Genomic DNA, 122,266 nt, shown 5'->3' with positions numbered 1-122,266 from the left:
GTGATGGACAGGGAACCCTGGCATGCTGCAGTTCATTGGGTCACAAAGAGTCAGATACGACTGAGTGACTGAACTGAACTGAGGGCTTATCTTCATATTCCCTTTGCCTACACACTGCCCTGAGTTCTGTATCAACTTTAGTTGCACTTACATCCACTTGTCATCATATTTCTTTTCTTTTTTTAGAATTGTTTTATTTTAAATTAGTTTTTATTGGAGTATAGTTGCTTTACAGTTGCTTTTTTCAGCTTCTATTATTACTATACAGCAAAATGAACCCTTCATACATATACATATATCCCCTCTCTTTTGGACTTCCTTCCCATTCAGGTCACCACAGTGCACTAAGTTGGGTTCCCTGTGCTACACAATTAATTTATACATGTCATCAATAGTATATATGCATCAATCCCCATCTCCCAATGTTATCATGTTTGTGTGATTATGTGATTCATGTCTGTCTCATCTCCATGAAGACAAGGATCATGTGTGCTTTGGGATCCATTTGTATCCTCTGTGCTGAGCAAAGTATCTTGCCAAGGTTGTCCTTCAACAAATGTTGTTGTTGCTGTTCAGTTGCTGAGTCATGCCCAACTCTTTGTGACTGAATGGACTGCAGCACACCAGGCTCTCTGTCCTCCACTATCTCCTGGAGTTTGCTCAAATTCATGTCCATTGAGTCAGTGATGCTATCTAACCATGTCATCCTCTACCTCCCCCTTCTCCTTTTATCTTCAGTCTTTCCCAGCATCAGGGTCTTTCCCAATGAGTCAGCTCTTCGCATCAGGTGGCTAAAGTATTTGAGCTTCAGCTTCAGCATCAGTTCTTCCAATGAGTATTCAGGGTTGATTTCCTTTAGGATTGACTGACTTGATCTCCTTGCCATCCAAGGGACTCTCAAGAGTCTTTTCCAGCACCACATTTCAAAAGCATCAATTCTTCAGAACTCAGCCTTCTTTACGGTCCAACTCACATTTGTACATGACGACTGGAAAACCATAGCTTCAATTATACGGACCTTTGTCAGCAAAATGATATCTCTGCTTTTTGGTATGCTATCTAGTTTTGTCATAGCTTTCCTTCTGAGGAGCAAGCCTCTTTTAATTTCATGGCTGCAGTAACCTTCCACAGTGATTTTGGAGCCCAAGAAGAGAAAGCCTGTCAGTGTTTCCACTTTCCCCTCTTCTGCTTGCCAAGGAGTGATGGGATCAGATGCCATGATTTGTTTTTTCAATGTTGAATTTCAAGCCACTTTTTTCACTCTCCTCTTTCACCCTCATCAAGAGGCTCTTTAGTTTAGTTTCTGCCACTCTAATGGCAGAAAGTGAAGAGGAACCCTTCAATAAATAGCCACTTAATGAATAAATACAGCTCATCTGCCTGCATATAATTAGTGAAACTCACCAACTCTCATTTCAAAATGAAGTTTACAAATATCAGTCCTATGGTAAACAAGCCAAAGACTAGATTAAATCCTCTGGCCATTTCAGGCAGCCTAAAATTACAGTCTTGCTTTAATTTTGTCTGTCTTCAATGTTTACTCATGGAAGTAAGAGGAAAAAGCAGTCTTTGTTAAAGAAGTTAGATTGCTTGTTGTTAAAGAGACAGATTTACTTATAAATTCACATGCACGGACAGAGCAGAATCAGTGTTTAAAAACTTGTCAAATTCAGCCTGGTGCTTTGAGATGACCTAGAGGTGTGGGGTGGGGGTGGGGTGTAGAAGGGAAGCTCAAGAGGGAGGGAATATATGTGTAGAAGGAAATGGCAACCCACTCCAGTATTCTTGCATGGAGAATCCCATGGACAGAAGAGCTTGGTGGGCTACAGTCTACGGGTCACAAAGAGTCGGACATGACTGAGCAACTTCACTTTCATTTATGGCTGATTAATTTTGTTGTAGGGAAGAAACCAACACAGCGTTGTAAGGCAATTATCTTCCAATTAAAAAAAAAAAAAAACTTGTCAAAATGTGGGCAGGGCTGGTCTGGACAAATCTGGCCTGTGGTGGGTGGGCTGGATGCACAGGCAGTGGGACTGTGATTTTCGTGCACCTGGTATCTGCCCTTTCATGAGTGAGGCTTGTTTAAAGATTAGCGCAGGCTTCCTGGAGGGAGGGGCTGTTGCCTGCCCACTGGCTGATAGAATTGGGTGGTGAGCCTCTGGTGGGCAGGGCCATGGGTAGAGGTGTGTCTAGAAGCAGCTGTGGGCTCAGAAAGTCTGCGAGCAGTTTCTCTGCTGTTGGGTAGGGACACAGCCAACACAACCAATAAGTTTCTTGGCCTGAAATGTCCTAGCACTGGCCCTGCTGGCTGTTAGGTGGGGCCAGGTCTTGCCACTAATGACCTGAGCAGAGGTTCACATGGTGGCTCCCTGGCACACTAGTGTCTCCCAGATACATCTGCTACCAGTGTCTTGTGTCCCCAGGGAGAGCTGCAGCCGTCTCCCCCCCCCACCCCAACCCCCACCTCTCCAAGGACTCTCCAGACTAGCAAGAAGGCCTGCCCATGGTCCTATCAAGTTGCTGCTTTCACCCTGGGTCCCAGAGCCTGTAAGATTTTGTGTGCACCCTTTAAGAGTGAAGCCTTTATTTCCTTCAGCCCTCAGACACCTGAAATTAAGCCCCACTGGCCTTCAAAGCCAAATGCTCTGAGGGTGCCTCCTCTTGATACCAGACGCCCAGGCTGGGGATCTGGATGTGGGGCTCAGACCTCTCCCTCTGTGGGAGATCGTCTGCAGTATCATTATTCTCCAGTTTGTGGATCTCCCACCTGGGGGTGCAGGGACTTAATTATATTGTGAGTCCACCCCTCCAACCTGTCTTGCTGTGGTTCCTTCTTTATGTCTTTAGTTGTAGAGATTTTCTTGAAGGTTCTGGTCTTTTATTTTAATAGATGGTTGTTCTGCAGATCGCTGTGATTTTGGTGTGCTCATTAGAGGAGGTGAGCTCAGGGTTCTTTCTACTCCCCATCTGGGCCAATGGCCTCAAAAGAGGTGGTGGGAGGGGTGTTTTCAAATTTCCCTCCACAGGTGCTATTTTAGTAGGGTTTATGTGTGGAACGGTGCATGGAAACGTGTTTGTTTATTCTGGTTATGACTCAGCATCCTTTATAGATTGACCTCTCCATAATCTGACTCAACAAAAAGTTTCTATTTTTAAAGAGTAGAGAGTTGACTTAAAGTGGGAGATTACTATTAAATAAAAAACTTTTTTTCCTGCTTTTTAAAAAAATATAAATTTATTTATTTTAATTGGAGGTTAATTACTTTACAATATTGTATTGGTTTTGCCATACATCAACATGAATCTACCACGGGTATAACTCTATATGAACAATATTAGATTTGCAGTGATGGAGAAGAAGGAGTCAAAATGGAAATACTCTCACTATAAATGCCCTTCAAAAAACCGCCAGTAATGAAGGTTGAAACCTGTGGGCCTGTGAGCCAAACTTAGCTACCAGATTGTTTCGTGCTTTAATTTTTTTAAAAAAAATTTATAGCCAAATTTTTTAGTCCTATTTCAAGTACAATAATGTTGGGTGAAATAACAACCCAGAAATGTCAGGGCATACAACAACAAACATCCATATCCATCACTCCTGAGTCCACAGGTCAGCTGGGGTGGTTCTGCCTTAGACTGCATGTGAGGGATCTCTTCCATCTTAGGATCAGTGGCTACAGTGGCACTGAGTTTACAGCTCTGGTTAGACGTGCAGTATGAGGATCACTCATTGGAGCAAGTCACATGGCCAAGCCCTTCCTCAGAGGGGCCAGGAATTTCACACACATCAAGGCAGTGGGTGTGTAATTCAGAACAACAAGGAAATCTCTATCACAGCAACATTTAAAATCATTTAAACTTGCACATAAAGTTGGTCAATCTTACATAAAAATCTGTATTCTCAAATCTTAAAGATTAGTAGCTTTGTCACATCTGAGCCTATATTCTTTTATTGGCAAAAACGTGGTGGATCTGTGTAGAGCTTTTTCCCTTCAGAAAGGATGTGCTCTTTCAGTTAGCTAGGAACTCCACCACCCACGATTGCCATTCGTCAGTTCGCTTTACTCATCATTACCCTTCTGGTGTTTGGAGGCAATTCAAATTATGGCCCGTCGTACTGCAGATGGGGCAAAATGCACACACAGAAAAAATGCCTCAAAATCCAACTGGAAAGTATCATAAAACTACTTTAAAATAAATCGCCAGGGGAGAACTCTGGGACAGAGATTATTTTTGGCTGATGGCAAGTCATTAGGTTAGAAAGAGAGAACAGTCTATGGAACTCTTTATTAAAGAGCAAAAATTGGATCAGAGTCCCAAAGCATGGGTAAATTTCACTATATAACAAAAAAGTCTTGTTCTAATAAGTGGTCTGCAGACACTATAGAATGTGTGAAATAGAAGCATGCTCTGGGTGTTAGTAGAAGGGTAATACTAAGCAAAAAGCAGAGATATAACTGATCTGTTTATCTTCACATAGTTATTTTTCTCTACCATAAAGGAGAATTCAGTAACTTCTTTGGGGCAAGAGAGACCCCATGAAACTGTAGGAATAAACAATAAAAACTAATTAACTTTCCCTATCAGTTATTTTAAAGTGTGAATTTTATAGGTTGCAATTTTTACATACTTCCTGTTTTCAGAATCATAGCTGGCTGGTGTCTCTTAGAAACATGCCTTTCCCCCCTAGAATGTTAATTCCATTCTGGGAAGTCAAAAGCTGCTGATCTTGAGCCTTATTGTTTCATAGTTGCCTAACTGTGTAATGTGGCTAGCATTTTAATATTTAAAGAACTCTTAAGGAACATTTCTAGGATTAATTGTTTGATGGAAAGGTTTTCCTTCACTATGAATACAAGCAATATTCAATCTTTTGTAGGTTTTGCAACCTGAAGGATTAAAAAGAAAAATACAATCCAATTTGTGTGTCATGTGGGGACAGGGTTTGGGGGGTAGATTATTCATCTATTAGCCATAAAACTGCTATGTAACAAATCACGCCAAAATTCAATGCATTAAAGCAATAGAATTTATTTTTACAGGTCTATAGGCTGGCTGTGGGTGGTTGAGTTAGGCAGGGGTGTGACTGGATGGTTCTGCTGATCTTGGCTACATTCACTCACGTGTCTGCGGTTTGCTGGGTTCAGCTGGTCCAGGCTGGGTATATTTGGTTCATGTTTTTCTCATCTTACTTCTGAACCAGTCTTTCTCATGGTGTTGGCAGAGGTAAAAGAGGGCAAACCCAACCATGCAAATACTTTAAAGTGCCTGCTTGCATTATGTCTATTAATATCCCATGGAACAAAGCAAGTCACATGGCTGAGCCCTGACTGAAGTTTACTCTCCACCTATGGTTCAGTAGGTAAAGAATCTGCCTGCAATGCATGAGACACAGAAGACTCAGGTTTGATCCTTGGGTTCGGGTAGGTCCCCTGGAGGAGGAAATGGCAACCCACTCCAGTGTTCTTGCCTGGAGAATCCCCATAGACAGAGGAGCCTGGAGGGCTACAGTCCAAAGGGTTGCAAAGAGTCAGACATGACTGAGCAACTAAGCATGGACTCCACCTATAGTGAGTCTGTTAGTTACTCTGTCATGTCTGACTCTTTGCAACCCCACGGACTATAACCCGCTAGATTCCTCTGTCTGTGAGTTTTCCCAGGCAAGAATACTGGAGTGGGTTTCCATGCCCTTCTCCAGGGGATATTCCTGACCCAGGGATTGAACCCAGGTTTCCTACACTCAAGGCAGATTTTTTACCATTTGAGCTACCAGGCCCTATAAAGTTATCTGTCAGGGACCTCCCTGATGGTCCAGTGGTTAAAAAAAAAAAATCTGCCTGCCAATTCAGGGGATGAGAGTTAGATCCCTGGTCCTGGAATATCCCATGTGCAATGGAACAACTAAGCCCATGCACTGTCACTTCTGAAGCTTGTGTGCCTAGAGCCTGTGCTCCACAACAAGAGAAGCCATTGCAATGAGGAGCCCATGCACCTCGACTAGAGAGTAGCCCCTGCTTGCCACAAGTAGAGAAAGCCCAGGCAAAGCAACGAAGACCCAGAGCAGACAAAATGCAGGAAGTAGTAAAAAGCTGAGAGCCACATGGCAAAGGGTGGTTGTACAGGAAGTGGTGAAAATTTGGGAGCATTAAGGTAGACTACCACTATAAGCAAGATCACACTCTCATTCAACATGTGCACAACAGTACAAAAAGCTGGAGAAAGCAATGCTTTTGGAATTTAGACAGATCTGGATTCACATCTTGGCTCTGCTCTTTATTTGCTCAGTTTTGTTAACTCTAAAATGGAGCTGCTAACAATGCTTATTTGTTATGGTGCAGAAAGTGCTTGGGACCTGGTAAGCACTTATAAATGCTAGTTCCTCTTCAAACATGCTTTCTTTCAAATATCTCTTCATCTTCCTTTATGGAGACATGTTTTTTTTGTTTTTGTTTTTTTAAGGCTCATAATCTCCATCTTTAATGAAACCCTCACCTGACATTCTTTGGTAGTATGAGTCAATTACCTAGAAGGATGCTTTTAACCCTAAAAGAGGGATACCAATGAACATATTCCACCATCATTATATCTCCTCAGGAATAATTCCTTTGATTATTTTTCAAAGCATACTCATTGAAACTCTCCTGGCAAGAACATTCTTTTGTCAGAACATAAGTCTAAACTGGGTTTAAGACAGATTTGTGATTTCTAAAGAAAGTCATATAACTCTAAAAATAAACATGAGTTGCAGGCACAGCACAGCATTCTCTGAGTCTGTAGCAGATTGGAGTTTAAAATAACACAGAGATTTTGCATGCTGGGAATACATGAGGTAGTGTGTTTGAAACCAAATTGACTTTACAGAACTGGATGGAAACAAATTTTTTGTCATGGCAGAATTGTCATGAGCTGTATCAAATTCCCTTCAAAGAAACAAACAAACAAAAATATATGTGGAAAGAAGGTTTTCAGTGCAAAGAATATAGGCTTTGGCTGTGAAAGGATGCCAGTCTGTATAGTTGAGGCAGAAAGGAAGGATGAGCCCTTGTAAAAGTTCTGCTCAAAGTAATAAAAAGAATCTCTGGGGACATATATTCTCTCCACCAGAATCATTAAATATGTTATCATATTTTCCTTTCCTGGAGCACTGCAATTTTTATTCCAGTGCTGAGTAGGAGTAATACAATCACTTTTATTATATTAGAGATGAAAATTACCCATGACATTTTGTCTAAACTCATCAGCACTTGGAACCTATTTATGCATATGGAAGAGAAACCATCTGACTTTAAGGATAGTATGGCCATTACCTGGTTAAAACCAGAACTGGTTCTTTTGTGTTTTTTTGTAATATAAAACTTAAGCACAAGGATGAGAGTAAAACTTCAGCAATACTCATTTAAAAAGGTTAGTATTGATCTAATATATATATACATATATATATGTATATATATATACAGTATTATATCAAGTTGAATACTGTGGAATAAGAGTGCATACGCATTTACAAGCCCTGTTTTGGTCTCAGCTATATAGATTATTATACTCCCCTGGCAGCTCAGCTGGTGTAGAATCCACCTGCAATGCAGGAGACCCTGGTTTGATTCCTGGATCAGGAAGATTTGCTGGAGAAGGGATAGGCTACCCACTCCAGTATTCTAAGGTGTCCCTGGTGGCTCAGTTGGTAAAGTCTGCCTGCAATGTGGGAGACCTGAGATCGATCCCTGGGTTGGGAAGATCCCCTGGAGAAGGGAATGGCTATCCACTCCAGTATTCTGGCCTGGAGAGTTCATGGACTGTACAGTCCACGGGGTCGCAAAGCACTAGACACGACTGAGCGACTTTCACTTTCATATAGATTATTAACTGATGGGTTTGGGACACATTACCAATGGCGATATCAGTCATAGCACTTCTATAGAATTGGTTTCAGTATCAAATAAAACAATATATAATAAAATTCTTTTTAAATGTTAAAGTGCTGTATTTGTGCTGTACCTATGTCATGAAAACCTTCATTAGGGAGTCTTGCATTTTCAAGATTTTTTGTTTTTCAGATTCCTATGTTTTACAGGTTTCTTTTCAAGTCATATTGTATTTAAATAGCATCACCAAGGTTAGGCAGCTTATACCAAGGGCTTTAACAGTGTTCATTCTTATGTGACCTAGTATCTCCTAAGATGCTCATCACAGTAATATTTACAAAATAAAATTTTATTTTACTCCTTTTGACTTCTTTCAAATTATATTTTAAATCATAACATTTTAGTCATATTATACTTATATAATCATAATTATACTTTTAATCATCACTTATTACCTTGTTGCTGCTCCTAAGTCGCTTCAGTCATGTCCGATTCTGTGCGACCCCATAGACAGCAGCCCACCAGGCTCCCGTCCCTGGGATTCTCCCGGCAAGAATACTGGAGTGGGTTGCCATTTCCTTCTCCAATGCATGAAAGTGAAAAGTGAAAGTGAAGTCGCTCAGTCGTGTCCGACTCTTAGCGACCCCATGGACTGCAGCCTACCAGGCTCCTCCGTCCATGGAATTTTCCAGGCAAGAGTACAGGAGTGGGTTGCCATTGCCTTCTCCTATTATCTTGTTTAAATGTTCTAAAGTCCCTGCATTGTCTAGAAAGTGGTAAATGTATTAATTTATATTGTACTTTAATAACTTAAGGGTACAGATTGTAATCTCTAGATTACATCTCTAGATTACAATCTGTATCCTTAAATTATTAAAGTGGGTTTAGAGATTACAATCTGTATCCTTAAGTTATTAAAGTACAATATAAATTAATACATTTACCACTTTCTAGACAATGCAAGGACTTTAGAACATTTAAACCTTATTTATCCTTACTCCAATTACTTGGGCTTCCCTGTAGTTCAGCTGATCAAGAATCCATCTGCAATGCAGGAGACTCTGGTTAGATTCCTGGCTCAGGAAGATCCCCTGAAGAAGGAATATGCTACCCACTCCAGTATTCTTGGGCTTCCCTGGTGGCTCAGCTGGTAAAGAATCCTCCTGCAATGCGGGAGACCTAGGTTCGATCCCTGGGTTGGGAAGATTCCCTGGAGGAGGGCATGGAAACCCACTCCAGTATTCTTGCCTGGAGAATCCCCATGGAGAGAGAAGCCTGGTAGACTACAGACTTTGGGGTCCCAAAGAGTTGAACACAACCCAAAGAGTTGGACACGACTGAGTGACTAAGCACGCACACATCGCTTTCTAGACAATGCAAGGATCTTAGAACATTTAAACCTTATTTATTCTTTTCTCCAATTATGTAATGTTGTCTCCATTTATTTTTCTCTTCATTTTTGTTCAATCCTCACACATCCTGATTATGTACACTCTCTATTCACTTACCCACATATTATCCTTTTCCTCTCATTTTTCTTCTATCTAAAGAACAGCTTTTGTCATTTGTCTTGGTGTAGGTCTGCTAGTGATAAATTCTCTGTGTTTCTTAGAAAATATATTTACATCATTTTCATTTTCAAAAGGTATTTTTATTGTATATTAATAGATGTTTTCTTTCCATCCCCTTACAATTCTATTATCTTTGGCTTCCATTATTTCTTTTTAGAAGTAAGCTGAAAGGTTAGTTTCTATTCTTTTGAAGTTTTTTTTTTTTTCATTTTATAATGACATTAAAGATTTTTTCTGTCTTTAGTTTTCAGCAGTTTAACCTACATGTGGTCTAATACAGCATTATTCTTAGAGTGCAGCTCTTCATAGGCTCAATCAAAAGCCTGGCATATTTAGTAGCTCCTGTCTTTTTGTGTGATCCTTGAACTCAACTGCAGTAACACCACAGATTGCTGTATAGTTCTGCTCAGTTTCTCAGTCCTCAGCTGCCATTTTCAGAGTTGGCAATTATCTCAATGAAAGAGCCAGTTTCTGTGCCTCTCCCCTCTGCCTAGATCTTGCTACCAAAGATCCTCATCTTCGTGGTAGCTCTCAGATGCTTTCACATAAATTTTGCTAACAAGTTATCTAGATTTCCCAGCTGTCCTCATTGCCATTGTTAGAAGCAGAACCCCTGTGTGAGACACTCAGTGAAGCGCTATGGAAATGTCACTCTTAATGTAATCAAACTCATCGGTGTAGGCTTGATATGATTTGTTCTGTTGTGCACCAAGAGTTTTCTTTCTGATAATTTCTGACTTCCTTTAATTTGGGAAAATCATTAATCTTTTAATTTAAAAATCTCTGGTCTTAAATTGTGGAACAATGGTCAGGTATATGTTGGAACTTCTTATCTATTCTCTCTTATCTTCTACATTTTTATTTTTGCTTATGCTCTACATTTTCTTCCAGGTAAATTCTTTTTTAATTTTAAATTTATTTATTTTTAAATTGAAGGATAATTATTTTACAGAATTGTGTTTCTTTCTGCCAAACATCAATATGAATCAGCCATAAGTATGCATATGTCCCCTCCTTCTTGAACCTCACTCCCGTCTCCCTGCCCATCCCACCACTCTAGTCTGTTACAGAGCCCCAGTTTGAGTTCCCTGAGTCATACAGCAAATTCCCATTGACTATCTATTTTATGTATGGTAATGTAAGTTTCCATCTCAGTCTTTCCATACATCCCACCCTCTCCTTTCCTCACCACCCCGCCCTCCCCACCCCAGGTCCATAAGTCTGTTCTCTATTATGTCTGTGTCTCCATTACTGCCCTGGTTCCAGGTAAATTCTTAACCACTATTCTCCAATTTGGACTTTCCAGGTGGTGAACTTTCCAGGTGGTGAAAAATCCACCTGCCAATTCAGGAGGTGCAAGAGATGTGGGTTTGATTCCTGGGTCAGGAAGATCCCTTGGAGTAGGCAGTATTCTTGCCTGGAAAATTCCATAGACAGAGGAGCCTGGAGGGCTGTAGTCCATGGGGTCTCAAGGAGTCAGACATGACTGAGCACAAATGAATAATCCTCCAATTCGCCAGTTATCTCATCAGTGAGATCCTTATTTTGTCTTTTCCTATTACAGTGATTGTATTTTTCATTTTTGTGATTTGTTTTCCTCTTGCTCTAGTTACTCTTGATTCCTATCTTCCTGGTTTTGTTTCATAATGATTGATTTTGCATTATAGAGATGAGAGCAAGATTCAGGGGAGAAAGTAGAAGCTCACTGATAAATGTTCAGCATTCGGCACCATTTGTTTTCTCTTGAGGTGTTTGCTGACTCCAAAGTTAAGAGATTGAGAAGTTAAGCACTGATTTTGTTGAATAGGAGTCAGGTAAAAATTTGCAATTTTCTCCTTTATTTTACTCATTGATTTGTTATAGTAAATGAATCAGTCCACTTGAGAATAGTGGCAGAAGTACTCAATTCATTTTAACTGCTATGATTTTGTTGTTGATTTTAGTATTAATATTATTCTCCTCATCACTCCACTCCTCTTTATGGAGATTTTAAAGTCCATGGAAGACTGTTTTAATATATGCCATTATTTTAGAATATTTTTTTTTCTGTTTTTTGAGCTTAATGATGTTTATTATTCTTAGGTGCTTTCAAAGTTTTTATTTGCAAGTTGATTTTGGGTAGGATGTATGTGTGTGTGCCCTTGTATGTGTTTTCTTTTTCCCTTGCCACATACTTACCTCTGTGTTAGTATTCTTAAGTTAACCGATATGTTGGTTTCTCATTGTGGAACCAGACTTCATTTTGGTATTTTATCAAGGGTCTATTATGCTGGGAGAATATCAAAAACATATTTTTTAAGCCAACAGGATAGCTTGACCCAAGTTTGTGGTCTCAAATGCTACTACTTTCTCCATATAGAATGGGCTTAAAAAAAAAAAAAAAAGACTTTGTTCAGACAAGAAGCCCCATCTCTGAATTTATGTCACAAAACTGACCCTGGTTGTCTAAAACGTATGTGACATTATGTGAGCTTCCTTGTTGGCTCAGTGGAAAAGAATTTGCCTGTCAATGCAGGAGATATGGGTTTGATCTCTGGATTGTGAAGATCCCTTAGAGAAGGAAATGGCAACCCACTGCCATATTCTTGCCTGGAAAATCCCATGGACAGAGGAGCCTGGCCTGCCACAGTGCATGGGGTCACAAAAGAGTCATACATGACTTAGCAACTAAATAAACAAACAAAAACCAATGTGACAATATAGTTTCTAACAAGCTACCTAGAAATTGATATAGATGTTTGGTCTGGTATCACCCTGAAATTCAATAGGTCTGGGGTCTTAATTCAATGTAATTCTCTTTCTGGTTCATGAATATCTGGTTAATACTGTTTTAAGCACAAATACATATGTATGTTTTAAAAAATATGCAGATATTTTATCATTGTTATATGTTTACATTAAAGTTGCTTATTTGATGAATAATCTTACAATTATTCATCAAATTGACTAGAATAAAGTATTGTTATTATCGATAGCAGTAATAGAAATAATGCTAGCAATTATTGCAGTGTAGGCTCACATTAAGATTGTCATCACCCAAAAGCCTACTTTTTTTAAAAATACAAACTGTTCTAAAGACAGCATTTGATTTTCTACATGCACAACTCTACTTTTGATGTGCATTCATACATTTTTGGAAGCCAATGAAGGGAAATAGCTATGTTTATATAGTTATATTAAAGCTATTTAAAATATAAACTATTTTGTTTATAGAAAAATAGCAGAAGAAATAGATCAAATGGCCCAATTTTATTAAGGAGTGGAAGGAAATAAATTAATCAAGTCACAACAGATATCTTGAGAGATCCTCTCTCCTAAAAGATAACATGTTATGAAAAAACAGATGCAAAGTGAAATAAAAATTCTAAAATATTAACTTGATAGTGACAATCCTGCGGGCCTTACGTCTTCAGGATAGTTCATTGGTATTGAATTATTTTGCTTTGTGTATTATATAATGAATTGAATGTTTGTCCTTTCATTGAATACATTTTCAAAAAATAAGCATGTAAAAGACATTCAGGCATTTTGTCAAAAAACACACTCCCCTGATATTCTGCCAAATGTGGTTCTATATTAATGACTTTAGAAATTACAAAACTGGCAAGAAACATTTCAGCTGAATGCCTTCTAAACTGAAACATAAAAATTAAACATTTTCTTAAAACTTTAAGAAATTTCTTGAAATAGACATAAACTAGGGTTTTCTATGTCACAATTTTTCCCCACTGCTTTTTTATTGAATTCCCATATGTTAGTACGTCACTGGCAGCTTCTATTTAATAAACATGCTCTTCTCCCTCTTTCTGTTTTCTGTTCGTAGGTGATGAGGTTGAAGTTTCCTGGCATCATATCTCAAGGGGACAATAAGTGCATCAGGCAAGATAATCCAGTTAATTTATTTGAATTTTTGTTGTAAAAGATTAGAAGCATCATGATTGCTGGATCACAATACATTATCATGATTGGTTTATTCTTTTAGTTATTTGTTTATGGAATAAACTTTAGATTTCTATTTTACATAAAAACATTCAGGCATCTAGGAGCGTGTTGCCATTTCCAATAAGTGGCTATATGAGAGTAGAGTCCTTGCACTGAGCTCTTCTATCTTTTTGCTCATATTCAAAAGCAAAGGTGTTTCCAAACACATTTGCATCTAATTAGCAGGAGTTAGTAAACTGCTTATAAATATGTTTTAATTGGCAGGAGAGTAATGAAAATATTTTAAAAATTGTATTTGAATGACAGTAGATGGTGTATATGCTGCAGGTTCATCAAAAGATCCCACACCCCATTCTCTATTAGCAAAAACCCTGATCTTTACCCATCTTATGCCCTGCCTCTGAAAGCACTGGCATTTGTCACCCATGTTTAAAGCCTCAAAACTGATATTTGACTACCTGGAAACTGGACTTCTTAACACAAAATGTTTTTTCTCCGTCCGTGTAAAACAGACAGACATCATACTACTGAAAATAATTCCTGGAGAAAAGTTAGCTTAGTGTGGTAGAAAGTACTGGAGTAAAATCAGGATACTTGGATTCTGGTCCTTTTGCTACCGAGTTAGTAGTCTCAGGAAAGCTTCCCAACTTCCCTCAGCTTCCTAACCTATTCTATTATCATTCTACCCCATCTTGCTCAAGTCAGAAACCTGAGAGATCTTTACTATCTTTCTTTCTCTGGCCAATTATATTCAAACCACCAGCAAGTCCTGTAGTGTCTACCTCCAAAATATAGCTTGAATCTATTTCCTTCTCTTCATATCTTGTACAACAATACCAGTCCAAGCTCCATCATCTCTCAGCTAGGTTAGAGTTATGGCTTCTTAGATGATTTCCTTGATTCTTCTTTTTTAAATGCAAATTGAGTTATTTCACTCTCTTACTTAAAACTATAACTCAGAATAGAATTAAGACTTTCCACCATAGCCTAAAAGGGCCTGCATGAGCAGCCCCTGCTTATATCTTAAATCTTATATTTCATTCTCTTGTATGGTCCAGCTACATTGGCCTTATTTGTCTATTTTAAAAATATTTTCTTGAATATAATAATCATACTTATTTAAGTGCCCATGTCCTTACTTCAATATCTGGGTCACATGAGAGTCTGTATTTACTGTCTATTTTTCCTCTTGGTTATTCCTTGTATAACCCTTATATGATCCTGTCTAGTAATTTTTAGTTAAGTATCAGACAGTATATATATTTTAAAAAACTTAGAGGTTCCAGTTGATATTACGACTCATCAGGGAACTTTCTCTCTTTTCTTTGTTAAGGAGATAGAGGGCAGAACTGATGGCTTTAATCCACTCATTGCTGAGCTCGATTGAGGTTGCACTGTGGTTTACCCCCAGGTCACCCTTGTCCTTAGGACTTGGTCCTTTGGGACTTTTCCAGTGAGGCTTGTGGACTTGCATCTCCTTAGTGGAGAGATATGGTATGAACTGTGGTGCTGGAGAAGACTCTTGTGAGTCCCTTGGACTTCAAGGAGATCCAACCAGTCCATTCTAAAGGAGATCAGTCCTGGGTGTTCTTTGGAAGGACTGATGCTAAAGCTGAAACTCCAGTACTTTGGCTACCTCATGCGAAGAGTTGACTCATTGGAAAAGACTCTGATGCTGGGAGGGATTGGGGGCAGGAGGAGAAGGCGATGACAGATGATGAGATGGCTGGATGGTATCACCGACTTGATGCACATGAGTTTGGGTGAACTCCGGGAGTTGTTGATGGACAGGGATGCCTGGCGTGCTGTGATTCATGCAGTTGCAAAGAGTCGGACACCACTGAATGACTGAACTGAACTGAACTGATGGTGTGACACTTCAACTCTGATTTTGACAGGTTTTTATTTAACAGCTTTTTTAAGCTATAAAATTCACCCATGTTAAATGTACAATGGAATTTAGTGTTTTCAGTTTTTAGTGTTTTAGTGCACAGAGTTGTGCAGCCATCACCTCAATCTAATTTTAGGCCTTTTTAGTGGCTTGCATGGAGAAGGCGATGGCAACCCACTCCAGTACTCTTGCCTGGAAAATCCCATGGATGGAGGAGCCTGGTGGGCTGCAGTCCGTGGGGTCGCTAAGAGTCGGGCACAACTGAGTGACTTCACTTTCACTTTTCACTTTTCACTTTCATGCATTGGAGAAGGAAATGGCAACCCACTCCAGTGTTCTTGCCTGGAGAACCCCAGGGACGGGGGAGCCTGGTGGGCTGCCGTCTCTGGGGTCGCACAGAGTCGGACACGACTGAAGCGACTTAGCAGCAGCAGCAGTGGCTTGCATGGTCTTCCCAGGTGGCTCAGTGGCAAAGAATCCACCTGCCAAGGCAGGAGATGCAAGTTTGATCCCTGGGTCAGGAAGATCCCCTGGAGGAGGAAATGGTAAACCACTCCAGTATTCTTGCCTGGAAAATCCCATGAGAAGAGAAGCCTGGTGGGCTACAGTCCACGGGGTTGCAAAAGAGTCAGCACTGAGCACACACACATGAGAGGTTTTTGACTTAGCTCTTTAGCCTGCCACCCTATGAAGTTTCAGTTGGCAGATGCCTTGAGGGAGAGACTTACTCAGTGCTGAAGTCCATAAATCTCCATTTTTGTCACTCCTAGTCTACAGGACTGCCAAAAGTCCTGCTGGCTTTTCTTTACCTCATCTGTGACTCTTTTCCAGGAACCAGCCTGGATTTTCAGCCTTTAGAAGTGCTGATGTTCCTATATAGGTACATGTGCTGTGCTATGCTTAATCTCTCAGTTTTGTCTCACTATTTGTGACTCCATGGACTGCAGCCCTCCAGGCTTCTCTGTCCATGGGGATTCTCCAAGCACGAATATTAGAGTGGGTTGCCATGCCCTCCTCCAGGGAATCTTCCCAACCCAGGGATTGAACCCAGGTCTCCCACACTGCAGGTGGATTCTTTACTGTTTGTGCCACCAAGGAAGCCCAAGAACACTGGAGTGGGTGGCCTATCCCTTCTCCTGGGGATCTTCCCAACCCAGGGATCAAACTCAGATCTCCTCCATTGTAGGCAGATTCTTTACCAGCTGAGCTACCAGGGAAACTCCATATAGGTACATGCTCCCATATAAAATGTGTTAAGAAGTTGCCAGGGTCATCTCATCACTTCCTCAAGGGTTCCTGACTCCTACTTGGTCTTTTCTTCCCAGATCTTGTGCTCCTAAGCACTGGGAGACTGCAAGAAATCCCTCTGCTTTTCTAAGACTCATCTTAATGTTTTAACCTCCTGTTTCACATCTCTGGAATGTCAGTATTTTGAGAGAGAAAGTGGCCAAATGCCTCAAGCCATTTACTTCTCCATTTATCACTCCATTCTGCACAACCAAATGATCCCACACTCCTCTGTGCCCCAGCATTGGCGCACTGCCTGTCTTTGCCCTGATTCTTGGTCTGTAGTAGATGCTGAGGATCAGCATGTGTCCCCAGCATGTGAATGTGAAGTCGCTCAGTTGTGTCCGACTCTTTGCGGCCCCATGGACTGTAGCCCACCAGGCTCCTCCATCCATGGATTTCTCCAGGCAAGAGTACTGGAATGGGTTGCCATTTCCTTCTCCAGGGGATCTTCCCAACCCAGGGGTCGAACCCGGGTCTCTTGCATTGTAGGCAGATGCTTTACCATCTGAGCCACCAGGGAACTCCATGTGTCCCCAGGGGCAGAGGCAAATCACCAGCTCACCTCTTGAAAGTCCCTTTTCTGAAATGTTATCCCCTTTAGTCCTTGTTGCTTCTATAGCCTTTTACGCCTTAATAGATACACTTAAAAATATGTCTGGCTTTTCTTTTTGTTTTAACAGCATATTGGCCTCCAACCTGCTTAAAAGCAGAAGTCAAATTAGCCTCACTTCTTGGAAAGGTCCCCGACCCTTTCTCAGCTCAGGGTCTTTGCTTGGGCTGTTCTCCACGTCTTCTCTACTCTCCCTCAGACTTCATATGCTCTATGGCTTCTTCCACCTCTTTGGTTCTCATTGCAGTTTGTAATACTGTAACTTACTTACTAGTAATTAATAATTTATTGTTTGTTTCTTCCATAATAATTTATGTTCCATGAGAATAAGAAACATGCTTGTCCCTAATAATGCTTTTAGTAAACTCTCAATTGAATGAATAAATACTAAAATGAATTAGTGGATGAATAATTCAAAAAAGAAAATTGGGCTTAATTCTCTTAGGGAAATTATTTACTTACATGGTTTTTTGTGTTGCTGGTAGATGACTTATACTTTTATATTTCTAATCCCCTTCTAATCCATTTTCTTTATTTCTCTTATGTTTTTACTTCTATTCAAGTAAGTGTATCACTTGCTGTATCAATAGCTCTCTACTATGTATTTTGAAGTTTACTAAGAAGACTTTTAGCTTAGCTCCTTTCCTCATGTATATCACTATCAATTTTAGTAGACTACTAATAAAATTTATAATATCTCTTTATACATGACACTGAAGCATATAGTAAATATTCAGTATATTATTATTGTTGTTGTTGTTATTTAAACAAGTACCCTAGGTTAAGTATGCTTGAAGTGTCACCTGAGAACTAAGTCTTGCTGGTTTTCATGGGACAAGGAGCTTGTGACAGAATGCATGTAAACTTTAGTGCTAATTACACTGCTTACTTTACCCTTTTTTTTTTTTTTTTGGTAGCAAGACTTTATGGATAAAGGAAGCAGTTTGTTGCTTTGCATTTTGGTGCTAGCCCATTATCTTTCTGGAGACCATAACAGATAATTCACAGATAAGCATTTTGAGTAGCATTACTTGAGTCAGTTTTGGTACAGGTGATCTTGGCACCAGCTTTTGAGTTGGAGGATAAATTGCCTACCCTTTGACATGGCACATTCTTCTTTCATCCCAGCCTGTCATTTTACTCTCTACCATTTTTCTCTCCTTATTTTTCCTCCATTCCTTGCTATTTTAGAGCCATACACATTCTAGAGGTAATAGGTAGAAATGAAATATTTCCCTTGACCACTGGGTATCGATTTTCCATATTCCTAAGATTAAAGCTAGAGTCAGCCAGCAAGGCCAGCCAAAGCAGAGGACTTGAGTACAGTGCTTGAAGGAACCAGCTTTCAGAAAATGCTGGCCATGTGATCTTATTGCCACATGATCTTACTGGCACAAGCCTAGGACAGCTGTGGAAGCCTTGAAGAGGGTGTGAGAGAGTGGGTGAGGGATAGGGTTTGGATTAGCACCAGTGTCCAGGGACTCAGAGCAGGTAGGGAGTATGATTCCTGTTATATAATAAATTGTCCGCCTCAGCCTAGATATGAAACAGTTTTGCTGACTGGGTTTCTAATTGAGTGTGTGCTTTTATCTGTTCTGGACATTCTAGTGTAGTAACTCTGGGTGGGACTTGGGAATCAATCTTTTTAAAAAGCTCTCTAAATGGTTTCCATGATTGCTAGGTTTGGGAACCCCTGTTAGTAGATTTCTTATTGCTGTAACAGTGTCTCCACTTTCTGAGGGAGTTATCATTACTCTGATTCATGCCCTCACATTCTTGTAACTCAATGGAAATTTTGAAGCTTTGCTGAGACATTGTACTATTGTATTAGGTATGGTAACCAATCTCAAGGGAATTGCACCCCTCCCTCCCTCCATCTCTCTTTCTTCCAGAGGGCTAGTGTCCAAGCTGCTTTACTCTGCATGACCTTGCCTTCTGATCACAGTTGATTGGTCTACACGTAACCATCTTACTGAAGCAAGATTAATGAGAGTCTTCCTGGGGGTTTTAACTTGAGATGCAGAGAGCCAAGATTTATCCACTCATTTCCTTAAAATCTGGCTGTCATGTTTTCTACTATGTGATACAGCTCATCTGTGGAGATAGAGAATAAGGCAGAATGCATAAAGAAACTCTAGGGGCTAGAAATGACAAGGAAAAGGATTCGCTCCTAGGGTCACAAGAAAGAATCAGGACTGTGATCATTAACAGTCTGTGTGGAATGATCAGTGGCCATCAGCCCTTAAGTGCAGTCAAAGAGTCCTAAATGATGCTTGTTAATAATTTAATAGAATCCAGCTTTATTCTTGTTGTTGTTTGTTTTTCTGATATGCTCTCATCCTGGTCTCAATAAATTTGACCGTTTGAGGTAATTCATATAAGCAGAATCATACAATATTTACTTCACTTAGCATAATGTCTTCAAAGTTAACCCAGCATATGTCAGAATTTCCTTCTTTTTAAAAGATGAATAATATTCTCTTGTATGTATGTATATGCCTTGTTCATTCATTCATCCATTGATGGACAGTTGCAGAAGCCACATCTTAATGGGAGAGAGTAAAAAATTTGCAGCCATCTCTATTATTATCTCCACAATAACCACAGTGTAATTATAAAGATCAACAAATTTAACACTGTTACAGTACCACTGGTCCTTGAGTCCTTGAGTTAGACTGGCAGGTTTGAAGTCTGTCTCTTGTCTCTGCTTTCTACAAGGTATAGACCTTTGGCAAGTAATTCTGGCCTCTGATCTTTAGTCTCCTCATCTCTAAATGAGGCCAATAATACCTATGTCTTAGATGGCTGTGAAGCCTAATAAACTATCATGATTTTGGCACCCAGTAGTGGCTTAGAAAGCTTTAGGTTTCCCTTTGACCTTCATAGAATTAAACATACCCTGAGTGCTCAGGAGGCCTACAATTAGTTATTGGCTGGTTGGAAAGCTTTAGAGGCAACTTCAGTTTTCCCCAAAATGATGAAATTCGTTATATGCTTAAATTGTTGCCTTTTGAGTTTCCATTTCTGAAGGTTCATCTTTCTTTATCACATGCAAGTTTAGTATCATCAACCAAGAGATAGAATTCTCTATTTTTAAAAAACAATTTATGTCATTTAAAAGAAAAATGCATTACCAATCTAACATGGTAATACAATGTATTAACATCATGAAGGTACAAACCTCAAGACCTTGACTAATTTTGAATCAGGATACCTTTGGCTAATGTAGCAGAGCAACAACTCAAAAATAGGTTATGCTACAGAGAAATTGTTACAACAGGAAGACCAGAAACATGGATACTCCAGAACTGGGTAAATCAATAGATCAGTGATTTCACAAGGGTCCACAAAGGGTTCTCTCTATGTCTCTAGTGCAGTCTCTTCCATATGCTGGCCTGGACCACAAATGTAAACCTCCTCATGGTGGCAAGATGGCTGCAGCAGTTTCAAGCATCACATTCAGACGTGGCAACATTCAGAAGAGACCATCCCTCCTGTGAACCCTTTCGGAATGAGAAACTCCTTCTAAGAAGCCCTCCAGAAGATGCTCCTCATCTCCCATTCATCAGATTTGCATCCCCTGTACACGTCCAAACCACTTTGGGAGGGAAATGCAACCCTGAAGATTGACTTAAACCAGTTGTAGTTTACTTCTTGGGTCTAGTGTTGGGGCTGGTACCAACCTCTTCTGAAATACTGGCCATTGGCCGGGAGCTGAATAAATTGGTGGGGGAGGAGCAGTAAATACTACCTGCTACAGTATACTAGTTAGATTGTGTTATAACCAAGCATTAGAAACTAGAATAAAAAAATCCATTTGGTACATTTGCATCATTAGCAAATGCCTGACGTTCTTTAGAAAGCATTTTGATAAGCAATTGGCATGAAACATAATAAGAATGATTTGGTAATCAAGAAAAATGAAGTAGATTTAATTAACTTTGAAATGCTTTTTAAAGTAATAAATGTTTCTAAGATTCTAAAAAATTTCCCAAATATAATAAAGAGATTGTTAAAAGTGTGTTCACCATTTTTGCATTTGCATTTATGTTTCTTTATAGTCCTAGCCAGTAAACTCTCTATGGGAGGATTTATTTTCTTTTAACTTTAATTTTCCACTAATCCATTTCTCTATAAAATGAGGGATGCAATTATGAATGTATTTAAGAACTAAGCATAATCACTCCTCTTCACTAATTTTAATTTGTCCTGTATTTTTTTTCCCAATCATTTTAGTGATTATAGGCTCTGTTCAGACCAAAAGCAATTCCTATTTACTCAGTAATGCCCATAGGAACTGAGTGTTCTAGATGCAATCTGGGCAAGTGAAAGAGATCAGCTTCCCATGTCATCATGTCATCTGTTACAGTTAGGATCAAACAGGTAGTAACAATGTAACAAGTATACCACCCCCGCATCTCAGAAAGGTTTATATTTCGCTCATGCCATATACCTACAGAAGTTTGACGACGTATAGAGGACTCTGCTTGTGCTAGTGAATCAGATTGATAGAGCAGCTACCATTTCAAATGTGCCACAAAGGAGTGTTGGGAGGTCTTCATGCCAGCAATTCCTTGTTTTGTCCAGAAGCTACACACATACTTCTGGTCACATTTTATTTGTCAGAATCAATTACATGGCACCCCAACCCGTGGGGGCTAAGAAGTATGTTCCTACCAGGTCCCTGGGAGATGGACAGCCAGCAACAATGGTGAGCAGTATTTTTGACAATGGCAAAGATGTACCAGTGTGAATCATTGCCTTTCAGTAGAAGGGGAGACATGCCCTAAAAGAACATTAGTCTTCATTAGTTATAACCAAAATGGAAATGCTTCAGTTAGGGTGTGCTCTATACCCTGGTATTACTACAAATACAGATTCATAAAGGACAACAGAATCTCACCTCATGAACTGGAATTGTGGTATGGCTTTTCCCTCACATTAAGGGTCATATTTTAGGTAAATGTAGCCTTTTTCAAAATCTACTCTGTCACTGCATACTGGTAGGATTCAGTTCAGTTCAGTCGTTCAGTCGTGTCTGACTCTTTGCGACCCCATGAATTGCAGCACGCCAGGCCTCCCTGTCCATCACCAACTCCTGGAGTTCACTCAAACTCACGTCCATCGAGTCGGTGATGCCATCCAGCCATCTCATCCTCTGTTGTCCCATCTCCTCCTGCCCCCAATACTGGTAGGATGGTATCAAGCAAATAATCTTGGAGGGTATTTCCAGCTGCCCAGTCTAACTTCCTCTTCACTTTCTAATCATGGGTCTTCCATCCACATTGCTTTTGATATCATAGATTGTTAGGTTTTTGACTTCAAACATTGAGCCATCTCCATTTATATGGTATGAAGTATGATTCATTCTAAAGAGAACTTAAAAAACCTTTACTGCTGGTGTTGCTCATTGTGGTCATGCCTGCATGAGCACAGTGAACAAGCACATTTCATCAGCTTAGTCTGAATGCCTAGTTGGAATATTCTACCCATTTCTCTCCCCTGAACAATCTAAGTAAGCCCACGGGCTCTTTAATAAATCACAATTCAATGGAAAGAATGGCAATAGATGAAGGGTCTCATACGGCAGGAAATAAAGGGAGAAGTCCAGCTACTCTCATCCACTGGTGTTAAATGATAATAATAATAGTATTTGAGTAGGTGAATGCACATAGAATTCCAGGCTTTTTAGTAGTTGTGTGTATTATATGTTCTAGCCTATTCTCAGAACAAATAGAGAGTTGGCTGGTATTTTCCTGTTTTTATATGAGGAAAGAGTCTTGGATGTTTGTTCAAGTTCAAACAGCTGTTCAGTGTCTCCAACTGTAATAAAACTTTGGAATTTAGATTTTATTTTATTTTATTGATGTTATCCTTACTTCTAATTTTAAAATAGTTTTCTATATTATATAATGCTGATTTAAATACACCTTTAAAATCTCCACAGGGTACTGTAGGTACCTCCAAAATCTTTGCACAATTATAGGTCTAACCCTTGTGACTTGGCAGGTATTCAGACAATGCTTATGAATGAATGAATGCATCCGTGTGAGGCTCACATGTCTACCCTAGCTGAAGACTACCATGTGTGCAAATCTAGACCAGATGAGCTGTCTGACCTCCAAGGCCAATTTGCTATCAGTTTTCTATAAAAGCAGAATCAGTTATCTGTTTTTTCTACGTAGGTTGAAAAGAACATTTTAAGAACAATTTTCATGATTGATTATATAAAAATTCATGCTGAATAATATATTTAATGAATAATAGCAGCAAACGTGTGAGCATAACAGATCAATATGAAAATAATTTGTTAAATGTAAATTATTTGTACTATATTTTCTAAACATTTGCAATAAGCTTGTGCTACTTTTATGATTGGAATAAAAAGAAAAAAGATTTAAAAATACATGCTGATTCTAGAAAATCTAGGAAATGCAGAAAGATATAAATAAGAAAATAAAAATAATTCCAAATTCCAGAGATTTGTTCTCTAAATTATTCTTTCTAAGGGCATGTGGACACACAAAACTTACACAACTGTAAGCATACATAGTATTGCAGCCTGATTTTTCACTTTATTGTGTCCTTTAAAATCTTTTTAAAAGATGCTTGTCAGTGGTCTCATACTGTTCTATCGTATGGAAGGTGCATGATTTATTATTGCACATTTAGGCTCTGTCAATTTTTTGCGATTATAAATAATGTTGTGATGAACATCTTTCTATATAAATCTCTGTGAGCATGATTTTCAGCGCACCGTCCTTCACTTGGAGTCCCTTGATTGGTGACGCACACCTTTACTAACTGATATTAGACATGTGGGGCTGAAGCTGTGTAGCTAGAACTTGTCAAGAAGACAAATACTGTATCAGTGGCCTGTTTCACGCTCATAAAATAAAATGGTTACAACCATAATTCTGCAGACCATTTATTTGGCTAACAGCTAGATGCTTCATTGATTCCATACACAAAGTATCCCTAAAGAATGAAGGTGACCTTGGAGACAGCCAGCCATCCAGAATCCAATTAATCCAGCCTCAGGATATTTGGTGCCCAGCACCGACCAGACCCAGCATGATCTATTAGATCCTTGTTACTCAGAATTAGAATGTAGGAAGGGATATGGGTTCTGTTTAGTTGTGGGTGCTCTTCAGGAGAACAGAATAGCTTAAATTTTAACTCTAAGGAATGTTGGTTGTGGAAGTTGTAGGCCTTTGTAGAAAGAGTAACAATGTAGTCTAAAATTTACTGAGATTTACTGAAGATTACCAAAAAGAGGAAATATTTGGTTAAGCTTGAATGTCACCACACCAGAGAACTAGAAAAAATCATAGTCTTAGAACTCTGCTTCTAGGACATTTGAGATTTATAGCATGTCTATTTATAAAGTTCTTTAAACTGAGGTCCCATTTATTTTGTAGAATCAACAAAAAATTAAAATCCATATAAAAAATGGACTTGAGTTGGTTTCCGATTGCTTAAGTTACCAGTATGAGTGCTTAGCATTCATCTCTAGCCTAAGAGGATAAAGCTTTTACCTTTGATCTAGAATTTATTTAATCTTCTAGGACAGCACTGGAGATTCTAGGTCCAAACTCCAGGTATTTAATATGTCTCAGTTTTGCTCTTTGCTTCAGGTGACAATTTTATCACTAGCTTTTAACACTTATTGTACTAAATTGTTATATTAATATTAATGTCAGGGTGTGAAAAATTCAACTGGTAAGTGGTATGCAAATTAGCCTAATGCAAACTTTAATGGATTCATGCACTCAAAAAATCCTTTGAAACAAAGGTAACTAAAGTGATAAAAAGACCAACTAATCACCATTAAAAGGGAATATTACTACAAGTATAAGAACAAAATAATTTCAAGCAAGCAAGCTTGACTGATTTTAATCAAACAATATGAATGTAATAGCTGGTATAAACCTTTGATTATATTATGGGGTATAAATAGGAAATATTTTTTTTTTTCCCCTGGTCAGGGTGCTCTGGATTGAATTGTGTCTGCAGTAAAAGACAAGTTGAAGTCCAAACACCTAGCACTTGCAAACAGAACCTTATTTAGAAATAGGGTCTTCACAGATGTAATACAGTTAAGGTGAGGCCCTTGCTAAGTCACTTCAGTCGTGTCCGACTCTGTGCGACCCCATAGATGGCAGCCCACCAGGCTCCCCGTCCCTGGGATTCTCCAGGCAAGAACGCTGGAGTGGGTTGCCATTTCCTTCTCCAATGCAGGAAAGTGAAAAGTGAAAGTGAAGTCGCTCAGTCGTGTCCGACTCTTAGCGACCCCATGGACTGCAGCCCACCAGGCTCCTCCGTCCATGACATTTTCCAAGCAAGAGTACTGGAGTGGGGTGCCATTGCCTTCTCCAGGTGAGGTCATTAGAGGGGGCCTAATCCAACAAGATTGCTGTCCTCCTAAGGTAATGCACATTTAGGCAGACAGATATGCACAGAAGGAAGGCAGTGAAGAAGGCCATGAGATGATGGAAGCAAAGACTAGAGTGATGCATCTACAAACCAAGGAATGGGCAGTATTTCTGGCAAACGCCAAAAGCCAGGGGAAGCAGGGAAAAGTTCTCTACCATAAGCTTCAGAAGGAACATGGTCCGGTGGACAGACTGATTTTGGATTTCTAGCCCCCTCGGTCTGTGAGACAATGTATTTTCATTGTTCTAAGATGCCCAGTTTGCAGTGCTTTGCTATGGTAGCTCCAACAAGCTAGCAATAGTCATAGTTTTCCTCTATGCTCTGCCAAACCCCATTCTTCTCTTGCCTCAATTAAGTCTGAGACAGGTCACATAGATTTCTGGTCAGTTACTATTTTTAAAAGTCAGTCCAGTTTACGTTTCTAATCTCAGATCCAATTTATATCTCATCTCCTTCCCTGCCTCCAGTATCAGCCAGGCCTGTTGGTCAGAGGACTCGGAGTAGGGAAGGGATGAGAACGGTTCTTGCAAATTTCCCACCCCTCTTAGAAGTGATGGGCAGAGGCATGTCTCATTCTAGGACACCCTTGTCCCCTGCATCTGTTGGATCTGGTTCTCTGCTGTTGGAAGGAAGTGGACTCGGAAAGATGGCAGAAGCTTCTTGATACAACAGTCAGTGATGGGGCATGCCCTCTGGACTTGTTCTTACTAAATCTGACTCTATGATATTGGTGGCCCCTGTGTTTCCTTGGGGTGGTATTTTGCTTTACTCTTACCCATGCTGTCTCCCAGAACTTTCTGTGAGAGAGGCAGCTATGCTTCCTTTTGGTGTTCCCAATAGGTTCATGTCCAAGACACAGGGTGGCCTCAGAGTTCCTGCCTTTCTTCTTCTCTGTGCTCCTTCCTATGGAGCCATGCAACTCACCAAAGTCCTCCATTCCTTGTCTATGCCTTGGGATTGAGGTGGAGAAAGGGCTGCACCCATCTTTTTTCCCAGTCATGCCACACCACTCCCTGGTCACTATGGAAACAATTCAGACCATTTTGTCAACACTCTGCCTCCCACATGCCCTGGGCAGCAAGAGGTCGTGGGCTCATGTAAGAGAGAATTGCTCTGGTGTGGATCCATACCTTCCAGAAACTCCTCCAGCAACCTGCTCACCAGCAGTAGTTCTAAGATTCCACAGCCTCCAGCCAGTGAGGGTGGCATCACATATCCTGGATATGGGTGCCCTGACAAGTGATTCTCTCAAGGCTTTGGTTGCCTGGCCTCAGGGGATACTTAGAGCATCTCCCTCCCCCTCACCAAGGGGAAGAAAAGGACTTTGGAGAGGTAATAGGATCTTCACTATGAGCACTGCCTCCCTGCGCCTGCAGAGCCCCATAGTCCCCCCGCCCCCCGTCACCCCCAGTCCTGCTGTACAGCCTGGAAAGGTATGGTGCTGGTGTGAGAGCTGGTAGAGCAGAGCCAAGTCAGTCCTGAGCAAAGTTTCCGGACTCAGTTGTTGGTGTCTCTCCTTTGAATGTGGGACTATTTAATGCCTAAACTTTGCCTTCATTCTGGCACCTTGGTTTTGCTGAGGGCACAAAACTTACAAGAGTAGCCTGTGCCACTTTGGTAGTGAGAAGGGCGTGAGGCTGCATGATGGGAAAAGATGGGTCACTGACTCCTGGACAAAGATCAATTCCCACTCAATTGGCATTATACCAGGAAAATGGGTTTTCTATTTCTAGGCTTTTCCCTTCCTCATGCTTATCCTTTGATATTGCAAGATGTTTTAGAGGTATTTTTTTTTTTTTTTTGCTGTGCTGCTCAGCATGTGAGATCTTAGTTACCTGACCAGGGATTGAACCTGTGCCCCCTGCAGTGGGGATGCAGAGTCCTAGTCACTGGACCACCAGGGAACTCTGTAAGATGTTTTAGATTTTGGCTGAGATCTTAATGAGATGGAGGAGGAGTGACGTTTAATGTGTAAGCCTAATAAGAGTGCTGCTGGATGGCTGTGACTCATAGCCCCTTCCATTAGGTGAGCATCCCAGTGAGATTTAGAGGAAGGGAATCTGCTTCCACTCACCTGCTTGGAGACTGACTGGCTCAAGTTGGGATCAATTACTTTAGTAATTGGATTAGCTGCTTGATGGCTCCACTTCTAGACTGAAAGTTCTCAAAATGTGATCATCATCAGCAGTCCCACCTGCTGTTGGTAGGAATACAGATTCTCAGGCCCCACCCCAGACCTATTGAACCAGGAACTGGGGGTGGGTTGTAGGCATCTGTATTAAAAAGTGCTCCAAGTGACTCCAACGCACCCTCATGCCGGAGAACCACTGCTCCAAAGACGTTTCTCTTCTCCAATTCAAAATGACACCCTAGCCTCTCTAAGAAACAGGTGTTTACTTGGTAGGGCCTAGTATGATAGATATGACTTACCTTAAGAATTATTCTTTTGAAATTTTCTGATGATTTTTCCATCAATCACACACTTTTAGCTTAAAAGCTTTCTGTTGCACTTTAGCTGAAGCAAAAAGAGTCTCCTAAGAAGGAGGAAACTTTAGGAATTTAAGTACTTTAAGCAAGGCAATTTCCACTTGGATTCAGTTGTCCTTACTATGATGCTTATTAACTATGGAATATTTCCTCACATAAGATGAGGTTTAAGAATGGGACTCACTTTTCCCTGTATTGTCTTCTCCATAAGAATCATCACCATCAAACATACTATATATTTTGTATGCTTCTACTATGTTCTGTATGTCTTCCTCCACAAGAACGTGAGCGTCATGAAGACCAGGGCTTTTGTCTGTTTTATTCAGTGCTGGTTCCCCAGAGCCCTAAATAGTGCTAGGTTTGTTACAGACATTCCCAATTATTTATTGAATGAGTGCATGAAAGTTGGGTTTCAAGAATGTGTTGGACAAGTTGTTTAGATTTCTATGTTTATTGATTCATTGAAGAAAATTATGATTTTTATTCTGATTTCTACTTGTCAGTATGCTTAATACAGCAGGCATCATAAGGTCGTCAGAAGTCCAATCATTTTAGTGTGACATGAACTGAAGAATTTACTAGATTGATGTGGAAGTTATTACCTAGAGATATGCTATAGAGCTGCATGGATGGGAACTGGACGAGGGAGAAGACACGAGAGAGGCAGGAAGAGTTATTGTGTGAAACTAACACCTGAGGATTTTTGTCGGTAACTCCTGAATGTGCCAGTCTGATGTTTATTCAACTGTGTCCTTTTGTAGGGGTTATTTGTGGGGGGGGGCAGTAACTCTGTTTTATGGGTAATCATGTTAGTGTTAACACCTCCCAGAATGCAGTATTTCCATTTCCCTTTTGGCACATTTTACAGCTCCTACTTCACATATGTTCATTGTTTTCCTGTTCGCTGATGATCCTATTTGGACGCAGAAGAGTTGGTCTCCGCCCTTGGTGCACTGGGAGGGTAACAGGCAGACACACTTGGAGGTGGTGGCTGCAAGGAGAGAGACAGTGTGACTCTCTATAGAGCTTTAGGATTTGATTTTACCTGACTCCTCCCCCGTGCAGCAAGCACTTTGGTGGCAGTGAGTGAGAATGCGGGCACAAAGGCACTGACTCAAAAGACCCAACTGTGGTTGAATGGAGTCATCTGGATGTAAGCGAGGTGAGGCTGCTGGTAAGTCAGTAAGATGTAGGAGCTGGGCTACCTCTGACACCTCCCTCTCCCTCACTAGCCACATCCAATCAGCTGCTCAGTTCAGTTCAGTCGTTCAGTCGTGTCCGACTCTTTGCGACCCCATGAATCACAGCACGCCAGGCCTCCCTGTCCATCACCAACTCCCGGAGTTCACTCAGACTCACGTCCACCGAGTCAGTGATGCCATCCAGCCATCTCATCCTCTGTCGTCCCCTTCTCCTCCTGCCAACAATCCCTCCCAGCATCAGGGTCTTTTCCAGTGAGTCAACTCTTCACATGAGGTGGCCAAAGTATTGGAGTTTCAGCTTCAACATCAGTCTTTCCAATGAACACCCAGGACTGATCTCCTTTAGGATGGACTGGTTGGATTTCCTTGCAGTCCAAGGGACTCTCAAGAGTCTTCTCCAACACCACAGTTCAAAAGCCTCAATTCTTCGGCGCTCAGATTTCTTCACCGTCCAACTCTCACATCCATACATGGCCACTGGAAAAACCATAGCCTTGACTAGACGGACCTTTGTTGGCTAAGTAATGTCTCTGCTTTTTAAAATATGCTGTCTAGGTTGGTCATAATTTTTCTTCTAAGGAGTAAGCATCTTTTAATTTCATGGCTGCAATCACCATCTGCAGTGAGTTTGGAGCCCCCAAAATAAAGTCTGACACTATTTTCACTGTTTCCCCATCTATTTGTCATGAAGTGATGGGACCAGATGCCATGATCTTAGTTTTCTGAATGTTGAGCTTTACGCCAACTTTTTCACTCTCCTCTTTCACTTTCGTCAAGAAGCTCTTTAGTTCTTCACTTTCTGCCCTTAGGGTGGTGTCATCTGCATATCTGAGGTTATTTATATTTCTCCTGGCAATCTTGATTCCAGCTTGTGGTTCATCCAGCCCAGCGTTTCTCATGATGTACTCTGCATATAAGTTAAATAAGCAGGGTGACAATATACAGCCTTGACGGACTCCTTTCCCGATTTGGAACCAGTCTGTTGTTCCATGTCCAGTTCTAACTGTTGCTTCCTGACCTGCATACAGGTTTCTCAAGAGGCAGGTCAGGTGGTCTGGTATTCCCCTCTCTTTCAGAATTTTCCACAGTTTATTGTGATCCACACAGTCAAAGGCTTTGGCATAGTCAATAAAGCAGAAATAGATGTTTTTCTGGAAGTCTCTTGCTTTTTCCATGATCCAGTGGATGTTGGTAATTTGATCTCTGGTTCCTCTGTCTTTTCTAACCAGCTTGAACATCAGGAAGTTCATGGTTCACGTATTGCTGAAGCCTGGCTTGGAGAATTTTGAGCATTACTTTACTAGCGTGTGAGATGAGTGCAATTGTGCGGTAGTTTGAGCATTCTTTGGCATTGCCTTTCTTTGGGATTGGAATGAAAACTGACCTTTTCCAGTCTTGTGGCCACTGCTGAGTTTTCCAAATTTGCTGGCATATTTTCTACCTCCTGTCAATCCATTTCCACAATGTCTTCAAACTGTCCTTCGTGTTCTTTTCTCATTGGCGCCACCTCGGAATACTTATATCACTTATTGAGCATGCATGATGAAACCACAGAATATACCAAGTGCTTTGCATGCTTTATTTCATTTAAGCCTCACAATGAACATATGAACTACAAGGTATCGTACTAACCCTACAAACGAAGTCAGCTCAGAGAGGCTGAGTGATTTGCCCAATGTCCCATGATTTAGTAAGTGGTAGAGGCAGGTTTTAAATCATAAATGACTTATAGGGCTGCCTTCTTATAATTCTGCACTGCATTTTTTTATTTCTTCCTAGAATATTCCTAGGTTATGACTGGGAATCTGGATTTTAATAAGCAGTGAAATTGGGTGATACTTTTCTCAGGCTTGGTTTCAAAACCACCCCATCACTTCATAATTCATATAAATCTTGTATTCATGAAAGAGTTTTAAAATGACCATTTGGGGTAAAGTTACCAAAGCCAAGTATATTAAATCATTTTAGAGTAAAGGGATATAGGCTCATTTAATCAAAGTTCAAGGTCTTCCACCATTTGGCCTCAATATCCCTTTGCAGCAGATATTCTCTGCTTTCTTCATCCCAGATAGGGTGACTCTCGCTCTGTTTCCCAATAAGGACCCCAAGGGTGGTCCAGTTTTTGTCCATTGCCCATCCTATTCCCTTCTTTTGCCAGACTGGTATGCTCTTTCCAATATTCCTGCACATGTCCAATGCCTATAAGCCTTGCCTCCTCCATGAAGCATTGTATAGCCACATATCCCCCACCAAGGTTTTCTATAACTAAATTTTAATGGTGTAAATTTCTCAGTACTACATTTGACATTTTTATAATTTTTTGTTAATTAGCTTCCCTGGTGGCTTGGATGGTAAAGAATCTGCCTGCCATGTGGGAGATTGGGGTTCAATCCCTGGATTGGATAGATTCCCCTGGAGAAAACTAGCTTTTCATATGTCTTTCTCCCAAGACTGTGTGAGAAAGCAGTAACCACGACTCATCCTTATGTTTGTCCCAACCAGCTCTTAACAAGGTGCTCAATTAATTCTGCTTCATCAATTGGTTTCAATTCTGAATTTGGGGTGCAGATATAAGTATTCAAAAAGAAAAGTATTCGATGGATTTGGGATAATTTATGTTGCCAAAATATCTGAGTCAGACTGAGAAACAGTCTGCAGCTTCTTTTGGGCAAATATCAACTCTTTCTCATGTATCTCAACTGATGGGAGAAAACAGCAAAAGGAAATGGGGAGATTTTGTAAGCACATAAACTTCCTGTCCATGGTAGGAAGCATTTCTTGAAAAGACATGAATTTCCCTTTTACCTTCTTTGTCAACCAGCTAGAGAAGATTTTAGTTGGGGACAGTCTTGTTTGTTATTGGAAACTCTAGGATTTGATAAAGAACAGGAGACAGCTCTACCTCTAGAGAGGATGTCAGGTCCCCAGGCTTGTGGAAAGGCCATGGTCACCACTCCTGCAGTACGGTTATAACCTAAGTGCTCTTAGCAAGATGATTTTCAGGTTACCAGCATGAAGAGGCCCTTCCTGCCACCTCCAACAGTCGGTTTTCATGCTTCCATCCTAACGAAACCCTTCCAGGCGATAAGATATTTATCTCTCTTATAGCTCTTATCACATACTGTCTTGCATTAAATGTATTCATGTAATTATTGTGAAATTTTGGGGCTTCCCTGGTGGCTTAGTGGTAAAGAATCTACATGCTAAGTGAGTTTGATCCCTGGGTTGGGAAGATCCCCTGGAGAAGGAAATGGCAACCCACTCCAGTACTCTTGCCTGGGAAATCCCACGGACAGAGGAGCCTGGTGGGCTACAGTCCATGGGGTCACAACAAGTTGGACACGACTTGATGACTAAACAACAACACTGTGGAATGTTATTCCAACTGTGAACAATTTGAGGATATAAAGATCCTTTATCACTATACCCCTCACCTTACTTTGAACAATGACTTTAGCATAGGGGATACTAAAAGGATGTTTATTGAATACATTTTCCCCTCTTGGTAGATATTGTTGAAATTTAGACAAAACATTTAATGCCACAAAATTAGACTCCTTGGGAAGGCTCTTGTGTTCCAACTTTTGAAAAGTGAATTTCATGTTACTTTGAAGTTCCACTTTAAACTTTTTCTCATTTCATTTTAGATAGAGAAGGAAAAGGGTAGCAGACTATACAGTGTAATCAAGAACACAATTTAATCAAAATGACATTGAATTCAACTCAAAATTAATAATACCCCAGCCTGTCATGGGTAGATTGAGTATGAAATACGTTTTTTGTTTCCTCTTTTCATAAATGCTGTGGTCATACTTTTGTTCTGGAGTGCCACATGAACAGATATCTCGGTGACACTGACTTTTGCTCACCAGCTAAAGAAGGCTGGCACAGGCAGATCATATCTTTAGGGGGGAAAATGCTTCAGTTTTTGGACTGTGTGTAGGATCAAAGGATATTTTAAATGACTTAACTCTCTTATTAAGTAAGGTTTATGCTTTATTTTTACTACCCCAAGACATTCTGCTAACTTGACCAATATTTGTTAAGTATTCAAACTTTATATTTCTGTGAAATGAAAATAATTCCTGCCATATCAATAAACAAGAAATGTCACAGCCATTGGGCTTTCCTGGTGGCTCAGCAGGTAAAGAATCTGCTTGCAATGCAGGAGACCTGAGTTTGATCCCTGGGTTGGGAAGTTCCCCTGAAGGGGAACATGGCAACCCACTTCAGTATTCTTGTCTGGAGAATCCCCATGAACAGAGGAGCCTGGTAGGTTACAGTCCATGGGGTCGCAAAGAGTCAGACATGACTGAATGACTTAATCACAGTCATAGCCATCAGCGATTTCTGGCTTCCAAATGTGAAAGAGGCCTCCCAAAACTGAGATCTAGCAGATGCTGCCACCACCTGCAGTGATTGCTGAGGAGCTGGGGAAATGCAAGAAGCAGCCATCTGCCACTCCTTAAGGTGAACAAGGAAGGAAACAGGATCGGCTCTAGATAGCTGAGGTGCATATGAAAGGAATGAGTTCAGAGAGCAGAGAGGCTTGCATCTTCCCATACAAAGAATGCTAAATTCCTTAACTTGGTATCTGATCTTTGATGTTCAGAGGGCCTGCTCCCTTTGTTGCAAACTTGTATAGAGCCTGACTCCCCCTCCCACATCCTTGGAGCAGTTTTCTCAGAGCTACTGAGATCCCGTCTCCTGGGCTCAGGCTCAAGGTCCTAGATGTTCCCACCAAACAAAATAACTCTCTACTTTCAGATTGTGACTACAGTTTGAGTTGACTGCTCTTTTTTAAAGACAAGCTTAGGATCCTGGTGGCTGTGGGATTTAGATATACGTAAGGGTCACAAAGAGTTGGACCTAACCTAGGGGCTAAGCATGCATACACTAAGCAAAGAGCTAATAATAAAGATATATTTTGACTAAATCATAAGTCATGATTGTTACTCAGCCAAATTTGGAAAGAGTAATTTGTAGGAAAAGAAAAAGGGGGGGGGGGGGAAAGAAACTCTTTGAAACAGAGGAGTTGCATGAAGACCTTTCTCCATGATAAACAAGGAAAATAGATGTTAACACTAAACACATCCCCGAATACCTGTGCTGCCTACTGTGGTACAGACAGGCACCATTTGTCCTTCCTGCTGTCCAAGTCCCTTTTATTTTTTGTATGTATTTTTGCAATAATGTTCTTACATTATAACTTTTAGAGAAAAAGTTTATGTTTTAAATCCAAATTTTAAATAAATACATAGTTGTATAGTACTTTCAGCTCTTGTCTACCACAAATTATTGTCTCTGAGAGAGATGTCAGTTAGGTAATGGTGTTGGTCAGGCAACAAAAAAATGAATAGTAGTGCTTACCTACATGATGATTGAACAATGATTAGAGTCAAACAATGTAAGTATTTAGGCCTGGTTTTCCATCTCCTACGTGAAATTGGAATGCTCAAACTAATTGCACTCATTTCACACGCTAGTAAAGTAATGCTCAAAATTCTCCAAGCCAGGCTTCAGCAATATGTGAACTTCCAGATGTTCAAGCTGGTTTTAGAAAAGGCAGAGGAACCAGAGATCAAATTGCCAACATCCGCTGGATCATCAAAAAAGCAAGAGACTTCCAGAAAAACATCTATTTCTGCTTTATTGACTATGCCAAAGCCTTTGACTGTGTGGATCACAATAAACTGTGGAAAATTCTGAAAGAGAGGGGAATACCAGACCACCTGACCTGCCTCTTGAGAAACCTGTATGCAGGTCAGGAAGCAACAGTTAGAACTGGACATGGAACAACAGACTGGTTCCAAATAGGAAAAGGAGTACATCAAGGCTATATACTGTCACCCTCTTATTTAACTTATATGCAGAGTACATCATGAGAGACGCTGGGCTGGATGAACCACAAGTTGGAATCAAGATTGCCGGGAGAAATATCAATAACCTCAGATATGCAGATAACACCACCCTAAGGGCAGAAAGTGAAGAACTAAAGAGCCTCTTAATGAAGGTGAAAGAGGAGAGTGAAAAAGTTGGCTTAAAGCTCAACATTCATAAAACGAAGATCATGGCATCTGGTCCCATCATTTCATGACAAATAGATGGGGAAACAGTGGAAACAGTGGCTGACTTTATTGTGGGGGGCTCCAAACTCACTGCAGATGGTGATTGCAGCCATGAAATTAAAAGACTCTTACTCCTTGGAAGGAAAGTTATGACCAACCTAGATAGCATATTAAAAAGCAGAGACATTACTTAGCCAACAAAGGTCCGTCTAGTCAAGGCTATGGTTTTTCCAGTAGTCATGTACGGATGTGAGAGTTGGACTGTGAAGAAAGCTGAGCGCCAAAGAATTGATGCTTTTGAACTGTGGTGTTGGAGAAGACTCTTGAGAGTCCCTTGGACTGCAGGGAGATCCTACCAGTCCATCCTAAAGGAAATCGGTCCTGGGTGTTCATTGGAGGGACTGATGTTGGGGCTGAAGCTCCAATATTTTGGCCACCTAATACGAAGAGCTGACTTATTTGAACAGACCCTGATTTAGGGAAAGATTGAAGGCAGGAGGAAAAGGGGATGGAGGATGAGGTGGTTGGATGGCATCACCGACTCAATGGACACGAGTTTGGGTAAACTCCGGGAGTTAATGATGGACAGGGAGGCCTGGCATGCTGTGGTCCATAGGGTTGTAAAGATTCGGACATGACTAATCGACAGAACTGAACTGATGTGAAATTGCTTTATTCGGGGCACAAGGTGAGAAGCCCCAGAGAGTGACCTGCTGAGTAGCCACCATCAGATGGCCTGTTGGCTGTGCCAATCATGGTGACCTTCTGTCATGGATTCCATCCTGCCACCTGTCAAGGGAGCTGGACCTTGATAATCAGCTTTAAGTGGATTGAGAAAAGCCTGGATTTGGTTTATAACGCCTCTCCCTTTTTCCAGGACTGACTCAAAGAACTGGGTTGAAAAGTGAAAGAGAAGTCAAGGGTAATAATAAGGTTTTTATCTTTGTTTTTGCAAAACTAAAGTGGCTTCAGCAAAAGGTAGATGTTAACAATTCAGTAAGTTCCCGTTGCTTACTTTATGCCTCGATTTCAGATGATTTTTTGAAGATGAGCCAGAGGGAAATCTAGCTGCCTATTTGAGTTCTGTTAGGTCCTAATCTTCAACCCATATTTATGTATTATATGAAATTCAGTCGAACTATTTCAGGTTCCAAGTTCACCTTAGTGCAAATGCACTGCTGTGAAGTTTCTGCTTTTAAGCAGTTCACAAATGAAATGCCAATAGGCAATACACTTACAGAAAATAGAAATGTAATACTACTTTTTAAGTATCAAATAGGCAGAGATATAAATGGGTAATAGCTCCAAGGTTTGGTGAGGGTGTGGAAGGCAGTCTTTATCACACACTGTAAATATGAATATAATATGATAAAGACATTTCTAGAAAGCAAGTTGATACATAGCATCAACAATGACTTTCTATTTTAAAATAGTATTTATCTAGAAACATTCCATTTAAGTATAATCTAAGGATAGAATCTTGGAGTATAAATTTACCTGTGATAGATTTGTCTATCACAGCACTGTTTCTAACAGCAAAATCTGGGGAAAAATCTAAATATCAAATTAAAGATTGATTAAGTAAAATCACAAAATGCCCATATGAGCTTTTGCAGACATTGAAAATTATGTGGCAGAATAATATATAATGATATGGAAATAGTTTCATGATACATCAAAGTGAAAAAAACAGCAATATATAAAATAAGATGCAGTATATGATCCTATTTTTTTCAAACATGTAATGTAATCAATGCCATCCCTGAGGTGTGTGAGGCTCCAGGGAATTTTTAAATGGGGTGTTTCTTTTATATAAATGACTGAAGTCATTCTAAATTAGTGTCAACTCCTTACTAGCATTCCGATCTCAAGCAGTTTTGAGAAAGACTACCCTGCTGGCCAGTGGCTCACCAGGCTGCTCTCTGGGAATGAGGGTCTAGCTCTGAGCCGGGAAGGACTCTGTAGATAGAGTCCTAGAGCTTCTTGGGACATCACACCTAATGAGGAGAGAAGCAGTAGAGGGTAGAAGAATGTCCCACAAGGGGGGAACAGGGCTTGGGCTCACAAGGGATCTCATGTGGGTTCAAGGCATCCTGCCTGTGAACCCTACCAGCATGGGCTGATCCCAGCCACTACAAAGGGACTTCAAAACACTTGAGGCAGATGCTTCTGGTAATTGGTATTGGTGAGGAACCCAGTCCAGGCTCAAGGCACTCTACCTATGCTGGCCCAAGCTGGTTCCATCTGCCAGAGAAAACTTAGACAATTTGATAAAGGCCCTCCAAAGGTGGGGAAGAGGGGTACTGAAGCATGAGATCAGGATGGGTGTTCTTACTTGGGGACGACGGGTGGGTCTGATTATGTATGTACAGAAAAAGACTGGAAAGATTTACACCAAAGTTGTTAAAGTAGTTATTTCTAATTGTGGGTAGGTTGGGTTCTAATTTTCCCTTCTATTTAACTCATTTCCTAACACTTTTTTATAGTGAAAAAAGAATTAGTTTTGATTAAGGAAAGGTTATTTATAAGAAACAATGTATAAATACAAATAAGATGTACTAGCTGAGGTGATGGAGAAGGCAATGGCAACCCACTCCAGTACTCTTGCCTGGAAAATCTCACGGGCAGAGGAGCCTGGTGGGCTGCAGTCCATGGGGTCGCTAAGAGTCGGACACGACTGAGTGACTTCACTTTCACTTTTCACTTTCATGCATTGGAGAAGGAAATGGCAACCCACTCCAGTATTCTTGCCTGGAAAATCCCAGGGACGGCGAAGCCTGTTGGTCTGCCGTCTATGGGGTCGCACAGAGTCAGACACAACTGAAGCGACTTAGTAGCAGCAGCTGAGATGAAGGTTAAGTGATAGCTTTTCTAGTATGAATTACCACTGGAGCTTACCTGAACATTTTTCCCAGTTGTAGCAGGTGTCATAGCCACAGGATTCATTCTTTGTGCTACTGGATGAAAGTTTTATCCTTTCCAGACCCCATTTTAACTGTGGACCCTCTTCGCATGAACCAATATGTAGAAAATGGAGTTGCTGATTATTTAAACATTTCTCAGCCAAAAGCTTACAAGCAGATGAAGTAAAGTAATCGCTGGATGTTGTATCAAGAACACAGATTTCTTCTGAATAATGGCTGTACGGGAGAGAAAAGCAAGCATTTATACATGAAGACTAGAAAAGATGGTGTGTAGCCAACTCATATGTTAGCTTACCACCTAGTTCTGTACCCCCTACTCTCTTCCCCCCAATTTCTCTTCTTTCAGTCTCTCATTTAATCTTGCATGCTCTGGGATTCATTTTCCTTAAAAAAAATTTCATTTTAAGCTTGTTACTACTCACAATTGCCTTCAAATTAAAGTCTGAATTCGTTAATTCTGATAATCAAAATCTTCCGTATTTTGAATTCATCCATCAACTTTCCTTTCTAGAATCAGTTTCCCATCCTCCTTAATCCCTTTTTATTACCTGACAATGTATTGAGCATTTTCTAGACTGACAAGATTATTCTTCCTTTGCTACCATCCCATGCCTTGCTCGATCCATGTTGCACTGTCTCCCCTCTCTGGCTGTCTATGTTCAGATCAATTCTTGGCTACATTAATCCTGATCAACCTAGACTATTTTAGTCTGCACTTCCCCTGAACTCAATTGCAACACCAAAGTCTTATACATAATTATATAGCATTGCAAGTGTGTTTGTATTGTGACTAAGAGCATGAGTTTTTAGGTCGATCTCTGAATAAGTCACTAAATCTAAGTAAAGAGATGGGTCCTGCTAACAAGAAGATAGCCATAGTCTTTCTCTTGCTGAGAGGACAAGAACTTGATTACTCCAAACCTGAGTTTCTTCTCCGATGTCAACTTCAGAGTTAAAAATCAGTGCACCAGTGTGTAAATTTGTTTCCAGGAACTGAAGCCCAGAGAGAGAACAAAAAGCCACTTTCTAAGTTCAGGGAACTTAAGCTGTGGGGCCAGTCACTCTCACAAACACCTTTGATGCCATATCAAAGAGAACTGAGGAGTATAGGAAGAGGCTGGAGAGGGAGGGCTGAGCTGAAATTCAGACAGTTCTAGAGGACAGTCTGTACTCTCATAGTCTGGTATTGCAAAGACAAAGAAAGAAGTTCCCTCTGGTTACATGGACAATGTGAATGTTGTGAGTTCTCCCTAGAAGGTCATCTTCTGGGTGAGGAGACCCCAGCAGCAGTAGCTCATACAAGGCGGACCACTTGTGGTCGATTCTTAGGAAGGTAGACAGAGCCAACTTTGGGCTGAATTACAACAGTGGAATGTTACAGAAAAAGTCCCTGTAGTGTTCTCATAAATAAATAAACAAAGTGTCTCTACAAGCGTTTGTTGAGGGAGAGGCGATCAGTGTTAAAGCTGAAAAAAAACCTGGGTGCAAAGAAATAGAAGAAAAATTCAAAGGTAGCAATTATGAACTGCTGCTGCTGCTGTTTAGTCGCCAAGTTGTGTCTGACCCTTTGTGACTCCATGAACTGTAGCCCAGCAGGCTCCTTGTCCATGGGATTTTCCAGGCAAGAATACTGCAGTGGGTTGCCGTTCCCCTCTTCAGGGGATCTTCTTGACCCAGGGATCGAACCTGTGCCTCCTGCATTGGCAGGTGAATTCTTTATCACTGAGCCACCTGGGAAGCCCCAACAATTATGTACATGGACAGCAAAAGAGACACAGATGTATAGAACAGTCTTTTGGACTCTGTGGGAGAGGGCGAGGGTGGGATGATTTGGGAGAATGGCATTGAAACACATATAATATCATATGTGAAATGAATTGCCAGTCCAGGTTCGATTTATGATACAGGATGCTTGGGGCTGGTGCACTGGGATGACCCAGAGTGATGGTATGGGGAGGGAGGTGGGAAAGGGGTTCGGGATGGGGTTCAGGTCCAGGTGTACACAGGAACATGTGTACACCCGTGGCAGATTCATGTTGATGTATGGCAAAACCAATACAATATTGTAAAGTAATTAGCCTCCAATTAAAATAAATAAATTTATATTAAAAAAAATAAAAAATAAAGATGAAAATTGCCCTAGAACAGCCTGCATTGTTTAAAATATATAAAAAGTGAAATATCACAACTGGACACAGTCTGTTGACTTATTATTTCTCCATTTATTCATCCTCTTCCTCAGTAACTTAACTCTAATTTTATTCACCATGTAGGACCACCCAAGACAGACAGGTCATGGTGGAGAGTTCTGACAGAATGTGGTCCACTGGAGAAAGGAATGGCAAGCACTTCAGTACTCTAGCCTTGAGAACCCCATGAACAGTATGAAAAGGCAAAAAGATAGGACACTGAAAGATGGATGTGCAATATGCTGCTGGAGATCAGTGGAGAAATAACTCCAGAAAGAATGAAGGGAAGGAGCCAAAACAAAAACAACACACAGGTGTGGATGTGACTGGTGACAGAAGCAAGATCTGATGCTGTAAAGAGCAATACTGCATAGGAACCTGGAATGTTAGGTCCATGAATCAAGGCAAATTGGAAGTGGTCAAACAGGAGATGGCAAGAGTGAACGTTGACATTCTAAAGGAATCAGCAAACTAAAATGGAGTGGAATGGGTGAATTTAACTCAGATGACCATTATATCTACTAGTGTCAGCAGGAATCCCTTAGAAGAAATGGAGTAGCCATCATGATCAACAAAAGAGTCCAAAATGCAGTACTTGGATGCAATCTCAAAAATGACAGAATGATCTCTGTTCATTTCTATGGCAAACCATTCAATTTATGGTAATCCAAGTCTATGCCTGGACCAGTAATGCTGAAGAAGCTGAAGTTGAACGGTTCTATGAAGACCTACAAGACCTTTTAGAACTAACACCCAAAAAGATGTCCTTTTCATTATAGGGGACTGGAATGCAAAAGCAGGAAGTCAGGAAACACCTGGAGTAACAGGCAAATTTGGCCTTGGAGTACAGAATGAAGCAGGGCAAAGGCTAATAAAGTTTTTCCAAGAGAACGCACTGGTCATAGCAAACACCCTCTTCCAACAACACAAGAGAAGCCTCTACACATGGATATCACCAGATGGCCAACACTGAAATCAGATTGATTATATTCTTTGCAGCCAAAGATGCAAAGAGATGTATACAGAAGCTAAAACAAGACCAGGAGCTGACTGTGGCTCAGATCATGAGCTCCTTATTACCAAATTCAGACTTAAATTGAAGAAGTAGGGAAAATCATAGACCATTCAGGTATGACTAAAATCAAATACCTCATGATTATACAGTGGAAGTGAGAAATAGATTTAAGGGACTAGATTTGATAGACAGAATGCCTGATGAACTATGGATGGAGGTTTGTGACATTGTACAGGAGACAGGGATCAAGACCATCCCCAAGAAAAAGAAATGCAAAAAAGCAAAATGGCTGTCTGAGGAGGTCTTACAAATAGCTGTGAAAAGAGAAGCAAAAAGCAAAGGAGAGAAGGAAAGATAAACCCATTTGAAGGCAGAGTTCCAAAGAATAATAAGGAGAGATAAGAAAGTCTTCTTCAGTGATCAGTGCAAAGAAATAGAAGAAAATAATAGAATGGCAAAGACTAGAGATCTCTTCAAGATGATTAGAGATTCCAAGGGAAACTTTCATGCAAAGATGGGCTCAATAAAGGACAGAAATAGTATGGACCTAACAGAAGCAGAAGATATTAAGAAGAGGTGGCAAGAATACACAGAAGAAATGTACAAAAAAGATCTTCATGACCCAGATAATCACGATGGTGTGATTACTCACCTAGAGTCAGACATCCTGGAATGTGAAGTCAAGTGGGCCTTAGGAAGCATCACTATGAACAAAGCTAGTGGAGGTGATGGAATTCCAGTTGAGCTATTTCAAATCTTAAAAGATGATGCTGTGAAAGTGCTGCACTCAATATGCCAGCAAATTTGGAAAACTCAGCAGTGGCCACAGAACTGGAAAAGGTCAGTTTTCATTCCAATCCCAAAGAAAGGAAATGCCAAAGAATGCTTAAACACCACACAATTATACTCATCTTGTACTCTAGTAAAGTCATGCTGAAAATTCTCCAAGCCAGGCTTCAGTAATACATGAACTGTGAAATTCCAGATGTTCAAGCTGGTTTTAGAAAAGGCAGAGGAACCAAAGATCAAATTGCCAACATTCCCTGGATCATGGAAAAAGCAAGAGAGTTCCAGAAAAACATCTATTTCTGCTTTATTGACTATGCCAAAGCCTTTGACTGTGTGGATCACAATATCTGTGGAAAATTCTGAGAGAGTTGGGAATATCAGACCACCTGACCTGCCTCTTGAAATATCTGTATGCAGGTCAGGAAGCAACAGTTAGAACTGGACATGGAACAACAGACTGGTTCCAAATAGGAAAAGGAGTACGTCAAGGCTGTATATTGTCACCCTGCTTATTTAACTTATATGCAGAGTACATCATGAGAAATGCTGGGCTGGATGAACCACAGGCTGGAATCAAGTTTGCTGGGAGAAATATAAATAACCTCAGATATGCAGATGACACCACCCTTATGGCAGAAAGTGAAGAAGAACTAAAGAGCCTCTTGAAGGTGAAAGAAGAGAGTGAAAAGTTGGCTTAAAGCTCAACATTCAGAAAACGAAGATCATGGCATCTGGTCCCATCATTTCATGGCAAATAGATGGGGAAACAGTGGAAACAGTGGCTGACTTTATTTTTGGGGCTCCAAACTCACTGCAGATGGTGACTGCAGCCATGAAATTAAAGGACTCTTACTCCTTGGAAAGAAAGTTATATTAAATTTCAGCATATTAAAAAGCAGAGACATTACTTGGCCAACAAAAGTCCATCTAGTCAAGGCTATGGTTGTTCCAGTAATCATGTATGGATATGAGAGTTGGGGTATAAAGAAAGCTGAGTGCCAAAGAATTGATGCTTTTGAAGTGTGGTGTTGGAGAAGACTCTTGAGAGTCCCTTGGACTTCAAGGAGATCCAACCAGTCCATCCTAAAGGAGATCAGTCCTGGGTGTTCATTGGAAGGACTGATGATGAAGCTGAAACTCCAATACTTTGGCCACCTGATGCGAACAGCTGGCTCACTGGAAAAGACCCTGAAGCTGGGAAAGATTGAGGGCAGGAGGAGAAGGGGACGTCAGAGGATGAGATGGTTGGATGGCATCACCGACTCGATGGACATGAGTTTGAGTAAACTCTGGGATTTGGGGATGGACAGGGAGGCCTGTTGTGCCATGGTCCATGGGGTCACAAAGTGTCGGACATGACTAAGCGACTGAACTGAATTGAACAGAATTTTATTGAAAAAATGCTTTTGCTTCTAGCCAATGATTTTGATTCTAGGCATTTCATCGCCTCCCTTGCAGGGCCACATGGCCATGTGAACAAGAGAAGAGTAGTGAAATGGAAGCCGTGATGAATCCCCCAGGAACTCTCCTTAAAAAGAGAGCATGTGTCCATTTCTGGTCTTCCTTCTATTGTACTCCAGCAGAGAAATCTTGGACCATGATATAACTTCAAGAATGTCAGAATAGACAACTTTAATAAAAAGAAATAAAGTTTCAGCTATACCTCAATAAAAAATAAAGTATGAATATTAGATTAAAAAAAAGCATAGCAGAACAGACAGCAGGAAGGAGCTCCAGTTCTATATGAAAGAATCACCAGACCATCCCTAGACTGCCTTCCCCATGAATTTATTTTGTAAGATAGAGAAACAAAATTTTTCCTTAAGCGAGTCTCACTTTGGATTTTACTCCCATGAATGTAGTCCTGACATTAATAAGCACTCGACACTCCTGGGTTTGTTTATGTAGAAAAAGGCAATTATAACAACAGAGAGTCATGGCAGCCATATAAGGATATATCATTTTTCTTTATGCTCTCTGCCAACATGTGAAAGGATAAACTAACAAAGAGGTGTGTGTTTGTGTGTGTTCATGTGTGTGTGAAGTCCATGCTCACACCTCTTTCTCTACTCCAACCTCTTGGAGTCACAACTTTGCCCCTGTACTTAGTGGGGAGAAGAAGGCTTTGAGATAATTGTGTCTGATGCTTTAAACAGGATAGAAATGTCTTTATCACCAGAATGAAACTGTTTTAGTACAAAAGCTATGCAAACTTAGGGAACAAGGCTGAGAGATAATTAAGAATGCCTGCTACTCAGTGGGGAAGGAAGAATTCAACAGAGCACAGGGGGTATCAGTTATATTAAAAATTAATATGCTTTGTATTCATGCTTTAAGAAGCCCGGCTCCTTCATGAAGTTGGTTACACTAGACTGGTTTTCTCAGTTCCTAAGCTCAGTCCAGAGAGTATCTCTTACCCACAGTCTTCTTCTGGAGACATGCAAACGCATTCAGATCCCAACTGTTTTTGTCCTGGTTGACAGTGACCCCTTAAGCCTGTCAGGACATCTGAAACAAAAGAAAATGAAGAAAAGAACAGTTCACAGCATGGATTTCAAGTGGTAAGTTTGAATTTAGGAGAAAAGGCTATGGTGAAATGTTCTCACTTATCTCCTAGAGTTAGAGCACTCATTTTAGCTTTTTCAAATCTGTTGTTATGAAATAGTCCATCCGAAAAGTCCTTTCTAGCCCTTGTGAGCTGTCACGTTTCCAACCTAAAACTGCTATTAAGTTCAAGAAAATGAAATTGGTGAAATTTTTGTTCGTTTTTCAAATATTTATTGAACGACTGTGATTTACCAGCACTGTGATAGATTCTGAGGATAGTGAGTTGAGCAAAATTTAACCCAGATCCCATGCTCTCAGAAATTCTAGTCTTGTGGGCAGACAGACATTAATCAAACAAACACACTCTACACATAGAATTTCTGCTGTTATTAGTGCTATTAAAGAGAAAGCATATAATCAAGAAAATTGATGTAGCTAGGAAGGTTATGAACGGTAAAATGGGAAGAGAACAGGGAGTATGATGGAGAGAAAGGAAATAGCAGACATGAAAGTGCTCAACAGAGAGAGAACATTTGACTTTCTTGGAATTGAAAGAAAGCCAGGGAAACAAGGGCAAGCAACAAGAAATGGCCAGAGAGATGGCTGTGCGGTGAACTGTGTAGGGTCATAAAGGGCTTTTGAAGGATTTTTGTCTTATTTCATAAGCAGTGGTAAATCTCTGATAGGTTTTAGCAGGGGGTGGTGTGACAAAATCAGGTCTGGATTTGGAAAAGAATTTAATTCTGGCTTCTGTGTAGAGAATGCATTTGGAGAGGCATGGTGGTCAAGACAGTAGACGATTTATGAGGTTATTATTGGGAAGATCCTCTAGAGAAGGGAAAAGGCTACCCACTCCAGTATTCTGGCCTGGAGAATTCCATGGACTGTACAGTCCATGGGGTCGAAAAGAATCTGACATGACTGAGCAACTTTCACTTTCACTGTAGTAGTTTGGGTGAAAGAGAATGGTCATTCGGATCAAAGTGCCAGAGGTGGAAATGGAGAGAAGTGGGTGAACCTGAGACATTTCAAGCATGTAAAATGCATGAGATTGCATATTGTGGGTAGGTTATGAGAACCGTCAAGTATCATTCTTAGATTTCTGGTTTGCATAAGAGAATAGATATTGGAACCTAAACTGAAATAGTAAATATTAGAAAAAGTTAGTAGTAGGGAGGCAAGGGTGGTGACTCAGGAATTCCTCTCTGCAAATGCTGAATCTGTGATCTCTCTAAGACAGCCAAACAAAACAGATGTATAGAAATTTGGATACTCAGGCCTAAAGCTCAGTGGAGAAGTCTGTGGGAAAGATTTAAATTTGTTATTAGCCTACGGAGGGATCATAGAGGTAGAAGCTAAACCAGATGGCATTGTGTATTGGAAGCAGGGAAAGAATGCATCTGCAGAAGAAGGTCAGCTCTGTCGAACGTTGCTGAGAGACCAAAGCAGATGAGGACCGAAATATTGTCCATTAAGTTTAGCAATATGGATATCAGTGTCAACAATTTTGCAAATGGATTTTAGGGGATAATGAAAAGCCAGACTTTTCTTATATGAATAATCAGTGGAGAAACGGACAGCTCCCAAATGTAGCTATTTATCCCTGCCCGATATTCTAGGTACTAGGATGTTATGGTGGGAAAAAAGAAGTAGAAAAATGAAGACAGCAGTTATCCTCTTTTTCCATGAATCTAAGCAATAGTGGAAAAAGAGACTTTAATCAAATAATCATAGTGATGAGTTTATAATTAAAAGCTGAGATAGGTATTTGGAAGAAATATGATTTCAGGAGACCATATCAGCAAAAAACAAAAACTGAGAATGGTAAGGAAGATTTATAAGGAAATGATGCTTGTGCTAAGGTGAGCAATTGAATACTGAATATGAGGAAGGGAGATTAAAGTAGAATGAAGAACACGGGTATATTATGTTCTGAATGCTGTGTTTAGTTGCTCAGTCATGTCCAGCTCTTTGTGACTCCATGGACTATAGTCTACCAGTCTCCTCTGTCCATGGGGATTCTTCAGGATACTGGAGTGGGTTGCCATGCCCTCCTCCAGGGGAACTTCCCAACCCAGGGATCGAAACCAGGTCTTCCATATTTCATGTGTATTATATATCTGCGTTGCAGTAGGTATATTATATGGAAGGGGAAATCTTGGCTATCTTTGCTTATGTTGAGGCTCACCCAAAGAAGCTTTAGTTTTGAATTAAACATGGAGCTGACATCCTGAGCCTCCTGGATGAAACACACGTCCCTAGACTGGATCTGATTAATCAGGCATCCATATGGTCGCAGTGGCCTCTGAAGCAAGTAACTGACAAAGGAGGGAAGTAGAAAGGTATATCAGGCAGGAGGTTTGGTAGGGAAGCAGGTTTATGTTAGAGGCAAAAATAAAGATTTTAAAAATTGGTACATTTTCTTCTTTGCTGCTACGCATTTCCTACTATTCTCCTCTTTTAGGACCCTCATTCTATCTGGTGAAATTTGGCTCAGAGCTTTCATGAACATGGAGACCTATAACTGCTGCTAAGTTCTCAGATACTAAGATTTCCATTGACATGGGCTTGTTTTTCTTTGGTGTCTTGTGTGGCTATGCCTCTTTGGCTTTTGTAAATAAATCCACACTTACTCGGGTCAAGGAGGGACTCTAAGTTATACATTTCCAAAGAGCATCAGTTTTCAAGCACACAGAGCTTTGCTTCCTGCCTACCAGTTTGACGTCATCAGTGAACACATAAAAGGACTCTTTGCTCCCTCACTAAGTGTCAGGTGGAAGCCAGAACTGGTCCTCAGCTGCTCACACTTTCTGCCCTGCACAATTTGTAAGCAACCTGGAAATGAAAACATTGCAATCTTTAAAGAGTGATGAGGGCAAGGGGATCTTTGGAGGTGCTAACTTCTTAGAGGAAGGGATAAAAATGACAGGGGAGGTGTATGGCATCTCATTTCTTCAGGAAGCAAAATTCTTTTTCACATTAAAAGAATTAAAAGTCTTTCTGGTCAACCAATGACCTGGACATCTCTATATCACATATCTCCTGCCACATTGAGAGGAAAGAGGTTCAGTTTTATTGATGACTTTCTTTTTCTGTGACTCCTTTCATTGATCTTTCTGCCAACGTTGTCAGAGAGAAAGTAGATGAGATAGAGTATTTCTTTCTTTTATCTCGATGTAGAGCATTTCGTTATCTCTCAGTTTGAATTATAATTGCAATTTCTTTTAAAAACATGGAGGGGTGTGTGTATGTGTATACATATGCTGTTATTTGTATAAAGAGAAGTATCTACCTAAGATGCCCAGAGAATCTTAATTTTGTAAACTGTGTGGTCCCCAAACACATTTATCTCTCTGATGTGTATGATCAAGAATCAAGTGAAGCTAAGCCACAATACCAACCTGAAGTTCTCACAGATTTCCATATGATCTCTTCATCAATAGTTTTAAGGTTATATAACAGTTGAAAAGTGAAAGTCACTCAGTTGTGTTCAACTCTTTGTGACTCCATGGACTGTTGCCCACCAGGCTCCTCTGTCCATGGGATTCTCCAGGCAAGAATACTGGAGTGGGTTGCCATTTCCTTCTCCAGGGGATTTTCCCAACCCAGGGACTGAACCCAGGTCTCTTGCATTGCAGGCAAATGCTTTACCATCTGAGCCACCAGGGAAACCCATGTAAGAGATTAAGTTTCCCCTTTTCCTTCAGACATTATAAAAGCACAGAACAGGATAAAGAAAACAAGGTAGCAGAGAGCTTGAGGAATTAGCAGAGCTGCTTGTTCGACCCAAACTGTCTGGTTTTGGGTCTAATTTAACCTCTCTTTGCCTTTAGTTTTTTCATAGGCAAAATAGGCCCAATCATATCTGAGCTCAGATAAACCCTCCAGGATTCTCTGATTAAAAATGAGACATAACTTGAACAAGCATGTTGAGAAATTTGGAAGATATGAAACAGATGAAGCTCCCTTCCTTTTCCTCCAAGTAACCAACACGCCAGACTAATGGGAGTTCTCAGCTCCTCCTGCCAGCTGCCTGTCAGAAACTGAACTTCTGGGTTTATATGTTCCTCTCTTTCACAGCTTCACTCTTCTGCATTCACTAGTCCAGTTATAGACTTAACAAGAGTCAGTTTTATTTGTTTCCAAGTCTATTTATGCCAATTCCTATTGTAACTGTGTAAGTTGATTAAATATATCAACTTACATAATATATCAAACTTACATATAAGTTGATAAATATATCAACTGATAAAATGAAGGAGAAAAATTATTTTTATAAAAACTAAGTCAAAAACATTGAGTAATTTAAAATGGCTTGCAAAAATGTTTCTCTGAATTAATTGTGGGTTTGAAACTACTGTAAAAGATTAAAGTAAACAATACATATAAAAATTTTAAAGCATTTTCTAGTCAAATTTGCTGCAAAAGTTGCCTTTAAGCCTTCAACTCTCTTCAAAACAGTAATTCTCAACTTTGGCTGTATCCAGATTAACTCGGAAAGATTTTATATAAACACAAATACTGGCCGTCTTAGCTCAATGACATCAGAATCAGGGAAAGGGACTTAAGCAGAAGTGTTTTTTAAAGAGGTTCCCTACTTGGAGTTTAAAAACTTATTTTTTTAGAGAAATTGATATGGGATAGCAAAATTTCTATCTATGGGATAGCAAAAGATGAATTAGGTATTTGTTTTATTCAAGAAAGAAATCTTGGAACTCAAATCAGGAGACCCTTTATGAAATAAGAGGTTGGTCCTATGTTAGAAAATTGGGAAATATTTGTGTATTTCTATCTTCTAAATTAAAAATAATAGGCTCCCAGTACCTCAGCAGTAAAGAATCCGCGTGCAATGCAGGGACTGTAGGAGATGTGGGTATGATCCCTGGGTCGAGAAGATCCCTGGAGGAGGAAATGGCAACCCACTCCAGTCTTCTTGCTTCTCCCCATGGATGGAGGAGCCTGGTGGGCTACTGTCCAGGGAGTTGCAAAAAGTCAGACAGGACTGAAGTGACTCACCAAACAAGCAAATAAGTTAAAATAAAATATTTAATTAATCAAAAAGCAGTGTGTATTATTTTTTTGTCACTCTCCACTTGAGCTAAAATTCAGTTAACTCTCAATTCTGATCTTGTTATATGAGAGCACTTGTGCTGTATCAAAATATTGAAGTATTAGATTAGAAAATAAAATTGATCTCACTCTCCAAGATTTGAAAGTATCCACTTGACCAATAGCTACTTACGTGTTGCCTGAGCTCGTCATCAATACAAGGTGAAATACAACTCAGCCCATCATAAGCAACAGCATCTCTGTGGATGCTACACAGATAATCTCAAAGGACACCACCCTAGCAGACCCCAGGATCCTGAGCTGTTACCTTTTTCACAGCTGAGTGAGTCCGAAATGGGTGGTGTCCAGGAATCCCCACTGCATGTGTACCTCGATGGCCCATTGACAACCAAACCTCTGGGACAGGTCAGCTCAATGGAGTCACCAATTTTATATAATGTCTGAAATGGTGACAGCGTCAGTCCTTCTGGCACTATTGGCTTGAGGCACTCTGTCCCTGCAGAGAGAAAAACATTTCAGATGCTTTTGGTGGAGCAGACCACTCAAGGGATACAGGCAGATTTTGTGCATTCCAAGAAATGATTTTAATGTGATTGACCACATTGGTTAAGTGTTAATGCTGCCTTTTGAGCAGAAAAACAGGGGGTTGAGGATCCCAGGCTTCCACTGAGAAACTGCCTTTAGTTCCATTAACGGAAGAACTTGCTATGGAAACGATTTCAGATATTCGTAACTTTCACTACATCACTGGGACATTTTCAAGAAATAATCTTTTTCACTCTTCTCCCCAGTGAGCTTTCCCAAAAGCAGGTGGCTGCACCATGGGTGACACAGAGGCAAAAGTTCTAATTGATACTGATTTCAACTTTGTGTTATGGTATTCAATAATAACTCTTTGGAGTCCCCATCTGAACCTAGTTTGATTCACATTTTGACTCCGATGAAGCATGGGTATATGTGGAGCCTACAAACCCTTGCTCTCTTTTCCAGCAAAGCATGCCAATGTGCTCCAAGGAGAAAACCTCATTTCACATGATATGCCATCTCTGACACGTAAGAGTTAAGCATCATTTCCCTGGGACCCATTAGCTTGCATCTCTTGGTACACTGGGCCAGGCTGATGTTGGTGGTTGGATGCAGTTAGCAAAAGTCCCCAATTTCTTTTTAAGCACAAGCCTCACGGACCGGCTAACACGCAGGGGTGAGAACTAAAATATGAAGACAGTTTGAAATCTAACTTTAGCAGACAAATTCTATTTTCTGTTTCACTAAATCTTTTCACCAGAGTTACTGAAAAATGGTAAAATGTACTAATCTAAGGGTGTGACTTTGCTTTATTTATTTTGGGCACGTTCATTCTTTAGCAGAGTCACATAGAGGGTCTGCCCAGTTCTCACGTTGGCATTCCACGTCTCCTTGCCTCCAGCTTCTGTCTGGTAAGCATCTGAAGTACTGGTATCCAACAGCTTTGAATCCAGTAAAGCATAAAATTTCAACTTCTTCTCCAACTGAGTACTGTTTCTTTTCATTCTAGAATTAAAACCAAAATCAGCGCATTACTAATGTGATGAATGGTATCTTCAAACACCTCAGGGCCCTCCTAGGTCTTTTCTGTTCCTTCATTCCTGTATCTACTCAAAGTCTGCTAAATTTATACTTCCAAATATCTCTCAAAGTTCACTCCTTTCCTTTGCCATCATCATTGCCTTTGCTCACAGTACATATTATCTCTTCAACTCGATTCCTGGATCAGGGAGATCCCCTGGAGAAGGAAATGGCAACCCACTCCAGTATTCTTACCTGGAGAATCCCATGGACAGAGGAGCCTGGTGGGCTACAGTCCACAGCGTTGCAGAGTCGGACATGACTGAGCGACTTCACTCACCACAACTATCTACCTATCTAACAACTAACTAGTCCCTCTTCTAATCCTTCTTCCATATTGCTACTTTAAATTGATTAGAATATATATATATATATATATATATTTACTTAATAACTTACTCCCCTCTGTATATGTGTTGGCTTACTATTGCAAGAATAAGAAAACTATATACTATAGGCTGCAGTCCATGGGGTCACTAGAGTCGGACACGACTGAGCGACTTCACTTTCAATTTTCACTTTCATGCATTGGAGAAGGAAATGGCAACCTACTCCAGTGTTTTTGCCTGGAGAATCCCAGGGACGGGAGGCCTGGTGGGCTGCCGTCTATGGGGTGGCACAGAGTCGGACATGATTGAAGCAACACAGCAGTGGCTATAAACTGAATAAGTAATGTATTCTACATATGAAGCAAATATATGCAATTGCTATGGTAACAAATTGACTACAAATCATTTGAAAGTGTTCTTAATAACCTATTGGGCATTACATATTTTCCCAGTTAATGTGTAAATAAAGTGCAACTATTGGCATGTGGGAGTTCACGAAAAGATTTTAAGATAAAGTGGGTTTTATATTCTTAACTTGGAATATGAAACTTAACCCACTTCCCCATCCTCACCTCTTGCCATTTCTTCCCATAGAACCCATGCTCTAGGAAAACAAAGGCATTTAGGCATCTACCATTCTTTGCACATAATATTCTCTTTCATGCCTCCATATCTTTATTAGCTGTTTCCTCTATCCTCAACATCTTCTCTATTCCATTGTCCCAAGACGCAACTCAAGTAGAATTTCCTGTGTGGGAAATCTCTTTCATTTACCAGTTTCATCACATGTATCATCCTTTCGGTTTTGGAGAGAAACTTGCACAAAATTCTATTTTATGTTGATCACATTTATCAGCCCCACCCCTATGCTTAAACTTGTATAAGCTCTACTTTATGTTTATCACATTTATCAGCCCCACACCTATGCCTGAGTGGTATTTCTTCTACCAGATCTCTGCCTCACAAATCTTTGTGTGTTAGTCACTCAGTTGAGACCGACTCTTTGCAACGCCATGGACTCTAGCCCTCCAAGCCCCTCTGTCTATGGGATTCTCCAGGCAAGAATATTGGCATAAGTTGCCATTCCCTTCTCCAGGATATCTTCCTGACCCAGGGATCGAACCCCGGTCTCCTGCATTGGAAGCAGATTCTTTACCATCTGAGCCTTACACAGGGCTTGATAACTATGCTGAATAAAATGAAAAACACTCTCCTTTTTAGGAAGACAGTAATGTAACGGTCTCTCCTTACTGAATGGGAGGCAAGTACAAAGGACTGACTAGGAAGTTATTCTCTGAGAATTGAAGATGGGAATTTTGAGGGACGTGAAAGTTCAATTATCAACCTTTGTTACTACGTGGCCATGTGATTCAACTTGTCTCCCAGAAGATGATTAATTTTCTGAATACAAAAAAAGTATCCCATCATTGGTTATTATGGATATGGCTGTGTTTCCAAGGGGAATGGCATGATGACTAGTATTAATGATCTGGATATTTTATTCAAAGGCTGAACATTTTCCCTCACAATCATTCTGAAATAAGTTATTGTCACAAGCTTCTGCTTCATTTCTCTTATGAAGCTATAACCTATAAGTATATGCTGCAGCCATCAAGCTTTGGTCAACACATCTGCTAGACCAACTTAGCAAGGGCCTTTACCCAGAGTCACTGTCACTTGCCTCTGGGGTAAGTGCCTTTGGTCACTAAACAGATACCTTCACGTGCAGTGGCACGATTGCTCTAGCCTGGAATGAGGCATATCTGCCTTTGACTCCGTAAAAGGGGCATTTTGCTACTTGGAATTCTAGAAGGTGCTCATTAGGAAAGTCAAAATTGTCTTACTTTTGAGCAAAAACTATTGTTAGGTAGGAATTAGGCCTTTAATAAAGAGTAAATTGAAGCAAGGAGTGAACTTATTCGTAGAAATGGAAACATATATTCTAATTTTGTGAAGAGTCATTGGAATAATGAATCACTGTTAAACCTTTTGTGTGTTTTTAAAATTAGAATGTCAATCATTTTAACACTTTATGTAAGCAACTGACGCCAACAGATTAAAAATTATTTAGAAATCTGGATGTGACAAAGTGTAATTTTGAGGATAATGTTGAAAAGGGCAAGGATTGGCAAACTATTTCTGTAAAGGGCCTTGAGAGTCAGCTACAGGCCAGGTAGCGCCTGTCACCTTGTGCCACTGTTGCACAAAAAAGTCATAGTCATTATGTAAACAAACGAATGTAGTTGTGTTCCAAAAAACTTCACTTGAAAAAGGAAGAAAAGGGCCTCTCTGGTGGCTCAGTGGTAAAGAATCCACCTGCCAATGCAAGGGACACGTGTCGACCCCTGGTCACGGAAGATCCCACATGCCCTGGAGCAACTAAGCCTGTGCACCACAACTATTGAGCCTGAGCTCTAAAGCCTGGAGGCTGCAACTACTGAAACCTGCTCACTCTAGAGCTTGTGTCTCAACAAGAGACACCACGGCAGTGAGAAGGAAGGGTAAGCCCTGCTTGCTGCAACTAGAGAAAAAAATGGAGCAGCAACAAAGACTCAGCCAAACATGACTAAATAAACACTAAAAAAGAAAAGAAAAAGAAAAACAGAGGGCAGACCAGATTTGGCCCATGGGTATAGTTTGCTGATCCCTGTCCTAAAGGATTTGTTCCCCAAGTGTGGCTCCCCAACTAGCAGCACCAGTATTACACAAGATCTTGCTTGTTACGGAAGTTTCTGGGCCTTGCTCAAGACTTTGGAGTTTGAGAATCTCTGGTTCTCCAGTAAGGACTAATGAACGTTCGGTTCAGTTCAGTCACTCAGTCATGTCCGACTCTTTGTGACCCCGTGGACTGCAGAACGCCAGGCTTCCCTGCCCATCACCAGCTCCTGGAGCTTGCTCAAACTCATGTCCATCGAGTTGGTGATGCCATCCCCTTCTCCTCCTGCCTTCAATCTTTTCGAGCATCAGGGTCTTTTCTAATAATTCAGCTCTTCACATCAGGTGGCCAAGGACATTACTCCCCTCCAAAATATTTCTCCCCCTTCACACCTCTAGGCCTAGCACCTTATACATGAGCAGATGTATGAACAGGGAAGATACATGAGTGCAGACACTGTTTTGTGGCTATTTATTTGCTGGCTTTGGAGAATCAAAGCTTATTGCTCTTTAATCATAAATATGACACAGTTGGAAACAGATTAAAGGCTTTATTGGGTTTAAGAACGGTAAAATCTCTTTTAAAAATGTAAAATTGATTAAGGCACATGTCTCCTGTGATCAATTTAAGTATTATGTATCTCTTGAAAATTTATATCTAAAGTCACAGAACTGTCTAACAAAAAAGTTGTTTTTAATCATAGAAACATACAGTGGTTTAAAGAAAAAAGATAAAAGGTAATAAAACTTTGATTGCTTAAGAGTTCTATAGGTATTTAGCCTAATAAATCATTATAGGCTCAACACTGCCTATGTTATAGTCAAACTAGTTTGTTTCCCTGATAATGTGCCTTAGTTAGGGGGTTAGTTTGTTCAGATTCAGAAATAAACAGTCAGATCTTATTTGTAGACTCTTAGAGAAGTCATCCGGAGAAGGCAATGGCAACCCACTCCAGTATTCTTGCCTTGAGAATCCCAGGGATGGGGGAGCCTGGTGGGGTGCCGTCTCTAGGGTCGCACAGAGTCAGACACGACTGAAGCAACTTAGCAGCAGCAGCAGCAGAGAAGTCATCCAATCCATTCCCTACTCACATAAATATGTCATCAGCACATGAGTTAGTGCCAAGGAGCACAAAAGACCCTGCCATCCTTTGGTCTAACAACTAGGTATGAGGACATCTTCAGGGAATTCAAGAGGGGAAGTGGTGGAGCCTTTCTAAATATTACCTTTTTTACCTTTTAAGTCAATAGGTTATTAAACTAAGAAAAAAATAACTCCACATAAAAGAAAATGCACGCTTCCTAAGTTCTCCTTTTAGGAGTCCAAACCTAAAGTGAAGGTCAGGATGCTTACCCGAATAAATCCATTTTCTGGAGGGACTGGTTGAGGACACCCTGAATCTGATTCTAATTCAGGGAGATCAGTTTCTTTCATGTCCTCATCATCACTGATGCATGGTTGTCCACTAGAAGGGAAAAAAAAGACATGTATAATAAAATAAATATGTACACATACTTTAATGTCTATGTATGTACATATATGGATGCATATATATATATATACACACACATTATGTATGTATGTGTGTGTATATATATTTTTTAGAGCATGCTAAGTTGCTTTAATTGTGTCTGACTCTTTGCAACCCCATGGACTATAGCCCACCACGTTCCTCTGTTCATGGGATTTCCCAGGCAAGAATACTGGGGTGGGTTGCCATGACCGCCTCCAGGGAATCTTCCTGACCCAGAGATAGAACCTGTGTCTCTTATGTCTCCTGCATCGGCAGGTGGGTTCTTTGCCACTAGCACCACCTGGGAAGCCCATATATATATATAAAACAGATAAAAAAGAGAGAAAATATTAGAGAGGAAAGGGGATAGTAGCATATCTAACACCTCACTGATATGTTGGAATAGGTAAAATTCTAAGTATTTCTCACTTAGCAATAAGAAAATAAATATTGCAAGTCTCTAGCAGCGGGGATGGGGGCTGCCCGCTCTCTCCGGTGCGCGTCTTCCCACCCTTACTCGTTCTGCATTATGGAGAACGTGCAGTGCTCCTCTTGCCGCCTCTCCCCCTCACAGCGTTTTCCTCCTTGCTGAGGGGCAGGGTTGTTGCATTCGCGGGTTCTCGATCTCCTATAAGTAGCATCACACGAGCTCCAGGAGGACCAGCAGCCCCAGTTCCCGTCCACAGCATCTGGAAGACAGGGACATCCACCCACCGATCTCAGTGCAGCCCAGAGAACTGGGCTTTGAAGCCAGGCCAACTCGGTTGCCTCGCGTTTTAGCTGTGGGATCCTTTGCAGCATATCATAGAGTTGTTGTCAGGATTAGAAGAAATTCTCTGTGCAAAGTGGCTGATACATCATCTGTTTTTACTTTCCTGTTCCCACAGGAAGAATAAAATGGCAACAGCTCTGAATAATTTTCAACTATCAGCAATGTGTCACACAGTACATATATGCATACACCTATGTGTACACGGAGAAGGCAGTGGTACCCACTCCAGTACTCTTGCCTGGAAAATCCCATGGACGGAGGAGCCTGGTGGGCTGCAGTCCATGGGGTCGCTGAGGGTCGGACACTACTGAGCGACTTCACTTTCACTTTTCACTTTCATGCATTGGAGGAGGAAATGGCAACCCCCTCCAGTGTTCTTGCCTGGAGAATCCCAGGGACAGGGGAGCCTGGTGGGCTGCCGTCTATGGGATCGCACAGAGTCGGACACGACTGAAGCGACTTAGCAGCAATGTATACATATTAACATCTTCTGAAAAGTATATATATCTATCTAATATATATATTAAAATACATTTCTAAAGCTAATAGACTATATTCTTACTCCCATGACACATCCTCTTTCTAAAGAGGATTAGAGGTAGCTATGAATATATCTTAGTCCAGTATGAAAATTTTGATTGTGGCTTAATTTGTCCCTTATTACAAGCCATCCTTATTCTACATTATAATGCATAAGAGACTCATAACATCAGTATCCTATAGTTTACTTTATAGTATGTTTTTTAATTTTATTTACCTTATGTTATAGGCATTGTGCTGTTTATTTCATATTCATATGTTGTTGTTGTTTAGTCACTTCCGTTGTGTCTGATTCTGTGTGACCTGATGGACTGTAGCCCGTCAGGCTCCTTTGTCCATGGGATTCTCCAGGCAAGAATACTGGAGTGGGTTGCCATTTCCTTCTCCAGGGGATTTTTCTGACTCAAGGATCAAACCTACTTCTCTTACGTCTCCTGCATTGCCAGGTGGGTTCTTTACCACTAGCACCACTTGGGAAGCCCAACTACATAAACACACGTATATAGCTTTCGAGTGCATAGTGGCCTTATCCCCATTTTATGGAAAACAGATTGAGGCACAGAGAGGTTAGGTGACTTTTCCAAGGTCACACAGCTGATAGGTTACAGCTGAGATTGACATCAAACTGTTTGACTTTTGAGTCTAATTTTCTCCAGGCCTAATTTCCTTGTGAATTTGCATAAGGTGGAAATTGCAAGGACAAGTTTTGTTTGTTTTGCTGTTTTCATCAACCAACCCAGAATACCTTGGGGAGGGGAAAGCTTCCTGCCCCCTAGTAAGTTACTGACACTTACTAGATTTGTAATCCGGGGACCGTCTCTCACAGTTCTCGCCATAGGTGCCGCTCTGGCAAACACACAGACATTCGGTCCCTGAGAGCACGGGGCGGCCATTGTTAGGGCATCGAGCACACTGGCAAGGGTCAAACTTGGCTGCATACTCTCGAAAAGCTCTCCTGAGGTTGTTCCGTCTTGTCACCGCACAGGGGATGTTTCTGACCAGGTCCGTGATGGGAGCAAGCTAAGAGCAGATGGGAGGGGGAAGCTCTAGTCAGAGTCACCTCTTTGGCACATGTTGACATCACCACCCAGTTCTCATGGAATCAGAGGCAAGACCTGGGCAATAGTATGCTTCAAAGCGATTATTGTAGAATACGGCATATCTGTCTATTGAACCAGTAGAGAAAAGCCCTCTCCATGAGGGAAGGGGAGGGCAGGGAGCTTCTTCCCTTCTATCCTGGGTAGAGCAGCAGTCTTCAAGATTAGCTGGCTTCCACTGTCCTTAAAGTACAGCAAGTGTAATGTACTTAGAGTTTACTTTCCCTGCGCTTCTACTATGGAGGAAGCCTCAGATGAGGTGTCACTTATGAGAATCTTACTTATTGAGCATCAGCGTCTGGAGATAAGTGACTAAGAGTCAGGCAGCTCAGGAATGTTTTGGTGAAACATCAACAAGTTTGACTCAAGCAGAAAGATCTGGGAAGAATGAAGTCTGTGTTCTTTGTTTTTCCAGGGACAATACTATTGGCTTTTGGTGAATCAGGTGAAAAAATGTGGAAAGAGAACACAAAGAAATGAACTTGCTGGTAGAATCTATAGAAGAATTACAATAACAAATATGGGGGCTAACACAAAAATCAAGGCTCATCAACATTTTAAAACCCCAGAGGAATGACTCTCTATGCAGTGTATGACTCACAAGTGCCCAGATGGATGGCTGGACCACATTTTCCTACCATAACCTGTAGAATTCCAAATATCTTCACACTGCATGTAAATCATCCTACTTTCATGATGGTTGAATTCCTTTATTTTCATTTGAATGAAATGAGCAGAATAGCTCCTTCAGTGGCTTTTAAAAATGTGCTTCTGTTTCAGGCAAAACTGGTTTAAGTGGCATATGACTGATTTGTGGACAAAGTATTTCAGACATAATAAAAAAAACCCCCTTTAATGTAATTACAACAAATATAAGACTGGTAAATTTAATCAATGGTGATAGAAACAGAATTTCAAATGGATCTAAAATCTCATATATCCCACAGAGCTATAAATGAAGATTTAGGAGTGCTCATCTACTAAAGAATTGCAAGAAAAATACAGAAATCAAATGTATTATATACATGGGAAGATAAAGAGCCCTACTTTAGGCAAGTTTAGGCAGTTTTATGCACCAAATTTCCTCTTTTGGTATTTTATGTATGCTATGAATTCTAAATGCCTAACTACAGAATGCTTGTTCGAACAGCTAAAACAAGGGATGTGTAATTCAATGTTTTTTAAAAAGGTATATTGTGCATGCACACCAAAGAAACACATTTCTTTTATCATCTGAGAAGAAAATGGAAAAGGAATTGTGTGATGCATAGTTTGGGCCGCCAGACAACAGCTTTAGCTCTTACCCATAATGCTTTTTGACCTTACCGCAAAGTCGATCACAGAAGGATTTTCCTTCACTGATTCTAACCAGTCAGAAAATACCCTCTCTTCCGGAACCCGGCTCCCTTTCTCCCAAGCCAAAGCCGCCGCATATGCGCTCCTCCCACCTTGAACCAGCGATATGGATTTCTCTGATCCCTGCATAAAGGAACCTGCAAGGTAGTTCAAGAAAATGACTTGTTTAATTTTATTGCAAATTCAAACTTGAAAGTAAAGCCTATTTGCACAGGAAAAAGGAGCAGATGGCAGAACCTTGTAGCTCCATTAAGTCAGCTAAGTGAAAGCTCTGGAACACACCTCCTGTCCCTAGAGGGAGTTTAATAATAGAAATGATAACCATAGTGCTAACAGCTACCATTTATTAAGCAACTCGTGTATGTTGGGTACTCTACTCTCATTATTCATGTAATTCTCATAACAGTCCTGAGAAGTAGGTGTTATAATAAACATGGACTTTGAAGCCAGAAGTAATTTGGCCTGGAACACGTGGTTACTAAGGAGAGAGAAGAGGTGGGATACAGACGTAATCCAAGGCCTAAGGACTCTGCCTCCTGCTCTTTGATGCCAAACCTCCCACTTTTGACTTATGTAAGCATATGTCTTGGGCCCCAGAATAACATAAATCACATGGTTTCTGACACCCATTCAGTGGACCACCATGCCATAATTGACTACAATTACAGAAAAAGGTGATAGAATGCTTTTAAGCTTAAAGATAGGAGTAAAAGTACAACTAACCAAAGGGAAAAATTAAACATAGGAGTTGGCACAATGTTGCTTTAGAGGTAAAGCATTTACTGTATATAGGAAAGATCTTTTACATACATTTTCAGGACAATTCCTATTAACTAATAGTGTCTTTAATATGAGTCTGTGTGCGTGCTCAGTCGTGTCTGACTCTGCGACCCCATGGACTCTAGCCTGCCAGGCTCCTCTGTTGATGGAAGTTTCCAGTCAAGAATACTGGAGTGGGTTGCCATTTCCTTCTCGAGGGGATCTTCCTGACCCAGGGATCAAACCTGAGGCTCATCTCCTGAGGCTCTTGCATTGGCATGTGGATTTTTACCACTACAACACCTGAGAAGCCCAGCTGGGTGATAAGAAATTGTAATGAGAAAATGAAATGGTAAAGAGGTTAGTGATATGGGTAACAGTTAATGGCATTGATTTGATGTCTGTTCTGGAGTTTCAGTAAAGTTCAGCCATGCCCCTGTTTAGAAATTCTGCAGTGAGGGAGACTAGGATGATTAAAACAATGGATGAAATACTCTCTCTATAGAAAAACTATGGTCTTTTTCAAAGTGAGCTGCTTAAGAGGGATATAGGAAGAACATTTTAGAAGGTGTTTTTTTTTTTTTTTTTTTTGCATTTATTTTTCTTGTGAAATACGAGAGAAATCATTATTTACCAATATATCAAATACCTACTGACAGTGATTCTGACTTGCTAGATTGATATCATATATGTCATAAGTGGAATGAGACTATGGTAAGTTATACATGATAAGCTTGGAATCTTAAAGAAAGAACTAGAGTTAAGTCTATTTATTATTCTATTAAGTACTATGAACAGAATGCTTACAAGTGAATAAATGGCTTAAAAAAATTCCAGAAAGAAAATTCAGACTGAAGATGATACCTATAGCGCAAACATAAGCAAAACAACTAGAAGGAAGAATAGATATTTCTCTTTCTTATGCAAGCTTCTCATCGTCACAACATGAGTTTGACACCAAAGCTGCCTCAAAACACATCAAAAGTTTCAAGCAGATTTATGAATTATTATCACTATGGTATGATATCAAAACCAGGGGTTTCCTAGTGGTTCAGAGGTGAAGAGTATACTGCAAGGCAGGATAGTTGGGTTTGACTCCTGGGCTGGAAAGATCCCCTGGAGAAGGAAATGGCAACCCACTCAAGTATTCTTGCTTGGAAAACCCCATAGACAGAGGAACCTGGCGGGCTATAGTCCATGGGGTCACAGAAGAGTTAGACTTGACTGAGAGACTCAATGACAACGATGATGAGCAAGATAATGAAAAATTCTATTTTATATAGACTATCTTTTGAAACTAGCTCAGGGTTAGAAATAGACATATCTATATTCTTAAGTGTGCTTTTAGTAAACAACATAAATACGTCTTTGTTTTTAGGCAAATTGTCATTGTGATTGATCAATGTTAGTTGACAATGTTCTATAAACCAGGCACTAAAAACTTGGGTTGGGGAGTTGACACAATTCAGGAATATTAGCGATGTGTAAGCTGGGTAGGATGGATGGTTGGGTTGATTATTCGGTTTGGATACCACTGCAATAGTCTCTGGTTTTGCAGTGTCTTCCTGTTATGAGTTCATTTTGGACATTTTCTCATCTCTATGTTGGAGGGATTTTACAGTTGAGTAGTTTTTATTCATTGAGTACTCAAGAATGAACATTTCCAGAATGCTCTCAGGTTTTGAGATATCTTTCTGATGAACACATTTTCTTTTCTGTGTTAGAAGTTTGTGAACATTCCTCTATTGTCTTAGCATTGCATTTTGTGAATAAGTCTGATGCCAGCCAGATTTTGTTGTTATTCTATAGGGAAATTATTTTTTCAGCTAAGGTACTTGAATTCATTTTAAAAATCTTTGAATTTAGTTAATTAGCTAGAATTTGCCTTGAAATTGCATATTTGAACCATATTTCTGATATAATTAATCAAGACACATTTCATCCTTTCTTTCAGGGACACGTTCATATATTTACTTATTTATTAAAATAGTTTTTCTCTTTCATTTCTTGGGCTCGCTATTTCAGGAACACTAATTCCCATATATTAAATTATATTTGTCATTCTATTTCCATTAGATATTCTTTAATAATGGTTAATATCTGAATTTTTCTGCATTTATTATGAATTACTTTGGATCTTTGTTTTATTAATTTTACTTTCAGACAATTATATCTTGAATTTGCAGTGTCTATTTATAACTATAATGGTGATTCTTTTCAATATTTGTGTCCTTGCACCTTAGTTTTGAAATCTTCCTTTTCAGTTAATTCTTATATTTAATCTTTTCAAACTCTGAGCTCTTGATTTATTGAATTCTCATTCTTATTAGGTTATTCTATTGCAAGACAAACTGGTATAGAATTTGTATATTCTCTGGTTTACATTACAAGGTTGATTGCATACTGCTCTTTTTTTGACTGTAATACAAATGTGTAGTTATCAAATCAGCTCTCATTTTGCTTATACTCAACATGGGCATCCACATGTAAACCATCAATAGCCTCTGATACTTAAAACTATCTACTTATTATTATAAGTAGCTTGGCTATTTTTAATACTGGGTGACCTTGGCTGTCCCCCAGTGACAATATAAGCTTCATATTTTGGGAGTTTCTGTGATTCCCTTTGTTCTGAGCAGTCATCAGTCAGAAAAAATAAGGGAATGAGAGAATTTTACGCAGAGAAGGAGGTATTTATAATGACAAGGCACAGTCGAGAGCATGACTTATTTAGGAAAGAGAGGCAGAAACTTAGCTAGGCAGAAAGTGAGGCAGGAACTTATCTTCAAGGCTATGTGAAGCCATGACATGTTTAAGGCCTGAGTGTTTCATGATAAGATTTGCCTTGGAGAATATTCCTCTCACAGAAAATGTGTAGAATAAGGCAAGACCAGAGGCAAAGGGACCAGTTGGGAGGCCTTTGTGGTAATCCAAGTTGGAAATGATGAATGGAAGGCATGTGCATGGAAATGAGGAACTGGGGAGAACTGGGAGAAATATTAAGGAGGAGGAATGACTGCTTACTGCTTGTAGAGGCAAGAAAGAGGGAGGGAGAAATCAAAGGCAGCACTCAGGTTTCTCACTTGGTTGTCTGAGCGTTTTTAATGTATTACTTTTAGAGCTTCCGTGCATGCGTCTGACTCGTTGCGACCTCATGGACTGTAGCCTGCTAGGCTCCTCTGTCCATAGGCTTTCCCAGGCAAGAATTCTGGAGTGGGTTGTCATTTCCTTCTCCATAGGAGGTTCCTGACCGAGGGATCAAACCTGTGTCTCTTGCACTGGCAGGCAGATTCTTTACCACTGAGCCATCTGGGAATCCCCCTTCTTAGAACTTATCAGTCTGTTTTTTTCTTTTTTTTTTTTAATTGAAATATAGTTGATATACAATTTTGTGCTAGTTTCTAGTGTACAACAAAATCATTCTGTTTTATATATATATTAAATATATATATATGTAAATATTGGAGTAGGAAATGTCAACCCACTCCAGTATTTTTGCCTAGAAAATTCCGTGGACAAAGGAGCCTGGTGGGCTACAGTCCATGGGGTTGCAAAGAATCAGACACAACTGAGCACACATATGTAAATATATATTTTTTTTTCATAGTTTTTTCCATTATGGTTTATTATAAGATATGGAACGTAGTTTCTTGTGCTATGCAGTAGGACCTTGTTGTTTAGCTATTTTATATATAGTAGTTTAGGTCTTTCCTGGTGGCTCAGATGGTAAAGAGTCCACCTGAAATGCAGGAGACCCAGGTTCGATCCCTAAGTTGGGAAGATCTCTTGGAGGAGAAAATGGCAAGCCACTCTAGTAATCTTGCCTGGAGAATCCCAAGGGCAGAGGAGCTTGTTGGACAGAGGAGCTACAGTCAATTGAGTCACAAAGAGTCAGACACAACTGAGTGGCTAGGCACACATGCACACATAGACTAGTTTATATCTTCTAATCCAAAACTCCTAATTTATCCCTACCTCCACTTCCCATTTGATAATCATAAGTTTGTTTTCTATGTCCATGAGTCTGTTTCTGTTTTGTAAATAAGTCAATTTGTATCTTATTTTAGATTCCACATATAAATGATATCATATGTTATTTGTCTTTGTCTGACTTAGTATGATAATCTCTAGGTCCATTCATGTTGATGCAAATGGCATTATTTCATTCTTTTTTATGGCTGAGTAGTATTTCATTGTATGTGTGTACTACATCTTCTGTATTTTTAATGGTTGTCTATATATATCCTTACTTTGTAAACTCCTTGAATGGAAGACCTAGTTCATGTCCGTCCTTACTTTACGTCTAGTACTGGGTTTGGCCCACAGGAAGAATCAATAAATGTGCATTCAGACAACCTAAATAGGAGATAAAGAAAATACTAACCATGTCCCGTTTTGAGTAGTAACAATATTTGATTTGCTCCCTCCATACCACACATAGGACTCTGAGGCAGATAAATAAAACTAATGCAATAGAAAAATAGTGCAGTCACAGTCAAGTGCAGTATGGTACTTAAGTTATTGCCAGTCAGAACCCACTAGGTAAGCTGCTACGAGAGTACTGTTACCTTCGTATTTCTCTGACAGTTTGTTAGTGGTGCACCGGTGTTCCACTTTTGTTTTTTTAACAAAAAGGAAGCGTTTCTTTGTTTCAATCCGGATACAGTTTTTGGCTTCTTCCTGTGTTAAACCTGGGAAATAAAGGACAAGAAAAAAACCTTGAGAATGCACCCTGGAGAATTCAGAGACGAGCATGAGACTCTGAGCACTCGGGAAGGTACAGGTACTCTGTACCAGCATCCAGCTCCTCTGCTTCTCGTGAGCTCGAATGATTAAGGCTTTTACTACAAAGGCGGTTCTTCACAGGCCATGGGACATCCTGAAGAGTAGAGGTATTTATGAGTCCCGCCATCCTCCCTGTGGGGATCATGTTGGCCTCTCCATGTTGCCTGCACACAGTAAACCTCTAAGCTTGCCCACGCTGTTGGCCATGCCCCTGTACAGCATATCAGGAGATGAACACCTGCTCTGTTTGGTGCCCCATCGTCAGGGGGCACTGTTCTTTGGGGGCCACAGCTGATTCTGTGAGGACTGAGTCCGTTTCACTTCTTCCTCTGTTCACCACCTCAAGTGTAAATCTCGTTGGTCACCTCTCCTTCTCTGAACACTCATTCCCGTACTCCTCTAAGCTTCCTCTCCCTGAGTTGGCCATTCACTCTACCTCCAAAACCCTTTGGTTTTGTCTCAGAAACTGACTTCCTGACTCATGAACTCTTCAGTGTCCTCCGGGACTGTTCACTTTTTCTGTTTATCTTAATTCAAGCCCATACTTGATACGTTTTCCCTGTTGTCTTCAAGGGAGGTTGATGCTGCCTGGTTCCCAGGCTCTTTAGGAACGGGAGCTGGGCTTGATACCTTCCTAGTTTCCCAGGACTGCTTGCACAGGATGACACACCACAGTTGTATAAGTCTTGTAAAAACCCTCATGCTCCAAGACTCAGAGTATCCAGTTCTAATAACTTTGGTCCTCGTTGTCCTGATCTTTTGCCAAACTTCCTCGTTTGTTGAAGGTTTTGGTATCTGAATCAGTCTTTCCTGCCCTAATGCTGGTCCATTATTCTTTTTTTTTAAAAAAAATTTATTATTTATTTATTTTATTATTATTCTTATTTACTTTACAATATTGTATTGGTTTTGCCATACATCAACACGCACCCGCCATGGGTGTACACGTGTTCCCCATTATTCTTAAGGACTTCAAAAATTGGTGGGGGATGTCAGGGATTGAGTGGGACAGAGGCAGGGAAACAGGTCTGGCTGTTTGGAGGCTGACTTGGTACTGTGTCTCTGGGGTAGTTTGAGAAGTGTTTCCTTTTTTTTTTTTAAACAGCTTCCCAAGTCACCTGACCTGGTACGTGAAACACCAAAATTAGAATCCAATTTTTTTTTGCTGTTTAGTTTAAAATTGCCTTGCAAAATACAAGCACATAAGAGATAGAGCTGTTAGGTGAACTATCAAGCACCTTAAAGCAAAGTAGTTTATCAATACTGATTCTTAGGGTTGCAGGTTACAAGAGGCAGGGAGGAGTGTTATCAGAGCCAGAGGCACCATGTGAGTATGTGATGCTAGAATATAAACCTGGGTGTGCGGCTCACCAAGGAACGAAGCTGAGTAGATGCGGATGAGGCTTCCTACTTTGTAGTTTTTTCAATAGTTTGACACATTCAAAGAGAGAAATCAAAGATTGGGAGTAAAAAAATGTCTTGGTTTGAGGCCCTCGTGTGTACCTGGCATTTTAATTTCTAACAAAAAAGATGGCTGTTTTGATTAGGCTGAATAAATATGACTCATTCTTCTTCCAGTGGCATTGTTCTTATAAATGGGTTAGTCAAGTGTTTGGGCCGTGTGAGGAATTTAATGGTCCCCTAACCCTTTCTTATTCTTTCATTAGATTTCTATGATTTATTTTAAATGATTTTTTGAGGTGGGCCATTTTTAAAGTCTTTATTGAATTTGTCAGAATGTTGCTTCCGGGTTTTTTGTTTTGCTTTGGTTTTCTGGCCTTGAGGCATGTAGGATCTTAGCCCCCTGACCAGAGATCAAACTTATATCCTCTGCATTGGCAGGCAGAATCTTAACCACCGGACCGCCGGGCAAGTCCCTAGCTTCTATGACTTATAAATGAAAATTAAATTGCATGTGACCAATTCATTAACTATAGCATAATTAATGAACTATAAACCTCGTTAATTTCAGTTTCTGATGGTTACAGGGGAATCCTTCAAGATTTGAATGACGAATCTCTCTTGTGAGCCGTGGTATTGGTCATGCGGTGTTGAAAATGTCAAGGCTTTATCAGTGAATTTCTGTACCAGCCTTTTCTTCCCCACAAGATGCCCTACAGCTTACGTCTGACCCTATCCACACTGACAAAGGAGTTGCTACATGCTGAAGCACTTGCAGTCTCAAACCTGAGTTTGATGTGGCACAGGAATGAGTATTGCAGAAATGTCCTCAGCTACTCTGACTGGGCAAAGATCAACAGTGTCAATCAAAAATGTCATACTGATAAACAGTGGGGTGAATAGCTTTTATTTTTCAATCAGAGCAGAACATGACTTCCCAGCAAAAGAAATTTAAAATTACCATGTTGTAATAACATGATATTTTAATTGTTTACTGTTTTCTCTGTGTCCCTGAAGTTCTTTTTACCTTGCACGCTAGAGCAAGGTCAACTTTTTATTCAAGGTTTTAAATTGACCATGGAACACTGCAGAATTGAGGAATACATCAAGAGATGCAAATAAAAAGCAATTTAATTTTGTTTTATTCTTCTTGCACTAGAGAAAGTACTCTGAGGTATTCAAGTCATTTTTTTTTTAATTAATGACAAGGGATATAACTCTTATTGAATAAAGCAAATAAAACTAAGCCTAAACTCTAGCTCTACATTGTGGCAAACGAAGTAAGGGGAAAAGAACTAAAAAGGGGAAAAGGAAGGAGGCCGAAATATGGATTCATCCACATGAGATGAAGCATATGAGAGTGGGCAAAGACAGACAAGCACACCCACTGGAGAATTCCATTTTAATGAGATTTTTTCTAAGTGTGTTTCATCTTAACCCACAGTTAAAATTAAGTGCCAATATTATTATTGTGACTCAGATAAGTATATATATATACACACACATATATATATGCACATATTTCATGACTATAAGATTATATATTACGTATAAAATATGAGAATGTATTATATACATATACATAAATATTATATATATGTGTGTAGTGTTTGTATGTGTACATAGGTGTGTATGGTTGTATGTTTCCAGTTTTATATGACACCTCAGACTCTCTTTCTTTCTCTTATTATGTATATCTGTGTGTCTAAAGTCTCTACCTTTATTTAAAGAGAAAGAGATGGAAAGTGAGAGTGTTTCAGGAAGAAAGTACAGCTCATCACTCTTCATTTTAGTTATAGGGCTTCAACTATTAAAATCCTGGATAGTTGATTAAATATTCACATAGTTCTTTAACTGACCTGAACTCTAAGCCTTTAGCAGCTTTGCTGTAAATACATGATGAGTATAGCTTATCGAATGAGAAATTATTCTCTGGGCTACAGCAGCAGTGACCAGAATAATTTCTTCCCTAGGGTGAGACGAAACCAAGACAAGGGCCAGAGACTTCCCCCAATCATTTTTGCTCAGCTTTAAGGTTGATGCTGTTCTCAATGGCAAAGACATCAAATTCAGTGAGCAAACATTACTCCAGTAGAAAGGATAACTGTAATGAAATGTAAGAGGCAACGTGGAAAGCCCATCGTAGTGTAAATCTCTGGGATTTCAGTTAACTCTGTCAGGCAAAAAATTTTGAAGACTTTCTTACTGAAAATCCTTTTCAAAGACATATGTCCTATCTCCTCTCTTAAAAAGCAGATCATGATGGACATCTGCTCATTTAAAGTTAGGAAAAACTCAGGGAACCCACATTAAATATAACTATTTGCCATTATGAGATATAAGAATAGAGGGACTGAAATTCTACTGACCCCAGGGTTGGCTTGGTGTCTTTTAAAATAAATTCCTGATTTCTTTTGTAGAAGAGTCAAATGATCAAGAATTCTGATTTATTTAGGAGAATTGGACACTTGGGTTCTGGTTATTACATAGTTCCTAATCATGTTTTAAAGATAGAAGCATCACAAGGATGCTGTGTCATTTCACACTGAAGCCTGAAAACAGATTTATAAAAAGGTACTTAAGCTCTAATAGAAATGAATATTAGTGACTGAGTGACTTCACTTTCCCTTTTCACTTTCATGCATTGGAGAAGGAAATGGCAACCCACTCCAGTGTTCTTGACTGGAGAATCCCAGGGATGGGGGAGCCTGGTGGGCTGCAGTCTCTGGGGTCGCACAGAGTCGGACACAACTGAAGCGACTTAGCAGCAGCAACAGCAGCAAGATAATAGTTAAGAAATCAAAAGTTATTTTTTAAACCAAGATTTATATTATTATTTTATATGTAGTCAGAAAATATCACAGATTATATCCCTAGATATAAAATTGCAACTTTTCCTCAAAGAAAAGTGCCTCCCATCTGGTTTCAAGTTTTGACACCAGTAGGGGCATGTCTGGCTCATATTAACTTAGTCCCTTGTCAAGTTATTAATTGCTTTTCATCTTTTGTCCTTGGCTTTTAGTTAAAATCATTAAAAGAAAAAGACTAGGTCCAGTCTTTAGAACTCAGTGATTTCATTGCCTAGGGGCCCAGGTTCAGTCTCTGTTGGGGAACTGAAATCCCACAAGCCATGTAGCAAAAAAAAAAAAAAAAAAGTGTCAGTGGATTTGTTGTAATTACAATTTTATAAAATTATCTCCTATAAAAATTCTATAAGTAAATTATTTTTTAGAGTTTAGTTCCAAGACAAATTTTGTTTTCCTAGGTGATAGCATGTATCTATCTCTCTTTAGTTTACCACTGCTAGGCAAAATCCCATGGACGGAGGAGCCTGGTGGGCTGCAGTCCATGGGGTCGCTGAGAGTTGGACAAGACTCAGCGACTTCACTTTCACTTTTCACTTTCATGCATTGGAGAAGGAAATGGCAACCCACTCAAGTGTTCTTGCCTGGAGAGTCCCAGGGACGGGGGTGCCTCGTGGGCTGCCGTCTATGGGGTCACACAGAGTCGGACATGACTGAAGTGACTTAGCAGCAGCAGCAGCAGCAGCAGCAGGCAGTTTATGATGTTCTTAAATGTCAGGAAATTCTGGGACAAATCTGATGCCCAAGGAGGTTAAGCCTATTTATTTCTCCTTCTTCTTTTGGCCTGAATTTTCTATTTTTATTTTCTTGAGTATGTACATTTTCGTTGTTCTTCATATAATTTTGGAAATAAAGCATGGTCAAAATAAAGTCAATAAAGAACTGAAAGGATATAGTAAGAGAAAAATGCAATACACAGTATCTTATCAGTTAAAAAGAAGTGTTGAAGAAATCGAACCTGAGTTCTTTAGTTCCTCCTTGCTAAACTGATAAAGGAGGTCGTACACGCCTCCCAGGGAGCCAGAGGTGAAATAGTGAGTCCCGAAGTCATCAAAGATCCGGCTGTATAAAGCAGAGTTGTATTCTAGAGGCAGATGGTTAAGGGCTTTCAAGAAGACATCAGAAAGCTGCAGATCTTTAGTTTTCATTGTGAAGTTTAAGACTTTTATGACTTTATGGATCCTAATAAAACTGGAAGCCTAAATGGAAGAGAAGAAAGAAGTGAAAAAAAAAAGATGATTAAAGGTAATGAAAGCTTGAGGTATCAAACATTAAATGTTTATCATCAGCTTCATTGTACTCATAGTATTATAATTATTAACTGTCCATTGAATGTTCCCACATACAAAATGATAATTTTCATCTTATTTTTCCAGTACCTTTTCCATCAGTTCAGTTTCCTTAGATATCCAGAACGCTAAACAGATAAGCTGACCTCAATCATGTAAATTGTGTGATGGAGGGATATGCTGTCTACCAAAAAGAAATCAAGGATCAAAAAGTCAATCTTGCTTTTTTGATGGTCAATCATGGGTGCACCCCTACTTCATTTTTATTTAGAAAGCCTTGCTAATGCAAATAATTGAAAAAATATTGTATACATTTTCAGCTGGAAGTTACACAATGAAATTCAAGTTGTAGCTTTGTCCACCAGCTGGGGAAAGCATGTCAATTCTCTGGGCCTCAGTTATCTGGGAAAACTCACCTGTGCACAGCCTTCATCTGTGACACTTCACACTCCTTTCAACTCCAAGATGCTATGACTCAAAATTACTTAGGTGGTAAAATTAAGCAAAATCGTTTATATCCTCTGTCCTATATCCACAAACAGAACTATTTGTTTGGAGGTTCTTTTTTCTTTAATAATCTCTTGTTATGTCAGGTTAATTTAGGATTATGTGGTTGGTAGCTGCCCCAAATTTCATTCCATTAAATTGTCCTTTCCCACAGACACTGAATTTTATGAGTATATCCACAATACTGTTGTTTTAAAAAAATTTAGATATTGTAACTGATTTCTTAGTTTTAGCAAATTGTAATGTTTAAGTAATAAAAAGAGAGGGGCATATTTTAGCCAAAAATCTGTATTAGTTAAATTGTTAAACCTGTTATTATTATGGCTGCAAATTATTAAACAGCTATCTTCCCATGTGCTATAATTATGACACAAAATGACTATTAACACAGAAGGGAAAAAAAAAAAAAACAAAACCCACAAAGCCTGAGGAAGAGGCAACATTTATTCCCCTCCCTCTGGTTTCCTCTTGCTATTCCTCCCTCCTCCCCTCCCTTTCTCCTTGCTCCCTTCTTCCCTTCAGTACATGTTTCTCTCAGCTATCTCAGAGGCAGTGGACACAAATGGGAGCAAGGCAGAAAAAATTCATGCCGTTGTGGAGCTTACATTTTAAGTGTCCATTAACTGTAAGTTTAATACTTGAGTTTTGTCATGGAGGTGTGGCTTTGGAAAGGTAGAGGGACATGGTGCTCTTAGGAAGAAGCACCCTTACTCCCTGAATATCTGAAATGCCTGTTTGGTTATGCGCATTGAAATAGGCTGTTCAAAATTTTCAGGTCACTTTAAAAACGAAATTGTGGGACATACAAGGTAACTCGGCTTAGCACAAACATCTCCCTGGTGCTCCATTTGTCAGTTTCTGATGGCTAGAACTGGCTATTTTGGACTAAAAAATTACATGACAGCAAGTTATTAACTATGTATGGTCTATTTCAACATTTTGTGAAATCTTGCATTATTTTAACCATCTTTTTGTTGGTTCAGTTTTGTAAAGCAATTCAAAAACACACTGAATCCTACTGAGATAACTGGTTTTTTGACTTTGAAACAGACTATCTGACCAACCAATGTTTAGTCAGATCTGTGCTTGACAAAGCATTGAGCACCGCTGAAGGGCTTGAAATGATTTTCAAGCTTGTGGGACCTTGTTTTCAGTATTTGAAGATTAAGAGAGGTTGCAGAAGCATTTTCTATTTAACCCAAGATATCCTGATTCCGTTCATATCTAATCAAAGATGTTGGGTTGAACCATACAAAGTTGCCAATCTTGTAAGTCAAAAATGGTTGAATATCAGCAATTTCATATGTTTGAACCTGATACTGTGAATAGTCTGAAATGTTTCCACTTTGAGGCAGATATTAGAGGATCAAATAAAAACTGTTTACCTACAAATAAGAGTTTTGTAAGTATTCTCTAGCATGTTTGAGACATTTAAAAACCAATTCTGAGAAGCAAATCTTAATATTGAAAGTGAAAGTGAAGTCACTCAGCCTTGTCTGACTCTTTGCAACCCTATGGACTGTAGGCTACCAGGCTTCTCCATCCATGGGATTTTCCAGGCAAGAGTACTGGAGTGGGTTGCCTTTTCCTTCTCCAGGTTATCTTCCCGACCCAGGGATCGAATCCAGGTCTCCTGCACTGCGGGCCTCTGAGCCACCAGGGAAGCTGGTATATATATATGTCTGTGTAGATACACACACACACACACACACACACACGTGTGTGTGGCTCATTCAATAAAAGAAACCAGCCTGCAATGCAGGAGACCCGACTTCAATCCCTGCGTTGGGAAGATTCCTTTGTGAAAGGAATAGATATCCACTTCAGTATTCTTGCCTGGCAAATTCCATGAACAGAGGAGCCCGGTGGGCTACAGTCCATGGGATCACAAAGATTTGGACACGACTGAGTGACTACAACACACACACACACACATATATTTCAGCACCTCCATTTCTCTCCTCATCTTTGATTATATTTTTGGGCAGTGATTTCCAATCCTGGATATGCAACCTGGAGGACTTTCAGTAAACTAAAAGAAGGACGTGAGGGGCATCATATAATCCATGATATAACCCATAATCCATTCAGAAGTGAACTAACAGGGGCTCCCCTGGTGGCTCAGTGGTAAAGAATCTGCATGCCAATGCAGGAGAAATGGGTTTGATCCCTGATCTGGGAAGATCCCACATGCCGTGGAGCAACTAAGCCCGTATGCCCAAGTCCATGCTTCTCAACAAGAGAAGCCCCTGTAGTGAGAAGCCTGCACACCGTGACTAGAGAGTAGCCCCCACTTTCTATATTAGAGGAAAGCCTGTGTCACAACGAAGACCCAGCACAGTCAAAAATAAATAAATAAATAATTTTTAAAGTAGGCTAACAATCTGTGTTATAAAAGGAATCTGTTTTGTTCTTTTTTTACATGCTCATATCACTAGAGCTATACTCTTTTCAGAGTTTGATGAAAATAAGCAAGAAGCTTGAAATAGAATGTGGTAGATGTGAATAGTGGGCAAAAATTAGAAAATTGATTTCATTTCCCAATTCTGGCATTTACTCATTTTACGATCACGAGTCACTTAGCTTCTTGTATTTGAGTATAGTGCCTGATGCAGGGTAGGTCTGTGATGGATGTCAGTTGAATTAAAAATAAATATATGGACTTCAATCTACTTATCTGCAAAATGATGTTAAAAATATCTACCATTACATGTTAAATAGTAAAGAAGGCTGAGTGCCAAAGAATTGATATTTTTGAACTGTGGTATTGGAAAAGACTCTTGAGAGTACCTTGGACAGCAAGGAGATCAAACCTGTCAATCCTAAAAGAAATCAACCTCGAATATTCACTGGAAGGATCGATGCTGAAACTCCAGTACTTTGGCCACCTAATGCCAACCCATTGGAAAAGACTCTGATGCTGGAAAAGATTGAAGGCGGGAGGAAAAGGGGACAATAGAGGATGAGATGGTCAGATGGCATCACCAACTCAGTGAACATGACTTGCAGCAAGCTCCAGTAGATGGTGATGGACAGGGAAGCCTGGTGTGCTGCAGTCCATGGGGTCGCAAGAGTTGGACATGACTGAGTGAACAACAACATTACCTCTTAGGGTTCTTTTGAAGACAAATGAAATGCTTGGAAAAATTATCTGTAAAGTATTATATGCTATGCTAAGTCACTTCAGTCGTGTCCGACTCTGTGAGACCCCATAGACAGCAGCCCACCAGGCTCCTCTGTCCCTGGGGTTCTCCAGACAAGAACACTGGAGTGGGCTGCCATTTCCTTCTCCAATGCATGACAGTGAAAAGTGAAAGTGAAGTCGCTCAGTCGTGTCCGACTCTTAGCGACCCCATGGACTGCAGCCCACCAGGCTCCTCCGTCCATGGGATTTGCCAGGCAAGAGTACTGGAGTGCGGTGCCATTGCCTTCTCCGAAAGTATTATAAGTACTCATATCTACATAAGTATATGAATGAATTAATAAAAAATATGAGGGGCACTATGGTAGAAACATAAAGAGCAATAAAGTGGTGCCCTCCAGTGCTGGTCCCTTTGGTTCTGACACTGGTACTTTGGTCTATTCTTTTCACATCTCCCCTCAAGTTCTAGGATTCAGGACTCAATCTTCCCATATGTCTCTTTGGAAAGAATAAATCCTACTTAGAGTGGTGGTTGTAATGAGAAATAGATACTATTTTAAAAGACACTTGTAAATGTCTAAAAATGCCTAATAGAAATCTAACCCCTAAATCACTTAAGAGTTGGAATACATATCTAGAAGATTTTACAAGCAAACAAAGGAGAAAGGAAGATATGAGGAAAGATTAACCAATGAAGATGCAGTTTTATGTATTGAAAAGTTCCATTAATTCCTGGCAAGATTAGTAGATAAAATCCAATGCTTAGAGTATTAAAAATTGCAAATTTCCAGAGAGAGAACAAAAGAAAGAAGATCAGCTTACATGTAATTTTTCCTATGTAACAATAGAAATTAGAAGATAGTAGAATAACATCCACCAGCTATCAAGAAAAGAAGACTGTGTTCCAAGATTTCTTTATCCAGTCAAGATATTTTGCATCTTTATTGTTCAATTAAAAGGTAGACATTTGTATATATATAAGGATTTAGGGAATATACTTTGCATGTATCCTACCTAAAGAAAACACTGAAAATATGGCAATTGCATGAGAACAGGATCTCAAGAAAGGGAAGATCAAAGAAGAAGTGGTGATGAGCATGTATATGGGAGGTCAGTTCAGTTCAGTCGCTCAGTCGTGTCCGACTCTTTGCGACCCCATGAATCGCAGCACGCCAGGCCTCCCTGTCCATCACCAACTCCTGGAGTTCACTCAGACTCACGTCCATCGAGTCGGTGATGCCATCCAGCCATCTCATCCTCTGTCGTCCCCTTCTCCTCCTGCCCCCAATCCCTCCCAGCATCAGAGTCTTTTCCAATGAGTCAACTCTTCGCATGAGGTGGCCAAAGTGCTAGACCTATATAAAATATATACTCATACACATATACATAGTAATACACAAATACAAAATACATATTCTGGACTGGAATTTATCAGTATTATGTGAGGAATTGTTAATAGGGAAGATGGGATCCAGAATAAATTACTAATGAACATATATAATATAAAAAAGAATACGAAACAATCCCTAGGAATAACTTGGAATACAAAGATTTTGAACTATCTCAATAAAACTGGAGGCTTTGGAGGCTTGTGGTGGTAGTGATGGGGAAAGAAAGAAGCAAGTATGTTTGGAGATTGTGCGAATGGAATGCGGGGAGTAGAAAAATGATTAATCCTTTGGTGGAGGCTATATATCACTTTATGGAATAAAAGAAAAACATTGGTTTAATTATGTGCACTAACCAGAGAAGGGTAAGTACCAGCAGAATTTAAAAGTTTAGTAGAACTTCCAAAATGACCAAAAAAAGTAAGAAGAAATGTGACAAAGAAAAGTAAAGAAACAAGAAACTAGCAACAAAGTTAAATGAGTGAAATATATTAAAGAGGGAAGGAACATGATTAAATATTTCAGGAAAGATACTAAATAGAAGTTGGCTGAATTTCTCCAGCAAAGACCCTAGACTGTCAGATTATGTTAAAAAAAAAAAAAATTCTGTTACATGTGTTTTATAAGAAAAGCATTTAAAATAATAAGACAAAAGTTAAAATAGCAAGAACACAACCACAAACACAGCCAAATGCTTGCAAAAAAGGCATTATTATCTCTATAACTTTTGAAGTGGGCTATAACAACAAAAAAGTAAGTCTACTTAAATCTATGTTAGAAATCTTACTATTTGATATTAAAATGATCTCCTTCTCCTTGCACGATTGCTGGAATTGGCGTTATTTTTCAGGAGAAATTAAGAAGATCAAGAACCACTTTTATTACCTTTTTTTGGGAGGCTTGAATGGCTTGTTTGAAGGCAGAAGAATGGGAGCTGCTTTGACTTCTCTTTGAGGAATAGAAAATTGGTACATGAAAAGAGCTCGTTGCTAGGCCAGAACCTAAGGCTTCTTGATCTTTATTATCTTCAAGAGGAATTAAATCGTCGTAGAAATCTGTTTCCAAATCATCTTCTTTAGTTTGCACCTGGAGGAAAATCCACAAGAAATAAAACGTAATTTAGGAAATTAGAGCTATTTGTGAACACCTAATGCAATGATCATTCATTCATTGATGCATTGAGTAAACAGTTATTGTGGACCCGTTTTCCTAGAGAACAAGGAATAGTATTAGTCTGTGTCTTCAGGAAGTTAATAGTTTAGTGAGGGAGAGAGACAATCAGACACTCAATGAGAGTAGCATTATGTTGCCAAGGGGATTGCCACAAATAACTATAAAATTCAGAAAGGCAATACTAGGGAAGTTACCACCAAGGAAGTGACCCCAAACTGAGATTTAGTGAGGTGACAAGAACACAGACCTATGTTTAGTCTGCCTGTGAATTTGATGCTCTTTGCAAGCTAATGGAAGGTATGTTTCCGAAAATTGAGACCTAGAAAAGTGGAGGGCAGATCTTGTCCTACTCTGCTCTGGCTCCATCCTGAACCCCTCAGCCTTATTCATATACTGGGCATTAGCACTTCACTGGCCAAGTCTGCAAGACAGAGGACAAATCACCAATAATCCATTGGTTCTGTCTGGTAGGTGGTGATCGGTTTTCATCTGACTGGGTCTGAGAAGAAGAGAAACAGCAGCCAGTGAAACTTGAATTATGAGTACTTGATGAATTTTCCAAGCACAAGGTAAACCCTTGCTATGGTTATGCTAGTAAGAAGAGAACATTGGACAAATTTTTAAAAGTTGCAAAGTTGATTGATTGAAGAGTACCTCTTTATGTTAAAAATGCTTGTTTTGTTGGTAATGAAAAAAACTCTTGTTTTAAATTATTTAATATTAAAATGCACAGTGAGGCAAACCACATGTCATGGTTAAATAGCTTGCACAATTAGTCAAGGGAAGAAATAACCCAGCTGCAAGAGAGTCTTGCTCAACAGTAAAATACGGTCAAAAGTTCAGGGTTCCTTTGAGACATTGCAGTGCATGCTAGTTAGCTTTTAAAATGTCCACAATGAAGCGCATCCATTAACAACAAAGCAATACAACCATAATTAAATGTGGTTGGTGACATTTCTTTAATATTTGTTTAAAAACCTCGGCTACAAATATTTAGTTTTATAAATTAACCCTCATGTAAGAAAAGATGTGTCGACTTAAAGAAAAAATATATTTGCATGTGAAGTAAGGACATTGGGTATCCTGGGAAGAAGCTCAGAGAAAATCTGACCATGTATGTTAGCTTGGTGAGAAGGCAAGTTTATCGCTGAGCAATGCTGAAAAATTGAACTGGGAAACTGGGGCCAGGCCTCGTATATTCTGATAAAGCATTTGAATTGACTTCTAAAGGCAAGATTTTGCATCTAATAAGTTCTTTAACAATATTAATTGAAGGATTGAAAAATTGGGGATGCCACAGATTGTTTTGCAAAGATCATGTTAACTATAGCTAAAGTAGAGGCAAGGAGAGCAGTTTAAAAAACTGTTGCAAAAAAGTCAGTTGAAACAGAATGGCTAGGTCCAAGGCAGCATTGGTTGGATAGAGACAGAGTGGTGGATTTGAAAGATATTTAGGAGGTAAATCAACAGAAGTTGTTGACCAAGTAGAGGTGAATGTGTGTGTGTTCATGTGCGTGGGGGCGGGGGGGGGGGCAGGGGTGGGGAGAGAGAGAGAGAAATAATGAATGGGAATGCTGTTCCATGAACAGGAATATGGAAAGCCAAGACAATTTCAAAAGGAGGAAGAGTTCTTTTCATAATGTGTAAAGAACAGCTGGTGAGCTCTGATTAGCTTCATCTTCCTAGCTTTTCCCAGAAAGAGATGTTAAGCAAGCTCTGGGAAAAAGGTTTTAATCCCCATTTTACATCTTATTTCTAGCCCATCCTGACTATCTGTGGATCTTGTGGGCTGATGACTCCTAGAGCTTGAAATGTGTCGACATTTTCACTTTTGTGTCTGAAGAAAGGAGCTGGGTTTGTAGGGAGGGGTAGAAAACAGTTGAGAGAGGCTGGGGGAACGGACAGGATGGGCGACACTTGGTTGCTTGTGATGTGAGGGTTAGAGACAGAGCCTAAAGTTCTGAATTTCACAAGGGATTTAGAGAGGCTTTGGGGCACTGCAGACCTTTGAAGTCTTTCAGGCTTTAGGATTCAGCAAGAAATGTTATCTAGGTAGGTCAGTGTATTGGTAAGACTCAAAAAGACTAGTGATAACTGTGCTCTGTACTTTGCTGGTGACAGCGAGTACTTAGTGTCTAGCCAGTAGCAAGCAGCAACTCCTAAGAAAAGAGATGAGGTGTCCTGAGATAGTGATACAACTCTGGGGACTGGTGCAGGGGTAGTACTGTGACAGAGCTCTGCATTTAGCACTTGGGAGATCCCTGAGGGGCAGGATTCTTCCTACCGTCTTCCATTCTGACTTCCTGTCCAACTGCCTTCCATTCAGCAGCCTTCTCTAGTCTTTGTGTACCGGCCAGCTCATGATTTCTATTGTCTCAATATGCTCTGATACTGTAGAAGAATGGAAGTCAGATGCCTGCTGAATTTCTCTTCCTCTGTTGTTTTCAGTGAGGAATAGCTTAGATTTGCACAGATGCCTGTTAACAGCATGAACAAAGTAATACAGGGGTCAGTGGAAAGTAAGCTACTGTAAGGAAAGTAAGTGACCTCGGCTCTGGTCATTTCCATATCTTTGAAGAAATATCACCATGACCTTCCTCAGCAGTTGAATATTATCTAAAACTCAATGACATATAGATAGAGACTAACTCAGGCAGCTTCTTAAGGTTGAATGAATTTCAGAACTACATGGGTAACGAGAAGAATCTACTTCCTTCTGAATGAGGAATTTCAGGCTGTATTTCCTGCTGAAACTTGGCATGCAGGCTTGGGTTACTAAGTTACACGGGTAGATCCAGTATTCTGCTGGTAAACGTTTAAAAATCAATTGTCTGAGAGGGGGAAAAAAAAAAAAACAAACCTGTGATTTAATACTACAGCATTGACCTTTCTCTTGCTGTATATATTCTACTATGCTGATTTCAAGCTAACTACCTATGTGATACTCCTGAATTCAAACTTGGAAAAAGATACACAGTAGCAAATTATTATTTTTAGGGGGGTGGTGGGGAAACTAATGGTTTATAACAATTAGCAAGGACTGCCAATTGGCATTGATGGTTAAGTGTTGTGTCCTGCAAATTATTACGTAGTACTTTTATGATACAATAAATGCAAGTAACTTCAAGAGCATAGATTCATGGTCACATGTGCCAAAATAATTGAGAAATGATATATTTTGAGTAATTATCATGTGTTTTTAATATCTTTATTTAAATTTAATATCTTTAATCTTAATATAAGATCATATATTTAATATCTAATAATGGTCATGTTTAATAATCAGCTTACAAAAGTCCTGAAAATTTAACAGTTGGCTTTTGTAAGCTGGAAAAACTGGCTCTAGCACATCATTGGGAGAAGGAAATGGCAACCCACTCCAGTATTCTTGCCTGGAGAATCCCAGGGATGGGGGAGCCTGGTGGGTTGCCATCTATGGGGTTGCACAGAGTCGGACATGACTGAAGCGACTTAGCAGCAGCAGCAGCACATCATTGGTGAACTTCACAGGTGATACCTTTTAAATGAGAGTTTATGACAGGTACTCAGACCTGGCACTTGTTGCAGAGTCATTAATATCTTTCTTGATACTTTACTATCAAGGTCTTATCTGGCACAAATTCTAATTCCACTGTGCCATTTACTTGCTGCATTACTCTGAGAAAGTTTCTAACTTCAGTGATCTTAAACCTCCTATTATTAATAAGAGGAACATAAAGTTCATTTCTCTTTCTGGGAAGGTTGTTATGGCACCTGAGTAAAACTCATAGTATTATTTAAGAGTAAAGTGTTAACTCTGTCCATATTTGTTATCATGTGTTGAGCCAAGAGTTTTTACTTGTAAAACTGTATAAAAGAGATGCTTGCTGAGAGTATAGGCAGTATTTTTTTGGGGGGGTTATTTATTTTGAAAGTAAGCTAATAGATTGGTTGTTTAGGAGCCAGAAACCTTCCTTCAACATAACAATCATGTATATAAACGTTTGGGTTTTAGCTCCATCTAGAGAGCCTACGTCTTAAGAATAGAATACATCTTCCATCATTGACAGAATTTTTGATGCTATCTTTTCTTTGGAAGTATGTCTCTTCTGAGTTCTTTTTCAGCATTCCAGCAAGGCCTTTTCTACCTCCCTTGGTGGTAGTGAATCCTCTGGGGTTAGCATCTTCTGGATCTGTGGCGAGAGAGCGAGTATTTTCTTTACCTGGTCAGGGTCACCTGTTACTCTTGTCACATTTACTTCCAGGCAGAGGTGGGACTTCTCAAGGTAAGTCTCCCCAAAGGAGTTTGAACTTGGCAGTTGGATTCCAAGGATATTTCTCCACATCCATTAATATGTATTAGATGGTTTTTAAGTTGAGTTTGTCAAATTGGAAAATGACTATATTTATATGAATATAATCTTTTTTTTAAAGGATCGAATGACTTGCTGAATGCATATTATCTGAAAAGTGGTCTCAGAAATCATTAGATTTTCTGAAATTCTCTCTAGCATGTCAAATTTGTATGCATGGATACAACAATTAAAGTCGTGTCTTTCTTGTTTGCCTTATCATAAATGAGAAGAAACAAACTGTTTACTTTAGTTCAGCAAGTATGGAGTACTTATCATGTGTAAGGCACTGGGCTAGATTCTAAGAATATATAATACACGGCCCCTTATCACTCAGAAGAATGAAAAGAAAACCAAACCAACTAGTAAAATGGGATGGAAGGTAAATAGAATTACCCCCATTATGCTTAAATTCATCTGGATTTTTTAGATGTGTTTTATGTCTAAATTTTGTGGTTATCTGAGAGAACTATGGTAGAGGATTCTGAATATACCAAGTCATTTATCTGAGTGGGGACCTATTATAGCTATTTGTTCATGGGAGAAAGCATGGATTCCAGAATTTGGAAAAGTTGTGCTTAAATCTTGAACCCAATTACTTGATAGATGTATAACTTTGGGCAAATTAGTTTCCTTGTTTTCCATCTGTGAATTAAGGATGAAAACACTGACATTACTGAGCTGTGGAAGGAATAAATGTCAGCACATGATAGCGATGAAGAATGCTCATTACCTTTTTATTCTGTCCCTTCCTTCATGACTCTTTTTTCACTGAAATTTAGCTTATAATCACCATTGGCACTTGGAATGCCCTTAAGATAGGCTGGCGTACCTCGAAGTTGACATTTTCTAGATTGGCCGGAACACGGTATGGATTACTTGCTCTACTGCTTTTGACAGTTCTACACACTCCTCCAGTGAAAGAGTTATCAAGGACTTCTCCTCTGGGCTCTCCTGCCAGGAAATGAAACCTAGAAACAGAGTAATTTTTAAGAATTCAATAGATGTAAAGCAGTCTTTAAAATTTATTGTAGTTATATGAAAGAAATTCTTCCCTTAGGCATTTTTTGACTCTTGACAAATGGCTTGAAGGAAAGCCCATGTTTTCCAGTTTATGGTGAGGTATCCAAAAAGATCTGGAAGTCAAAACTCAACCCCTCTCACTCTGTTAGGTTCTCTATATTCCACTTATTTAATTGTTCCAAGCTTTCACTATGAAATAAAATTTAGGTTTATAATTATTTCATGACTTACAAAACCAACACAAACTTTGGAAGCAGATTATGAAATAAATTACTACATAATTTATGCCATTCTGGATCCACTCTCTTTACTATCATATAGTAAAAGAATTCTTATAAAGAGCTAATAATGAAATAGTAATATTTTAATAGAATTGTAATCTATTATTATTGTTTTTACTAATAAGTATAATGATATTTAAAATCTGTTTAAAAAATGCTTACATAATGTTTACTGTGTCTAGTACTGTTTGATCTGTATTTGATATTAATATTATATTTAATTAATATTTATGACAACCATGTGATATAGGTACAATTATTATACACATTTACAAATGAGGAAATTGAAGCACAGAGAGATTAATTAGCTTAGTATAAATCAAGTATTTAAGAAACTGTTTTGTGGTAGATAAGAACTTCTCCAGAATGCTACTTGTTTTCCAAGTTCTTATAGATATTAATATCTGTTAAATTAATTCTTTTAAAAAAAGTTTTTTGTCAAAAATTTAGTATTGCTGAATCACATATGATGAGATAATGCGTGCATGCTCAGTTGCTTCAGTCATGTCTGACTCTTTGTGACCCACCACAAAGACCCACCACCTGGTGTGACTGTAGCCCACCAGGCTCCTCTTCGCATGGAATTCTCCAGGCAAGAATACTGGAGTGGGTTACCATGCCCTCCTCCAAGGGATCCCTCAACCCAGGGATTGAACCCACATCTCCTGCGTCCCCTGCCTTGCAGGTGGATTCTTTACCACTGAGCCACCAGGGAAACCAATGATGAGATAATAGAAAATACCCATGATGGCGTCTGCTGCCCATTTCTTGGACAGAGCTCCCAAAACCCGTGTAATTTACGTAGTAAGAGCTCTAAGAGCATCTTTTTTTCTAATATTTGGTCTTTGACCCCAGTTTTTGACACAAGGCTTCTAACCCCTTGAAATTTCTTGAGTGATAAAAGTGTCTTTTGTTCCAATGAGGTGATTCTTTGTGGGCTCCTAGATGGGTACTGGTCACAAGAAAGATCATGCCATGAATCAAAGCTTAGAATTTTCAGCCCTACCTTCCATTCTCCAGAAAGGGGAAAGGGGCTGAAAATAGAGATATTGATGGATTACGCCTATGTAGTGAAGACTCCATAAACATCCCAAAAGTATGGGGTTCAGAGACCTTCCAGGTTGGTGAGCACATGGAGGTGCAGGTGAGTGGTACCCAAGCAAGGCATGGAAGCTCATGCCCCTTCCACATCCTTGCCATACCTCTCTCTCCCAACAGGATGTTCATCTGTATCCTTTATCATATTCTTTCATAGCAAACTAGTAAATTTAAGTAAATTGTTTTACTGGTTTCTATGAGTAGCTCTTGCAAATTAATCAAACCCAAGGAGGAGTTTATGGGAATCTCGATGTGACAGAAGCACATATGCGAACCTGAACTTGGAATCAGTATCTGACATTCTGGGGGAGTGGCGGCAGTCTTGCAGGACTGCGCCCTTAACCTATGAATCTAATACTATCTTCAGGTAGCTAAGGTCGAAATTCAATTAAATTATGGGGCAGTCACCTGGTGTCACAGACAATTGCTTGGTGGGGGGAACCCCCTGCCTATGTCTGGCATCAAAATTGTTGTGGTGTGGCAATGGTGTGAGAATAAAAGATGTACATAATAGGAAAACCCACATGTCAATCAGATCTCAGTAAAACTGATAAAAAAAAAAGAATGATTCTTACCTTTCCTGTAAGATATATCTCATAGTCAAATTCTCATCCATATTTGAGTTTGTATCAGTGGGCATTTGAGAGAGGAAGTAAGAGGAGCTGGTCTGGGAAAAACTTTCCAAAGTACTTAAGTTAGCATGACTAACACAGGTGTTTAGGACTCACTTTCTGGTTTAAGAGGGGTCAATGAGGAAAAAGGAGAAGGCAGTGGCCCCCACTCCAGTACTCTTGCCTGGAAAATCCCATGGATGGAGGAGCCTGGTAGGCTGCAGTCCATGGGGTTGCTAAGAGTTGGACATGACTGAGCGACTTCAGTTTCACTTTTCACTTTCATGCATTGGAGAAGGAAATGGCAACCCACTCCAGTGTTCTTGCCTGGAGAATCCCAGGGACAGGGGAGCCTGGTGGGCTGCCGTCTATGGGGTCGCACAGAGTCGGACACGACTGAAGCGACTTAGCCGCAGCAGCAGCAATGAGGAAAAAACAACTGATGATCTTATACTGCCTTATACAGTGTACTTATAAGTTCATCACAAATAAGAAAGGGCTTGAGAAAAATGGCTCCCAGGTCATGAGGAATCTCTCTGATGGTAGTCACTGCTGGCAGAGGCTGAAGATAGGACTTCTGTGGAGGTGGCTCTGTAAGGGCACCCCAAGGAGACTTTTAGAAGTGAAGTCAGCTATGGAGCAGTTTTTGGCTCTATTTTCTCTGCTCGCCTCTGTGGTATTTAAGTTGATTTTAAACATTTTGGTGTCTCAAACACATGGTGGCTTTTAATATGTTAGGTTTCTAAAGTGTTTTATCTAATTTGACGTTAATGTTATATTTTATAACTTTTTGAATTTCATTAGAATTTCTGTATATAAATATGCATGTGTGTTTGTGTATTTATTTCTACGTGTGTGTGTGTGCATCTGTGTGTATGCATTTGTACCTTGTCTGAGCCTGAGAGAACACAAACAACACACTGTTATTGCCTGATTCTTGCTTCAGATTTCAGACCTGGTGACTGATGCTGACAAAGTAGCAATGTTGGAATGTCTTGTTAAATTCTTTATTGGAAAGATGCCATTTAAAAGTGAAGGACAGTCACTCAGGAAGCTTCTTTTTTGGGGTAGAAATGTGTTGGAGAGAAGCAGTGATTTTAAGGCCAGATAATTAGAGATTCCAGTAAGCAGCTCTCAGAACTCTCAATCCCTGGGGAGGCGAGGAGAGGACTGGCTGTCCCTGAGCCAGCGGGTTTTGCTCATTTCTGAGAATCCTTGGGACAACAGCTCTGGTTGGCAGAGTCCCACATGGTCCTTCTGCCAAAGTACACATAGCATGTGGTCTTTCCCATCTGTAACTCGAGAGTCTAGATCAACTGAACAAGAGGTGAGTTTGTAATGTTACCCAGAATCAATCAGAACATTGGAAAATGGTATTATCAGTGGGAGTTTTTGGCTGAGCTTTTCTTCCAAAGAAAAGAAAAAAAGGAAACCATTTCTGTACCTTGATAAGAAGATGCTGTGAAACACTCTTGTTGAAATAACTCTAGGAGTTCTCAGGACAACCTCAAATCAGTTTGTAGCCATCCAACTTAGAGATGGGGAAATTACAGCTGAGAGATGTTCACTTACTTGGTCATAATATTGTGAATTAATGCAGAAGTAGGTGGTGGCTCAGACGGTAAAGAATCTGCCTGCGATCCGGGAGACCCAGATTCGATCCCTGGGTCAGGAAGATCCCCTGGAGAAGGGAATGGCTACCCACTCCAGTATTCTTGCCTGGAGAATCCCATGGGCAGAGGAGCCTGGCAGGCTAAAGTCCATGGAGTTGTAAAGAGTCAGGACACAACTGAGCGATTAACACTTTCAGGTCTAGAACAGGGCTTCTCTTACTTCCAGATTAATGACTGTTCCACTTTCTGCTATACTTGAGTTTGGTTCTACAGCTGCTAGTTTTCATTCTAATCAAATGAGGTTGTATTTGCAACTGCTGCTGTTTGTCTTTAGTGCCTCAAGGTTTCTTTTTATGCAAGTCGGGCAGTACAAGTAAAGACTTTAAAAATCTCACTACAAAGCAATAAAAGCCTGTATAATACTATTTGCTTTCTGACCAAAAACTGAAGGGAGAATTATTTATCATGAGAACAGGAGAGTACAAGAAATTACCTTTACTGGTTTTTCTTATGCTTTCAACTAAGGCTTAGCTCCTGTTTTCTTTTCTTTTTCTGCTTGTTTGTTTGTTTGTTTTTAAATAGGATTGTAATAGGGAAATATTGTGAATAAGTTTTAGAAGATCAAAGCACAATGGTGATTTTTAAAATACCCGTCATTGAATGATGCTTAAAAACCATTTGAGAAATGGAATATTTCCTGCCATATCAGTAAACAAAGGATGTCACAATCATCAGCAATTGCAGCTACCACCAAGGGTGAACGGGTGAGCCCTGAGGGAACTCAGGAAGGAAAGAATACCTGCCATAAGACTTTAAACAAACTATGTTTATGAAATACTCATAACATTGTCTACTACGCACTAAATGTTGAAATGCTAAACTGAAATTATCATTTTAATTTATTAAATAGCTAAAAATTAAACATAATTATTTATATCATTAAGCCTGGCAGCCAAGTATCAGGGACAGATAGGACTAGTGGAAGGAGTAAGAGGTTAATGAGGAATGTGGACAATGGTGGGTCTCACTGCTTCATTGCTGCTTCCAGCTCTGGCTTTGAAATGGTTTTACTTCCCAAACGATAAAAAGATGTTACATACCCCATGCCCATCAACTGTACACCAGGGATGGGATTATGGCTCCGTGAACATACTGTTTTTTTTCTCCCACAATTCCTTTCATCTGAATTGTCTCCACAATCATTTTCTCCATTGCATTCCAACTTGCTGGCAATGCAGCGACCTGGTCAAGAAATAGTAATATTGACAAGTAATGGTCATTGAAGAGAGTATTGATTTGAAACGTGATTACTTTAAATTTCAAGGGAAGGTAGAGGGCCAGTTTTCATTATTTTTGATAGGAAATAAGGAAATGGAATAACAAACTGATATTTTCTCTTCTTGTTTAGAATTGCAAGAGTCTGAATAGAATTATTTAGTCACTCTTGAGCTGATTGTCTTAAAGAAATAACTCTAGAATCCCATTCCCACTACAGTAAGCTTGCTGCATAAATCATGTTCTGTAGGAGAAAATTAACAAGAGGCTCAGAATTTTAATTCAGGATAATAGACTCAAGGTCACTGCTTTTATTTTTAAAAAACTATAGTTTCACACACACGTCTACTGGTACACATAACGTGACTTAATGTCTAAAATTTTATATTGAGAGAAAGAAGCTGGACACAGACAAGTCATGTCATCTGAGTCTTTTATCTCATGTTCAAGAACAAGAAGGATTAAAAAAAAAAGAAAAAAAAAGAACAAGAAGGATTAACTAGAAACAGGAAACAGGAACTTTTGGGGTTTATGGAGATTTTCTGTACCTTGATCCAGGGTTATTTATATGGGTGTATATATTTGTCAAAATCAAATTGCACACTTACTATCAGTATATTTTACTATAAATAATTATTTTGAAAAGTGAAAAAAAAAAGTGAAAGTGTAAGTCACTAAGTTGTATCTGACTCTGCAACTCCATGGACTGTAGCCCTCTAGGCAAGAATACTGGAGTAGGTTACCAATCCTTTCTCCAGTGGTTATTCCTGACCCAGGGATAGAACCTGTGTCTCCTGCATTGCATGCAGATTCTTTACTGTCTGAGTCACCAGGGAAACCCCTACTTTACTATACATTATTAAATATTTTATTGTAGATATTCACTATATATGATTACTGTTATAATTACCATAATAAGAGTTTCACTACATACAATTTACTATATCTATTTTTTGGACACATTAAATTCCTGGATACCACAGTGTTAGATAGCAATTTATGTGAGTGAGTTTAGAAAATAGTACCAACTCAGATAATTCCCTTTCTTTTAAAACTTGCTGAATTTCATAATGATCCTAGGAAACAGTGTGTGCCTGTATATTACTGAAACTGAAACACTCTGTCTACAATGACAGATAGCCTGTCTCCTGCTCCTCAGTCTCTTGCGTATAATCAGGAATGCTGGCATCTGTACCATTTTGTACAAGTCTCATCAACAGTGATTGAATGTTTTACTCAGGAATATCTTGTCTGGAAAATTCCATGGATAGAGGAGCCTGGTGGGCTATACAGTCCATGGGGTTGCAACGAGTCAGACATGACTGAGCGACTGAGCACCCTCACGCATACACACACATCTCGTTACCTATCTTAAATTGTGATCAACATTTCAATACAGCTATGAGTGACTATTTTGATCAACTAAAGTGCTTGAGGAAATTATATATTTTGTTGAATTGTTTTATTTTTTATTTTTACTAATAAAGAGTTCCCCAGAAAGCACTTAGTTTCAACTTTTGGGGGGTTAATAATCTTAATGGATCATAGAAAAAGCAAGAGAATTCCAGAAAAAAACATCTACTTCTGCTTTATTGATTAGGCCAAAGTATGTGACTGTGTAGATCACAACAAACTGTGGAAAATTCTTCAAGAGATGGGAATACCAGACCACCTGACCTGCCTCCTGAGAAATCTGTATGCAGGTCAGGAAGCAACAGTTAGAACTGGACATGGAACAACAGACTGGTTCCAAATAGGAAAAGGAGTACGTCAAGGCTGTATATTGTCACCCTGCTTATTTAACTTATATGCAGAGTACATCATGCACAATGCCGGACTGGATGAAGCACAAGCTGGGATAAAGATTGCCGGGAGGAATAACCATAACCTCAGATATGCAGATGACACTACCCTTATGGCAGAAAGTGAAGAGGAACTAAAAAGCTTCTTGATGAAAGTAAGTGAAAGAGGAGAGTGAAAAAGCTGGCTTAAAACTCAGCATTCAAAAAACTAAGATCATGGCCTCCAGTCCCATCACTTCATGGCAAATAGATGGGGAAACAATGGAAACAGTGACAGACTTTATTTCCTTGGACTCCAAAATCACTGCAGATGGTGACTGCAGCCATGAAATTAAAAGACATTTGCTCCTTGGAAGAAAAGCTATGACCAACCTAGACAGCATATTCAAAAGCAGAGACATTACTTTGTCAACAAAGGCCCATCTAGTCAAAGCTATGGTTTTCCAGTGGTTATGTATGGATGTGAGAGTTGGACTATAAAGAAAGCTGAGCACCAGAGAATTGATGCTTTTGAACTGTGGTGTTGGAGAAGACTTGGGAATCCCTTGGACTGCAAGGAGATCAAACCAATCCATCCTAAAGAAAATCAGCCCTGAGTATTCATTGGAAGGACTGATGCTGAAGCTGAAACTCCAATACTTTGGCCACCTGATGTGAAGAATTGGCGCATTGGAAAAGACCCTGATGCTGGGAAAGATTGAAGGAGGGAGGAGAAGGGGACGATATAGGATGAGATGGTTGGATGGCATCACTGACTCAGGATATGAGTTTGAGCAAGCTCTGGGAGTTGGTGATGGACAGGGAAGCCTGGCATGCTGCAATCCATGGGGTCACAAAGAGTCGGACACGACTGAGCAACTGAACTGAGCTGAAGAATCATCAGTAAGAAGGTGGAATATAATGAAAGTAATTAAATCATCCTTTGATTATTCAAAATTTTATAACAAGACACTTATAGGTACGAGCATCATAATCACCCAAGACTGAAAATATAGAGGGAATTGAATTCCTGTCGGTCCTAAGATATAACCTGAAAGATACCCTGTTTTTAAAAAAAACACATCTCTGGTTTTTCTTGTTTGCTTTTCCTAGAGCAGTGCAGAATGGGTAATTTAGTTTTAAATAGAGATGCTTTATCTAAAGGAGAAAAAAATGACACATCTCACAGTTTTTAAAAGTTTTGAACCTAGTACTTATAAACTTGAACAAGAGCTGATTTTTTATATTTTACTCTAAAACTCCCATTTTATCAGATGGAGGTAGGGATACACATGCAAGGTACAATTCTCATTAACCTAGGTTTGTGATCAGGGTACCAGATATGTAAGAAAGTCTATTCATTTGATACTTCTGTAATGGAGCAGGACCCTGTGGGGCTTTCCCAGCTGGCCTTCTCTCGTATCCTCTGCTTTAGCTCCTCTCTGAAGTACCTACTGAATATACACACACATTTGATGCACATGTCCTGAGTTGTTTCAAAGGTGTGAAAACCCCCTACCAAATGGAAGATGTTAACCTCTTTATGACCATGAACACGTAGCCCCAGGCTTCCTGGAGCCTAAGGACTGATAAAGTTAACCTCTGTGACACAACCCTGTTACCTCATCACCAGCCAGTCAGAGAACTGTGCATGAGCTGATCACATATCCTGTGACCCCCTTCCCTTACCTGGCTTTTAAAAATGCTTTACTGAAATGTTTTAGGGAGCTCAGGGGTTTTTAGGGCTTGAACCACTCATCTCCTTGTATGGCTCTGCAGTTAACCTTTCTGTGTTCCAAACTCTGACATTTTGGTTTGTTTGACTTCACTGTGAACTTGTGCTAACAATTTTAGGGATATTATAGAGTCTCTGTTAAAAAGGGTGGGCTTCCCTGGTGGCTCAGTGATAAAGAATTCACCTGCTAATTCAGGAGACTCAGGTTTGATCCGTGGGTCGGCAAGATCCCCTGCAGAAGGAAATGGCAACTCACTCCTGCATTCTTGCTGGGAAAATCCTACAGACAGAAGAGCCTGGCAGGCTATAGTTCACGGGTTGCACAGAGTTGGACACGACTTAGTGGCTAAACAGCAACAACAACATTAGCAAGGGTAGGGATGAAAGCAGGAGGACTTCTCTTGAGCGAAGTTTAGGAATGGGTGGCAGTGTGAAATAGGACTGATGGGGCACAGTTGAGAATGGTTCCAGGTCATGGAAACACAATGGAATAGGAAGGGGAAAGATTTGTAAGCCACAAATATATCCTATACTAAATAAGGAATGGCAGAGGTGAAGGGACATTTCAATAGTACAGAATTTGTAGAAGTCAGCTTGCTTTAGCCAACACATGCATGTATATATTTACACCTGGAATTATGTAGTCATTTAGAATTATATATGATTTTCCTATTTACTTGAATTGATTTATGTTACTACATGGTATATTATTTTTATAACCAGTTGCAAATTCTCATCTCTGTGTTAAAGTTAGCACTTTCAGAGGAGTTGGCATAGTGCATGGGGATTTGCCTCATGGGTACTTCTCAAAGATCCATGCATACATTAAAGGGATAATTTGAGAGAATAGCATTGAAACATGTATATTACCATATGTAAAATAGATGACCAGTGCAAGTTCGATGCATGAAGCAGGGCACTCAAAGCCAGTGCTCTGAGACAACCCAGAGGGGTGGGGTGGGGAGGGAGATGGGAGGAGGGTTCAGAATGGAGGGACACAGTGCACCCATGGAAAATATTTAAAAAAAATAAACAAAACAAAATAATACAATTAGCCTTGGAAGATTCTGAAGAGCAATCATGAGAGTGGAAAGGAAAGATAGAGATTTTTTTCTGTTGTTAACTGATCCAAATATCATCCTGATATTTGTCAGGATGACTTACATCATCCTGATATGTCAGACAAATAATGGTCCATCCAATCTTTTATTCCTTTGAGAGTGGCATTAGTGGATGTTTTTAGGAGAGTACAGTGGTATATCATCTTCAGTGGAATATTCAACAACCAAGAGCCCATGGCATTACCCAGTCAGAATGGATGCCAACCATATTTGTACCAGAGATTAACTAGTTAATGGTTGGATCCTGGGAAGATCTAGGAATTTCTGATGAAGGGATCTGGACAGTAGGGCAGAGGTCACTAAGAGAGCTCAGGGTAGCAGCTGCTTATCAACCATTACAAATGCATTTCAATAGTTCAGTTTATATCACTAGCTATGGACGTACTACTGATGAAGTAGAGATTGCTGTGCCTATACCAGTAACTTTCCTGAAATCACTCATTTTGAACTGATAGCACATGGATATATCTAAAGACTTCTCAGACTTGTGGATATTTTTGACATAAACAAACTCTTTCATAATAAATTTCATAATTTATCATCTATTGAATATAAGAATTCTCCCTGGTAATCTGTTCTAGAAACTACCCTTCAAGCTTCAAATTGATGTGCATCAGTTTTAAACTTTTATCTTAATATTCTGAATATAGTGCTTAGGTCTGTATCCCCTTAGCCATTGCCATCAAGGTTTTTCTCATATTCCCTGTTTTGTCAATATGTGACATGACCTTATTTATAAACGGAAATTCAGAAACTTTTTCTCTCCTAGTTCTGGAGTGCAGAAGTCTAAACCAGATGTCTGCAGGGCCATGCTCCCTCCAAAACTCTGGGAAGATCCTTCTTGCCTCTTGTTAGCTTCCAGTTGGTTGTTGGTTGCTCAGTTGCTCAGTCACATCTGACTCCTTGAGGCCCTATGGACAGTAGCCGGCCAGTCTTCTCTGTTCATAGAATTTTCCCAGCAAGAATACTGGAGTGAGTTGCCGTTTCCTCCTCCAGGGGATCTTCCCCACTCAGGAATCGAACCCACATCTCTTGTGTCTCTGGCATTGGCAGGTGGTTTCTTTACCACTAAGGTCACCTGGGAAGCCCCTTATTTACATAGGCATAATGTATATCTCCCTACCCATGTCTCACCCTCACATCCCGTTCTGGGGATGAGGTACAGAGAGAAAACCCTGGAACCAGCCTTCCTGTCTGACTTTCAGAAAAGATTGGTAAAGCTGAAGGCAGGAAGCAAAGAGTAAGAGAAGAGAAACATTATGTCCAAGTCTGGGGTCAGTTTTCTACGGGAATTTGAAATCTGCCATCTAGTTCTACTTTTCAATGTATTTTAGAGTATGCAAATAATTTGGATTTTATTCATCAGAACTCTAATTTTATTTTAACTAAAATTGACTATTTATACAAGAAATCAGTGAACTATGGCCCATGGACAAAAACTGACCTGCTACTTGCTCTTGTAAATAAAATGCTATTGGAACATAGTCATGTTCATTTGTTGAATATACTGTCTATTGTATACTGCCAAGTCGTGGCAGCTTTGATGCCATGATTCCAGAGCTGAATAGTTGCTACATAGACTGTATGGCCTGCAAAGCCTAAAATACTCACCACCTGGACTTCTCCTGAAAAAGTTTGCAGAAATCTGACCTATATGGTTCAACATGCTGAGCTTTGGAAAGCTATTAATTAGCAAGAGAATACATAGATTAAGTAGTATATTCAAGGTTTGATTATAATCTAACAATACTTAAATATCAAAATGTATGAATCTGTATGAGAATTGAACTTGAAGGGAATGTTGCCATTGTTTAAATCATTTGCAGTCTCCTCTTTTGTGATTATCTTTGGAATCATTCAATGGACCGTACCAGAAAATTTGTTACATCATCTCTAACCATCCCCTTTACATAATATCTTAGCATTAACATCCTTATCTTAATAAACCATATTAAAATTTTAAAATGCATCACTCCTTTTCAATTGCTTATTTCAGTTGTGCTTATTAATAGCCGATTTTTAAAAGTATCTGCTTCCTCCTCTGTTTCCTCCTCCTCATTCTCTTCCTCCTGTTTCATAACAGTGTAGGAACCTGGGAACGTGTTCTTGATGAGCCAAGGAATCAGGTAAGTGGTCAAGATGATTATAGCCTGAAAGCTGTAATTTTACACATGAATAGTACGTAATTGGTAGCATAACATCCCTGTCTCCCTAGGCTTAAAATATGGTGGGACTTTTCTATCATGACTTTCTCTGGGAGTCAATTGGAATAACTTTAGTCATTTTTAGTGAAGACTGAACATTTTTCAAAAGTACATTACCACTGTCACAGCGGAATTTATTCTTGCAGTCAATCTCCTCAATTTTGCAGAGCTTGGATGGAATGCACGGCTGAAAGGTCATGAGAGGCTCCGTACATGGTTGTCCTCCAAACTGACTGGGGCGCAGGATGGACCTAACCTTGAACTAAAAGGAAAGGAGAGAAAGGTGAATACCTCTGAGGCTGGACCTAACCTTGAACTCAAAGGAAAGGAGAGAAAGGTGAATACCTCTGAGGCTGGGTTGAAGCCAGAAAGTATCTAAGAAAACTGGGCTTCTCAGTCACAGTAGTGATTTTTCCTATAGTGGCATTTGCTAAATTACTAATGATTTTTTCCAATTCCGTTATTGTGTTTTCTTAGGGAAGTCAATACTTTTGGGGTCTCATTTTTCCAACCTGTAAAACGAGGAAGTGGGACAACAAATTTCTGAAGATTTCTAACTCTGAAATCATAGGATTCTAAATTGAATCAAAATCAAATGCACAAATATTTACTGAGCATGTCCTGAGTGCAATAAATCTTCCAGGTCGTAACAGTAGCCCTTTTATTCCTCAAAGATAGTGTGAAGTGATAAATGTGAAAGGATTGATGGGGGCGGGCTTTTGTATGAGAAAGTCACTGTGGAAACCAAAGCTGGCACATTTTCCACACTTTGAAAGGTTTTAAATGGTTAGTAGTAAATCAAAGAGTCAGGGAAGGATAGAAATAGAATAGGATTCAAAAGTACTGACTTTAAAGTCAGAAAAATCCAAGTTCAATACGTAGCTTTCTATTCATTAGTGATGTGTGCTTGGGTAAATTACTTAACCCCTAATGAGCTATAACTTCCTCATCTGTAAAATGGGTAGAAAAACAATGTGATGTGAAGTTTGAATAAGATGATGTGTGCAAAGGAACCTAACTGTCTCTGTGAGATAGTGGGTGCTTTCCTTGTATTGGGTCAATTCCTTTTACTTCCCTAATGTCTGAATGCTTAGCACCTACCCTGACTGGGATTCACCCGGGCCAGTGCCCTACCTGGAATGAATTTGAGGTAGGTAAATATTGCAGCTGGGAACAATAAACAAATCGAGGGACTTTCCCTTAGCAGGGGGCAGTTAAAGAAAGGGCAAGGAGTCATTTTAATTAATGTACCTCATTTCTGTCTGATTTTAAATCTTGGACTGAACTGCACATTTTTTAGCACCTGTTTTTGCTTTGTGAGCTCTCACAGGGCAGAGGCAGTGGAAATCAGAGCTGGGTGAGTGCAATACCAATCCTCAGGGTTTGGGGGGTGGCAGGCAGAACATTTTTTTGGTATTCACATGCCAATAAAGCATGTCAAATGAATCCTGCCTCCCCCTAAAATATTTCCCTCAGTGGAAGCTGGGACAATTTATTTCCAGAAATTAAAGTAATTCATCATTTCTATGATTGTTGAGTTTGTCAGGGAATTTGAGAATTTATGATTCTGATTTCCTGAATATACCCACATTTCACTTACCCGTTTTTGAACACAAGGGTCGCAGTCTGACCAGGGTCCATAATCTCCCAGGCGGCAATTGATAGGGCAAGTTTGCCAGTTACACTCTCTGGACTCCTGCTTGGTACAAAGCTGGCCACAAAAGTTTTCAAAATAGTACTTATCTGTAACAATCCGTCTATAATAAGGAGGAGAAAGCTGCTTAGAATGAGTGTCTTTACTGTGGCTCCAGCCCCATAAGAAAAATATTCATTGAGCATCAATTATAGTGAATAAAAGGAAAGAGGTTTTCATGGAAAATCAAGCAGTCCACCATATGTACAGTTTTTACCACTTAATGGAACTCAAGACTGGGTCCATAATTTGTGGGGCACAAAGCAAAATAAAAGTGGGGGGGGGTCACATGTTCAAAGAAGGCTAAGCACCAAAGAATTGATGCTTTCAAACTGTGGTGCTAGAGAACTCTTAAGAGTCCCTTGGACTGCAAAGAGATGAAACCAGTCAATCCTAAGGGATATCAATCCTGAATATTCATTAGAAGGACTGAGGCTGAAAGTGAAGCTCCAATACTTTGGCCACCTAAATGTGAAGAGCCAACTCGTTGGAAAAGACCCTGATGCTGGGAAAGATTGAAGGTAGGAGGAGAAGGGGATGACAGAGGATGAGATGTTTCGATGGCATCACCGACTCAATGGACATGAGTTTGAGCAAAGTCTGGGAGATAGTGAAGCACAGGGAAACCTGGTGGGCTACTGTTCATGGGGTCACAAAGAATCAGACATGACTGAGAGACTGAACAGCAACACATATTCATAAATTCTTAAGAATTTCCAAAGAGAGGAGGCAGAGCATGAAGCCAAACCACAGCCCTTCTCAGAGTGGGGTCCTGTGTGAATGCACAGGCTACACGTCTATGAAGCCTGCCGTGATGGAATTCCTGGGAGGGACTGGAAGAAAAAGAAAGAAGAAAGTTTCTGCTAATTGCTTAAAAGATGACAATGCAATGTGGTAAGTACAATGATTGAGATAGAGCCAGAGCTCTGTGGGGCTAAAGATGAAAGGAGAAAGTGACATGAGAGATACGTTTTGAAAAATCCACGTGAGTTTTCCAGGCAACAAAGGGAAGGGTGTTCAGAGGAAACAGCTTGTGCACAGATTAGCAGGGAAGGAGTATGATATGTCCATGGAGGAGTTTGTGGGATGCACCTGAGAAGAGCATAATCGAGAGGGATGAACTTTTATTATGGTACTTTATTTGGCAGGCAGTAGTGAGCTACTCCAGTACTCTTGCCTGGAAAATCCCATGGACCGAGGAGCCTAGCAGGCTGCAGTCCATGGGGTCGCTAAGAGTCGGGCACGACTGAGCGACTTAGCAGCAGCAGCAGCAGTAGTGAGCTACTAAGGGACTCTTGAGTAGGGAAGTATTACGAACAAATCTGTTCTTACATCCGGAGTAGATGGTTTATTGAGGCCATCAGGTGGTGATTTTAATGAGACTCACACTACATATGTAAAAATAGTTTTCTAAATTAGATCTCTAAAAAGTTCCATAACAGTTAAAAACACATTAAGTATATGCCTTTTTTCTTCCAAGTCACGTGAGCGTCTTCATGGAACAGAAATATCTAACAGATTTAAAGAAACTATGGGGGAGGAATAATCTGAATTAATGAAAAGACTGAATTATTAAATGTTACCAAGTAAAACACAGTTTTCTTGCCTTCTTGTCCATGCCAACAATCGAGCTAATAGCTAGCAGTGCTGCTCAATTGAGGTCCTGTTAGACTCAGTTTAATGAGTAGAAAATTCTCTATAATTAACTCACTAACTGTAGGCAAGCAGAGTTATGTGCTGATTGAAAAAAAAAAAAAAACCCAAGTAGTGATTCTAAGTAAATTAAATAGTCAACTGAAAATATTGCACAGATTCTTAATTGAATTTCTTTAAAATGCTTCAATTTTATGGAGAGAACAAAAGTAGACTCCACTTTAACCTTACGTGGAAAAGACATCAAATTCCATCCAAATTCATGAGTTCTTTTTAAAAGTAAAAAATTTTTTGCAGATTGTACTCTGCAAAAATTATACTTGCAGATATATTTTCTTTCCCATTGCTTAGTGTGGCACTTTTTGATTTTGCTAATTCTGTCCTTGAGGTTTCCCAGGGCACATAGAAAAGCTACAAAGCCCACACCCACCTCTGTCTGGTCTGGGTTCCAGAATTGCAGGTTTTTGAGCAGCTGGACCACTGACTCCATGGGTAATGATCACAGAAACAGGCTTGGCTCTTGTCAATTAGAGCACTCAGCAGGATAAAATACAAGACGGAGTGTCTGGCCATGCCTGGAGGGCCTCCAGATCCTGAAAAGAAATGATGTAATACATATCAAACATTCATGGGGTAAAACTTAACAAATCATTCTCGGTTACAGCCTCAAATATGATCTTTGAAAACATCTTGCCTTCCTTAAGTCAACACGTATAAATTCACAACCTTATGAGTATAAATCCTATTTCTAAAGACTTTTAGGGTGGACATTCCCATAGTTCAAAATCCCAGCACTAGTTAAGTTTCTCTGAACTGTGAGTGATAGGCTACAAGACAAAGTGAAAGTGAAGTCGCTCAGTCGTGTCCGACTCTTTGCGACGCTATGGACGGTAGCCTACCAGGCTCCACGGTCCATGGGATTTTCCAGGCAAGAATACTGGAGTGGGCTGCCATTTCCTTCTCCAGGAGATCTTCCCAACCCAGGGATCCAACCCGGGTCTCCTGCATTGCAGACAGACGCTTTACCATCTGAGCCACTAGGGAAGCCCAAGTGGCTCACAAGACTAAGAGTCAGTACCAAATCCCAGTCATCTTACCACTCAACATCTATCACATTGGCTGGGTAAAGAACAGGCATCAGTAAGTGTTCATTGAATGAAGGTATATCATAATGTACAATTAGTTAGTATGGTGTAGTTCAAACCCAGTCAGGAAAGTCAACCTTTTTTTAAGCAGTGAAACTTAAAAAAAAAAAGAAATCTATGTAGAACTCCAATACAGAATAAAAATGAAGCTGCCACTGGCCAGCCAGGCTGAAGTCAGTGGGCATAAACTAGCCTCCAATTCCCTAAACCAGCCCTAAAATGTATGTAATCCAGTGTGAAAACCACCATTTATTTTGGAAATGTGATAGAGAGGATGATCCTTCAGTTCTGTTGTTAAACTGAGGACATTACCAGCACTGTGTAGAAGAAATTCTAAATGATGTTGCTAATTTAAATAAAGACAAAATTCTACAAAGAGGAGATCGTATCACTTAGAAGAATGAAAACAAACCCTGTAAAGGAAAAAAACCAATCAAAGTGTGTAGTAAATATTTGTATCACATTCCATTTCCAAATGGAATTTTTTATATGATCTTACACTTTTTAAGATAATTACTTATTTTGTGCAGACAGTACCCTCAAGTATTACCTAGTACTTCCTTTCAGTTTTTCATACCTTTCTGGGACTGGGGAAGGACTTTGGAACCTTTCTTTCTGAAGCTCTGTTTAGTTTCCTGGCATCTTGGTATTAATAGCTTGCTAAAGAGTTCATTGTCCCATTATCTCTACTTTTAGACTCAGAGAAGTTAGAGCTGGAAAGGGTCTTTGAAACCTTTAGGTTAAACTTCCTCATTTTAGGGATGATGAGGCTGAGGCTTTAGCAGGTACATAAGGCTGAAGCTACATGACAAGTAAGCCCCAGACTCCACATTCTTAGATGAGATGTATCCTTTCATTCGATTTCTAGTAATACTAATCTACATGCTTGGAACTTCACCACCCAGACCACAAGAGGGTTTGCTCAGATGTGGCTAAATGCCAGAGAAAACTTGGATCAGTAGTTCCCCATGTGCTGTGCAGCCTTGAGGATCTGTGAGTTAATGGATGGAGTTAGCAAAACCATACTTGCCCCCTAATACTGCCATTTTGATTTTTGTATCTCTAACAAAACATGCACTCAATATGCCAGCAAATTTGGAAAACTCAGCAGTGGCCACAGGACTGGAAAAGGCCAATTCTCATTCCAATCTCAAAGAAGAGCAATGTCAAAGAATGTTCAAACTACAACACAATTGCACTCATGTCACATGCTAGTAAGGTAATGCTCAAAATTCTCCAAGCTAGGTGTCAACAGTTATCAGTATCAGTTCAGTTGCTCAGTCGTGTCTGACTCTTTGCAAACCCATGGACTGCAGCACGCCAGGCCTCCCTGTCCATCACCAACTCCTGGAGTTTACCCAAACTCTTGTCCATTGAGTCGGTGATGCCATCCAGCCATCTCATCCTCTGTTGTCCCTTTCTCCTCCTGCCTTCAATCTTTCCCAGCATCAGGGTCTTTTCAAATGAGTCAGTTCTTTACATCAGGTGGCCAAAGTATTGGAGTTTCAGCTTCAACATCACTCCCTCCAATGAATATTCAGGACTGATTTCCTTTAGGATGGACTGGTTGGATCTCCTTGCAGGCTAAGGGACTCTCAAGAGTCTTCTCCAACACCACAGTTCAAAAGCATCCATTCTTTGGTGCTCAGCTTTCTTTATAGTCCAATTCCCACATCCATACATGACTACTGGAAAAACCATAGCTTTGACTAGATGGAACTTTCTTAGCAAAGTCATGTCTCTGCATTTTAATATGCTGTCTAGGTTGGTCATAGCTTTTCTTCCAAGGAGCAAGCATCTTTTAATTTCACAGCTGCAGTCACCATCTGCAGTGATTTTGGAGCCCCAAAAAAATAAAGTCTGTCACTGTTTCCACTGTTTTCCCATCTATTTGCCGTGAAGTGATGGGACTGGATGCCATGATCTTAGTTTTCTGAATGTTGAGCTTTAAGCCAACTTTTTCACTCTCCACTTTCACTTTCATCAAGAGGCTTTTTAATTCTTCTTCATTTTCTGCCATAAGGGTGGTGTCATCTGCATATCTGAGATTATTAATATTTCTCCTGGAAACCTTGATTTTAGCTTGTGCTTCTTCCAGCCCAGCATTTCTCGTGATGTACGCTGCATATAAGTTAAATAAGCAGGATGACAATATATACCCTTGACGTACTCCTTTTCCTATTTGGAACCAGTCTGTTGTTCCATGTCCAGTTCTAACTATTGCTTCTTGACCTGCATACAGATTTTTCAAGAGGCAGGTCAGGTGATCTGGTATTCCCATCTCTTCAACTGTACATAAACCAAGAACTTCCAGATGTACAAGCTGGATTTAGAAAAGGCAGAGGAACCAGAGATCAAATAGCCAACATCCATTGTATCATAGAAAAAGCAAGAGAATTCAAGAAAAACATATACTTCTGCTTCACTGACTATGCTAAAGCCATGGACTGTGTGGATCACAACAAACTCTATGGAAAATTCTTAAAGATATGGGAATAACAGACCACCTTACCTGCCTCCTGAGAAACCTATCTATAGATTAAGAAGCAACAGTTAAAACTGGACATGGAACAACAAACTGGTTCCAAATAGGGAAAGGAGTAAGTCAAGGCTGTATATTGTCACCCTGTTTATTTAACTTCTATGCAGAATACATCATGCAAAATGCCAGGCTGGATGAAGCTCAACTTGGAAGCTGGAATCAAGATTGTTGGGAGAAATATCAATAACCTCAGACAAGCAGATGATACCACTCTAATGACAGAAAATGAAGAGGAACTAAAGAGCCTCTTGATGAAGGTGAAAGAGGAGAGTAAAAGAGCTGGCTTAAAGCTCAACATTCAGAAAACTAAGATCATGGCATCTGGTCCCATTAACCTCATGGCAAATAGATGGGGGGAAAAAGTGGAAACAGTGACAGGCTTTATTTTCTTGGGCTCCAAGTTACTGTGGATGGTTACTGAAGCCATGAAATTAAAAGACACTTATCCTTGGAAGGAAAGCTGTGACTAACCTAGACAGTGTGTTAAAAAGCAGAGACATTACTTTGCCGACAAATGTCTACCTAGTCAAAGCTGTGGTTTTTCTAGTAGACAGGTACCAATGTGAGAGTTGTACCATAAAGAAGGCTGAGTGCTGAAGAACTGATGCTCTTGAATTGTGGTGCTGAAGAAGACTCTTGAGAATCCCTTGGACTGCAAAGAGAGCCAACCAGTCAGTCCTAAAGGAAATCAGTCCTGATGTTCATTGTCAGGACTGATGAATATTCAGCTGAAGCTGAAGCTCCAATACTTTGGCCACTTGATGAGAAGAGCTGACTCATTGAAAAAGACCCTGATGCTGGGAAAGATTGAGGGTGGGAGAAGAAGAGGGTAACAGAGGATGAAATGATTGGATGACATCACTGACTCAATGGACATAAGTTTGAGCAAACTGACAGACACTGCAAGACAGGGAAGCCTGGCTTGCTGTGTAGTCCATGGGGTTACGAAGAGCCAGACATGACTGAGGGATTGAAAAACAACAACAATTTCCAGGATACAGCAAAGTGATTTAGTTATATATATTTATATATGTATATGTGTATATATATGTGTGTATATGTGTGTATATATATATATATATATATATATATGCTGATGCTGGTTTAGACACTAAGTTGTGTCTGACTCTTAAAACCCCATGTACTATAGCCTGCCAGGCTCCTCTGTTCTTGGGATTCTCCAGGCAAGAATACTGGAGTGGGATGCCATTTCCTACTCCAGGGGATCTTTCCAACCCAGGACTAGAACCTGGGTCTCCTGCATCGCAAGCAGATTCTTAACTGACTTAGCTATGAAAGAAAGAAAGATAGTGAAGTTGCTCAGTCATGTCCAACTCTTTGCGACCCCATGGACAGTGGCTTGCACCAGGCTCCTCCGTCCATGGGATTTTCTAGGCAAGAGTACTGGAGTGGGTTGCCATTTCCTCCTCCAGGGAATCTTCCCGACCCAAGGATTGAACCCGGGTCTCCCGCATTGTAGACAGACGCTTTACCATCTGAGCCACAAGGGTTAGAGATTAGCTAAGGGTTATAGACTTAGCTATGAGGGTAGCCCAAATATATATATAAATAAACTGGATGTATGGTTTCCTGTGCTATGCAGTAGGATCTTGTTTATTTCCTTTGTATATAGTAGTTTGTATCTGCTAACTCGAAACTCCTAATTTATCCCTCTCCTACCCTTTTCCCCTTTGGGTAACCATAAATTTGCTTTCTATGAGTCTGTCTTGTAAATAAGTTCACTTGTGAAAGTGAAGTCGCTCAGTCGTGTCCGACTCTTAGCGACCCCATGGACTGCAGCCCACCAGGCTCCTCCGTCCGTGGGATTTTCCAGGCAAGAGTACTGGAGTGGGGTGCCGTTGTCTTCTCCAAAATTCACTTGTATCATATTGTATATTGCCCATATCATATGGCATTTGTCTTTCTAACTTACATCATTTAGTATGTCAGTCAGTAAACATTTTCAAATTGTCCTACAAGCTCAGAGAAAAATCCTAGAATAAAAGCAACAAAATCCACTGACATGTGGCTGAATATGTCCTTTAATTTGAAATGGAATTGACACCTATTTGAGTATTCATTGAATGAGTTATAAAGAAACAGAATTCATTATCACTGTCTGAGGAGGGTAAACAGAAACTGAAGATGCTTTTCATGATTTTTATCCAAACTTTAAAAAAAAAATTATTTTTAATTGGAGGATAGTTACTTTACAGTATTGACCTGGTTTCTGCCATACATCAACATGAATCAGCCATAGGATACATGTAAGTTGCTACACCCATAGGCTGTTTCAATCATAAAAACAAGAGACTCCTTTAAAGACCACTGCACTTGCCTGCCAATTTTAGTTCTCTCAGTCATGTCTGACTCTTTGCGACCCCATGGACTGTAGTCTTTCAGGCTCTTTTGTCCACAGGGATTCTCCAGGCAAGAGTACTGGAGTGGGTTTTCATGCCCTTCTCCAGGGGATCGTCCCAACCCAGGGATGGAATTCAGGTCTCCCACATTGCAGGCAGATTCTTTACCATCTGAGCCACTAGGATAGCCTAATTTTAGTTCACTGGTATTTAACTCACCTTTTCTGGTTTTCTTCAGCAATACAGAACCATAGACTTTGGGATAAGAGTGTCCAGAAATTAGGCGGGGTTCAAACCAAATACATAGTATGAGTTCTATATGCTACACATCAAACCCAAGCTGAGATTGAATGATTTTCTACTGGCTTTCTACCAGCTGCCAAGGGCCCTGAGGCTTCTAAACAATATGAAGTTTTCTTGTTAATCACTAGACAGACCACATCCCACCCCCCACCCCCAAATTGGGACCTTCTCAAGCAGGAACCGTTTCAGCAAGGAAAGAGATCTAAACAGAGGGGGTTTTCCTGTTGTTTATTTATTTGATCTTTTTCTTATTAAATTTTGAAGAGATAGATATGTTCCAGAATAATTCAGTTGTAAAGAAAATAAATTCTTATTTTGTGGGATCAGCATGTAAATGATCGGGCAAAATTGAATTACAAAAGATTACTAGTTCTCAATTCTCAGCAGACACTCTGTTTTAACTTCCAAAAGCTTGAAAAGTATAGGTGGATTTTATTCCTCTTATCATAAAACTGCAATAACAGAATCCATATAAAATATTCTAATCTCATATTTGGCTATACTATTCTGAGACAACTTGGAAAATGCTATAAATGAAGATGATAACGCCAAAGATTCTTATTTGAGGAGATGCTAATAAAATAGCTAATCAGTAGCTTTTATAACATTTTATTGTTATAAGGAAAAGTTGACTTATGTTAAAATAATTCTCATTCAAATAAAGATAATTATTTCTTTTATTTTTTTATTATCATAGCCCAGCATCTAATATCAAAGCATTCCTTATTTATCGATTTTTAACATCTTTAGACATTTTGGAGATATCTAAAATTTCATGCAGGCATTATGCCCATTACCACACAATTTTCATATAAACATGGAACAAAAAAATTTTCAGTGAGTAGAGAAACATAGTTAAGAAAAATTTTCCACTGCAGTAGCATGGTAGAAGAGCAGCAGTTCTGGAAGTTTTCTCATTGCCAACCCTCTTGAACTCTAAAAATGAGCGGTTCCATTGAACCATTGAAGATGGCTATGTGAGCATGTGGAGAATTCTATTATAGAGTGAAATCCATTTTATTCTGATCTATCACCTTACCATGTCCTTGACTCACATGAATGATTTGTTCCTAAGGCAGTTCAGCACATCTTACCTGACAGGTTCAGAAGATGTTCTAGTCTGACCCTAAGTTCAAGTTCTTCCTTTCCATCTTCTTGTAAATGTCTTGAATCTCTTATTTTTTATTTTTTCCTTCTGCCCATGCCCTAGAAGCTCAAGAAGTTGTATTTACTGCTGCTGGTGCTGTCTGGGGAGCCCAGGCACATGACTAGTCTTTGGCTAAAAGGTATGTTTGCTTTACTTTTAAATGTAGTTTATCTCATAGAAAAACTTGATTCACCAAGGCAGCTCTCTGGAAGGACACTTCTTTAAGAAATATGAACCTTTTGGTTCTTTTGAGGTTTAAGCAAAATAGTTACATCTTACTTTAAAAGGAAGGTAAAAGACTGTAATCTGTTATGTATTTTCATGCATGAAAGGGTAAGTTTGTTGGAAGCATGATCTATGATTTTGAAATCTTAAAATTACAAATGAAATCATTATGTCACTTACCTTAAACAAAAATTGTGGTATCCAGTTTGTGGTATCCAGAGAACTAATCTGCAGATGGCTAAGGAAACAATAGGTACTCACAGTGAAAAGGGTTTATAGAATAATCCAAACAAATCTTTTTTCCCCTTTGCTAGCTGACACAAGGTCATGTCCCAGAGATCTAACAACACCTAGAGCACTGTCAGAACAAACATTCCGTGGGAAATCTGGACTTTGGAAATGATTACTTAAATCAGCAGTAATCCTGAAACTTTTTTTTTTTCCTTGTTACGTTTTTTAAAATTTATTTTTATATGGAGGAAAATTGCTTTACAATGTAGTGTTGACTTCTGTCTTACGTAAGTACACATATGTCCCCACCCTCTTGAACCTCCCTCTCACCCTCTAACTCATTCTACCCTTCCAGGTTGTCACAGAGTACTGGGTTGAGCTCCCTGTATTATACAGCAATTTGCCACTATCTCTAGCTCTCTATTTTACATATGGTAATGTGTGGAATATCACTCAGCCATAAAAAAGGAATGAATTTGAGTTACTTCTGTAGAGGTGGATTAACCTAGAGCTTGTTATACAGAGTGAAGTAAGTCAGAAAGAGAAAAACAAATATCATATATTAACACATATATATGAAATCTAGAAAAATAGTACTGATGAACCTATTTGCAGGGCAGGAATAGAGAGACAGACATAGAGAACAAACTTGTGGACACAGTGGGGGAAAGACAGGGTGGGATGAATTGAGAGAGTAGCACTGAAACAACTCTGCAACAACCCTGTATCTCTTAAGAGTGAGATATTACACAGGGTCCTGCTTTTTCAATGATTTTCCCATTCAAGAACTATTGTAATGGGTACTGCTACTGAAGATAAAAGAAATCTCTGACTCCATTTTAAAAAACTGTCAGAATAAAGTGCTTAAAATTGCCTTCTGCTTTAGCAATGTGTCCATTTAATTAAAAAATATATAGATTTTTTCTGATTATGTAATATTTATTGAGAAAGATTTAGAAAATGTGAAAAGCATGAAGAGGAAAAGCAAAATTGTTTTTCATAAACAGATAAAATTATTCATAGTTGGAGTACATACTCCATATATAATGTGCTTCAATCATATAATGTTCAGTCAGACACATGTATGTGTCTCTCCACATACACGTATGCAAAAAAAGCATATATATATATAATTTTGTGACAGTATACATTTTTAAAAAGATTTAAATGGCACAGAATTTATCATATTCCATGATCTACAGAACCATATCATCATTGGTCTGTGCAAGATCTTTTATTTAATTGCACTATCTTCCCCCATGATTTTGTTTCATTTCTTTTCCAAGATTAGTTATATATTAGTATATTTCATGTTTATCCTTACATATGGTTGTTTAGATATATGTGTTTAAACCCTAAAAACACGAAGTCTCATTTTCTATGAGTATTTTTGTGATTTACACAAATGGTATTTTGCTAAAAGTTTTATTTGATTTCTTCCTTTCTTCATCCAACTTTATGCTTCTGAGCCTTATGCGGTGTATGTCTACTGGAACACAGACATTCACTGTATGGACTACCTTTTATTTTCCCACTCTCTTCGCACTTTTGTTGCCTTCATCTCCCTGCAATTATAAACACAATGTACTCTTTCCTTGTGAACCTTTGAGAAAAATTCCAAGAGACTTCCAGGTTGCTCTTCAGAAAAACTATACGTGTTTAAACTCTTACTAGCAGCCTACGAAGACTTCTTCCTAGCATTTTTTGTTTGTTAAGTGTTGTTGAAGTAGCATGTCAGTGATCAACAGCGAACTTCAGCATTTCATTCTCACCTGACAGTCTGGCTTTCTATCTGTACATTCTAGATATTAGTGTCTTGTACGATATGGATTTTACAGATCTCTCAGTCTGTCACTTATCTATTAGTTTTATCTATGGTATTTTTGATTGATGAGAGACTTTTAATTTTAATGTCATCTAATTTGTCTATTTTCCTCTGATAATTTTTGCTTTGGATAGTTTTTCTTTTGTTTAAGAAATTATTTTAAGAAATCTGAAGTCATAGTCCTAAATTTTCTTCAGAATCCTATAGTTTTGTATTTTAGATATCCTCCTTAGTTCTCTACAGTCACACTATGTTTTTATAAATGGTATAAGGTAAAGTAAAGTAAATGAAACAAAAACAAAAAACCTTGTAGCTAATATCATAGCTAGTGCAAAAATATTGAACTTTTCTTCCTAAGGCCAGAAAAGAGACAAGATGTCTGTTATCACCATTTTTATTCTGTAGTGCACCAGAAATCTTATCAAGTGCAATCAGGAAAGAAAAAAAAAGTATCACATTGAAAAGAAAGTAAAGTAAATTGAATTATAGACAGAATGGTAGTGTACATAGAAAATCCAAAAGGAGTTACAGATATAGATTAGAATTAATAAATGAATTTAGTAAGGTTACTGGATACAAGTTTATTATCAAAAAAGTATTTCTATATCCAAGCAAAACCAAGCAAAATACTTAATCTGGAAAGATTTAAAATAACAGTGATCAAGTGGGTTCTTTACATCTAATGACAATTATGATTCTATGAAAGGTTCACAATATATTAATAGCTTGATATTTGCTAATATGAGTATTTGCTAAGGTGAAGTGAAACAAAATAGTGTAATAGGAAAAGAGAAAACTAGGGGAGAGAAAAAATGTGGAGATAGAAATTGCCTTACTGTCGATTCTGGTAATCACCAGCTAGGTGATTTTTAACAAATCACTTTACTTCATTGAAGCTGTTTCCTCATTTGTAAAATAAATGTTTCTCTAAAAAATTTTTTTTAAAACAGTATAAAATGTCTTTAAAATATTAATTATATCCTCAATATGGAAAGCAGCTAAAACAAATATTCTTCAGAAAAATTAAATTTTCACCAAGTGGTGGGAGTGATTACCTGAGTAGTATAAAGATTCGTAGGAGCACAGCAGAGAGCCAGTACTCCAAGATATCATGCTTTAACATGCATCTAGTAACCTACCCAAGACCGAAGCAGGTCAGACCCAGAATACAAGTCTGTCTTCTTTCTCCTATATTGTATTGAGACTCTAAAGACTGAAAATTTAAGCTAAGAAGAAAGGAAAAGTGGTGTACTGCATGCCAGTGTTGAGGACACTTGGGGCTGGTGTAGCAATTTCAACCATGAGGATGTGAGACAATAAAGAAGAGAGAAAATATTTTATGCCTGGGTAAGAAAATATACCCTTTGTGTGTGAGTACTTCTTTTTCTAGTTGGTTCTTTGAGGGCCTAAAATTGAATGCATTTTCCCTAAGGTATTGTGTTTGGACTTAAGGGAAAATGCTAAAAGTCAGACCCTGGAGAGATAAGAGACTCAGTAGAATCAGGCTAGATAGAGCTATTAATTAATGTGTGCTATAAGAAAGATAGAGAAGTAAAAATATTGTGTGTCATGGTACAGGAAAAACACAGGTTGAAAGAACTGAAGGATGTATAGAGGAATTCTTGAGAGAAGGTACAAATGTCTAAGATGCAAGAGTGACCTGGCATCAAAGGAGAATTTAGCATCTTTTCAATGATGTATTTGGATTCTCCATCTTGTGTTCTCGTGGATGGTTAAATGGCATATCCCACTCAGGGTCCTTTTCTAGAGCAGGGATTGGAAAACTAAAGCCAGTGAGACAATTCTAGCCTGATGCCTATTTTGTAAATAAGGTTTTATTGGAATAAAGTCACACAATTAGTCATTGTCTGTGGCTGCTTTTGTACTACAACAATAGGGTTGAGAAGTCCCAACAGAGACTATATAGCATGCAAAGCCAAAAATATTTATTATCTGGCCCTCTACAGAAAAAGTTTTCTGAATCCTGCAACACCAAAGGGAAAGATTTCTAGTCTGATCAATACAACTACTATGTCCAGTTGGCTTTGAGAAGTAGTAGTAGTGTTACTTCAGTCCAATAATTGGGTGTTGTTTCAGAGCTAGGAACTGAATGCTTGTGTACAGTTATGTTCAGGTCTACCTCTGGGTGAGAACACGAGTACTCTCTAAATGATATTTGGATGCATGCTGCTGAAAAACGAAGCATACTATGAAGTTCATCAGAGCTCTCTAAGCAAGTGCAGACTTTATAAAGTGTTGGCTAGTGACAAGAAATATCTTTTCGCACAAAATGCTCCATATTTTCATAATGTAGAAATTTACTAGTGAGCTTAAATTTGACTGACCAGTAAAAAAGGCTTTAATTGTAGAGAAACAGAAGGGTGTGGGAGGAACTTAGAGCCAGGACATGGAAACTTAAGAGGGAGCAATTATCGTTTTTCCAGAAGGAGAATGTGTATTGTTAAAAATCTTTATTCCTCTCCTAATGATGATAGATTCACAACCAAATGGTATTTTCTGCCAATAAAATAACCCCACACATAAGATAATGAACAGTGGGAGCAGCTGACTCTCTGAAGGCTTTTTCATATGTTAAATATTCACATGCCAACTTATCATTATAGCAAAAATACTGTAATTTCTCATTAGGGCCAAGACTAATGACCCTGTCTATTTCACAAGCCCTTTAGAGTGTACTTTGTCAGTCAATGTGTGAGTCGATAAAGTGAAATGCAAATTAAATTATTTCACATGGAGAATCATAGATAAAAAGTCTCAAGTGGAGAAAATATAAGTTTGCTTTGGACCGCAGGCTACTATGATCTTTTTCTCTTTCCCTTTACTACTAAAATTATTAGAATAGTCTAAATTCACCACATTTAATTTCTTACCATCTACTCCTTATCAACTTCACTGTTTGAAACTGTCATAACTACAACCATCCTACAAGAACAATAACTATCAGTAACTTCCTCATTGCCAAACTGAATCACCACTTTTCAATTCTCTATTGGCTCCTGGACCTGGTCAGTCAGTTCAGTCACTTAGTCATGTCCAACTCTTGCAGTCCCATGGATTGCAGCATGCCAGGCCTCCCTGTCCATCACCAACTCACAGAGCTTTCTCAAACTCATGTCCATCAAGTCGGTGATGCCATTTAACAATTTCATTCCATGTCCAGGTACAAGATGCATTGTACCTATTGCACATGGTACAATACATATTTTCCTCAGGAAATTCCTCTTTTCTCTTTTTATGATTCTCTTCCTACCCCCATCTGGTATTCTATCTTCAGTCTCTTTTCTTTTGTAAGGTATTTTAAAAACAGCCTCAGATACATAGATGATACTACTCTAATGCCAGAAAGTGACGAGGAACTAAAATGCCTCTTGCTGAGGGTAAAGGAGGAGAGTGGAAAAGCTGCCTTAAAACTCAACATTTAAAAAACTAAGATCATGGCATCCGGTCCCATCACTTCATGGCAAACAGAAGGGGAAAAAATGGAAGCAGTGACAGATTTTCTCTTCTTGGGCTCCAAAATCACCAAGGATGGTGACTGTAGCAATGAAATTAAAAGACACTTGCATCTTGGAAGGAAAGCTATGATAAACCTAGACAGCATATTAAAAGTCAAAGCTATGGTCTTTTCAGTAGTCATGAACGGATGAACACCCAGGACTGATCTCCTTTAGGATGCACTGGTTGGATCTCCTTGCAGTCCAAGTTACCCTATAGGGTCTTCTCCAACACCACAGTTCAAAAGCATCAGTTCTTCGGCACTCAGCCTTCTTCACAGTCCAACTCTCACATCCATACATGACCACAGGAAAAACCATAGCCTTGACTAGATGGACCTTTGTTGGCAAAGTAATGTTTCTGTGTTTTAATATGCTATCTAGGTTGGTCATAACTTTCCTTCCTAGGATAAGCATCTTTTCATTTCATGGCTGCAGTCACCATCTGCAGTGATTTTGGAGCCCAGAAAAATAAAGTCTGACATTGTTTCCACTGTTTCCCCATCTATTTCCCATGAAGTGGTGGGACCGGATGCCATGATCTTCGTTTTCTGAATGTTGAGCTTTAAGCCAACTTTTTCACTCTCCTCTTTCGCTTTCATCAAGAGGCTCTTTAGTTCTTCTTCACTTTCTGCCATAAGGGTGGTATCATTTGCATATCTGAGGTTATAGATATTTCTCCCAGCAATCTTGATTCCAGCTTGTGCTTCATCCAGCCCAGCATTTCTCATGATGTACGCTGCATATAAGTTAAATATGCAGAGTGACAATATACAGCCTTGACGTACTCCTTTTCCTATTTGGAACCAGTCTGTTGTTTCATGTCCAGTTCTAACTGTTGCTTCCTGACCTGCATACAGGTTTCTCAAGAGGCAGGTAAGGTGGTCTGGTATTCCCATCTCTTTCAGAATTTTTCACAGTTTATTGTGATCCACCCAGTTAAAAGCTTTGGCATAGTCAATAAAGCAGAAATAGATGTTTTTCTGAAACTCTCTTGCTTTTTCGATGATCCAGCAGATGTTGGCAATTTGATCTCTGGTTCCTCTGCCTTTTCTAAAACTAGCTTGAACATCTGGAAGTTCACAGTTCACGTATTGCTGAAGCCTGGCTTGGAGAATTTTGAGCGTTACTTTACTAGCGTGTGAGATGAGTGCAATCGTACAGTAGTTTGAGCATTCTTTGACATTTCTTTTCTTTGGGATTGGAATGAAAACTGACCTTTTCCAGTCCTGTGACCACTGCTGAGTTTTCCAAATTTGCTGGAATATTGAGTATAGAATTTTCACAGCATCATCTTCTAGGGTTTGAAATAGCTCAACTGGAATTCCATCACCTCCACTAGCTTTGTTTGTAGTGATGCTTCCTAAGGCCCACTTGACTTCGCATTCCAGGATGTCTAGCTCTAGGTGAATGATCACACCATCGTGATTATTGGGTCATGAAGCTAGGTTCTAACTCCTGTAACTCTCTCTTGTCTATGCACTTTGCATCTTTTCCACCTCCTCACCTAGTCTACAGTTACAGCTCCCCCTCCAGCCATGATGAACTCACACCTTGAAGATCTTATCAGTGGCTTAATTTGTCTCTAGCCTTTGGACTCTTCCTGCAATTCCTTTTGAACTACTTTGCTAGAGTAGTTCAGAAGCTCAGCTCAGTTCTGTAGCTCACCTCCCAGTGGCACGAACTATGCAAAAATCTCAGTGTTGCTCTTTTGTAAAAGGCTGTTGGATTAGGAATAGAGTCCCAACACCTAATTTTTTTAAGCCCAGAGCAATTTGACCCTACATTAGCTCTTTAGACACATTTCTCTTCTTCCATTTGTATATACCATCATCCAGCTAGATTGGAAAATTTGCTGTTCCTTGAAATGAGATATAATTTCTCCTGCCATTGTATTTCTTTCTTGGAACTCTCACCCCTCAGTTCCAAATTCTGAATTATTAGTGTATTGTGCATCTGTTCTTCTGAAGCCAATCCAAATTTATTTCCTTCTTAAACTTTGTAGAAATTAACAAATCAGCTAAATATTTGCTAAAAATGGCTTACTTTTCCCCCTAGGGTTGTATGGAAAGAGAAAGCTAGAAATTGGATAGCTTTCTTCAGGTAGCACCATGTAGGATTAACCTGTAAGACAGAAGGAAAGAGGCCAAGAAAAAAAGGCCATTCAAAGTTCAAGTGTGACTGTTAAAAGAGGTGAGTGGGCTGTATTGAACACTGCTTATCTTCAGGGTTGTGAGTAGCTAATGAGTGAAGCAATAAAAGCAACAGAGATGTGAGGTCCTTGAGATAGTTCTGATGATGTGCTTTGAGGGAACATTTTTATTTTGATAATGAGGCTGTGGCAAAATACTGAAAAGTTAATAATGATCACTGATGTGATCCTCTAGGCTTAGGGCAATAGATGAAGCATGGAGCAAAGAATAAGTCCAAGTAAGAGATCAGTGAGGTCTTGGCTAGGTTTGAGGCTTCAAGGCAAAGAAAGGAACCTAGCTTCATGATCCAATAATCACGATGGTGTGATCATTCACCTAGAGCCAGACATCCTAGAATTCGAAGTCAGGTGGGCCTTAGGAAGCATCACTATGAACAAAACTAGTGGAGGTGATGGAATTCCAGTTGAGCTATTTCAAATCCTAAAAGATGATGCTGTGAAAGTGCTATACTCAATATGCCAGATTTTGTTGGGGCAAATCAACATCTCCAGTTTTTTTTTTTTTAACATCTCCAGTTTTTAACAACAGGCTAAAAGTCAATGAGAAATAGAGCACATCCTCTCTTCACAATTTGCATCACACAAATAAATACCCATTTTCTTCAAGATCTTTAAGGGAGGAATTATTTTAGTTAAGTATTTGGAAGTCTAACAGGGCATGAACAGGATATATATAGCATCTTTACCAGAGCAGTGCAACACAGCAAAAGTAGAAAGGAAAAGAAAGAAATGGGACGAATTGAAGTGTTTAGAGAGGTGTTATGTAGCTGTCTGAGTCCATCAATTACCAGTGTTGTGGTGCGACTAGCTTTGTGGTTCTTATGATTGCAAAATACCCTTTAACCGTAACCATCAGTAAACTTTGAAAAAATACAAATTTATTACTTACAGAAACTGGAAATTTTACAGCATACCTGGAACCACACAGTGAAGTCTTGGGTAGAGAGAGAGTGCAAGAGTGAGTGAACAAGCACCAGGGGTTCTTCTTTTATTGGGGTCAAGGGTGGAGGTCTAAGGTTCCCCAGGCTCACTCTTTATTGGTGAATTTAAAACCTAAGAGCGGGAATTTAAAGCTTGAGAAGAGAAAAATAGTGGCCCAAAACAAAGGAGCCTCAGTGGAGAAGGTGGCCTGACTCTTTATCTAGTCATGTGACTGCATTGTGTTTATCCGAGATAGCTGTGTTTGCAGTGAATGCCTTGGCAATCAAAGCTTAAGTCAAGCACCTGGATTACAAAAAAAAGAAAAAGAACACCCTCCTTCCCCCGTAACTGTCAAGGGTTGCACTACGGGAAGTCACTTTTAAAAATAACTAAACTCTGGTGTATATTTGTATTTTTTAATAAATGATGACAAAGGACAGTCTTACAGTGACAAAATATTCAACTTCTGTTGACATGGTATAGTATGTGATGCAAAGACAAAGAAGTTTCTTGATTTCATGATTTTTTTTTTCAAACACTTATGAAAATGAGACTGATTGCTTAACTGTGTTTATTCTTTCTATGACCCAATAAAAAGCCACTGTTTCTTACCAATCTATTAAAATTTGATTTTAAGAGTGTTGATAATGAATTCAAACTACTTCCAAACCTATCCTCAATTTGGAAATATTTTTAAAAAACTGTTTCTCAGTTCATTTTGAAAATACCCCTGGAGTGCCACCTATATATTAGTGAATGAATTCAACCCTGAATATAATTGTGGCTAAAATAGATATTGCTCTCATGAGCTTACTTATAGTATATTAGGCAAAACATATTAAAAAATAAGCACACACATAAAGTGTATAACTTTTGCAATAATAACTTTAAAACTGTTTAAATATGAAGAGTGATATAAAAATAATAGGTTGCTAGGAGAAAGTATAAAGGATTTGGAGGTCAGAAAAGGATGAAGGATGAACATTTGAGCTAAGCTGTGTTAGATGAACGTGTGTGTGTTCTAAGTCCCTTCAGTAGTGTTCAACTTTTTGCAACCCCGTGGACTGTAAACTGCCAGGTTCCTCTGTCCATGGGGTTTTCCAGGCAAGAACAGTGGAGTGGGTTGCCATTTCTTCCTCCAAGGGATCTCCACAACCCAGGGATCAAACCTGCCTCACCTATATCTCCTGCATTGAAGGTGGATTCTTTACCGCTTGAGCCATCCTGGAAGCATTTCTTAATACCAGCACCCACAAAACTGCCTTTATTCTAATCCCAGGCATTTACACTATAGTCTTAATGTAACCTACATAACACACTGTTATAATTGTTGCTTTAAATTATACATTTATGATAGGGATGACATTGTTCTCAAGAGGATGAAAATGGCTGTTGGTGAAGATGATGAAAAATTCTTGGCTATTACAATAGTCTGTAAAAATTCATCCAACAGAACCTTATTCCTTAGGATTTAATTTCACTTGCTGGGTTTCTTGGGTAGCACATGAGTGGTAATGACCTTGGATTCGAGGAAGATATACAAAATCTAAGATGAGTGCTAAGAAGTTGTGGTGAGTAAATGGCTTCTTTTCTTCAATTATGTGATTTATCTCAAGGCATATTTGCAAGAAGTGGTCTTCGTGTCTTTTGGCTGCCATTGGATCATTGATTGATCCTCAGTGTCTCTGTGTATGGCTTGGGCTTGAGAATTAAATAAAAATTATTTTCAGTTTATTTTATTGAATTCAATAAAAGTTATTTAACATGTTGAGAACTAAAAAGACAAAAAAACCAACAATATTCAAATAAATATCTAATGGTTCTTTATTGTCTCATGTCAAGTAAAAATTAAAAGTTGATTTCACTAAAAATAATTTTTAAGAACTTTAATATTTAAGTTCAGTTCAGTTCAGTCGCTCAGTTGTGTCCAACTCTTTGCAACCCCATGAACTGCAGCATGCCTGGCCTCCCTGTTCGTCACCAACTCCCGGAGTTAACCCAAACCCATGTCCATTGACTTGGTGATACCATCCAACCATCTCATCCTCTGTCATCCCCTTCTCCTCCTGCCCTCAATCTTTCCCAACATCAGGGTCTTTTCAAATGAGTCAGCTCTTCACATCAGATGGCCAAAGTATTTGAGTTTCAGCTTCATCGTCAGTCCTTCCAATGAACAGCCAGGACTGATCTCCTTTAGGATGGACTGGTTGGATCTCCTTGCAGTCCAAGGGACTCTCAAGAGTCTTCTCCAACACCACACTTCAAAAGCATCCATTCTTTGGTGCTCAGCTTTCTTTATAGTCCAACTCTCACATCTATACATGACCACTGGAAAAACCATAGCCTTGACTAAATGGACCTTTGTTCACAAATGTTATATTGCTTTTTTCAAAAATGTATTGCTTTGAGAGGTCTTATTACTGTGTATTATATACCTTGCTAATTTGCTGTTATATTTTTTTTACAACTTTCAGAACTAAATAAATGACATTAAAACTTACTTAGCAGTAATTATGCAGTTATGGGTTTCCCAGGTGGTGCTAGTGTAAACAACCTGTCTGCCAATGTAGGAGATGCAAGTTCAATTCAGTTCAGTCGCTGAGTCGTGTCCAACTCTTTGTGACCCCATGGACTGCAGCATGCCAGCCTTCCCCATCCATCACCAACTCCCAGAGCCTGCTCAAACTCATGTCCATCGAGTTGGAGAGACCCAGGATTAATCCCTGGGTCGGGAAGATCCCCTGGAGGAGAGCATTGCAACCCACTCCAATATTCTTGCCTGGAGAATCCTATGGACAGAGGAGCCTGCAGAGCTCCAGTTCATATGGTTGCAAAGAGTTGGACATGAGGGCAGTGACTTAGCAAGCATGTGTTTATGCAGTTATAAAATTAGGTTACGTGATGTCGCTTTTAAATTTTTTAACGTAACTTTTAAGTTAAAAATTCAGTCATTCTAAACACTATACTAAATGAAAATAACAAACTTTAGATTGTTGTTTTTGTACATAAGGCAGATATATGTACAACATATAAACAGGTGTACCATATATGTCAAGTATTAAAATTTTATTGCAGGAGTTGAGGGAATGACTAGGCAAAAAGTGTCTAAATAGACTTCAAAGGGGCAATAAGGAAAACAAAGGTTGGAAAACTGATTTAAGCTAATGTATATATTTTAAAGAAATTAAGAGGGAAAAAACCACTATTTGTGTGTACCTCCAATGTTCTCCATCTCACATGTTAAGATCTGTTTTTCTAAACCTAAAGTTAGATATCTTGAGTGAGGTGAATTGGTGCTTCCTAGTCCTTTTCCTCCACAGGGTTCTCTGGAAAATGGACTGTCTTCTCTTCAGAATTCTTCTCTGTGTGACTCTTAGCATATAGCTTCCTCTGTTCTAAGTCAGGTACTATCCTTCCATCTGTTTTTTGTTTTCTAAAAGATGTTAAGATGTTATGTCTTCTGTGCTCTCCTCTATTCTCCCCATCCTTTTGAATTTGCAACATTTTACTTCTTTCCCGTTATAAAGAAAAATTGATGAAGTTTTAAGTCCATATGGCCAATTGAAGTTCAGTAGAATTTCACGTAGCCTTTCAAGTGAGAATACATTTAATCTCTTAATCATATTCATTTAACCAGATAATTTCCCTGTTCTTCTCCTCATCCTAAGAAATTTTAACATGTGTAAATCCTTTTGAATTTCTATCACAAATTAAGCTTTTCAATATGTTTTGAATACAGATATAACGAATACAATTTATGAGAATGTAAAGGGAAAGATTTGCATTCAGCCTGAAGCTGAACTTGCCTCAGGTACTATTGTAATAAATAAAGGCATTGCGTTTTATGGTTTCATCTGTAGTTGACATTTATGAATTAATAGTTATTGTTACCCCACTGGGTACTGGGGAGATATATGTTAGGTGAGGCAGGAAAACAAAGAGAGTAGCAGAGAATTAGTTACAAAACTGTGATGCTTTTATTATTTTAGAGTGACTAGATGGTTGAATGAAACTGTGCTTGATTAAACATGCTTCTTCTGCTCTTCTCTCTAGTGATACTAAAGGGGATCCGTGAGGAATACAGCTATACAGCAGGCTCGGTGGATGAGCAATCCCAGGTGCCAGGTTACCAAGTGAAGCTTTCAAGATGCAAGGATATGATAAAAATATGAAACCCTTCAGGAAAAGAGATCTCAAAATATGTTTTCTTGGCACCATGGAATATGCCTAACTGAACTTTTGCATGATTACATTGACTCAGGCTTTGCTAACAGGTAAAGTGAAGTGCAGTGCTCAGCTGCCTCATTCATATCCAACTCTTTGCAATCCAACTCTTTGCAACCCTATGGACTGTACCCCGCCAGGATCCTTGTCCCTGGTGTTTTCCAGGCAAGAATACTGGAGTGGGTTGCCGTGTCCTCCTCTGGGGGATCTTCCCAACTCAGGAACTGAACCCGTGTCTCCTGCATTGCAGTCAGATTCTTATCCGTTGAGCCACTATGGAAGCCCAAAGTGAAGTAGTCTATTTGAATGAAAACAGTGTTCCCCTAGGTTTCAATGCATAGAAGACAACAAACAAGACAACAAAGATAAATTCCATTGTAGGAACTTCACAGTTTATTTAACCAGTCTACTTACTTAAAAAAAAAAATTTATTGAAGTGTGATTGATACAAAAAGTTGTATGTATTTGATGTATACGACCTGAAGAGTTTGGAGATAAATATACACTATTACCACAATCTATGCCATAAACATATCCATCATTTCCAAAGGTTTCTTTCCATCCTCTTTATAAGAATACTTAACATAAGATCTACCTTCTTAACAAAAATTTTTAAGTATACTATACAGTATTGTTGGAGAAGGCAATGGCACCCCACTCCAGTACTCTTGCCTGGAAAATCCCATGGACGAAGGAGGCTGGTAGGCTGCAGTCCATGGGGTTGTGAAGAGTCGAACACACAACTGAGCGACTTCATTTTCACTTTTCACTTTCATGCATTGGAGAAGGAAATGACAACCCACTCCAGTTTCTTGCCTGGAGAATCCCAGGGACGGGGGAGCCTAGTGGGCTGCCATCTATGGGGTTACACAGAGTCGGACACAACTGAAGTGACTTAGCAGCAGCAGATGCATACAGTATTGTTAACGACAAGCACTATGGTGTAGAGTAGATCTCTAGGATTTATTCATCTTGCACAACTGAAAGTTTACACCCTTTGACTAAGAGCTCCCATTACCCACTCCCCATAGTCCCTGGCAACCACCCTTCTCTCTGCGTCTAGGAGTTGTATCCAGTGTACTGCTGATCCAAGTACATTTATAAAATTTAGAAAAGCTAATAACTAATACAGTACTTCTATCTAATTTTGTTATATTGTTTATGACATGAACAGTTTACATTTTTCACATTTCAATACTGTTAATTGTTTCAATACTATCCTTTATGGCTTTTTTTCTCTCCAGTGTAGAATCCAGCCCCAAATCTTGTTTCCTTTAGTTTCATTGCCTCTTTTAATATAACAAGAGATGCCTAAATTTTCATTGTCATTTGTGGCATTAATTAATTTGAGGAATAAAGACCAGCTAATTTTAGAATATTTCTCACTTTGGATTTGTCTAAAAGTACCACACCTGAAGATAGATAGCATCAAATGATTTCTGAATCTCAAGCTACCATTGCATTTGAGACTAAGTGCAATTTGGAAATGTTTGAGTTTGCTAATATATATTTAAGATTTATGTCTTAAATTTTAATTTAAGATTAATAAATTTTATTTATTAAATAATTTATTAATATAATTAATAGGATATTAGTTGAATTTAATTTGCTTATATACATTTAAGATTTATGTCTCTATGTTCATGAGAAAGACTGGCCTATAATTTTCCTTTCTTCTAATGTATTGGTCAAATGTCAGTAATAAGATTATATTGGCCATGTTAAACAAACTTTTTTTGTAAATAATGTGACAGAGTTTAAGATTAATGTTATTTAAAATTATTTGCAAGTAAGTCCAATACGGACCTAAGTTTTGGAGAGGTAAAGAATTTAATAAAAACATAATATCTATTTAATCAAAATAGACTATGCAAATTATCTATTTCCTTTCTTGTGTTTTGATATTTTTGTTTTTCAAGAATTTGTCCATTTCTCTTTTTGTTTCTATTTTTTGGCATAAAGTTGTTCAAAAAATGCCTGTATGGTAAATTTAGATTCTGCAGGCTCTCTAATGATGTCTTTTATTATTCCTAATGCTAGCATTTTTGTTATTAATAATTATTTTCTCTCAGTATTAAGTTTTCTCAATTGTATTAGTCTTTTCAAAGCTCCAATTTTTGGTCTTATTAATTTTCTCTTCAGCATTCTTGTTTTCTGTTTTATCACCTTCTGCCCTTTATCATTTTCTTTTCATTTCGTTTGGGTTTAATTTTTTTAAGTTTTAATAAACTTGTATTATTTGTTTTCAGTTTTTTCATCCTAAACACATACATTTAAGGTTTTAAATTTACCTTTACACATTGATTTCATTTTATTCTACAAGATTTGATATGTTGCATTTGCTTTTCAAGTTAAATTTTTTTTAATTTTCCATTTTTATTTTATCTTCCATCCATAGATAATTTAGAACTGTATCACTTCATTTCCAAACATTGTAGAATACACATACATAGATAAGTACCGCTGTTATTTGAGAGTATATTTATATATTTCCATCCCTTTGAATTTCTGAGGCTTGTGATTTGATCCAATGAGTGATTGTGCGTGTGTGTGTGCCTGCTCAGTCACTCAGTGCTGTCTGAGTGACTTTGCGACCCCATGGACTTTAGCCCACCAGGCTTTTATCTACCAACATATGACAAATGTTTCACATACACTTGAAAAATGTATATGAAAAATTTTGTAATCTTTTACCTATTCCAATTTAGTCAAATTTATTAATAGCATTCTTCAAATCTTTTGCATCTTTACTGAATTTTGGTTGCTTGTCCTATAAGTTACTGTTGAGCAGTGGATTAAAATCTTCCATATTATTGCCTATCCCTTGAATTCTGGCTATCTTAGAAGTCTACTAGCTTTTGGCTCCCTAGGACTAAGAGACTCCAGAAAGCTCTAGCCTCCCACTTTTTGTTAAGACTCTAGCCCATATCATATGTCAGACAAGTCTTTAAAAGGAAAAGTGACCGAGAATTTCTTTTACCACAGTGGATTTTCCTTTGCTCAGTCTTCTTGATTGCTAAAGTATTTCTTGTCTTGCTTATTCTCTTTTTAATTTTAGCTTTTAGAATTTTTTTAAAAGAGTTTGGTCTGATGGGAAGTACTCTGCCAGAGAGAAAAATCAAAAGTCACACCTGTTTATTTCCTAACTGGTAAAGTAAACTTCATGTTTTGTAGAAATTTGGAAAGTCAGAAAAGTAAAGAGAAAAATTTAAAAATCATCCAACATTTTCACCTGGTTAATTCCTAGTCATCTTTCTGCTTGCAATCTCGATTAACTCCTTCAGAGTCTAATCAGCCCTTATTCATATTAAATTATATACTATTCATAGCACTTAGTTAACACTTTCCACAATGTGTTATCATAGATTTATTTTTATATTTATTTTATTAGCATTCAATTATTAGTGACAGTGTGGTAAGGACCATATTTCTGCTCCTCTTTGTATATAGTATCTATCATAGCCTAGAAGATAGCAGATATTTGATATAAATAAAATATGCTTTTCTACCAGCCTTATTTCTTTGTGTGTGTATATTTTAAATTAATATTCTGTCATGCATGTCATTTTGTCTGCATTTTTATATTTTTAAAATTCATTTGACACTATCATGAACATTTATCTATATGAAAATTTTCTTCTAATGCTAGCTCAGTCACCAATTTTGACCTGGGAATGTAAATTAACATTTTTAGGGTTCAGTTATCTCATCTTAAATAAGGAAATGATAATTGCTCTAACTACTCCTTCTGATAGTTGTCAAAAGTAGATGAAACCACTGATCTGTAAGGAGATGGTGGCATAAAAGATACTGGATATGAAGTAAACAATGATGTCAAACTGCTGTTACCACTGTTATTTGATATATGGTCTACAAAAAGTGTAACTGGACTATCTGATTTGAGAGATGCTCACCTCAGATCTCTAAAGAAGGTGTAACTGTTTCTACTGACATCATAGATAGAGAAACTCTTCACCGGTAGAACATTCACATCATGGCAGAGGGATGAGCATCAAAGGCCAATAACGTAAGAAAAGAGCATAGAGCTATTCTCGTTACAGAAAAGTAGGCAATTAACTTTTTGTAGTGCACTTTAGAGGGAGGCAAGCACATCTGCAGAAATGT

The 122,266-nt window shown here is 39.3% G+C and overlaps 1 protein-coding gene across 2 annotated transcripts; it reads right to left on the bottom strand.

The window, feature by feature from the left end:
* Positions 1-28,524: 28,524 nt before the first annotated feature.
* C6 (complement C6) lies at positions 28,525-113,982 on the bottom strand. 2 transcript variants are annotated; one of them, XM_061393632.1, is made up of 19 exons: positions 113,886-113,982; positions 105,394-105,451; positions 97,922-98,084; positions 95,746-95,902; positions 94,263-94,407; positions 87,130-87,271; positions 82,236-82,374; positions 76,785-76,985; positions 70,532-70,772; positions 65,092-65,214; positions 59,735-59,901; positions 58,106-58,331; positions 56,517-56,688; positions 55,840-55,951; positions 51,294-51,426; positions 50,204-50,392; positions 44,697-44,787; positions 38,261-38,502; positions 28,525-29,083 (listed from the first exon to the last, which is right to left on the bottom strand). In XM_061393632.1, the coding sequence occupies exons 3-19, from the start codon at positions 98,062-98,064 to the stop codon at positions 28,908-28,910; spliced, it is 2,799 nt and encodes a 932-aa protein (XP_061249616.1). In that variant the 5' UTR covers positions 98,065-98,084; positions 105,394-105,451; positions 113,886-113,982; the 3' UTR covers positions 28,525-28,907. The 2 variants fall into 2 exon arrangements, with proteins under 2 accessions (XP_061249616.1, XP_061249617.1); XM_061393633.1 differs by lacking the exon at positions 105,394-105,451 and having other exon boundaries at positions 113,886-113,964.
* Positions 113,983-122,266: the final 8,284 nt, after the last annotated feature.

The sequence above is a fragment of the Bos javanicus genome, chromosome 20, assembly GCF_032452875.1.
Source record: "Bos javanicus breed banteng chromosome 20, ARS-OSU_banteng_1.0, whole genome shotgun sequence".
Taxonomy (NCBI): Eukaryota; Metazoa; Chordata; class Mammalia; order Artiodactyla; family Bovidae; genus Bos; species Bos javanicus.
The sequence above is the reverse complement of the archived record's forward strand: the minus strand, read 5'-3'. Positions and strand labels throughout refer to the sequence as shown.

Coding starts and splice junctions, on each gene's coding strand:
- C6 (XM_061393632.1), bottom strand. CDS start 98,064: ATGGCCAGACACTCCGTCTTGTATTTTATCCTGCTGAGTGCTCTAATT. Junction 87,272..94,262: donor TAAATTCCGCTGTGACAGTG/GTAATGTACTTT, acceptor TTTCTTGACCAG/GTCGCTGCATTGCCAGCAAG. Junction 59,902..65,091: donor ACTGTCAGAGAAATACGAAG/GTAACAGTACTC, acceptor ACTACCTTGCAG/GTTCCTTTATGCAGGGATCA.